This window comes from Patagioenas fasciata, chromosome 1, assembly GCF_037038585.1.
Source record: "Patagioenas fasciata isolate bPatFas1 chromosome 1, bPatFas1.hap1, whole genome shotgun sequence".
Lineage (NCBI taxonomy): Eukaryota > Metazoa > Chordata > Aves > Columbiformes > Columbidae > Patagioenas > Patagioenas fasciata.
In genome coordinates this window covers 155,135,447-155,279,625 of record NC_092520.1, presented here as the reverse complement: position 1 = coordinate 155,279,625, position 144,179 = coordinate 155,135,447, and the positions used below count along the sequence as shown (strand labels likewise).

General features: G+C 39.3%; 1 protein-coding gene across 10 annotated transcripts; it reads left to right on the top strand.

The window, feature by feature from the left end:
- The first annotated feature begins 33,532 nt into the window (after positions 1-33,532).
- CHRM2 (cholinergic receptor muscarinic 2) lies at positions 33,533-140,761 on the top strand. Of its 10 annotated transcripts, none has more exons than XM_071798530.1 (5): positions 33,533-34,326; positions 89,634-89,726; positions 95,039-95,173; positions 131,966-133,401; positions 136,986-140,761. In XM_071798530.1, exons 4-5 carry the CDS (start codon positions 132,005-132,007, stop codon positions 137,020-137,022), a joined length of 1,434 nt encoding a protein of 477 aa, XP_071654631.1. In that variant the 5' UTR covers positions 33,533-34,326; positions 89,634-89,726; positions 95,039-95,173; positions 131,966-132,004; the 3' UTR covers positions 137,023-140,761. The 10 variants fall into 10 exon arrangements, with proteins under 10 accessions (XP_071654631.1, XP_071654638.1, XP_071654622.1 ...); XM_071798537.1 differs by lacking the exon at positions 89,634-89,726 and adding an exon at positions 43,073-43,179; XM_071798526.1 differs by lacking the exon at positions 33,533-34,326 and adding an exon at positions 88,259-88,322.
- Positions 140,762-144,179: the final 3,418 nt, after the last annotated feature.

Sequence of the window (144,179 nt, the reverse complement as noted above, 5' to 3'; positions counted from 1 at the left end):
AATGGTACACAACAACTGGAAATATCCCATCAGATTTTTCAGATGCATAAAGTTTTTGGCAAGACTTTCACTCAGATCTCTGAATTTCGTTATAAAAATATCTAGGGTTTTTTTCTGGTGGTTATTCCATTCCATCAGGTAGCCATTATCGTATGTCTATGTTGTGCCATTAACACAGGATTTGCCTCAGCAAAGAGAGTTAATGATGTCTAGTTTCCAGAATGACAAAAAAAAACAAGATTAATCAGGTTTTTGCCCTCTCCAGATGCAATAGTCTCAAATAATGAACAATAAAGGGAACAAAGGGAACAAAGGCTAAGCTAGAAGCCACCGGACCACTTTATTCTTCAAACATTCCCTTTCATACAACACCCTGTGTTTTGACAGAACTACTCAGAAACATGTGCAAAGTTCCCTTACAATTGTCCATTAGCTCTCAAGTGAACAACAACAAAAATCAGGCTAACTCTGGGGTACTGAGGTTACTGTTTATCCCACAAACACAGGGCTGTTCCAGGTTTCCTTGTATTTCCTTGTCTGCCGTAATTTACCTGTTGTGTCTTGCTGCAGGCTGCAAAACTGCTTGGAGCAGAGTACAGGTCTGTCCTGTGTTTAGACAACATCCAGTAAAAATTCACACTAGGCCATAGCTGTGTATCTAATGATAACAGTGACAATGAAGCTCTCTCTAAAACATATTGCAGAATAAAAAGAATTCTTTTGCTGAGGTTGGACTATACTTGGATTATATTCCTACTATAGTAGATAGTAAACTTCACGGGAAAGACTCTGAGGGACTGAATGCTCCTGCGTCTCTGCCTAGCATTGATGGCAAGTAAGCTGTGACTCCTTCAGGATTTGTGTTTGACTATTTCTACTCCTGAGGGACAGAATTCATTACAATTCTATCCAGGGGAAAACAGCTGGAGAACTATGAACATTCAGAAGTTCTTTGGCCTGGCAATACTGGGGCAACAGATCAGCTCAGTCACCTTGCCTGAAACAATTTGTCCTTCCACCCAGCACACCAAAAAAGCCAATGACGTGTGGATGCTGAACTAGCTGTGAGCACCACTGCATGCAGGCACAACACTCATAGAAAAAAGGCTATGGGGAGACCACATTTTCCACCACTTTGCATGAAATGGTATTCACCACACGAGGTGGTTCTAACACAGGGGACACCAGCCTGATAAATCTACCTCTGGTAAGCAGCAAAACCATAGGACATATCACAGCATGACATCAGATGAACTTTACTTCCTTCACTCTGCAAACTTTAACTGCCTACTATTCTCTTTGAGCTGTAGAATTTCCTCTCTCTCTCCAGCAACAGTGAGGACAACAGGTTAAAAATTGTTGTTTGAGAGTAGTACTTCAACCAAACCTGGTGAAGAAAATGAAGACAAAAAGTCATCTTATTAGGATACTTCAAAAGGCAAAGGCATTATAGAAAGAACATCTCAATGAATGGAAATATGGCAGAATAAGATCCGTGCTCACTGGGTGTCAGAAAGTACAATTACAAAACACAGTGCGATAGAAATGTAATTGCAATGACGCTTGGAGTGCTTGTTTCACCACCTGCTTACAGGGCAATCCTTACACATCTTTCCTTTAAACACTTTACCTCCAGCATCCTGAATCATTTTATCATCATTCTAGACATCTCTTCTGCTTTTGCTCCATTCTCTCTTTCCTAGACTGACAATTTTTTAAGTCTGTGTCTTCTCTGTAACTATAAATAGTTACACAAAGGAGGGCTGTAATGGCCATTGCCCTGTCAGATAGAATAAAGATTACAGCTGATGGATAAGGAGAGGTTCAAACAGTAAAATTGTAGTAATGAGTCCACCCAGTAGCCTGCATTGTCTTAGCTCGCTTGCCGCTTGGATCCTAACAGCCACCAGAACCACCTGCTTTCTGTCACTGCAGCTCAGCTGTTGTTCACAAATTTCAGATGTTTGTGCCAGTAATTAAATTGCGCCAGCAAAGCACTATTAAATTTAGTTATTGCAGAAAGGAGCTAAAATAATTGATCAGATCTGAGTGGATCATCAATGTGTTTTTGAAATATAATGAAAATGAGAACTGGGTCAGCAGGAGGAAGAGGAGACATCAATTAAAAAATATATTCATATTGAAATCTCAAAAGCCATTAACATTGATTTCAATCCAGGACACAGGACCTGACTGGCAAAAAGCATGGAAGGATAATTAAAGATTTTTTTAAATTATTTTTTTTTTCCTGTGGCAGAATACAATAACAGAGCTGCAAGAAGCAGTATTACAGAGGATGTAATCACTCCAGAGAGCTATAAAGGGTTATGGGAAACTATTGATGCTACTGCTTTTGTTTGGTCCCCTTTCCTATCTTCATTTGCATATTAAAGGTTGAATATTTGCTTCTAATGGACATGAATGAAGGATTTGAGCTGGAGTTCCTTCTGTCCCCTCAAGCTGCTCTTTCCACAGGTTCATCATTGCCCTGAAGCATTGTGAGAGCTCCTGTTGCTGAAGATGATTGAGTCAGCCAGGTTCCTCACAGCTGGATCCTGTTCAGGTAGGGATGGTAATATGTACTGGTTTGGATTAGCTGTAGTTTGATGGTTGTAATGTCCCCAGCATAGATAATGTAACTATTCTATTCTTGAGTTAAATATTTGCCACTTACAAGTCATTCCAGTCCCATGGAGACTACACATGACATAGAAGTACTTCTTCTATCTTCCAGCAAGTAAGCCTTAATCCCTGCTCTTTATTTTCAGGTCTATATGGTCTGCTTTGAATGACCCAGGCAGGATCCACTTATCAAGAAAAAAGTAGTTACAAAGCTTATAGGTGATCACAAGAACCTCATTGCAGATTTGATCCAAGAAGATTTTTGAGTCTACTAACAGCAATCCTTCTGCCTGTGTCTGTGAAGGATTTTCAAAATTGCAGCTACACATCTACCAAGTCTAGTTTTTTTCAGTATGAGTTGTGAATAAGAGTCAAGTCACATGATAAAAAATGGAACTAAGATTCAAACTCAATAAAAATGGAAAGCAATTTTTTTTTCCTCCCCCTTCATGCTCTTGAATACATGATTCTAGCTCTGCTTTTGCATCTTTGTTAGACCTTTTCTGATCTGATTCAACCTGTCAATCCTGCAGAACACTCTCCAGGCTCAAGGGGTTTTTTTGTTTGTTAGTTTGGAAGGTCGGTGGTTTTTTTCAACTAATGAGTTGAGGTAGATCACAGAGGGGTCCAACAAATACTGGGCTCCCACAAGGCAAGCAATGGGGGAGAGAGGAAGCACAATGCAGGGGCTGGAGTAGAACCTTCTCTTTTTGGCAGCAGCATACAGTTACTTTGGTCCAGAGCTATTGGGTAACATATCCTTGAATATCTGTGACACTGTCATTTCTGACAACTTTCTTCCAAATCAGCTCCTTGCATAGTCGTGCTTGAATAGCTTGACTGAAAATTCTGCAAATACCTGCCAATAGACTTCTGGTTTTGTATTCAGTCTGCAACTCTTTTCCAAAAATGCATCTTTTACCATTTTTTATAACATTCCTTTTTTTTTTTTTTTTTTTTTAGTTGAGTTTTTGGACAGTACTTTCTGATGAGCTTGAGGTATCAAAGCAATTTAATTATCCCTATGGGATATAGACATTCAATGGGAACACTGAGACCAATATTGTGATTTGTTGAACATTATGTACATCCTCTGACTCTTTCTCCAGTGTACTGAGCTGTTCTGCTTAGCAGTGGTTCCATGCATTTTCACCACTGTCATGCTCTGTCTCCTTCTCTGGAAATAGTTCTGAGAAGTCTGACTCCAGAATATTTAATTCATACTTCTAGAAATCTAGTAATCCCTAAAAAATAGCATATGCATCACTCAAGTCTTGTTTATATTCTAAGAGTCTAAGCGAACTTTAAGCCATTCATTGGCATTTTCTGGGCTGTCATTATAAGGTAACATTAACAAGGAAGGCAAGTTTTCATTAATCCTAAACTTATTGTGATCAGACTAGAAAAATCAGAGAAAGTAACTCTGTGTGTCCTCTGAGTATGGCCTTGGTTTGCATGAATTCCACTAGTTAGTGGAAACCAGCTGTCCAAAGGCTCAGAGTATTCTATTCTCTACACAGGACAATACTTGAAAATCTTTTAGTGCTATACCAGGCACACAGATTAGCTAGTCTATGTCTGCCAAATCAAGTTATCCATCAGAATCATAATAGCTTTATTTTCTGAAAACTATGATTTACTTCATTCAGAGACAAATGTAATTTAAGACATTACTACCACTTATGTTGGAACTAGTTATCAGAAGACTGCCACATCTTTATTAGAGATGTTGTTGGTCTAAAACCTCAGACCTGGTGGTCAAACATCTTCTGGGAATCACTTTCTTCCACTTGTTTTTCCCCATTGACTGCCAAGATCAAGCCAAACAGCATTTCAGAAACACTGCAAAACTCATAGCTCTTTCCAGATTGCTGCCTGTAGGTATGGGAATTGGAACTAGCTGTTGTATTTGTGTCTAGTTATTTCATATGAGCAGTGTAGTTGAAAAATCTATATATCCTGAGATTCACATTCAAGTTGTTTAAAAGAAAACCAATCCAAATGCAGCTGTAGTTTTGCAAGACAAACATTCCCTGACATCTATCTGGTGGATACATTTGCACCTTTATATTACTTAAAACATTTCCCTGTACGCGCATGAATTCTGCATCAGATGCCCACTCTATCAAGTTGGTTTAAAAAAATATTTGACCTAAGCAATTACACTGATATTCTTCCTCCTCTTTGTTAAATAAAAATTAAATGTGGTATCACTCCTGTCTTTATTATGTTACAAGTCAGTCAGTTGGATGTTGCATGTAACTGGTACACATTGTTAGGAAACAAAACTAATTGTCCATAAAATGGACAATTGCAGCATGAATGGAGGTGGGAGAAAACTAGGGAGACAGATTTTCAAGAGAATACCACACTTCTGCTGTCACTTTGGAAATTAATTTTACCAGAGTATGACTACACATTTTAGTAAAAACACTTGACAAATAGCCCAGCAATTGCTGTTTTACCATTATAGCTGAAGTCTCTTTAAAGCTAAACTCTTTGACAAAACAAAGCAGCATTTTGGTGTGGATTATGTGTACCTGATGTCATGGGGAGTTCTGCAGATCAATTGGAATTCAGCTCCTTTTGTTCACTGACATCTGCTTGCAGCACATTTTGGCATGATTTCTTGTCTTACATTTACATTGGTCTTAGAAGAAGAACAGATGAGTAATCTTTGAGACCTCTGAAGAAAAACAAATATGTTGATTGGTTTATATTATATTGTTTTGCTGTCTGAAAATTTGGGAAGTTAAAAGGAGTACTTTATTAAAAATTTCCGAAGTCTTAGTAGAATTGTTATCTTTTGATCAAAATCACAGGTTTAATTTAAAGCCTGTTGGCTTCATAGTAATGACTTATTGGCTTAGTGAGCACCAGATTGGCTCCCAGACCAGATATTGGAGAAGCCATTACATTTCTGTAAGTATTTGCTTAGGTAAATAAATTCACTTTTAAACTCTTCTCAAGTGTTCGCTTGCACAGAAATGACCTCATGAAGGATTTGGGAATAAGGCTGGAATGGAGGAAGTGGCACAGTAATATTTGTCTTTCGCTACTTCTGAAAAGTAAAAATTTGTGAAACCTCAGACTCAACAGTACACAATGAGATAACCTTTTGATCACAGGACTAAAATTTTATTCAGGGTTCAGATATAACCACATCAGGACAGAACCAAGGTCAAATCATGTGCAACAGTTAGTGTTAGAGAACAACAGAAAAAAAAAAGGTTTAGGGGTTATGAGTAGTGAGACCAGGCTTCATGAGCTGGAAAAAGAACCTGCACAACTCCTCACGTACCCTGATTTTACACAGGCAGAACCAAGCATTGAACAAATCAACCTGAGGATATCAGCCATATTTGTAAGTGCAAGTCACACGTGCACAGCTAGATTTGTTTGTTCAACATGTATTGCTCTTAAAAGTGCAGATGCTAAAAAGGCAGTAGATTCTATATCACAGAATGCCCAGAATATCTATTTACTGTCTCGTAGACAGCACACTATCACAGGGAAACTACTAGGAAGGGTAGGTCAGAGACACAGTGGGCGTAGCAAGGGAATTTGAAGAGCCACACCACATGCGTGGCCTTAAAGATCTGAGAGGATTTTATTGTTGTTTGGACCTATCCCTGTGTAAACTGCACCTGGACTCAGTAAAGAAGTTATGTCTGAAGATAGACTATATTTTTTTGTTTGTTTGTTTTGTTTTGTTTTGTTTTGTTTTGTTTTGTTTTGTTTTGTTTTGTTTGTTTTTCCTGTAGAATTCCAAGTTTCATTGATTTAACTACAGAGCCTCCCACAGGTTTTTCCGCTTCTTGGCAGCAAGCAAAATGCTGTCCACTGTCTTGTACTTCTCATACCTAAACACCAGTTCATATCCCCTCTGTCTCCAGAGAAATCCCCAAGCCTCCCATTCGTCTCAGACCTTGGCTGCAAAATGTCTGCCTTGTTAGCACACTTCCAGACCTTGTGTTTGCCTCCCCTGCCTCCTCTCTCCACTCGTTTGACACCAGCTTCTTCCCTATCCCTCCACATAATATCTTGCCATCTGTAACAGCCTTCCAGTATCTCCCTACCTCCATCTCTCTTCAGATCTCATCTGCAAACATCTCTTCATTCCCCTGCCTGCACCTCTTAATTTCTTTCGCTCTCTTCTCTCCATTATTTGCCTTTATCTCTCTTCAATATATTCTACAGGCAGCATCTTTCTGCCACTGTTTGTAATTTATACAATATAATATCCACGGTCTTGTATTATTCAAACATGTAAAACATTGTAGGATACAGTTCACATGAAAGTTGCTATGGAAAATAGAGTTGTATTGCATTATTGATAGACTGTTAGGCTGAGCTTGTTCTGTAGCCATCTCTTTTTTCTTTTTCTTTTTCTTTTTCTTTTTCTTTTTCTTTTTCTTTTTCTTTTTCTTTTTCTTTTTCTTTTCTTTTTTCTTTTTCTTTTTCTTTTTCTTTTTCTTTTTCTTTTTCTTTTTCTTTTTCTTTTTCTTTTTCTTTTTCTTTCTTTTTCTTTTTCTTTTTCTTTTTCTTTTTCTTTTTCTTTTTCTTTTTCTTTTTCTTTTTCTTTTTCTTTTTCTTTTTCTTTTTCTTTTTCCTTTCTCTTTCTCTTTTTTCCTTTTCCTTTTCCTTTTCCTTTTCCCTACCGGAGGGTAGTGATCAATGGCTAAATGTCCAGATAGAGATCAGTGACAAATGATGTCCCTCAGGTGTCTGTATGGGGACTGGTACTAGTTAATACCTTCAACAATTATATAGACAGTGGGATCATATGCATGGTCAGCAAATTTACAGATGACATCAAGCTGAGTGATGTGGCTGACAGGTCTGAGGGACAGGATGTCATCCAGAGGGACCTGGACAAGCTTGAGAAGTGGGCCCATGTGAACCTCATGAGATTCAAGAAGGCCAAGTGCAAGGTCTTGTACCTGTGTGGCAGTTACCCCCAGTATCAATACAGGTTGGGGAATGAAGACATTAAGAGCAGCCCTGCAGAAAAAGGGCTTGGGGATACTGGTGGGTGAAAGACTGGACATGAGCTGGCAATGTGCACTTGCAGCCCAGAAAGCCAATCGTATCCTAGGCTGCATGAAAAGAAATACGGCTAGGAGGTCAAGGAAGGTGATTCTGCCCCTCTGCTCTGGTGAGACCCTACCTGAAGTACTGTGTCCAGTTCTGGGATCCTCAGAATAGGAAAGACATGGACCTGTTGGAGCAGGTCCAGAGAAGGGACACAAAAATGACCAGAGGGATGGATGGAACATCTATTCTATGAGGAAAGGCTGAGAGAGTTTGGTTTATTCAACTTGGGGAAGAAAAGGCTCTGGGGAGACCTTATTGCAGCCTTTTAGTAGTTGAAATGCCTTGTAAGAAAGATGGGGACAGAATTTTTAGTAGGGCCGGTTGCGACAGGACAAGGGGTAGTAGTTTTAAACTGAAAGAGGGTAGATTTGCATTGGACATAAGGAAGGAATTTTTTACTATGAGGATGGTGAAACACTAGAACAGGTTGCCCAAAGAGGTGATAGATGCTCCATACCTGGAAAGATCCAAGACCAAGCCAGATGGGGCTTTGAGCAGCCTGATCTGATTGAAGATATCATTGCTCATTCCATGGGGGCTGGACTAGATGACCTTTGAAGGTGTTTTCCAAAGAAAAATCTTTTATTACTGTGTGATTCTAGTCAAGAAAACTTAGTTGGTTCTTATTCCTCTAATGCTCCTCCACCTTTGGACTGCTATAGCCCGTCACTTGCCCCAGAAATGTGTTTTATCCTAGTCCAGAGAATATACCTCCTATTATCTGAACAGTGGTGACTTCCCATAGACAAATATGTGTGATTGGTAAGGTTCGAAAGCGATGCTGTCCAGGTCACCTCAAAAAAAGGATGAAACTTTGAAGCAGAGGTCACCAAAAGAAAATGGGAACAAAGCAACAGCAAAGGCAGTCAGGCAGAATAATTTAAAATTATATCTTAAATTTATTCTTTTCATTTCCCATCCAATTCTTTCATCATGAATTGCATAAATATGAATATAAGTCATCAATTAGGGTAGAAGATCTTAAAAGTCTTTCATCAAATTCTCATTTTGAGTCTCCATTTTAATTTTGCCTTCCTGTTTCTCTCTCATGGGTTCTCTCATTTTTTTTTTTTTTTCCCCATTTTGCTTGCAATTACCTGCACAAAACTTCTTTATATGTTTAATTTACTTTATGTTTATGGGTACATTCTCATACTCTCTAGTAATTATCACTGGAGCAGAGTGTGAATGGTATAGGTAACGATGGCATGTCTCAACAAAAGAACCTGCATTTCTCTCCTTTCCCTGAGAAACGATGTGCAGCTTTTCTCAAAGCTCACAATGAAAAGGGAGTAAGGTCACATTAGTCTAGAGGCCAGTTGTTACTGTAGGTTGTAAGTCAGGTCCTCAGCTGGGGCAAGTCATTTTAACTTTGGGTTAATGTGAGTTATAATGTCTGAAGTTCTGCTGCCCTATTTTTATGTACTGCCTTTCCTGCACTATTAATATTGCATAATATTTTATGGATACTTTTATGTTTTGCAAGTAAATGAGATGTTCTGAGATGCTCAGGGAAACTAAAAAAAGCCAGAACAAAACAACAAACCCAAACCAAAAAACCTCATCAAGGTAATATTTATAGATAGGGGAGTGTAGGAGTAAAGGATAAAATGGCTAAATTGCAGCCAAAGAGAATATCTGAGCAAAAGTGGTCTGAGATTGATTGTTTCAATGTAAAGAAGATTAAGAGTTAACCCACTATGAAAATTGTGTCCTCAGCCAAGGGGTGGAGCAAACAGCGCCACTGGTTATACCTGATGGCTGCTAGAGAGCAGCATGAGAGGAGGCAGCAGGTAGGGAAATGGAGGTGAGAAGAAGTCTGATATTAAGGAGTTCAGGATTTGTAGATCAAATACAAGCTCATCTGAGGCAAATGAGAGACATCTCAGTGTCTTGTCCAGTACTGGATCCAGATCTGGCAGAGCTGCCCCATTTGCTACAGACAGCAGGTGTCCTCACTGCAGTCAGTACTGGACTGCTGCTACAGGAGGGGCCCAACTGAATTCCAGTTTAGAAGAACTGCCTTCAATAAAATCAGATGGGTTTTCTTTCCCAGTTAGGTTATACATTTAACAAAGGAAAGAGCAGTAAGGGCAAATGATCTGGTATTTGCATTCAGTGTTGCTTAGAATAAATCAAGAAAAGGTCCTTGTTTATATCTCCAGACAAAGCACAGCCTAATCAGTGCTACAATTTCTGAATTTGCATTTGAGGACAACGAAGATAGATTTTTTTTTAAACAACCGTGTATGAGAAGTTGTGATGCAACAAATAAGAAATCAGGCTATACAATGGCTTGTTACACACGAATTGCTGTGAGGACAAATTATTAGCTGACATTTAACCTATCCTGACATTTTTTTTGCCCTTAGAACACCACATAATTAAATGCGAATTTATTCTGACAAGCCAGATGGTCCTGTGGTTACTGCACAGAAGTCATGACATACCAGATCTATCCCTGGCTCTGACACTTTTCTGATCTACGACCTTTACAAATCACTTAACCTCTTCACATCTCCAAATTCCATTTTTAATACCAAAAGAATAATGTATTTTTCACTGTACAATGGTTTTGTACAGTTCAGTACATTAAGATCACTATCTGTTGAACAGTTAATGAGAGGACAATGGACTTAAGTTTGTGGAACTACATAATTAACTGACATTACCTGGTCCACCTCTCCTGACTTAAATGGTCTCTGACCTATTCATACTGTCCAAGAACTTGCCTTATTTTGTGCTCTCATTTGTAGTCTGAATATTTCACTGGTTGCATTTTCGATCAAGGTTCTATTCTATTATAGTGTTGTTAATAAACTATTAACAAATTTATTAAAGGGTAATAAATTGTTATGAAGTCATAAAAATCAGTGACTTGCTGATTATCATTGCTAATGGATACCTCACATTTCAGTAACGTGATTCCAAGGTATTTTATTAAAAGTAGTTATTGCTATGTCAGTCTTTATCAGTAGCCTTCAAAATGTTTTAGAAAGTAACATACATGTTTTTATATAAGTATAGGGGCTGAATTTTAATATGACTGACTAAAAAGATGATTGGACTTCACACTTTTTTTAGTGAATACTTTGGATTAAATTTCAGATAACGTAGATACAATGGAAGTTTTTTTTTTTATCAGAGAGGAAACAAATATCTCATCTTTATAAAAATTTTATTCTGAATTGCTCTCTATCTCAACCTTGAAAAAACAGTGGCAATCTGAAAATAATCAAGAGATATATAACAAAAAAGACAAGCTTTAACTCTAGTAAAATACATTTTTAGCAACTTTTCTCACCTATGTGCCTTTTTTTAATAGTAGTTAACTGAAAAATTTGAAATTATAAGCAATTTTAATCTCTTCCCAACATTAAGTTTTTTTATGAAATATTTCTACACCTTTGAAACCTATGGGTTTTTTTTCCCCTTCCATTTGTCAGAACTGAGAAAACATCAAAACATACACTTCCACATTTCTCACATTTTCCAAGAAATACCAAACATACCAGAAAATTACAAAATTCTGTATTTAGTAACAAACTACTCTTACTATAGTCAATGTTTGCTGAACAACAGATGTGCAAAGTGACTGATTTTTATGGAAGGAAATCTGGACAAAAAGCAGTAACCATTACATGATACAAGTACAGCATTTGACTAAAAATTCTCTCCATTCCTTCATACTTTGCTTTCCCTGGAAACATGGACTTGGGGATATTCCTTAGGCTTACATAAATATAATCCTTTCAGTGAGACTTAATATACAAACATGTCAGAAAGAACTGAGAGACTTGTATCCTTCTTTACTCCTCTTCTCATCTTCATCTCCTACATTTCTATAGTTTTTACATATTTTAGCATTCTACTGCACATTTACAAATGACTCCTTTGATCTACAAACTTCATCAAATGACCTAGCATCACTCCAGGAATAAATGAGTCCTTCAGAGTATTCTGTGTTAGTTAATCTGCAGACCTTTCATTAAAGATGTGTAGACTGCAAAGCAGAGGCAACTACTGTTTTTCCCATGTTTTGCTGGTGTTGGAACTTTCATTTTTCAATTTCAAAAAAAATAATTTACATATTTAATTATTTTCTTCTATAAACTTACCTTTCAATGCCATTGTGCCTACACCTGGAACTTGAGTTCTCTGAGGCATGCAATTAATTGTTAACATTTTTCTCTTAAACACTTTTTTTGTTGAGTTATTTACTTGTTATTAGATAATGGTGTTATGGATGTGTCTTTTTCATACCAAATAGCAAAACCAAAATTGACACTTTCTGCAAATGCTTCCTGCCTTCCCAGTGCTATGGATACTTCCTTCAACCACTTTATTAACAAAGTCAGGTTTTAATATATCTTTTTAAACAAAGGAATGCGAAGTCTGAGTGAAATACATTACAGCATTGCTGATACATATAAGATACCTGCAAGAACATAGCTCAGTTTATACCATATTGTATTATAATTGGCTAGTGGAACTTAAAACTTGATAGAAATTGACAGGGTCAGTATCAGATTAGATATTTCTATCAGAAATGTCTACTTAATCAAGTAGACAGATGGCTACAGTTCTACAGGGGCCTCAAGATGTAAACCAGATATATTATATCCCCATGAATCCAGTTTTAACAGCCTGATATAAAACTTCTGGAAGGGAGACTTTTCATTGGCACTACCAGGCTTTCAATCAACATGCTCACTCCTCTAGAGAGTGTTCATTTACCCTGGACATACTACTAATGATTCACTACACTAGATCACTGGCACTGAGCCCAGGCAGCAACATTTGGCTCTAGAACCAAATTTACTTCAGGCTGGCAGGTGTGTAGATCTGGAGTTTTGACTCAGACTCCTACTTGAAATATTATTCCTTCTTATCTCTTAACTGCGATTGGTCTCACTGGCCTTCAACAGCTATGCAATAGCACATGGTTCTAGAAACTCTGAGATACTCCTTCTCACATGTGGCTTCTCCAACCCAACACCCACAAGGAGTCTCCCACCATTTCATCAGTGTGGGCATTATTCAATGTTATGTTTTTTCACAGCATTCTCCTGGCCTCTCAAAAGCCTTTCTCAAAGGCGTGCCTTTTATGTTGTACTTTGTTAGAGTAATCATATGTTTTTGTTCCCCACCAACAGTGGCAACAACCCCACTTTCCCAGGGAAAGCGCTGACATTTGTGAAAAAGATGTGCTTTTGTGACCCTAGGAATGTTTCAGCAGGTACAAGAAGAGAGGGTCTTCCTAGGGCTCTGAGTGCTGTTTGGTTATTCTACACAATTCTGTATTGGAGCTGGTTGTAGGCTATATACACAGCATCCAAATTATTAGATCTATTTATTAATATTAGAAGTTTCTCTGTTCAGTCATGTTTACTTCTCTTGTCCTTCATTAGTTTCACATGGATGCTTGAGGCCTAGCTGTGCATCACTTGAATACCCATCCAAACATGAAAACTAGGATCTTTCTGTGCAAACAAAAGTGTTCAGTCTCCTATTTCCTATTTGTTTCACATTATTTGTCAATTGCAAAATGTTCACTAATTCAATCAGGGAGAAGAAATCTTGTCATGTGACTTAACTAGTCACCCCTTGTGAGCAACAAACTATACGTAAATAGAGCCAGCTTTGTGTGGAGAAGCCATATGCTGAAATTTACTGCTAGGAATTACTTGATGAGAGCTGTGACTAACAGGCACTTGCAGTTTGCTTCCCACACAGACCCAGGGGTAATATCAGTGGAATGAATACTTTCGACCAGCTTTTCTCATAGTATACCTAGGTTTACAATAATATTTTCTATGGAAAGTTTCTTTAGAAATCTAAAGTAGGAGATATATAGACAGATGTAGATATGAATATGATTATATAGATACAGATAGATATACACACCTTGTATGTATCTATAATGTATTCAACCAGTTTTCTTGGTGGCTTTATTGCTGTGAGGATGTTAGTAAAATTCCGTGAAAAATTTTGCAACAACGTTCTGAACAAAGAAGACTAAACATGGTGATATTGCTGAAAAAGTTGTTTAAGTCCTCCTGGCAGGAACAACACTCTGGGATTAAAAATAAAGAGGTTGGTTTTGTTATGTTCTAAATTATATCTATGCAAAACAAAGGAATAAGAATGTGAATGAACTCCTCACGATTTGAAAACAAAACTGTTTATTTCCTGTGTTTGGAAATGCATCTGAAAGTGAACCTTTGCTACAAAACTAAAAAAATCAAGTGTCTTCCATGACTATGGATGAGAACCTGACCCTATATAAACCAACGACAATTTTGCAATTCACTTTAACAGAGCCGGGATTTGACCCTCTGACTATAAAGTCATAAAAACTTCTTACAGGCTTGTAATATTATTGCTGTATGGTAAATTTTCTGCCTACCCGTAAAAATAAGAAAAAAAGGGGGGGCAGAGGTGGGGAGGAGGGAACCCCTCATGATTATTTTTGATTAGTTTCTAGCAATTAAACTTTTTGTTTGTTTGTTTTTGTTTTTGTTTTTTTCTCAGAACAGAATACCCCCTCCCTTCACTGTAATTTCTGGGTGTGTTTTGTATGTAGGTAGGAATCACCTCTCTCACAAATGACTTTCTGCATTGTGGACCCTGTTTCCCTCTCCATATAGGAATTAATAAGATGGAAGCAAGTGCAAGAAAAAGGTTGACTTCTGTTGTCTGGTGCCAACACATAGAGCTATCCCCACTTGTTATCTTTGGAAGATCTTGTAAGAATGTACTAAACTTTCAGCAGTACATCAATTTTCATTTTTATTAAATCTTTGAATATTTGTTCTTCTTTCTGATGGTTTGTGGTCACTTCAAATATATGGTGCTTTTTTTCCTGTATGATTAAAAGAGTTGAACTTTCATGAAGATGCTAAGTGAAATAATTTTCAAAAGGGTAAACGTAAAGTTTCATTGTACAAGCCTGCAAGTTAGCTGTTATTTTCATGAGCCTGCATAAGATGTTTGGGTTTGGCAAAAATGTTCTCATAAATTGAAGTAACAGTGGAACAATTAAGAAGAATCTAAACCAGAATCAAATATGTCTTAGGAAATATTTTGAACTTATATAAAATATTTTGTTTGGCAAGTATCCAGCACTTACTACAATCTTCTCAGACCGAAGGCCATGATTCTCCCTTCACTTATATCAGCACTAACTGAGAATAATTACCTTAAAATGCATTGAGCTGCCCTAGTACAAAGGGAGTGTAACTGGTATTGAAATCAAGCTCCATAAATTTATATTCATTCTTAGATAATAGAATTGCTTGATCTTCTTTTAATTTCTAATTCTGTTTTCAGAGCTGGAAGAAAATGACCCAATGTGTTTCCTCAGACACACAGCTACAAGCTTCTTAAATTGATCTCCACTTCGGTACAAGCTTCAGAAGCTTTACCCTCATTCAGCAGAGAATTCTCAACATGGCCTTGTGAACATTCAGTATCTGCCTCAATTAAATTAGTCCTTTGGGAGATAAGTATCCAACATCTTAGAAGGGATTAAAACTTTTTTTTTTTTAAGAAAAAAGTTTTATTGTCTATCATAGTCCTTGTATAAGTTCAGTTAACAGAGAGTTGCCTAGAGGCCACTTTGACACTTGACATTTTGTACAGGTGCTGATGCATTTTCTGGAATTCATGGGAAACTGCTGTGCATTTATAGAACATTTTCTTCCAGTGTGTCCTAGTCACAGCTGTGTATGTTCATATCATGAGTAATTATGCAGGCATAGGGGGTGTGTATAACATCTTTACTCCTTTTAAGCAACAGTCCCTTTTCCAGTTCCCTCCCATTGTTTCCTCAGGAGGTGGCATGGAAGTTTCTGATAGCACATCTAATTAAGTAAAGCAGAGATTAGTTAAGACTTGTCTAGCTCCTTGAAATTAAAGCACATCTCTCCTAGGGAACAGACCACATATGTTTTTTCTAGAGCTGGTCATGACTGCAATTTCTGATTCTTAAAAAACCTCCTGAATGCCTCTGCTTTGTGTGCAAAGGACAAGTTTGCTGGACTAATGTGAGATGTATGGTGAGGATCAGTCACTCAAGCAATGGTTGTTGATATTGTTTTCTCAAATAATGACAAAGGAAGGCTTTTCAGAACAGATTTTAGGTGTATCGTAGCTGGAGCCATCAGTTTCCAAACTGAGGCTATCATACCTGCTCCATGACCTAGAGCTGCTCTGGGGGTCTGGGCAGTAGCTTTCTTCCCTGGGAGGGCTGGCACCCACTCACCCCTACCACTGACAGTTCATCCATCAAGGATATGTCACTGGGAGCTGCACTCCCCCAGGAGAATCTGTGGCTGGTTGAAGTAATTTTTTTTGCAGGCTGACTTCTGGACCTAGTAAATCACTGTTTATACCTCAACATTTTAAAAACACCTGCTAACACAGAAGGAGAAGGCCATAGGTTGTGAAGTTCTTTTTAGTGGAGTACTTTCAGCTTCACCATGGTGAGAGAAATTAAAGTAAAGATGATACCTCAGATATGGAAACCATTTTCCTCTTCAGTAATCCAATACTCAGATTTTTCGCTCATCTTGAGAGGCTATATCCTTTGGGTTTTAGCCAGAAGCAGAAGGGTTAGTGCTGCTTAGATACAATTAAGCACTGTTTTAGTTTGGACACTCTAGAATAAGTGGTCTATAGATTTTTTTTCTTTTTTTTTTCTTTTTTCTTTTTTTTTCTTTTTTTTTCTTTTTTTTCTTTTTTTCTTCTTTTACATCTGTGCGCTCCATGGGAGATGAGCAATAGGTAATCTAAAGCATTCCTAATCTATAGCTGTTCAAATGAGTGGGATCATTCTACTAGATAAACATGGACTTCCATAGGGCTTTCTGACTAATAAGGTCAGTAGGGATGACCTTATTGGCCCATGAAGAAGCATTGTTGCTAAGAATAGATTTTAACCTCTCTCCTTTACTTACCCAAGCTGCTACAACATCTGAAGTGTAAAGCAGTATGTTTTTAAGAGTAATGAAGATAGCACAAAGAAAGTTTATCCAGAAATATCTGGCACACCTAGTAGTATTTATGAACAGGGAGAGCAAGTCATTCATAAAAGAGTGTGAGTGTCCCACTACAGCTGAAACAACACTCCAGTCATTGTGTCTTCACTCCTTCTTACTTTCACCTTAAGGAGAAAGTTCATACTGTCTGCACTGTTTTCCCATGGGTATATTTAATTTCTTATGAAAATCACAAAGAAACTTCAGATAAGGTCCAGTCTCAGAAATGTCTACTGAAAAGTCAGGAGCAATTCAGAACTGGGAAAAATGTAGAAGTCCTTACACCATAAAATACATTTGCCATTAGAAGAAAAAATAACCTATCCTTCCTCAGGCAGACAACCAAAGTTATACATGCGTGTGTACAGATGTATAGAGAGATCCCACAATGATTTTATCCAAGGATCCCTCAAGCCATTATTAGAGAAATTTGATTTCAAATATAAACAATAGTTGAGTTGGTAAATCTCATTTTTAATTTCCATTGAGTTGTAGTCATATTTAACCTTGAAGTGTGAAGTCTTTCTGAAAAACAAATGCAAATGATGTTTTTTTATATTCAGACATATTCTGAAATAAGAACAATAAACATGGTCTTTTTCATAAATCTATTTCACCATGGCAAAGAGCCATCTTCTGAGTGTGATACGAACACAGAATTATTTCTCATCTGTTATTGTCACTGATATCCAATTGAGAAATGTAAATCTGAAATAATTAAATGAAAAAAAAAAAGCTACCTTAATCAACAATTCTGGTCTTTCAACTAGTTTAAACACCATACATACCTATTTGCAACTTCCACTGCATTTCTGTGAAGGAAGAGTCATAGTGGACAGTGCATTTTTAATTAAACAACTGAGTCCCAAAAGGCAACCCCAGCTTTTCCAATAAAGAAGAGTTTTGTATATTACGTTATTGTACATTGTCTACCTTGACACATTGAGATCTGCTCCTGACACCTTAAAACAGCCTTATTGTAGTCCTTAGTATTAAAATACCATTACTCTTTCTTTTTGTCATGTGTCAGACTGCATAAACTCTCTTCCACAAGATATGTCTTGCCACCACAACCTTAGATACATGCTGCCAGAGGAGTCTTCTAAAACCCAAAAGCTCTACTGCTCAGATAACACCCGAATTTTTGTTTGACTCGAGCCTCAAGGTACAGAAAACTCATTTTTTATGCCTCTGTTTTCCAGTTGCTTGTCCACAGTCCCCTGGAGATACTTTGGCTATTTCTAGGGAAGGTAGGAAGCTGAGAAAAACAAGTCTGTTCTCACTAGTCTTTTATTTGCAGCTCCTTTAGGAATTTTTTTTAGGGTATTTGAAACACCAAAGTTTGAAAACTTCTGCTCTAGGATCTTACAGTCTAGACATTAGGCACTTGGCAGTGCATGGAAGGAAGAGAAATAAGTTGACTGAGGGAAAAAGGATGCAACTGGAAGTAAGATCCAGTAACTTATCACATTAGAAATGGACATGACAGACATCCTGTCAAAGGGGTTGTGTTTTATCTCATGAAAAAATATATGTAGCGTATTCTGTGTCCTTTTAAAAAGTTGTATTTCTAATAAGGTTAGAATGTATAGTGACAAATTAGATTGTTGATTTTAGGTGAGGTTTCCCTCTTTTTTAAAAGCAACTGGGTACTTGAATTAGCACCATTTACCCACTTTATTAGTATAGATTTCCCTGCCCCCTAGAATATAAGAACAAACACATAAATTCTTAGGAGTTTCAGGGTGAGGAGTGCTCTTTTCCTCATCCATAAGGGTGGACTTTTTACTGGAATTGCATATGTTGACATGGATGATGTTGTTATTGTTGTTGTTATTAATAACCTGAAAAGCAAACCATAACACTTAAGCAGAAAAATATCAACGGAGGGAAAATGTTCCATATGCCAGTGTATAAATAGATCTGGCAGAGAACATAACAATAGCTCTGCTGCTGCTCTCTCAGAGCTGGGCTGATCCTCATAAAAACAATGGGCAATTGTTTCTTGCTGTCTTTCACTGTAGATGAGAGGGAACCATTGTAACGACACCGCCTATTAAAAACGATGTAACTCACCAAGGTAAATAGTAATTATATGACAGAAAGAACAGACTGAGTAGGTTTGAACATGTTCACAAATAGGTTGGCTCTGTTGGAAAGCAGTGGTGAGTTCTGCCTCTGCCCCCTGAATACTTACAAGGAAGCATAGAGTGTGCTATCACTGCAAGTGGATGCTGCCCTGTGCTTTGCTGTTAATCCCAGAATTACCACTTTCTGTGGACAATGTCTGTAGGAACCATATCCTTGCTCAATACACCAATACTTGGATGTTTTGATGTTGAATTGTCTTGCAGCTGCCACCTAAAGTTTGCATGGCTGCCTAGTAATGGTAAACTTTAATAAAAGGCAGCACAACTGCACTAGCAAGAGCCAGGAAAAAATACAGTTGTCAACACTGGTAACAATTTACCCGTTGACCATGGTCCCCAGAGCAAATGTGATTCCATGCTTTGCCATTTTGCTTTGCTCTTTTGAGAGGATGCATGTCCTAAAATCTTAAAATAAGGAGCAAATATGACTTACCTGTTTTCTCTGCCCTGTACAGTGGAGATGCCAATATTAGTTGTAATTACTGAACTCTGGCAGAATAAATTAACTCCTATTACCACAATTCTTTGAAACCATGCTTGAAGCTGCTTACTCTTGAGAATCTTTATCCCAGAAGCAAAATGGGCCTGGTCCTTTGTAGATCCAGAGAGGCATGAGGACCTCTAGACTCTGATGGTGCCATCAGTGACTTCTCTCATCTAACCCAATTAATTGAAGAGGACCTCGGATCATGGAAGATAGGTGCTCAAATAAAGGATGAACAGGTAAAAATACTACTCATCAAAGAGGTCTTCCAAACTCACTGCATTGAGGGAAGAGGTAGGATAAATCTTGTAACAGACAAAAGGGAATAAGTGTTCAGGACACAAAAAATAGGTCAGGTAAGAAAAATTCCACATCTATGTTCATCACACAGTATAAGAGAAACTGAACCTGCTCTGAGACCTCAGAAACAAAGCAGTTCAAAAGACGTCAGTTAGCTGATCACTGTAAAAATAAAGAGGGCAAACACACTTCACATTTAGCTGAAGCTAATGGGTATTCTCTTCCTCCTGGAAATGAATTATATCAAAATAGCAACTGTTCTTGAGCTGTTTTCCTTTTTTTTTTTCTTTTCTTTCTTCTTTGTTGGGTATTAACTACCTATATCCTAAGAGTCATGAACAACGATAAAATATTTTCATTTTGTGGTAATGACTCTGACTACACCATGCAGGGGAACATGCAACAGGCAGTATTTGTATGATTTAGTGAAGACAAATATTTATCTTCCGTAAAGGTGCTTTGGCTAAACAGATCATATGCTCATTACACAAATCACATCTGGGTTCTGCTTCTCCATCTATCATTTTTCCTATTGCGGAATCAGAGTGCCAGCTTTGACCTGTACTTTCTTACCTGTCAAAGACTGAAGTGCTAACATATCTAATTTTTTCCTCTGTCCTCTTCCTGGAAGACTGACTTCTTAGTTTCACAAATTGGTGTTTTGACACAACTCTCAGAATGTAACACTTTTTTTTCAGTGTTCTCCTCTTTACGGTGCAAAAGAAAAACAAATTTTGAAACACTGATGGACCTCACTGAATGAAATTGGCATTCTCCATCCAGCTCTAATTTCCACAGTAGGTTCACACATGACTGTTACTTAGTCCTTTGTGAATTCATCTAAATGTGACTCCCTGTGCAGCCATAGGGACTCCATGAGCTGCCACACACTGTTAGTGTGTCCTCAAATGGCTTCAGTACTTTTTATTGGACAAACAACAGTCAAATAATAACTATATTTTTTGCTAGATATTAGAAATGAAGTTCTATTAAGAATAAAGAGGAAATAGTGAATCCAGTCACTCTGCTGCTCATGGTTACCTCTCCTGAAAAAACTCAGGTGTCCTATCCAAAGTCTGGACAACCTAAGCCCAGGAGTCTAAAGTACATCAGCAGATATCTAGAGATCAGAAGTTGCTCATGACAGTGTGGGCACTATGGTTGGCCTAGTGTTGTGGTTTAACCCGGGTAAGCAGCTAAGGACCACACAGTCACTTGCTCACTCCCCTCACCAGTGGAATGGGGGAGAGAATCAGAAGGATGAAAGTGAGAAAACCTGTAGGTTGAGATAAAGACAGTTTAATAAGTTAAATAAATAAATAAATAAATTAATAAAGCTATGCAAAAAACCCAGCTGCCCTTCACCAGTCAACTGATGCCCAACCAGTCCCTAAGGAACTATAGCACTGACAAACTTTCCCTCCTCTGTCAGTTCGTATTGCTGAGCATGACATCACATGGTATGGGATATCCCTTTGGTCAGTTGGGGTCAACTGTCCCAGCTGTGTCCTCTCCCAGTTTCCTGCCCACCCCCAGCCTGCTCTGGCAGGGCACTGTGAAAGTAGAAAAGGCCTTGACACTATATAAAGCACTGCTTGACAATAACTAAAACATCAGTGTGTTATGAAGACTCTTGTCATCACAGATTCAAAACATAACAGCATACCAGCTTCTATAAGAAAATTAACTCTATCCTAGCCAAAACCAGTACAGCTAGCTACCAACAATATGGACAGAAACTGAAGTTATCAGCAAAAAGCCCCAAATCATCTTGTCCACAGATACACACATTGGCTGAAACTTAATCTAGTGGTATATAAATAGCCAGTAAGACTGAGCACAAAGAGTCATTCTTCTTCCGGATTCTTGCTAGTCAATTTACACAGTTGCCTACTGACTAAACTATCCTATGAATCTTAGGTCTTCAACCTCTGCAGGAAGATCCAAATAGATGGCTCAGGGCTGTGAAGTCTACAAGTTAATGTGGTAAGAATCAGTTCATATCGCAGGGCTAGACCTAGCTGCTTAGCCTTCAAAGGCCCAGAGGGTGGCTTGGGATGATGAAAAGAGGGTTTCTGTTCTTTCTCTTCTGTGTGTGTTTCCATGTTTATTGATATGGCTTGAAAGTGCAGTGATTTTCATCTTTGTTCTCCAGCATATTCTGTTTAGGTTCAGTTCACATAACAACTTGTACTAAAAAAGGAGACTGATACAAGAAACACTGTTCTAGGCATTGTCCTTTTCAGAAAATCATGCTCAGTGTAGACCAGAAGTGGAAATCTCTGTCAGAAAGGGCCATTAGAGAATAACATGAAATCTGTAAAATGTGCTGATGTTCACAAATACATTAATATAAGAAAGACCATGGTGGGGGGAGCTGGGGAAAAACAAAGAAAACAAACAAACAAACCAATCAAAACAAACCACCATACATCACAGATAAAAAAGTATGGTAATTCTCTGATGCCTTTTTTCTTTTATGTTAAAGAACAATCCAAACCACATTATTTGTTGAATCAGAGACATGAGTAGTAGAAATAATCCATTCAAAGAAATAGATACACAGCTGGTTGTTGCTCTCTTAATAATTTGCGCTTAGCACCTTTTCCACATGTAACTTTCCACGTGTGACTTGAAAGACTTTAATTAGCAATATTTCATAACACTCCTTTGAGGAAGATAATCACTGTTGATAACTGCTTGAATTTTTAAGAACTAACTTGAAATAGCAAAGTCCTGGTTCTCAACGATAGCTCCTCTGCACAGCAGCCACACATATTAAACATTCAGCAGTTCAGCCAGAGTGGTCTTGTGTTTGCAGAACAAGTGTTGCATACATATACTTGAAGGAACTGTTTTGAAAACTGTCATTTAAGTGATTCATTAAAGAAATAATCCTGACTCCTGAGTTTGTTCTTTAGTCTTTGTGGTCCAGTTGAGAACATAGCATCCCTATTCAGGAAAGCAACCAAAGATCTGTTAACCTTTAAAGCAATGCTTCAGCTGAGACAAAGTTAATTTTCTTCCTAGTAGCTGGTACAGTGCTGTGTTTTGAATTTAGAATGAGAACTATGTTGATGACCCATTGATGTTTCAGTTGTTGCTAAGTAGGCAAGGACTTTTCAGTTTCTCACACCAAGCCAGGTGCATAAGAAGCTGGGAGGGGGCACGGCCAGGACAGCTGACTCAAACTGGCCAAAGGGATATTCCGTACGGTATGACATCATGCTCAGTATATAAAGCTGGGAGAAGAAGACAGAAGGAGGCGATGTTCAGAGTGATGGCTTTTGTCTTCCAAAGTAACAATCACACACGATGGAGCCCTGCTTTCTTGGAGATGGCTGAACACCTGCCTGCTGATGGAAAGTGGTAAGTGAATGCCCTCTTTTGCTTTGCTTGTATGTGTAGTTTTTGCTTTACCTGTTAATCTGTCTTTATTTCAACGCACAAATTTTCTCATTTTTCCAATTTTCTCCCCCATTTCACCAGGCAAAAACATGCGAGTGGCAGTGTGAGCTGAGTTAGAAGCTGGGGTTAAACCAGTTAATGAGCTGATGTTCTGATCACAACCTTGGGAATCATCATAGAACATTCCCAGGTGTTATCAATAAACAAGTTATCAACAAACACAGACCCTAGGTTTGTCTTTCATACGGAGATACGAATGAATAAAACTTCTTCCTCATGGTTTACAAAAGTAGTCTTTTTACTTGGGTCAGTTGCTGTGCACAAATTCGGCTTTAATGGTAGCTATAATATTTCAAAAGCAGTCATGCAAAATTAAATAGATACAATCAATTAGAATAACACACCAGGCTAGGCAGTTCAGGTAGTCAGGTATGATTGCTCCCTGAAGAGACAAATTAGGAGCAGAATATTAACAATCTCAGTATTTTATTAAGTTTACACCAGGGAGTGACTTTTCTAATGGTTCTAAAAAACTTTGATGTGAATATTCCAAGTGGTTCATAATGGAGTGCAACTAGATTTACTTCAGTGTGTTTGTCATTAATGTCAATCAATCTATCTATCTACTCTAGATGAAAAAACCATACTTTCTCCTTTCTAGAGGGCTTATACAAAGTTCCACTACATTGTCTGTTGGCTCTAAAAGTGGCGCAAGAAGGAATTACTCTTAGGAAAGGCTATGCAGTTGTTGAAATGTGCATAGTACAGTGAGAAAGAGTACAAATTAGAGTAATTTGGTTATTTGTGGTAGAAAATATGATGTGATGAAAAGACACTGTTTTGACTTAGCAGAAGTTCATGCTGATAACTTCGAAGGTGAAAGAACAGATGGAAAGAAGTAGATTTTAGCTATTTCTCATTCTAAACATTCATACAGGAATCAGACAACAATGGATACAGGTATCCATTTCTGTGTAAGACTGCCATATGTTGTGACATATAGTCTTGCTGGATCACCAAACAATATTAAAAGTATGCCTGCAGGATACATTTCTAAATTGCTCCAGAGCTCATTCAGTTTGCTGGCTGAGCTTGACTATGGATGATTCATTGCCCTCAATAATAATTGCAGCAATGTAGAATTTCATCTGATACCTTTCTCTTTCTAATTTTAAGACTTATTACAAAGACTGCTTATACTTGATTGAGCTACCAGATACCAGATTGAGCTACAAAACTATTGTCATGTCTCCTCAAGAGTCTCTTCGTCTCCACGCAAAGCAATTCAGTCAATGAGCTACTCCACAGGTGTGTAAAAACACATAACTTTAGAATGTACATATTGCCAGTGGGTACATACATTCTATATCTGCTGTGTCGAACTGCATCAGGTAGTTCTATTGTTGCTTTCATTAATATTAGAATTATTAAACATATTCTGTTGTCAGGAAATTACCTAAAATAATAGAAAGAAGCAAAGAATGTCTTCTTATTGTCATGTTTCATGGCCATGTATCACCCTTTCTAGATGGGAATAATACTCAGTTTTCAACAAAAGACAGAAGTAAATTCTCCAGGGTCCTTAGGAATATACTTAGATTTTTGTTTGTTTGTTCATTTGTTTTTTCCTGTGATGGTAAGGAAAATGTGTAAAGAAAAAAAAATGACAGGACTTTTAACTTTCATGGAATGATATTATTGACTATGGTTCAAAACTGCTTAGGAAAAAAAAAATAAGAGTTAAGGAATAAGCTATTGAATATATGACAGTAACTGTTAATAATCTTATATTGATTCTCAAATTGAAGTTTGAAAAACTGCAGCTATGTAGGTGGTATGTCAGTGCAACTTAATTGCAGCTACTAGAAATAAGGAGGGGAAGACTGAGCAACTCCATTTGATGGACTTCATTTTTTTCTTTCAAAGAACAAACAGATAACAGAGGTATAATATACTATAGTAAAGACAGTAAGAGTTAAAATTTAGCACTCGACTATTAGTAATAAAAGTGTTCACAAATTAGTTCTGACAAATGGACTTCAGCAGTAGTTCGGTGCAGTAAATTGAGAAGAGATTTTGTACTGGACCGAAAATGATAGAAAATTTGCAGAAAGATTAATACATTAGCAAGTTTGGTGGCTGAACAACACCACAGTGAATGAAGATCAGTGTTGACAAAGTGGTAGATGCTGGACAAGGCAAAAAATAAAGATGCTGATAGAACTTGCTGAAGTCTTTCTTTTATGAGTGATGTGTGTTTAATTCCAGACAGATTAGCAAAGATATGTTCAGTGTTCAGCTGAGTAAACAAGGCAGAATGATCTTAAGCAATGAGGTTTACACTGATTTATGAAATAATATTAGGTAATCATATTCCAACATTATTACAGGCCATCTATCTAAGCAGTGTTGTTTCATCTGGAATACTATGTACTATATAATGACTTTGTTTCAATAAAGGTACTGCTGAGGAGGATCAGAAAGGCAAAAAATATTGCCATGACGCATGAAAAAACACAGAACCTTGGCTGAACAGAGGGTGAAGAAAAAAATATGGAATCCTTACCATTAGAGAGAAGGGATATAGGAAAGAATATGGAAAAAGTAAAGATCCAGTGAATAATTCCAATATGTGAACTTGCTCTTCCAAGATGGGAAATCATTCTTGCTACATTAGGCAAAAAAAGGAAAAAAGTGGTGGAGGCCATTAGTTGAGGTGAGAGGCATCAAATTCAAAACTCGTAAGAGAAAATACATTTTTCACAAACTCAATTGAACTGTAAAAGACATAATTACACTGTAGTTCTCCAAGTCAAGGATGATGCTGAGCCTGAAGACTTCACAAGGTTCAAAGAAAAACAGGGCATTTCTAGACATACCAGCAATATCCTAAATTATAGTAGCAAATGCTAGGATGAACAGTAGAGGAGACAAAAAAACCCAAAATATTCAGGAGAATTTCTGCAGCTGTAATTCTCTGTGATAAGAAGACTTCTTGGAGGAGGCAGATTATCTCATGTCTAGGGGAGAAACTGCTTTGCTCCTTCTGTAGAAATACCTGATTCTGGCCACTGTTGCAGGAAGGCTGCTAAATTTGCCAGTCTACAGGTTGAGAATTCTTTACTTTCCTCACGCTGTGAGTCTGAGATACACAAAAACCTTCAAAAGAAATTCCAGCTGTGAAGGAGAGGAAGTGAAAAATTGAGAGACAATGAACATGGAACTCAGTTTAAAGAGCAAGGAAATAAAATAAAAGACCTATTTCTAAGGCCCTGTCTACAGAGGACAGTGGAGTGTAATGCAGAAACTGTCAGTAAGCCCTGCTCCATCAAAGAGTTAATTAGAGAATATTGTGCCTAATTGCAGAGGCACCTCTGTCTCTATTATGCTTAGGACTCCTGGCACTGTAGAGTGCAGATCTTTGGTGAGTGTGTCACTTGTGTCACTACCAGAAGGTGAAAAGAAAAAGATAAAAGAATGTGACATTGTTCCTGACTATAACGAGTGATGTCTGTCCCAACACATATGATGAATGGAACTACTTTCACCCTGATTCAAATCAGCATCTCATTCAGCATAGTTAATGGAATGTTACTGTTAATTTCTCATTAAAAATGAACTTGTTGTTGTTCTTATGTTGCTACTATTATGGTTCAAATTCTGATCCAGCTGTGTGTATGGCCACCATGAAGTTAAACCATTTAAACAGGCAATGGTCCTCTCCTGCAAGCATCACTGTTCTAGTAAGTGGCAACAGGCAAAAAATACAACACTTTCAGGAGGAGACAGACAGAGAAAACAAGCATCTCATGGGAAAATGCTCACTGGGAACCTAAGTGGTGTGGATTCCAATCCTCTCTCCCCCCCAAAAAATGTATTCATTTTCCTGTTTGTTTTTTCTATTAGGATGGATCTGAACTGACTGCAAAAGAAGCTTGTTAAAAATAGTGTTCAGGAACTCCTATTTTAATAATCCTGTCTCTGGATTTGTGGTTTTTGGATGAGTTTCAAAAAAACATTCACTCCATATGTGTGCTTGTGTAAGTAGTATCAGTACTAGAGAGACTTTGAACAAGCCGTGTGACGGAATCAGAAGTATGTAGGGAAAGTGCCTACAGAGTTATGCTGTGGGAGAGCTTAGTTCCTGGGCTTGACGTACTTAAAGAGCAGTCAGAGCCCTTGACTTCATGCCCAGTGAAGCAGAATTCTAGAGTCTGTTTGTAAAGTAATGTTTTGGGGAAAATATTTCCCACAGAACTGTAACCTTCTTTAAAACTCTTCACCAAACCAACACTTCAGCACTCCTCTGGAGTCACTGGAGCTTTCCAAATGAAACTGCCAAGGGTCCAGCCATCCTGAGAAAAATTTGCATTTGAAATACCTCTTGGTCTTTCTCCAGCTAATCAAAATAAAAAGAAGTGCATGGCCTGCTTGACACCCACCTTCTTATGTTTACACACCATCCCTGTGTATAATGTGAGTGAAGTGGACAGGTTTCCAGTGGCTGAGGATCTCTGCAGAAAATTTCCACTGACATGTTTGCAATAACAACTATTTACATAGAACCTGTACTGGAAGGAACTATTTGTAGTCCTGAGCTTCAGGTTACTGTGTTCTTCAGTCTGTGTCAGGGCTTCTCCGCTACTTTTAAAGGACATGAGGAAATGTTCCTCATTTCTAGCCACTGACTCCAGCTTATGGGTACATGCGCTGCACACAAGCAGCCCTCTCCAGCTGGCTGCAGGGAGTCATCTTCCAAGGAGCAAAGCACTAAAAACCCAGACGTGACCTCAAAGAACATCACACTAGATATGCAGCTAGTTATTCCTTTGCGTAAACAGCTGCAAGCACACATGTGAACAACTCCCGTATGTGCAAAGTTGTGAGTGCGCATGTATAGGTAGACGGACATCCAGACACAGGCCCGGCGACGGGCCGGCCGCTCTCCAGGGTGCTGCAGGAGGTGGCTGCGAGCTTCTCCGGTGGTTTCTGCGGCTCTGCTCATTGAAGGATTTTCCTATTTTCTCTCGATCAGAGAGACTTCAGGCTATAAACCCTTGAGTTTCAGGTCAAGGAGGGTCTGTGCTTCTATGGTCGACATAAGATAAAACTTCTTTGTGGTAAATAACCCACTCCAGACACACACATAAAATTTAGAGAAGATTTTATTTAACTCTCTGCCTTTTAATAGCGTTGTGCCACAGCTATAAAACATAACTGGCTACAAACACAATCGTACTACTGATTGCCCCCTTGCTAGTGGTTTTTAACTCCCATATCATATAAATTGAGGTCATATACTTCCTTCTTGTTTTCTTTCACCTGAAAGTGACTTTTCTGTCTGTACTCTGAAGTATATCTGACAGCCTTGAATACATACTATACTGTCATTTTCATTAGCTGTCTTTCCACACCTGGAGGAAGGTGACACTCATTCTCAGCAAATATGTATTGTGCAGATTCTTCTGAAACTGTTTTCAGATCTGCCCACCTATATGCTTATTCACTCACCTGGGATGCTGCAACACTGGCAGAGAACAATTTTTACTACACAAAAACAACGACAAGCAAACAAACAAAAAATCAGATCTGTAATTTATAGGACTTTATTTATAGGCAAACTAGTTACATATTTACATTTAAAAACTGTCCCCTCAGCTTTGCTGTGCCTAGCAGGATGCTCTTCCACATACTATGTTTATCCTTAATGAAACAGTAGATTTGATTTTCCAGTTCGCCACCTAGCTGCTCCGCATGGGAGGGAATCAGTTTGGCTTTGAAAATTAGACTCTGAGCCCTGTCTAAACCTGCTGGGAATTTCTATTTTATGAGTATAGTCTGTTTTGAATAATCCCAAGTATGTCAGACTTTGAGGTTCAAAGGGGTCACAAAAACACCATTGTCATGCCGGGGAAAGTGAAAGAAAAGCTCAGTGATCTTCTCTTAGTCGGGCAGTGTTTTATATTTCCGGTGGGTGAAAAAAAAATCACCTCCTTGCTAGCTGTGCTGGTGGGCTCAGAGGTTTCAACTGGGAAGGAGAAACTGAGGTGCTCTCAGCTCCGTAGCACTAGCAAGATCCAAGTTGTGATATGTCAATGTCTCAGTGCCTACCCCTGGCAGACCTAACTCTGCTTTATAACAGTCCTATGGATGCACTGCACTGGACAAAGTTAAGTGATTACACGCCCTTTTCTGTTAAAGGTTTGACTATCAGTTTATTTAACTCATTTAATTTCTGCTGGTAAGTGTATATTAGCGATTTATTTGCATGGAGTCTGGCTCGCCATTGCCTAGGTTTGGATTTGCTCCTTTCTTGCTGTTTGTGATCTGCACCATCAGGGTGATTTGTTGTTCCGTTATCCCATTCTCGCCAGCATTTTCCTGTCATCTGTCAAACGCCTGCCTCCCCGGTGTGCAAAATCATTAAAATAAGCTGTCCATTGCAATGCTGGAGGTAAACGAGCATGGAAGCCCCAGAGAGGGCTAAATAGCAGCAGAGCAGCATGACTGGTGGTGGCTGGCACAGCCTGCAGCTGAGGTGTGACAGGCGGGGACCGGGAGCAGCAATCCCAGGAGCCTGTGCTGGTCCCTGCACGGAGGGATGTGTCCAGCTCGGCTGGGTGAGGGCAACTGCTTCCCCATCTTACTTTGCACCTTATTTAGCAGCCCTATGCTAAATAATGAATCTATTCCTGTTTGGCCCATTTGCAGGAGTCTCTGCTTCCAAGGAGAGATTAGGGCTTCTCCCTGCTCTTCCCAGTCCCTGTTGGCCTAAAACCGGTAGCAAATACTCCAAGCAAAGAGGTTCTCTGGGTAACCGTGGTTCTTGGAGCTACTTCTTTCCCTTGGGAGGTGACTTGTCAGCCCATGGTAGGGACTGAGGAGTGAACCAGACCTCCAAAGGGAAATCAAGCATTTGGATTTGCAGAGCTGGCTGTCTCCTGGACTTGCTCTCTGAGCCACCTGAGACAATGATCTGCTGGCCAGGAAAGTCAGTCACCTAAGCCATGACAAATGGGTTGGGAGGGAGCTGAGCCCTTGGCATCCCCTCCACCAGGAACCTGCACGTCTAAGCATGCTCCCTCCCTCCTTCCCTCCTCCTAGGAAACAAGGCAAGTCAGAAACAACAAGCGAGGGGAGTCGGGCTGCTTTCCTTGATCATCCTTTTCCGTCTGGGGATAGAAAGGAGATAGCAGAAAAGAAGCTCTCCTCTACCCTTGCTCGGAGTGGATATGAGTGCCTCTGGGAGAGGGAAACTGGCAGTTTTGCCTGCAGTCTTGTCCCTTCTTTATACTCCTCTTAATCCCAGCCCTGTGGCAAAGGGGTGAAGCAGGCATAGAAGGTCGCTGAGGAGGGGGAAGTAGGTGCAATGGGAGCACGGGAACGACCTGCCTAGCGCATTTTGTCCCCGGCTGTTCCGTAGCCTACCTCGCCCTTGAAGCGACCTTGAGTCTCTGTAGATACCTCTGTGTCCCCCGGGGACGGGTGAGGGCTGAATCAGAGAGGGACTGCACCCTCCTGGGTATAACAGAAAAAGTCACCTTCGAAGTGGTACCCAAGGACATCCTTTATCCGTCTCCACCTTTTGTCCACCCAGCCTATGAAACTCTCGGGACAAGGTACTCGTCCTGCCGGAGCACACGCCGACGAGGCAGCCCCATGCGCGGGGGAAGCAGCTGTGTGAGAGACGTGTATCTCTAAAGACAGTAAGTCTCACTAGAGATCACTCGGCACCACTGGATACGCGATTTCTTTTGGATTTCTCCTCGCTGAAAGTTGCTGTCTTTGCCTCCTCTCCCCGGAACTGTCTCTCGGTCCCTCCGCGCCAGGGGAAGATCATCATTAGCAAACACTCGCTTGCTCATGTGTTTTTTTTGTTTTGTTTTGTTTTTCTTTCTGCTAGCGTGGGGCTGAGTGCTTTGTTCTGCGGTTTTACGGTGGATTTATCTCTACAGCTGTTTAGCACACTGCACTCCCCCGCCCTCCCTCCTCTTGCATGGGCGGGGGGGCGGAGGGGGTAAGGAATGCATTTTAAATGCATTTTAAATGTTTTAAGCTCAGGAGCAGCCTTTTTTTTTTCCCTCAGGAGGTGTGTCTAACACGTAGGGCTCTAAAGAGAGGACCCGGCAATAACAGATGCTCTGTCAAACTTAAAAGGCTCTGCTTAACACGGAATCACCGTATCAAGATGTATCTGCTGAGTTTGATTAAGAGCACGGCTTCGCGGGCTCAGGAGGGCAGCGCTGCGCACACGCGTGTTGGTGGGGGGAATCTCCGCTCTGCCCGAGAGGGCTGCAGACAAGGCAAGGTGAAGGTGGGGGGTCACAAGGCAGGGTTTTTAGCACCGACCTTTTATTTCCACGGGAGATCACAGAGGGAGATACATACGAAAAGGTAGATGCTCCCCGGCTTGAGTGAGGTTTGCAGGGCGCAGGGTGCATCTCCAGCCGTCCGAGCTCTGCAGCTGTGAGACCACACGGCGCCGAGCAGCGCGGCATCGGGGAGCCCCCTGCAGCTGAGCAGAGCCGCTCCGAGCTACGGCCCCAGCCCGGAGGCACCACCTGCCTTCGCTCCAGCCGTGGGAAGCAGCGAGCGGCTGAAAGCGGGGCCTGCCCTGAGACCTGTCCCCCTCTTCTGCGACAGAGGGAGGGACAGTCCCGAAGACTGCCGTGTGCTGCTAGGGCGCCCCCGCTCCTCCCGATCCTCTCTTTGGGGAGGGCTGATTTGTGCTCGCGGTTATTGAACTCTAATTAATGATCCCTGGAGACCAGCCTGCACAATTAAACACTCGCGACGTCGCTGAGAAGAAAGAAAAAAAAAAAAGCAAAACACAACACTAATGATAATAAGGGGAAGAAGAGGCGGGCATTGTCCTTTTTTGAGGTTGCTGATGATTTTGACTAATGAATGTTGAAATACTTTAAGCATCAAGGTCTCTGAGACGGCCCGTGGGAGGTGCAGGAGGTGGCCGGGCTGTCTCGTAAAGCACGAAGTGGCCACACTAGGGTGGTGACTGTCCCTGAACAGGTGTGGCTGTGCCTGTGTCAGAGCAACTCCTCAGGGCCACAGCTTGCTGATGGTTTGCTTCAAACCTCCCGGTGGCAAATCTCATCTGAGCTGCCTGACAGTTGTCTCCTAACTCTGCTGTGAAGTCCAGGAAAAATATTCAGTGAGACCTAAGAAACCAAGGGGCAGACATCAGGTTCCAGCTGACTTGATACTCCCGAAGATCTACAAATGATACAACCCTTAAACCCTGCGAAAGGGGTTTCAGGCAGAGAAACACAGACACTGAAGCATGAGTACCTCCACGATTCAGATATCCCCACCCCCAAATTAGCCCTGCCACCCAAGGCAGGGGAAATACACACTCTAGAGCCAAGTAGAGTATTTCCAGAGTCCTACTACCCTGAAAGCACATCACCTTCTTGGAAGTAAATCCACCCTTGAGATCCTTCCAGGAGCAGTAGCCAAATGTGTGCAAGTAGCATAGGTAGATCCACTGCCTGAGGCGAGACCAGGCCAAAAAGTACTTCCTGCAAAGTAAAGGGGTTTCTGAAGTGGAGAGGAGGGGAGTGGTTGGGCTGTGGCTTCTTTGACTGTTCAAGAAGAGAGATAGGGCAGGAGATGCAGGGCAGGCAGCAGCCAAAAGCTGCGGTCACCTCCATAAGGTGCACCTCTCTCTCCTCTTTGCTTATCACTTCCCCCTATTATTCTTCAGACAACAGATGAGATGGGCTCCCCTGGCCTGCTTCCCACCTCAGCAGCCCCGACTCCAAGGGAATAAGCATCACTTCAGACCACAAATCAATTCTGGTACAGGAGAGATGCAAAGACAAAGCAAACTGAAATATGTTTGTATCTAGATTATTTCCATCTAACTGGCAAGTTCCCTTAAGCAAAGTAAATATTTCTCAGCCTAGTGACTATCAATTAAAAGGGAATGCTTGACACCCAAGAAGAATTAACTCTTGTTTGCAAAATGTATCTGTTTCCCCTAATTAATTTGTTATTGTGCTGGGGAAGCAGCTTTCCATGAATATCTCAGTACAATAATCAGTTTAAAAAACTAAACTGGATTTAGTGTAAAAACATTTTTCCACAGTGCACAGGGATTCTGATGACTGCAATAATCTAAAAGCAAGATCTCTTTCTCTCTTTCTCTTCCCTTGTGTCACTTGAGCTAATATGGAACTGCGAAAAAAAGTACCCAGAAATAAAGAGAAGAGCGTTGCGTGGAAAGATGAGGAAGAGGTAATTGGAAAAAAAAAAATCAGTTCTGGTGTGCAGATTGTAGATAAAGACTTCTGATGAGGAAGAGGGGAGTGTCTGATGAGGAAGAGGGGAAAGTATGTTGAGATAACAAGAACCAGTAATTTCTATTCAGCAAAGCCACCAAATCAGAGACCAGTGCTGATCTTATTGGAGGAGAGCCTTCAACAGCAACTAATCCTGTCATATTGAAAGAAAATTGTAAATGTTCTCTGCAGAAATTGCCTGCCCATTGCAGCTAATCGAGCCCACTTCGCGCTCACACACACCCACACACCACACACCCCCCCACCCCCGCAGGCGGGCAGCGAGCGGACCTGCAGCCGCAGCATCCCAGCAAGGACATTCACCCGAGATGCTCCCCTAGGCGCCCCGTTTCCCTCCCTCGCCACCACCCCCACGGAGGTGGCAGAAGTATGAATTATTACCAGCTTACTTAGGAGAACCAGCTGCTGCTATTTTTAATTTTTCCAGTTTTCTAGACCGTTAAGCCAGGTTTGATAGCAGTATTGCTCTACATTACTTTTTTTTCTTCTTCTATTTTTTTTTTTAGCTCAACTTGGCTGAACAGAAGCAGAGGCTCCCAAGGGCCAGACCCACTGAGGGTGTGCGTGTGTATGTGTGAGACTGTGCGTGTGGGAGGGAGAGTGTGAGCGAGGGAGAGACAAAAACTCCGTCAGCCCGGACGATGCCATCTCTTGTTTAAAGCTTCCAAACTGTTATTCTTTCCCCCCATTATCACGGTACCAAGTAATCTGTCTTTCCTCCACACCAACCCCCCTCCCTCCTCTTGGAAGATATGGAAGAGAAAGATAAAGCGGCTGCCTCCGGGCTCTGACTGCGCTCAGCCCGCATGCTGCTGCCGCTAGAGCCGGAGCGACTCCGCAGCTGCCTCTCGCAAACCAGCCGCTTGCAGCGGGATGAGATGCAACTTCTGGTGACTGGATCACAGGTAGGAAAGCCTGCGTTTTTACTGACGTTTCTTCTGTGATTTTTTTTTCCTTTTTTTTTTTCTTTTATTTCTCCATTTTCTTTCTCGTCCTCCACTTACCTCTTCGCAGCACCTAGGATTTCATCCGCTGCTGTCATAGGAAAGCTCCCGCCAAGAAAATAACGTCCAAGAAACGAGCTTACGTTTTACTTCCTGGCAGAAGGAGCAGAACAAAAATAGATAAACTTTTGCTGAAAGGGTTCATAGCAGTGCGGGTCACTGGGGAAAGGTAAAGAGAGGAGAGAGGAGAGAGGAGAGAGGAGAGAGGAGAGAGGAGAGGAGAGGAGGCAAAGCTATTGCCCTCAGCATAGAGCTTTCCTCTGTTTAGTTGCAGTTGTGTTATTAATCCCAGAATCGAGTATAGGATGGTACAGCGGTGAAGGAGAAACGCAGTAGACAGATTTAGAGAAATTATCACATTTTCCAAGCGCTGTCCATGCGTTTTTTATGTAAACGCTGCATTCCGACACAGGGACATTTCCCGGACTACCCTTCCCAAATACCGCTGTGACACGTTTGTTGACAACTCCTGCAAAATGTCACCGGGACCCAGGAGAGGAGCCTGCCCGCGGAGCTCGCTGGCTGGAGTGCGGGAGGGCAGAGACGGTGCGGGGGATATCCCTGCCCTGCCGAGAACCATGCAGAGACGCAGGGTACAAGAGGAGCAGGCTTCCGCTGTGTCAGTGCGGTCCCTTGCCCCTCAGCATCCCTCCTGAGTAGCCCGCGCTTGCCCGGAGCCAGTGCCCGTCTCTGTTGTCTCAGGTCCTGACTCGGGAAGGGGGAGAGAAGGTACGGGGTGCCGCCGGAGGCGGGGAAGGTGTGGGGTTTGCCCGGTTCATTTCCAACCCCACTTCCCTGGCTCCGTGCCTCGGGGTCCCGTCCCCGGTGCGGTCAGGGAGATGGATACGAGGGGGGAGGATGCTCCAGGGCTGTGTCTGGCCGGCTCCGCTCCCCGGCAGGGTTGAGCCCGTCGCGGCCGTTTTAGCAGGTTCCTTTTCTTTCCTCCCGTGCCGCCGCCACGGGGTGCTTGTGGCCAGCAGGAGCCTTGAGAGGCAGTTCCGATCAGGCTGTGGGAGAAAAACTGCCTCCCAGAACAGCTCCGGAGCGCTGAGGTCCAGATGCCCCGCAGACTCCAGCCATTTCGGAGGCCGTGGAGGGTTATAGTGCTTATCCTCAGGCAAAAGCCGAGACCCCCATCTCTCCTACAAGGGCCACTGTTCACTTCGCTCATTCCTACTGCTCTGCTCCCCTTCCGTGCTTGCGGCTTCCCTGCAGCTGCCCAAGTGCCCGGGTGATGCCCCGCTGGGGCTGGAACCGGCAAGACCGGCCTCTCGACTGTACTCGTCTCCTCACAAGGCAGCCAGGCCGGAGGGCCTTGCCCTAGCCGAGGAAGAGCTCCCGGAGGGCGGCTTTGCCTGTCACAGCACGGCCCGTTTCGAGCTCCAAGGGGAGGCTGCCAGGTCTTCTAACTCATTCTCACGGGCCTAGGGTTGAGTCCTTACCCCTTCACTGAGGAAGGGACAAAGAACTCCTCCTCCCTCACCTGTAAGATTGTTTTTTCCTACTATTTTCACACACTGAAGTTTCTTTAGAGAAAGGAGAGGTAGGGTTTTTTTTCAGCTGGAAGAGGACACTGAGAAGGGGGCTAATTCTTGTTGCAAATCTAGCCAGAATAACACCTCTCCCCATTTTTATGTTTTGATCAGAATGTTTGCATATATTGGCTTGTCTTTGTCCCTTAAGGAAAATCTTCCCTTTGTAGAAGGGAAAAAGGCAAGGGGAAAACAGAACAAAAAAAAAAAAAAAAAAGACCAACCTCTGCTTCTCAGTCTGCTCTTGAAGTTTTTTGGGGAAAAAAACAAACCAAACCAAAACGACTGACAATGAACAAGGTTAATATGGGAGATCAGAAGTATGCGCACTGTCTGCTTTTATGGTATGGCATTGCCTGCAATTGCAGCCCCTGTCTAAATACACACCAACCTTGATCGTGTGGTTTATGACACCAGCTGCTCTTGGTGACTTGCCTATAAACTGCATAAAGCAACACAAAATACGTTTCCTCTCTCCTTTAGGCTATTTTCAATTATAACTTGGGTCTAACTTCCCCTTTGCAGGACCCCTGGACTGCAAAAGCAGCTGTTCTGCTTTTGCTTCAGGAGAGCAAGAAGTGCAGTGGACTTGCTGAGCTGGCAAGCATGTGCCCCACTGAATTGTCCTCTCTGCTCCTACCCACAGCCCCCAGTGATTTTTACACTGCAGTTTGATCAGGAAAAGGACTTGGTTTATGGGGAGGGGACTCTAGGATGCCTCCCAGTTGCTTTGGAGGGAGACCAAATAGTAAAATGAGAGGTCATGTTCTTCTCCTATCTAAAACCAACATTTTAAGTAATATTCTGTATCCAAAAGGTCGCAACTCTACATCTGTGCAGACACCTACATCACATATGGTCAGAAGTGTCCTCAGGAAGTGGAAGGGGCAGTAATGTGCTGTGCCATTGCCTGGGAGGGAGACCAAAACACAGAAAGGGGGAAACCAAGGCCACCAGTGAAAAACAGCATCTGTCAATAAAAGTATATCTTTTTACCTGCATGTTGAGGCCAGTGCTCCACTGTCATTTTGTTATTCACCTCTGGGATGACTCCCTGTGCGTGTTCTGGGGCTCTCAGTTTCTCTAAGTTCTAGTATCTTTCAACCCATTGCATGTCTAACTTGATAGTCTTTTGAGGACATCTGCTATGAAATCCCACATTGTTGTTGATATAGTCACAGGCTGTTACTCTGCCCCATTCCTATAACCCAGTCACCCGCTCACCCAGACTTTATCTTCTCCACTACTATCATGACCTACATGCAAAAGACTTATTTTCTGGTCCCGTTTCCATAGCAATGCAGCCTGGGGAACTCAGACAAACCGGTAATAATGAGGTAGATTCCCTTTCTGTGAAATCAAGACCTCTTTGAAAGTTGAGTTCAATTCGAGGGAAAGTGGGGATCCGCGGAGAGTTTATCTCCAGCCCGAAGTCCAGATCCCCACGCCCTCTAGTGCCAGAGGCAGGTAAGGGAGAGCGTCCCCGGTCACAAGGGATGCGAGGCTTGATGTCAAATTACAGGAGAGAGAGAGAAACAAACGATATGAGATAAGGACATTTCTCCCAGTATCTGTTTGCAACCAGGTCTTACCTCTTCTGAATCCCAAGGTTCAAAAAACCCCAAGGCAACTGAGGTTCAGCTGATCCTGGTTCAATCACCCAGATGCTAAATCTGCAGGTCCTATGGGGTGGGTTTAACTACTAAGAAATAGGTAGGAAGAAATTGAAGCTGGCAAGCCCAGTCTGTATCTAGACATCTATTCACAGTTTTTGGATCCCTATGGCTTTGAGCTTCCCAGCTTGCAGCAACTTACAGAGATATGAAGCAACTTCTCAGAGATATGAAGGCATGGAAGAGGATTACTCACTTGTGAAAATGCTGCCTTGACCTTCTATGGGCTCTTTGGGTGGGTGGATGGGTGGACAACAGTAATCAGGCTAAGAAAAGCTGAAGGGGCTTAGATCCAGCTCATATGAATGACAGGGATAACTTTTTCACAAATGCTTGTAGCCTTAGATCTTCAAACACTTAAATTGCATGGTAGCATTTCAAGCCTTGTTAAATCTGAGCCTGGATTCCCATCTCTAAGAACTGGGCTGCACAAAGGATTGAGCACTGAGAACTGCTGTAACTAAATGAGACAATTATCACACTCCTCACACACTACCCTACCCATATTTTCCAGTTCTGATATTTTGGCAAAGACAGGTCTCCATTTTGCCAGGATCTCCATGGTATGCCCTGGGTTGGAACTGCCCAAAAGATGCAGAGTTATCTACTTGCTTATCCTCGTCCCACCAGCTGAACGCCAGCTGTCCCTGTGCCTGGCAGATTGCATTCCCTAGACCTCCGTACCAAGCTGAGTGGGGATTACTTAGTCACTTATCCCACTGCTTTACTACATCTCCCTGATACAAGTGGTCAGAATTAAAATATGAGACCACCCCTGAAGTTGTATTAAGAGGCTGCATCCCTTTTCTAGGGGCCCCAAACTTGTTTCTATGTAAAAATGCTTTAGGTTGTGGAGCTGACTGTCATTTTGGACCATCTGTCCTGCTTTTAAAGCTGTGTCATTACCTACATCTATCACTGTCTTTTCCCTGTAGAGAGAGATACTTATCAGCAGGTATTCCAAAGAGACACCTCTCATATAACATGATTTTAAGTCCCAAGAGGATGGGACAGCGTGAAGTGAGTTTCATCTCATTTCCATCAAGCATTTCCTAAAGAATGCTTACCAATGAGACTAAGATATGCAATCAGATTTGAGCAGTCCACATGCTTCATGTGTTCATTTTTAAGAATATGGTAAGGACAAAATGAAACAGACCATCATTTTAGGGCCAGCTGTTTTGCTGAGAGCCTTCTGCATGTTTATTTTTTTTGACAAGATGATCCTCTGATCCCCGTCTTTCCAGTATCTCTTTTGACTCCGTAGGCTAGATTCTGATCTTAATTACATTCTTTCAAATCAAGGGTTGACTCCACCAACCTTAATTACTTCTGGTTTATTCTAGTGCAATTGAGCTCAGAATTTGACTTTCACAGAAACAGTAAGTGTTGTAATTAGAATATGCCAGTGTTTTGACAACTGTTCATGAAACAGCTCTGTTTCATCAGTCTCTGCTGAAAGGGATATACAATGTGATAATGGGCATTGGGAATAGCATGGGGCACCTCTGGCTGTGATGACAATAAAGATCTCTATGAGACACCACAACACAAATAGGTGAGAAATTCTGTAAACCAGCATTTCCCAGGGTTTTCCTCAAGCACTTAGAAAAGCTCTGAGTAAACTGTAGGCAGGTGTGGGGTTTTTTTGGCTTTTTTTTTTTTTTTCCCCTTGAGAAAGAAGTAGAACGAAACAACAAATATCTTCATAGATCCTTCTTCTGAATCATTGTGAAAATTAGCATTGGAAATCAAGGAGACAAAATAAACCTCATCATTTAAAATAATTCTCTTCTTAGTAATTTGTCTGGATCAGGATTTTCAGGTAGTCTGTATATGTAAAGCTGTCTTGATTTTGGTGGAGATAGGGTGACCTGCAGGTTCTGGGTATCAGACCTTTCATTTTTATAATCCATTCCGGCATGTGAGAAATAAAAATTAGCAAAATCTGTCCACGGGAAACAATAAATTTCTGGTACAACCTGTAACATTTTCATAGATTTGTGTGAAATATTCTCTTGGCTTTGCAATGAATTACTGATGTCTATTTTATAGTAATTTAGCTCATATTTAGTCAATTGGAAAGCAGAATGGTCATATATTGAAAATGATTCACAAATTTGTTCATGAGTAATGGCAACAAGCTCGTTCCACTATGATTTCCGAGGTTGTTTAGTGCAAGCTGGTGACCGATGATTTATTCATGAAAATATTCATACATCTCAAAAGTTTCATGGACGTTAGCATGAATAATTAACGGAAATTGTGTTATTTGTTATCATTACTCATTATTTTCCTATTCAAAAAGTCATCAGTCATCCAGTTAAAGAACATTAGAACATAATGTTTGCAACATTGGATCAGGCAGGTCTTTTATCTTGTCCAGTATTGTGTCTCTATCACTGTCCCTTGCCACAGGCTTCAGAGGCAGGTGCAGGGAATATTTCCCTAGAAAAACATGCTGCCCTCAAGTAAAATGTTTTAATACCCACCAGCTTCTGTTTGCTCACTTCCCAGACACCATTTCCAAATGAAAACACATACCTGCCTTCCTCACCAGATGGAAACCTCTAGCAATTCTAGACAAACTGCAGATATATATACCCACCGGTCAGATAAACAGCTAGTCTGGTTTTGCCTCCCAGTAAGTTCATTACCTTAGCAATAGCATGTAGCAGTGAGTTCAGTAGGTTAATTACATATTTTCTTGGGAAAACCACACTCCAGGCAACCTTTGATCTATTTAAATTAGATGTCTTTTAATGTTATTGCTACCTCTATGTTATATGACGTGAAAAGCCCAACAGGAGCACCCAGTTCATTGTATAGGTCCCATTCGTTTACTCAACCATGAACCCTCTCGTTCTTTTCTTCTCTCAGACAGTGCAAGGGTTCCCAGTCACTTCGCGTGTTTTAAAAACTACTAATTATTTTATCTCCTTTTGTTTTGGTGATGGATTGACCAATGTGGACACTGTTTTCCAGGTGAGGACTATTGGATGATATAATGAAACTGTTTTCATTTTAACACCTTTTACTTCTTCTGCTCACTAATGCAAATTTTGTTTTGTTTGTTGAATTTGAGGTTTTTTCTGACCACTGCTGTAATTGAGCAGAATTTGCAACTGGTTTGTCCACAGTGATGTCAATAACCTTCTTGAGTAGTCACAGCTGGCTTAGCATCCAGGAAGGTTTCTAAATATTTCACTCCACCTGTGATTAGTCTGCACCAGCCAACACTTATTTCTATTTATGATCCAAATTCTGGATTCACCCAACTTAATTAGTATACTCTGAAATACTTCAGTCCTAATTCACTTTTTCCAACAGTAATAATTTTGGTTAAGAAGTTATACATGTTATATGATCTTGGATAACCCAACTGTTAGTCTTTTACAGTGAAAAATGATAATTTACATGTAGTTCTCACTTTCTCTCTCTTAAACAGTTTCCAGCTTGTAATAATAAGCTAGTCATTCTATGATGACTTCAATTCTTTAAAAAAAAAAGTCAAAGAACTTAACAATCTGTACAAATATCCCTATATATACATATGTGTATCATGTTATTTTTCTTGGTCTGTTAGTTTGATGCTTCGAAGAATATATAGAAGAAAAAACATTTCTTTGAAAGAACCTATGATATTTTTTTTTCTACCTGTATGTGATGCTTGTTTTTGTTAGTTTCAATCAATTTACTTGGAAGTGAAATAAAACTTCTCATTACGTAGTACCTAAGATCAATCCAGTGCCTGTCCTATAGACAGGAATGCTAGCTGCTGCCCTCCAGTCCTGTAACATATCTGACATCAGTGATGACATACATATTTTTTCTATTAGCACAGTCGCTTCATTTTCAAATGCTTTCCAAACCCTTGCATGTATAACGAGAAGATTCTTCTGACATGCTGCTGTTTAGTTTATCACTTTGTTCCAGTGTTTCCCTTTTCAACATTTCACATTCTGACAGCTCATGTCCTTTGTTATCTTGAAAAAAAAAAATAGGTCTAATGTAGACATTGGCACAGCATCATTTGTGGGCAAGATTTACCCAAATGACTCATTCAGAAACCAAATTAATCATTCAAAACCTTTGCAAAGACCTTGAGCTCATTAACTATTCCCATTCTCCCCTGGATGTGCAGCAGATTCCACTGGTTGCCTCCTAAACTGGGTGAATTTAAGACCTCTCAGAAATGTCTCCCCTCTGCCCTCCCCACCAAGCTCTTGTAATTTAATGCATCCTTGGCCCTCTTCATTTATGGCTGACATTTTGTTTGTGTTTTATTATAATTTCCCTCCCTCAGCCATGGACTTCACCAGAACTAGAGTGTCATTTCCTAAAAGCTGGTTGCTTGGCTCAAACAACCTCTTGGACCTTAACATTTCACGATACCTTCCCCCCCACCCCCATATCTTGCCTTTCATTTTGCTTTCTGCATGACTTCACTGGATCAGAAACTGTCTGGTAATCTACCAGTTGTTTTGATTCTATGGATTTTACTCTTTCTTTCAGTCTTTGCTTTTGTTTTTTCCCGTTTTCTTTCTTCCTCCAGTACTTTTTAAGCTGTTCACTTATTATTACCATTTTTAACCTCACTGTCTTAATGTAAGAGTCCATTACTATCCAGTGACCTGACTGTATCCTTTCTCTAGCTACTTAAGGCTAAGTTAAAACCACATACTGTTATGTTCCCGTTATTCTAGAAATCACTTTCATAGTTTAACCCTAGATGGCAACAAGGACCACACAGCTGCTCAATCCGTCCCCTGAAGTGGGATGGAGGAGAGACTTGTAAACGGTGAAAAACCTCATGGGTTGAGATAAGAACAGCAAAGGAAGATTAAACAACAACAACAACAATTATAGTAAGAATAGACTATACAAAACAAGTGGTACACAATCTAATTGCTCACCACCTGCAACACCAAGAGCCCACATGTTCCTGAGCAGTGGTATTTGAACCCCCATCAGTTTATATACTGAGCATGTTGTCATATGGTAAGGAATACCTATTTGGCCACCTTGGATCAGCTGTCCTGGCTTTGCTCCCTCCCAGCTTCTTGTGCACCTGGCAGAGCATGGGAAGCTGAGAAGTCCTTGACTACTCTGCAACAACCACAACATTGATGTATTATCAACATTCTTCTAATACTAAATCTAAAACACAACATCATTTAAGCTCTTAGAAAATGAACTTTACCCCAGACAAAACCAGGATAATCACCTAGAAATTGGGACTTTTTGTCCATTTGTACCAGCTGACCTACCAATTTGCAGGTGGGTGAAGTCACCCATGATTACCATTTTATTAGATTTAGATACCTCTTTGATCTCTCTCCATATAATCCATTGACTATCCCAGACATTTCCTGGACTAAGTGAGCTAATGCTTTGTGCAAGTATCAGGATTTAATTAAAGAAGGATATTTTTATGCTTAGCACACTGGACTGAGACCAAGGAGATCATGGATAAGCTCCTGACCATGCCACCAAACTCCTGCTTGATCTTTGACTCATGCCTATGGCCTGACACAAAACCTCCTGAGGTCAGTGACAAACTTGTTACCTTTGGGTAGGCTTTGGCTCAGCATCCTGAGGTGGGGAGGGTAAGTCTTTGTTTTATGACAGTGTTGTGAGGATTCACTTGCTGCATTTGTCAGGTCTTGAGGTTCAGTTGTGGTGCTGTTACATTGAAATGGGAGCCGACAGACTTCATTCACAGTGGTTTTCTTTGCACTGGGGTGTTGAAAATTGAACGTTTAGGAGCTGACTATAAGGAAGAACAGATGATAAGAGAAAATGTTCAGCATCCCTCCAAAAAAAGATACTGAAGCTCCTAACTGCTCCAGATCTTGATGACCAGTAACAGAAAAAAATAGCTAACAAAGCCAGTTTTATATAGAAGAGAATATATCTCATAATCTGGTTTTATTTGAAAAAATGAAAAAAGAGAGAAAGAAACTGAAGGTAATGTTTAATGACTGGATTTAGGTCTGGGGCTTTATGCAGTTCTGTATGTTTTCAGCTTAGCCAATGTTAAGTAGGGGTAAAATTGCCAAAGTAAGATTTACAATACTGTGACCTTGCTCAGATCATGCGCTGTATCGGAATTGTTCGCAAAAAATGATAAGGATGTACTGATCCTCCTGCTGCCCTGTGCCCCAACACAGATTTCTCATGTATAGCAGAATTAGTGAACTTAAAGAGCAGGGTGCATGGGTGGAGCAATGTCCGTATGTGGACAGAGAAGGTCCTCCATCATCATCTAGGGTCCTCATGTTATAGTTACTGTGGTAGATTAAGTGTATTGCTTCACATTTCAATTGATATCAAGGCCCTATAATATATTAAAAATGTTTGCTTCTGAGACCCACTTTCCTATGTGCCAGCAGGATTCTACCATGGTGGGAAATTCAGTTTACTCCACTTTAAACACAACATTGCGTGACGATAAATTAATGTATGTGTGAAAAATGAAGGCAGATGAGGACCGGTGGTGGAAACCTTGAAGAGGGTCCTGGTATGGACCAAACATACAGACAGTTTGCTCCTTACTGGACTTTAGAACTGTTGCTCAATATGTATGTTGAGAGAAGACTGGCTTTTAGGGGAAGGGGACTAGCTAGGGAGATGTCCTCTCTGCTGTTGCTTTCTGTCCTTACTCTAAGCTGCAAACTTATCCCCTGATCTGTTACTGGCATCTTTCACCCACACTAATTTAACATTTCTAGCAGTGTATTCTCTGCTGATGAAAGCTGTCAGAACATGAGTGACAAGTAAGGAGAGGCCATCACCAAAGTGCTATATTTAACCTGGCAATGTCATGGCTTCTCTGGTTTGACCTTGAGCCCTAGCAGCGAGGATATAAATGGGGCATCTTAGTTGTGAAGTTTTTTCCTTTAACCAAACACAGAAGGATCTTAAATATAAGGAAAAGCAGGAAATAATAAAAGTAATACCAGTTACTCTTCTGCTTTCGACGTGTGTGATAGCCAGCACACTCATCTGTCACTAGAAAGAAAGAATACATGAAGGGCTCACTGTTAAATGCTCATTAAAAATGTCCGTTTGATTTCTGCAAGTCATTTTCACAATCTCATCCACTGGGAATAAATGCAGGGATCTTTACTGAGAGGTTTTGACATCAGAAGTAGTTCCCTACGAGAAATATCCTACTGTTATTAATCATTTTGCAATGTAATTCAGTAAAGGAAAAATACCCCAAAGTGTACAATTGGAAAGGAGCAAGGAAGGAAAAGGAAAGATGAAGAAAACATTTGATCTATTTCATCTGAAGAAAGCTTGTGACTATCTCTCTTCATTTCTTCAGCAAAGACTGAGACTGTATATCTCCTCAAAGCAAAGGGGAATGCAAAATATCTGGTTTAAAAAAACCCAGATAACTCAAGTATTGTCATTCTTTCAAATGACAAATTTGACAATTAATATTCCACATTATTGCCTTTAATGCCTCTTAAAAATCAAAGTGGGGTGTGGAAGTGACACATAACTGAAAAGATAAGGAGCAATTTTCTTGTGACTTCTTTCAGAATATAGTGACCAGGGCTGAATTCCTAGTTTCACCACAGATTGTTGACATGGTCTTGGACAAACTCAGCAACCTTCTGTACCTCAGTTTCTAACATGGAAATTGTGTAAAACAGTATTTGCATTGTCACATGCTTTGTCTGCCATTCTGCTTTGGACTTCCAAATGTTTGGCAGCACTCCTGTAACAGCTACACAGAAGAAACTTACCTAAATTTGGGCATCCATAGAAAGAAATGGATGATACAGTATCTTTCAAATATTCTCGTTTTTTATTCCATCTGAAAATTAGCTTATAGCATGGACCTGGCATTTCTTGTCTTTAGAGAGTAATAGCCTTTTCTTTCACCCCTGGATGTTGCTGGTACAGACAGCTATACATGGGATTACTCTCAGCAGTGTCTATTTGGAGCAGGTCTGATGATAGATCTCCCTAAGCCCTGAGAGTGGTTCTCCCCATGCTAGTGCTGCAAGGGTACAGAGGAACTGGTAAATGTACACAGGAAGGTGACAAAGGTGGTGAGAATTACCTGCCTTCCAGAAAGGAGATGTTCAATAGATTAGGGCTTATCATCCTAGAAGTGATATGATTTATGAGGAATACAGGTAGGCAACCTTGAAGAGAAGGAAAAGGTGACAGGGGGCTATTACATCTTTTTCACAACATCTGACTCAGACGTCTCGGGTGGATATTAACAAGCATAAATTTAAAAAGTCACTGAGTGGTTGAGGTGTGACACTTAGTACCCTACAATGTTTTGCTGATTCCAAAGATATAAATGATTAAAACAATGACCAAACTAGACAGGCTGTTGCAAAAATAACGCTACCAAAAGCTTTGTGGTGCAAATAAAGTCACAGGGAAATCCCCACATCATCAATTGCTTTAACCTAAGAAATGTATGCTGGTATGGTATCACCATGTACCCATTACCTTTGCTGCTCTTTGAGGGATGTCAATGGGCAAACTGGCTTCAGGGAGAGTTGTGCTTGCACTCAGAACCTCATTTGGAGTCACCAGGGTAGCTGTCATCTTTCAAGAATGCTCAAGCTGTTTTACTTTTGCTGCTCACCAGAAATTTGTCATCCTTCATGGCTAGGTGCTTATCAAAGCACAAGACACCTTGGAAAGCTATCTAATTAACTCCTGACTCTCCAGAAAGACTTCCTATAAATAAATTCAAAGATTCTTATTTGTTCAGTGTAACAATCAGAGAATTTTAATGCACAGGTGATTTCCAGGCAGATCTCCATGCCAGCCACAGAATGTGCTTTCCTGCCCCATTGCCTGTAACTCTCATGTAACAGCCTGAGATAAGCTCCCTGCAGACACACTTCTTTTTCAGCCTAATGCTTTTGTGTTCCCTTTATAGGTGTTCCCTTTATAAGGGAACAGTGAGTTGAAAAAAGGAAAATGTGGTCACAGTTCTGCCATTAGTATCTCATTCTGTCTTCTGCTTTCAACAAGTAAACTGGAACAAGCAGCCTATACATGCGAAAAATGAGGAAGGATGTGACAGACATTGAGAGACCTTTACATCCCTGTAAACCTGACAGGAGAAAGTCTCCCTTGGCACTTACATGTATACAATTCTTAGCTCATTAGGGCAGACCTACCCCTCTTAAATGACGAAAGACAGATGATTCCATCTTCTTGTTTTTCACTTGAAAGCTTCAAAATCACAACCTTCTCAAAGCTCTGTATCATTTCATGTGCTGGGTCAGGATTTGGACAATAGTGTTTTAACTAGTGAGTCCTAGAAAAAAAGAAATGAACTTTTACAGAATAGAAAACTAAAGCTGAACTTGTGATGAAGGAGATACTTCTTGAAGATGATCTGTGCTTTTCTGATGTCTTTTATGTCTGTAAATGGTGGTACATGTGTTGTTGGAAAGCTCTCTAGGTCAGATTTTTCCTGTTATGACCATGGTCTCATGAGAATCACAACATCATTCTTTCATCTATACAAGGTTGCTCTATTCTGCAACTACATACCATTTTAAAGGCAAGAACTTAGAGCTGACTTGAAAAGCTTTGAAATGAGCAGAAGTCAAGCTTTCTGTTTATTAAGAAACCCACACAAAAGCAGTGTTAAAATTACATTTCCAAGCTCATAATAGCCGAGGCCCCCACATTTTCTACTGAGTAACTGTGAAAATGATTTCTGGGTGCTTTGCTTGCTTAAAAATCGAGATGTTAGTGTGTGTTCTTAACAATGGCTCTGGAAAACCAAGTAGGTACAATATTTTTACCTCTAAGCCAAAATCTTTAATAAGCAAAGCCAAATAAATCTTGAGGAAAACGTGGGCTTAGTTCAATTCAATCTGGAACCTAATTTCCCCGCTACCCACAAGGCTCTAAAGATCTGCAGCTCTGCTTGCACTACAATTCAAAGGTATTTTATATACATACAGATGACTGCAAAATACTGAAGGAGAGCCAAGGCCACAGCAGACAAATTAGCAATGCATTTTTTTTTCTGGAAACAGAGTTTGTGGGTTTCAGAAATCAGTGGTCACCTTTGCAGGTAGGTGATATAACATTATGGCAGGTCCCAGTGAGTTGGACTTTTTCTCTTGACAAATATTTCAGTGGAATTCTGAAAAGAGGACAACGGAAACAAGCTAAGTCTGGGGACACAGATCCTTGCTTTGCCAGAGCTGACTAGAGAAGGCACTGTTCCCAGCTGTTCAGTAGTTTAGCACTGCCTTTTACCTATAAGTTATCAGTTCCCATTTTCTATCACAAGATCCGATTTTTTGACTTTTTCCAACCCACTCCAGTCATTTGGTGATTTTCTCAACATATTTGGTGATGCGAATGTAAGCTGAAGAATGTAAACCATTACATGTTACTGTAATAGAAATTCCCTGCCACTATGGCTGCTTTGCACAAGTAAGAGAGTTTCACTTGTGTGAAGATTTATCAGTGGACTCCATAGATGATGGCCTACATTGTCCCTAACTGTCAAAAACTGGGGAAAAAATAAACCAGGGAAAAATAAAGCAAAGAGGAAAGATTGAAGGGAAAGGGAAAGCTTTCCTTTTTTCACTCAGCTGGAAAGAGAAGCAACCAGGGTCTCCAGACCTCTCCTGGACATCCCCTGCTGTGAATCAGCTGGTTCTTCCCATAATACTCTTCCCACAGTAGCTATACAGTTTCCACCAGGACATGCTCAAACCCTTAGCTGGTTGTCACTGCTTATCATTAGAGTTGATTGGAGCATGCATTGATTAGGGCAAGTGGCTGCATGGCCAGTTGCTTGTGTGCACATGAACTTTATTCTCTTCCTTGCATGAACCAAAAGATATAACCAAAACATGATGGAAGGAAAAGACTGGTTCTCTTGCTGGTGGCAATCACTGCCCATGAGAACCCACCACATGTGCAAGGCTGTAAGAGCAAGAGCATAAGAACAAAAACACAGGAACAGTGAGGGTAAAACACTGCCCCAGGAACTCTGAAAAAATAACGCCAGCAGCCTAGATGAGAGAGTACAGACCTGTGATGGAAAGACAGGCTGCGAAGTTGCAGAGAGAAGGCCCTTAGCCACATAAACCAGTAACAGCAGTATTTTTGTGGTATGGGAAGACGGAACAAGGCGACATAGTGGCACCCTAGAAGTAAATTGTGCCTCTCTTCAGGGGGATGCATAGGCTCTGGCTGCTTTGGACAAAAGGTGCAGTTTCTGAAGAACCACTCCAGCTAGAGGCTCTCTGAATCACCTGTCCGTGTGAGGTCTGGGGCACAGGTTTGCTGCTACCTCCTCTCTCAAAGGGGATCTTCCTCCTGGTGAATTAAGTGAGAACCAGCCCCTTTCCCTAATCTCGTTTTTTCCCCTCCATTGTTTAAGTAAGGGTTGAATCATCAGGTTTCTCCACTGCAGGTCAGCAGACACAATCAGCTGAGGATGCGTTGATTCTGTGCTAAGGATGATAATATCACAAATACGTACAGCACAACAGCAAAGGAGAAATACATCCTCTGCATTTTATTTTCTGATACACTTTGGATGCTCTGTTAAGTTTAACTCGACTGGGAGGTGCAGAGACTCCTGATCGCACATCTTAGGAGATGAAAAACTTTCAGTTTAACTTTTATTCTAGGTAGGGTAGATGGAACAAAGAAGAAGGTTGTCAGACCTTTTACTTCAAGGCTTCAAGGCATGAGGAGGCTGTGATTGAGCTTGTTTCCTAACCCTCTGACAGTGTGAACAAGGAGAAAATCCCAGGAATGCTCCCTTTTTTTTTTTTTTTTTTGGAGGAGGGATGGGGAGAAAGTGTGTGTGTGCGCACACGTGTTCTTTGTTTGTTTAATTAATGAATTTATTTCATAAGAAGATCTCCATACTAAGATTTCATTTGTTGCACCTTATTGTTTCATAAACCAAGGAAGAAAACTAAAAGAGTCAGGAACTAATACCTTTTTTTTTGCAGATGAGCACAGAGACGAGATACTAACTACATAAAGAGGAATAATTTACTAATTTTGAAGGTCTGTTAAGACTTCTTTGATAGGGATCACACCAATTTATTTTTATTGCACTGACAAGCATCCCATCTCTTCAGCCTACTGTGCTCTGCCATGAAACCAGTTCCTGCACTGCAGCATTAAGAAGTAATTATTACCCTTTACTATGTAATGATTAGTTATTGCACAGGCCATGTAGAAGACTTCTGCAGTCGTCACGCCAACTCTCTCCTCTATCCTGGTTTAACCCACTCTACTCTGCTGCAACAATCAACCATGGGATGTATGTGGGGGCATTCAGTATGCATGCATCCCATTCTGATTTCACTGCATCCTGGACACCAAAAGAGTACACAGTCTCATGTAGTGTGTACAGGCACAGGGATTTTTAAAGACTATTATTTCTTGGTCAGCCTGATCTTCCCTGTCATGATCTGAGGGGATTAATATGTATCCCAAGTGCCAGACCTCATGGTGCTCTACAGTGAACCCCTCTGAGTGCATAAAGTGCTGCCTCAGAAGGAGCTTAATCCAGACTTTGTCAGCTGGCAGCACGTTTCCTCTGATACCAGGGCTTGGCAAGCTGGGGCTTCATGGATGTTTAGGAGAGATGCATGAAAGGAGGGGGAGAGGTCCTAAAACAAGCCAGCATCTCACAGATGCACTTATTTTCTCCAGTAGTAGCCAAGTTGTCTTTCTAGTTATCTCTGAGTTCTGCTGCTGCTAGGATCTTACCCTGGCTACTGGTCCTTTTGGTGAGGAGAATTGTTTAGCTAGAAAGTGAGAACATCACTGCTTTTGCTTTCAAGTGATGGGTACATCCCAGTGGGGAGAAGTGAGGAGGGCTGCCTGTTGTTTGTTCTCCCACTGTTCCTTGAATTCTGATGTGAATTGCACAGCGGGGAAAAATGAGAGCTGGTCTTTGCTTAGATAAGCATTCTCCAAGTGAATTTAAAAAATAATGACATAGCTTTTGTGTTCCTATAGTAAATGATGTACATGCCATCCCAGCTCTAGGTTCAGTCCTGCATGCTGAAGGGTACAGGGCCAGACCCTTTATAGCTATCTCAGCTCATGAATAGCTGGGATTTGATAAAATACCCATATTTAATAGATTTTTTCTTTTGCTTCTTTTTGCAATTAGTACCTACAGCCCCCCAAGTGGAAAAGAAAAAAAAATCTGCAAAAAACGTCCACATTCTCCACAGCAGAGCTGATCATGTCATGCAATTGCTCTTACTGTTCTTTATACATATATGATTATGCTATCTGCCACACAGTGAGGAATGAAGAGCTTAATTGGAGAAGGAACCTGAGAATCAAATAATTATTTTCTTGGTGTTTCTTCAAAAAATAGCTTTTGCCAATGTTGTTCCACATTTATTATTATTATTTTTTTTTTTTAATAATCAGTCAGTTCTGTAATTAAACACATAACCAAAGGGAGCAATATTCCTCTGCAAACAAAGAGAAGTTTATTATTTATCGAAAGCAGCACTCGTAACCAGAGCTGATGTGAGACAGTGAGCAAAGGACAGGGAGAGGAGATGTGAGGGGAGAGGAAAGTTTATCTTTTTGGTCTGTATCTAGTACATGGAAAACAGAGGAGTCTCCCATCCAGTTTCTTTCTTGTTTGTTACTCTCTCTTCCATACACCTCTCCCTTCCACCATGCACTTCTCATCATTCTTACAAAAGAGACTGTCCTCACAGTCATCAAATGACATCATCTGCTGTTTAAGTCTTTGAGTCAATGGGTTACATGATCACCCAAAAAGCCCCAGTCACACACAGAAGTACTGATTTTCTCAATTTAGCACATCCATTGTAGGAGTACATTTCTGTTCTGGACAGTTTGCAATTTGTCTCTTCTGTGGGGTTGTCTGTTTTTTATCTCTGACCTCTCTGTCTAAGGAAGAGAAGGCAGGACACAAAAAATTGTCCATCTATAGGTAGAGAATAGTTGTGGGACAAAACCACATAATTATCTTCTATTCCAGCCAGCTGCCCTTCCCACTCAGCTTTGCTCACATGGTTGTTATAAGCTTGTACCATTCTCCAGGGTAATGGTGAAGACATTTGTTTGCAAGCAAGTCATCTGATCAGGCTGGTGTCCTGGAGCACAATGCCGACACAAAAGGTTATTATGGGGACATAATTAATAGGTTTCTATGAAGGAAAATGGCTGTAAATGGTTGATTGCCGTTGACCTGAAAGATGTGAGAAAATTTTTTAGCTTTCCAATAGCCTGAAAGACAGTTGTGTGAAGATGGACTTTTCTGAGAGCAGACATTCCCTCAGTCGTGAGTGACTGGACACTGGTCTCATCAAGCAGCTGATGCTCTCTTTTGCCTTCAGGTCACTGAAAATACAATGACCTATGCTGAACAATCTGTTAATTGTCATTAATTTGTCCACTGGATATTTCCCCCCTATATTTTGAATTGTCCATCTGCAAGTGTGCTGGCTAAGCTTAGCAGTCTGATTAATAGTTCCAATCATTATGTCAAGGCCAAGAGATTCTTCTAAGTTTTTCATGTTCAGCACTGAGAATTTGGTATTTTTTCTCTTGTGATTGTTTGCTTAATTCATGTGACATAGCTTCATACCTTTAATTTCATGACCTGATATTTATAAGCAGAAGCTGAAGGTGCTCCAGATAGTGGGACTGACAAATAAGGTGGCCAACAGCTGTTCCTTTTTGCTCTAAGAAGGGCTCAAGAGCAGCATAACTGAGGGCACAGATACAAAACTTGAAAGATCTTGGAGGAAAGACAAAACCAGATAGGCGGGCTGTTCAGCACACTGTATTTACCATTCCTCTTCCCACACTGGACAATTATTGTGAATCTCTGGTGGCTGACTCCATACTTCAGCTTGTTCTCAATGGCGGATCTTCTGGTTCAATATCTCTGAACATAATGCTGATATGCTACAGTTTAAGGCTAGCGGAGGCATTATTTTGCATCATTCACTTGCGATTTTGAAGGGAAAGGTGTCTTTAAAGGGGCAATACTAGAAACTATCTTTGGGACGTTTCCATTTCATTTCACTAGGACTGCTGTCACACAGGATAGAAACTGTGCTGCATCTCCTTCACCTTACCAGTAGCACAAGGTTAAGGCCACTCCAAAAGTACAAACGTGGCTATCTGTGTGCATCCCAAGGGAAAGTGTGTGATCCCAAGACAGCTCTGGTTTCCCTGGGAAGTTAATTTCTGTATTGTAGTTTCCTTCACTTCAACATCTGGTTGCTCCATTATCTCATTTTTTGAATGCCTTGGACCTGCAAAGCAAGCAAAGGGACTCCAGTCTTATGACATTTCTGCTGCTTTAACACTGCCTTTTTTGTATACCACCTGCTGACTCTTCTGCTCACTGTAGGACAGATGCTACTGCTCTTTTATTCACTTTGAGTAGCACATCACTGCTGAAGAAATGGTTCAGAAACATTTGCCATATCAACCGCTACGTACTGTAAGTGATGATCCTCAGGTCTGGCACAAAATACTAACAGAGTGAAATGGTATCCAGTCTGAGCAAGGACTGCAAAATCTTTTATAATCTTTCTCACTCACATTTTTTAGCATCTCTTCTCCCACACATACAAACTGCTCATAGATGTTGAAAATACAGGGCAGTACAGTTGAAAATGTTTGCAAGGAATATTTTGTTAAATGATTTTCACACTGCTAGGTGGCAGACTATGGGCAATTACTGAACTGAGCAATGTAATATTTTTTAAGAAGCATTGATCAGTCACATGGAAATAAACATGAGGTCCAGGTTTATTGACTGTTATGCCTTCTACGATTAAAATTACTGGTGGTATCAGTTCTTATGTGTCTGGTTTTACAGTGATTACCAAGTCAGCGTTCAAAGAGGTATCCTTCCACTTAAGAAAATATGGCTGATTGGTGAGCAAAGTGCAAGATTTTCTCTTGAAGCATTAATAATAATAATAATAATAATAATAATAATAATAATAATAATAAAATGTCAGCATGTATAGTTACTCTACACTTGGGCAGGGACATCACTGATCTCTGCCTACATGGAGAATCTTATGCTTCAAAAATGCCTCAGAATGATCAAAAAGAATATGGGGTATGCACAGGTCTTCAGCGACCTGTAAACAGTTAGAGAAGTGTCTCAGCATGGTTAGAGAAAATCTATCTGAGACGTTACTTCTAAAAAGTCTGTTCCTCATTTAATGCTCTTTGTTAGAGAAGCAGAGCTTATAAAAATCCATTTCTCTATATTAGAGTAAATGAAGGTGAAGTGAAGAATGTATGGCATCTGTCTAGTCTCATGTTGATGCCAAGGAGACCTGAACCCTGGTTCCCTGACTCTGAATTCAGCACCGTGCTCTTATTATTGAATCATAATTTCACATGGAGCTTTTTTTTGTCCTTCATTTTTCCTTTTCCTTTTCCTTTTCCTTTTCCTTTTTCCTTTTTCCTTTTTCCTTTTTCCTTTTTCCTTTTTCCTTTTTCCTTTTTTTTGGGGGGTGGGAGGTGGGGATGGGGTAGGTGGTATTTGTTCACATCAGACAAGACTGAAGGAAAAATATTATGTATAACTACAGGGTGACACAAGCTAAAATGGCACCCATCAGAATTGTTTAATCTCTGATATTACTCTCGCTCACCCTCGCGTCAGTGCTGCCTCTCCCTCCACCTTGAATACTTAACTCCTCCTTCCTCTGGCAGGATGTACCATAGCCAGAGCAGTATAAATCAAAGCCTAGAATCAGGAAAATTGGAATAGATTGGAAATGCCAGTTCCTGAAGTAGGAAAAGAGAGAAACAAGACCGCAAGAGATCAGAAGAGTGATTGCAGCTTCATTATGAGGGCCGTTGTACCATCCAAACAGGTTATTGCCTGTCACAAGCTGTTTTTATTTTCCAGCTCCTGACTGATGCAGAGCTTGATCTGAAATAAATGCCATCTATCCACTTACTTTATAAATCTCTTTGCTGTACTCACATTTAATGTTTACGAGTCTCAACATTTTCAAGTAAAATACAATTTTATGCTTGCGGTGTCTTTATTGTAAAGCAGCATAAGAGAGGTTGAGGGCTGCATAAGAGCTCTTACTGGTCCGTGTTGAGGTGAAACTGTGAGGGAACGAACTCAGACATGTCAAAATGCAAGATAAACTGTTGTGGGACTTCCATGCAGTGCACTCTCAATGTAAACCTCTTCCTTAATCTGTGTCAGGTTCAGACATTAGCAACAAATCATATGAGAGGTCAAAATACTCCTGTATCTTCAATTTTTAAAGATGTTTTTCATGAATTCACTTAACAATTAAAAAAACCCCAAACTTCTTCCCAGCAATCCCATAATATCAAGTTTTTGATAACAAAAGGGTTTAAACAATGTGTCTGGAGACTTTGGGAACAATATTAAAAAATATCCAGAACAAAAAGTGGTAAAGATGGTTGCTGCCTGAATACCAACCTTTACTCTGTTAAGAACTTCAATCAAGAGCAGATCTTGATATTGACTTCTGCTCTGAGGAAAAAAACAAAACAAAACAAAATCTTTAGGATAAAGATTTTTTCTTTTGGAATTTAAAGCCAATGTGTAAACCAATAGCGGATCTTCATATTAGTAACGGCCATAATTGTTAGCTCTGCTACTCACACAGCCAGCACAGTATATCTGGGCATGTTATTTAGAAGTCAGTGGTAACTGTAGCAACATTTGCAACATAGCTCATGCATCAGTGGGAAGGCTTGTTCTCCTTATGCTCTGTAGATCGCAAAGTGCTTCAGGTTATGCTTTTTGAGTAGGTGCAGTCTTTAAAGCAGCCTCAGTGTCCTTAGCCTGAGGTAGAGTGGGTGTTTTTCTCCCGTTGACAGAGTGTTGAAAGTGTCACTCTCACAAGCAGTCCTTTGGGTGTGAGTAGGAGATTAATATGAGTAACGGGGGGTTGTTTAAGTGAGGACTGCAGAATAGTATTCCTTAACCAGGAATGAGGAGCTCTCTTTGCATGAACAGCCACTGCCTCCAAACAGTGAGAGAGCAATCCAGCTCTGATTTCCCTCCTGTGTGTTGTAAGTCTGCGGAGGAAGGCTGCTAATGACACGGCACAGGAATTATTATTTTTAGAAAACACAGAATATAAATGTACATGTACAAGCATGAGAAAATCTGCTAATATTCAGTATCAGCTCATCGTAAATCTGATAATGAACAAACTGGATAGGAGAGTTACGCATCGATGTTACCGCACCTTGCCATTGCTGAAGTTTTGTCCCCAGGTCCCTTTAATCATAAAATTTTTAGTACATAGCTAGTTTTGGAGGACAAAACGCTCAGTCTGTGTTTTACAATAAGTTGTTTGAGACCAAAATTATCTTATTTTAATACATTAAGGAAGTGTCACGGTGTTGCTTTAGGCTAACATATCTTTGACTAGGTAGTTGTCCTGAATGGACCAGTCTAAGCTGAAAGCTCGTGGTGACAACGGGAGTCAAAAAGAATCATCAGGTTTGTTTCATGTACCTGTTTCTCTCCTGAGATGCGTTTTCACCCTCCACATGTGATTGAAGAGTAAGGTTTCAGCTATTCTTACCTCTATTGAATGCCCAAATCTTGAACCAAGAATTACCTTTTCAGTTAATTTTTTGTCCCTTTCTCTTTATAATCCTTAATTAATTTTTAAGACTCTGAGCTAACACCACAGTTGCAAGGAGCTTCTCATTTAAGACTCAGTCTTTTTTGAAGGTCTGCCTCTTTCATTTTTCATCATTATAAGGTTCCTTTTTTTGCATTAAAATTCCTTATTATATATGTATTATAGAATTACTGCTCCGTCTAATGAAAGAAGGTGTATTAGAGCAGAGGGGCTTTATTTCTTTTTAGATACAGTAATTTCTTATGTATAAGCACGAGAAGACACCTAACAGGAGAGGAAGATAAAAAACATACAGCTCAAACTGCCAATAACTGTCCTGTATTTGTATTAAAAACAATTAATGAAAAAACACAGAAAATTGAGAAAGTTATTACTTTAATACATTTATTAAAAAATTCTACTTAATAAAATATTTGATTATCTATTAACTAAAAATTCTAGTAGAAAATATCTGCCTGGATTAAAAAAGAAAAAAAAAGACTAATTTCATTGCTAGAAATTCAAAACAGTACATTTTCTCAGTTTTTGGCCAACTCACTGAACTGACTACTATTAATTCCTTTCATTTTTAAACAAAATTTTAAAAACCCTTCTGAACTTTTTTGCTTATCATTGTTTTGAGGTGACAGTGTCAGCTCAGCAGTGCGAAAGGTATATGTGGAAAAAACAAATTCAATGCCAGATCAAATTAGTGGAGGCAAAGAAGAAGAGAATAAGGACATCTATGACATAAGAGACAATGGTAATTTTATAAAAAATATGTTTGCTACTACTGTGATAAAGCCCATTAAATTACAAGGTTGTGACCCAAAATCTTGATATTTTTCTTGAGTATAAGTAGAGTACATATTTCATTTGACTGGATCCATTTATATTTGGAATGCCTCGCAATTTCATATACAATAGGTAATTTTATCTATTTTTTTCCATGACTAGGCTACTATGAGAATTTCTTATAACAAAATGCATCAATTTGCTACAAATACACTTTCTGAACCTGAGAACACTTTTGCATGTCTAACTTCGAACAGAAATACTCTTTTGTGCATTTTGTGGGACAGTCCACATGTTTGGGCAAAGTGGGTATGTACGAGTTTGTAAGTAACCCTTCTTCCATCTTTTTCTGCTGAAAGTCCTGAAAGGTAACCACCTTTCTATCAATATCACTATATAACATAAGTAGGATCAAGTCTTGTCACAGTTGTTCATGATTACCTAACTGTGTCAGGGCTTTGATTACCAAGCAATTGGATTGAAGGCTCATTTTCTTCAAATTGTCATCTCGTTCAGTTTCTTTTGCCAGATGGAAACTTGGAGGAGGGAGCAGTGTTTTGGCGTTGTTATTTTCTTCTAATATATTTTCCCTTACCACATAAGCACTAGCAGGTATAGACACCTGTTTGTATCCCACTAAATTTAAACAGCATGCCCATCCGACATTCTGCAATGGGGTTTTCATGAGTGATGCATTTTGGACAGAGGGATTAGTGAATACAGAAGAGAGCAGAGCAGTCTGATAACCCATCATTTGCACCAAATCTGGTAGGAGCACGTGAGTGGGCAGGCATTTGGCATACTGTAGGACCTGCCCACTTTGGTGTAGGCAGGGATGTACAAAGTGGCACTCAGGTTGTGGAGGGATCTGACAGTGCTGGAAGGTGGGATTTTGACCATTAGCCAGGGAGAAAAGGGACAAAGTAGAAGGAATTGCAGGCTTACACCAATACCAGCAGAATCACATGCCGTTGCAAAAGACAGAGAGGACAGAACATAGAGCTAGTAAGAATGATGCTAAGACAACAATTTTTTGGCCAAACAAAAACCAAAGCCATTCCCATGGTGTTTGGAGGATGAAATTCTATTAATGACATTGCCATTTTACAGTTTTTACTGTTGCACTGGCTTTGGAATAGCAGGTGGGAGCAAGGTGGAAGGAAGAGGGCCTGAAACAATAGGCTCTGTTTCTTCAGGAAATAACTCAGTCTCAAAATATATTTTCTGTTTGCTGTGAAAGAAAATTACTGAAAGATGAGGATGAGATCACCCATACACATAGATAAAAAATTATACCTCTGCAAAAGTTATCTAGCTTACACTGTTTTTTAAACATGATTCCAAACCACTTAATTATGCCTCTCCATTCTGAGATAAAATGAGTAACTGACACCTTTTTTTTTTTTTTTTTTGTATGCAACATTGTATGAGAAAATAAGTGAAAACACCTAAATGTTTCCTGATATCTGGCCATAGAAACAGTAATTTAAAGACAAAGGAAGGAGTTAAGAAGACACAATTTGAGATAACCACTGTATTCCTTCAACATAACACAGGCGAACCAGTTGAGTGGGAAATGAATGATGTTAGCATTTTTCAGGAACTTTTTCTTTTTCCGCTCACATGCAGAGTATTTTCCACCCCTTCCCTTCCCTTCCCTTCCCTTCCCTTCCCTTCCCTTCCCTTCCCTTCCCTTCCCTTCCCTTCCCTTCCCTTCCCTTCCCTTCCCTCCCCTTCCCTTCCCTTCCCTTCCCTTCCCTTCCCTTCCCTTCCCTTCCCTTCCCTTCCCTTCCCTTCCCTTCCCTTCCCTTCCCTTCCCTTCCCTTCCCTTCCCTTCCTCTGCTTTCTCTTCTCCACTTTCCTACCTCGTATCTTATTCCCTATAGATGTACATTCATCTGTAGTGATTTTGCAGAGTGAATGAGATGGCACAAGTCTGTATTCCGATCATTTGCAAGATATGAGTGTCACAGAGGGAATACGAAAACCGAGTGAAGTAGCTAGGATTTGGTTCATAAATCTGGGAGTTGGGTTTTATTTTACTTTCAATGTATATTCTTGAAAGTACAATATGAACTTTGTCTTAATTTTCTGGCTCTCCTTTATTCTACCAGCATCAAAGGTTTCAGTATTCCAGCTCCTGTCACACAGTGCGATTGAAACAGATCTATATCAGGATTATATATATTTTGGTTTTCAGCAAAGCTGCACCAGCTTTGTATGTTGCACCATACCCTTCCATCATAATCACAGGTAGATACTGGCAAAGAGAGTTCAGCCTCCCAGTCATTGACATTCTTGACCTCCACAGTGCTTGGAGCAGGCTCACCCTGCCATTTGTACAGCAGAAGTCGTGCTGCTGTGGCAGTTTCTATCAGAGCACTTGCACTTGTATTTCTTTTAGAAATATCTGGACAGAAGAAGAGGATAAAAGCAATCTGTGTCCATCACACTGTCAGCTACCAGTAACAGCAATTGTTTCTGGGCCATCAGGTGCCAAATGAACAACCTTTTCCTGCCTACTCACACCACCCTTACACGTACACCTACCAACAGTGGCCACAATGGCAATAATAGAACAAACACTGCATTAGACAGATTGGCAATTGCAGGTCAGAGGGACTTCAAAGGTTTTCTATATTAAGCACTTGATAATGAGCACTGAAGAGCACCAGTGCCTGGAACAGGAGTGTGAGCATACGTGTGTCTGCTCCATGCACGCCATATCACCTGAGCAGAACTTTTGAGCCCAGAATATTTCCAGGTTTACTGGGCTGCCTGTGTGTACCATACCCACCTGACACTGCCTCTGTGAGTGTCTCTATGTTAGCCTGCTTAGATCAATAACCTGGTTGCTCTGAATGTGCCACAGCATAACTGGCAGAGGGTGATTTCTCCCTGGTCATGGTCCCCTGGAGTGAACAGAAGCATCTTTCAGCTGCAGAGTTGGGAGGGAAATTCTTCGCAAAGATCATGCTGCTCTGGAAATAAAAGAGAACACAGATCTATTTTTTATGCTTTTATCTATGGTAATCTTTGTGTTCTCTACAGCAAAAGATTTTTTTTTCTGTGTATTTATAAGCAAATTTAAAAACAAAATACAAAAAGAAACCCTAGTTCCTTATAATTTCTTTCTACTTTTCTCATTTTTATTCTGCACGTGTGTATGGATTTTCTTCAAGTTTTACTGAAGAAACTCCTGGAAGGCTTAGGATAAGTAAAAAGATTAATCTTAAAGCCCTGCTCACTGTTCACTTAGTAGTGTTCTTCAGGAGGAGAATTTTCCTTGTTAATGTTTGAGTAAAAATATTTTTGTCATCCATGCCTGCTTGCATTTAGCATCCTTATATCTAAGAAGAGTGGGAACAAGCCTCCCAATTTACCCTGAAATCATTTAGGAAGTAGTTTGGTCTTTTGATTGGAGGAGGAAAACAGTTTACAAGACAACTGGAGTCTGTGGGTGATATAGACACCTACGTGGATTTACAGACTCCTGCACTGAGGAGAATGGCTTTGTGGCGTGTTGGGAAATTATCTGACAGCTGGTATATGGTGCTTCTGTGTGACACGTTATCCTGCTGTTTATTAAAGCAAAAAAATCCAGAGAATAATTTAAACCTTGGGATAGTAAAAAGCACCACAAGAGCAAGGGTAATCAAAATATCTTTAAAGGGTCTGTTGTTTCAGGATATTACCATGATGTTGCTTGCTGTCCATTGTCTGTTTTCTGACAAGATGCAAAATTTTTCATGGTACTGATTAACTAACCCTGTGCAATGCAGTTCTTTTAGGAATTAACATGACAGTGGCAGAAGCGATGAACATCTGCTCTGGTTTTTATGTTGGTGAACACTGAGCTGAGTTGTATTCTGAATTTCTCGGTGATATCTCGCACTCTACCAAGCTGTTCTACCCAGTTATCTCTGATATGCACAGCAGCCTGTTCCAAAAATACTGTGTTTCTTGGGAGCTTCAGCTGTCAGAAAGGAAATCGGGTTTCCATCCATTTAACTGAGAAAAATCAGTTCTAAAACAATGTTTCAAGCCATAGAAAGAACAATCACCATTTTCTGAAAGCAAAAAGTAACAAATACCTCATCTTCCAGGGTTTTGTTTCATTGTTGTTTTTTTTCTCTTTTTGTCCTGCAACACATCACAGCCCTTTAATGTAATTCTGTTTTCTCCATTTTAATCTGTTTATCCTCTAACTATGAGATTTCTCTGCCTGCCTGTCTTTTCCTTTTAGCTTTTAGACAATATTATTATAAACAAGGAAAACAAAATAAACCCAAACATGCCAAACCCAAGCTAGATTTCAAGTTGTGTCTTCAAAAAAGACCACGTTTAAAAGAGAACATCCTGCTGGAGATATTTCTGTTTTGAAAGAACAGCTTTCTTTTTAGATAAACGTCTAATTCTTTGTTTAGTTTGGTCAGTATCACTAATCAGAAAAAAAAATCATTGTACTCTACATATCCATTTTTTAATTTAACGTATTCTGTAGTGAGCTGCATATGATTTTTACTGGGTAGGACTACTGCCCCTTGGATTGTTCTTTCTGCTTTAGTAAGTGTTCTTCCTCTGTCACCTATCATGACTGATGTGTAGCAGACTTACAGAAATCAGGATCTTTCAGACACTGGCAAAGCAGCACGCCTCCCTGAAAATTAACCTAATTTCCTGAGCTTGGCATTACAGCAGAATGACAAGGCTGTGACACAATAGAGTGAGATGTGCTCTCTTAACTTCCTCTCACTCTCACCAGGTTTTTTTCAGGAATTATGACTGTTTGCCCAGTTCAACAAAATGAACAAACAAACAAACTAACCTCAAAAGTAGCATAGGAAACAAAATGGCAAAGCGATTAATCAAAATCCACCTGTTTTTCAGGCAAGATCGTGTCTTTCCATAAAAGGTAGTGTTGAATTCTTAACAGATAAGGACCATGGTGAAAGCCTTGGTTGTTCTGGGACCACTGTCATGTTCCTGTGAAAAATTATCCTCTACACATGAGGACAGATGTCCTACCTAAAACACAGTTATGAAACACAACATTTGTATAACAGCATTATGAAAAAGGTTTACTTCATACAGGCAAAAGTCTTTGATAGTGTAATGGATAGAGACAGAGTGCAGCTTGTTAAAATACCATGTGGCTATCTCAAATCTGAAGTTCAGACTTTCAGTGCACAAGATGACTTGTGCTGTGCTTGAGATATTTCTTTACATAGATGACACATTCTCTGGCACTAAGCAAATGACTAGCACATTGAGGAGTGAGTTGGCAAGCAGTTAAAAATTTTAATGCGAAAGATAATCTCTCTTGAAAACGCCAGGGACACCAGGGTGTTCCTTGTCCCACTTGATGAAGATTAAACATCCCATGTTTCTCACAGCAGAAGCTAAACTCATCAAAAAAGGCAAGTTTCTGCAGCCGACCCCCAGCAGGCTATTGGTTTTTAATATGCAATGACACAGCTGGTAGGAGCTTTTTTCAAAGAGTTGGCTGATTCAAGTCCCTAAAAGAAATGACCACCCATGGGCTGGGGTAGGACTGTCTCTTGGGTGCAAATGGTTCGTCTCTTATTTTGCAGACAAATTCCTCTAGAGACTGAAGCCTTTGATTTTCCTGTGGGTAACTATCAGACCAATAATATTTCAGAATACTGCCCTATTTAAAACTCCTGAGGACCCAAATTATCTTCTCTCATTTTATGGACACCTCTGAGGAGCAATTGTTTCACAACTATGATGTCTTTAATTACACATCCTAGTGTGGGTGAAATTATTTCAGACCTCTCTTCTCTCTTCATTTCTGCCATAATGTTGCCAGATAGCTGCTTGGTTTTATAAGACAATTAAAGCAATTATAGTAAACCATTCATAATTTCAGAATTGGTTACGACTGTTTGATGGAAGAGGGCATGTGGCAGTATTTGGGGACAGACAGTTTGCATGGTCAGTTGCTAAGATATTGGATAATGTCAAAATCAAATCTGCAATGATGGATTGTGCTGTCCCTTAAGAAGATTTTAGCTGCATGTTGGTCTTTATTTGTCTTCAGAAAAATGCTGGCCCTTAGAAGAATCATTTCATTTTTGACATACTGCAAAAACTATATGACTCAGCAGAGTGAAATGGCCTCTAGATACAATATCCATCAGCAACTGTTCATTATTTCAATAGTACACAGTATAGAGTTCACATAAAATAAATTCTGCCTATTTTGCCCATTAGGTAGAAATCTCAGGACACAAGCAGCTGTCATGGGTGAAATTTCGTTTCCATAGAGGTCTGTCTGCTTCTGGTCATCACAAAGTTTCATCGTACGCCTCTGTGGACAGGTAGTATTACACATCATCTTACTCCAAGTCAAAATGAACCAGCAGAGACACACCCACAGAGCTCCTAAGAGATAAGGGATTTTTTTTCTTTAAATCTTGTGAGAGGGCTGTCTCTTTATAAAAGTCTTGATCGAGTTCTCCACAGAAATTAGTAGAATTTTTTTACTTGAGTTCACTCAGCTGGGATTCTACCCCAGTAAAAATTTTAAACAAATACTAATCAATTTATCTGACATGTCCCTTTGACTAGTAACTTCACATAGACAGGAAAAGCCTTAACTTGACAGAACTTTCATCTTATATGCATAACTTCCACCCACTGACTTTCACTTCTGCGATGATTATAAAAATTACTATCTAACTGGACCTTTCATCTCGTCTGTGCTACATTCCCTCATGTTACTGGCAATAATTACAGGAAAGTATTCAGCAGCATATTAGGGAAGCCTATGAGGCTGATTTTCTGAGATTTTGGGAATCTCTTGCTTTCACAATGTTCAGCTGGAGTTGTTAATGCTCAGCACTTCCAAAAATCATGCTAGATTGTCCATTACGTTTAGTTGGATGCTACTGCAAATAGTTTACATTTTCAAGTTATCTATCACCTTAAGGGAGTAACAAAATATATTACCAATTGATTGGAATTCAGCACACTGAAAACCCCCTACTGCATTTTATTCAGTACACTTCTGGGCTGAAACATGCTAGCTGGTTCAGAGTATTTAGTAGAATTACATGTTATCAAAGGATAGGAAATAGACTATGGTATCCCATTGCAGTGCCAGGTAGAATTTTAAATATTGGAATTTAATTACCCAAGTGTTGCAGTTCTCTATCTCCTTTAATCCAGCTCATTATCATTTGAGAGAAGAGACTTTGGAGTCAAGTACAATTACTGGTAATTAACTGCTGGTGATACCAGTGGTCTCTAGAGGCAGATTTATCCAGGCCTTGTAATGTAAAAGAGAAAGACCCAAAACCAGAACTGTTTAAAGGTACAACTGAGGAATAAAAGAAAATCTACTTCGAGGAAAGTCTTTCACATACCTTCAGATCAATCACTGAAAGACTTTGCAATAGCATACGGCTGAGGCCTTGTATTTTGCAGACAATAATATTTTGCAGTATTATAACAGTAAATCTGAACTCTATGGCAAACTAAAAAGCACTAACAGAATTCATGGGTTTGAGAAGGAATAGATTATCTTAAAACTCCTCTTTGCCTTCTCAGGAGAGAGGAAATCACACAGACTGGGTTATCTTTTGAGATCTGCAAAAAAGCTTTGTCCCCTTCTCCATAGCGGCAAATTCTGCTTAATGTTGGAAATCGACAGTGATCAGTCAGCCAGTAGTTACTATGTATAATTAGTCATGTCAATGAAATCTTGGAACAGATCCTCAGCTAGGGTGTTTGACAATCAGAAACAAAATCTAAATATTTTCCGGATCCCATTCCCAAGAAAGAATATTTCAAGCTTTTTATTGGCACATTCATCAACCTGTTCTGTTGTTGACAGTCAGGAAGTTCTTAAAAAACTTTCTCTGGTGGTACATTGGAATTTACTGTTCTAGTGATAATATCATAAGGGAGACTAGCTGAATGCAACATCAATTACCTTTCCACAGTACTGTGGTATCTTGCTGTCAGTCATCACTGCATATTTGAAATATAGGTTTACAGTTCTACAAGAACAGTGAAGGAGGCAGGAGAGGTAAGTGAAATGAAACAAGCATTGGAAGGTGGACTACAAATTTAATCTTCATATGTCTTTCACCTTCCCTAGTACCTTATGGCAGCTCCCTATCCCCATTCTTTAAAGATTTTTTCATGCCAATTTTTTTAGTAAAACTTCATTCAGATTCATGCTTGTTGGAAATGAAACAGAACAATAAATCTACAGTGCCACTGCACAGTAAAGTGATCAAAGGGCTGCTGATGCCTTTTAGGAAACTTTCAGAAACATAGTCTTGTCCTTCAATTGATCTATCTGATATCATGTATTTTATTTTTTTTCCTTGCCGGTAGATTCTGCCATATCTTTTCATTCTGAGGAGAGCTATTCTTCTCATCAGACTCACATTTTTCTGTGGGTTTACTCAGCAGCAGCCCATATATTCCAATCAGGTTACTTGAAGAATAAAGTCTTAGTAAGCAGGAATCCAATACATTTCCATACAGGAGCTCAGGATGTAATGTACTATTCACTATACAAACTGAGTATATGTCATCAACATAATTTGAATCACTGTGCATATGTTTGCTTGAAATTACTATTGGCAAGTGTATGAAAGCAAGGACTAAGAGTTCATTTGTTCTTTCTGCTTATATTCATTATTTGCCCCTGCTGTGACATCATATGCATCTCTGCTGCAACTAAAGTTAATGGCACAAACAGCCTTGGAATTTCAAGTGAAAAGTAAGCAGCAAGAACAGATACACATCCCTAAAATCTCTCAGCTTTAGCTCGTGTGTTTTGTCTCTGGGCAAATATTCATTGCAATACATTGCAGAAGAAAATAAACACCAAACACATTCATTGTGGAAACCAGAGATTTCTTCAAATTGTATACATTAAAGGCATCCATGTAAGGTATCTTTCTATGGATGTACTGCAAGATGCAGCAAGAATTTATTTGCCATAAATAGTACTTTATTGATACAGTGTAGCTTTCAAAACTGGATTGTCACTGGAATCTCTCTAGATATTTTTAGAAATATACATCACATATATCAATATATATATCAATACTAAACGTTTGATCCTGCTTTCTAGGAAAAAAGAGGATTAGAGATTAACTTCTACTATACTGTTGAACAGGAGCCTAAGTGGGTGCAAGGTTTCCTTTAAGCTTTTCCTGAGTTATCCAGGCTTTTATAGAGTGAGCTGGCTGGATGTGCTTCTTCCCTGTGACAGGCTGATGAGACATGCATGAGGAGTCTACGTCTTCTCTACCTGCCAGGAAATGTTGTCATGTGTTGTTACTATTAGTGTATATCAGTAGTGAACAATTACTGCCCCCTCCCCACCCTCCATCTCACTGCCCCTTCTCAAAAAAAGAGATTATTCGGGTCACATAAAAATGAATGGTAAACCTACCTGCCAACTTACAGGTATCAGGGTGTTCTAGTGTTGGCTTTTCTAGGTGTAGTTGCCTTGTTTGCGTACAGCTGCACAATTTATCCTAAGTCTACCTTTTGAGGTTTGCCTCTTCACTCCTGTGTCCATAATCTCAGAAGATATCAGTGAACCATGATGTTTCCAGCAATTATCCCTTGGGGTTATTTTTTTTTTCCTTTTCTTTTGCATTATCTTTCACAAAACAAAGTGCAACACACACACACACACACACAAACCAAACACACAAAACCAACCAACCAAACAAAAGACAAGCACAGCTTAAACATATTGCCTTTGTGCAAGCACTGAAAAATTAAGAAACTTAGGCTGCTAATCAGTAGGGGTCATGAGTTCCAAAATAGATGCCTATTTATGCAAAACATCCTGCTATCACTCCCCAGTGGAGCAAGCTAAAGACTCTTGCCAAGAGTGTATCACCAGACAATTTAATCAACACATTGGTCAGCTGTCTGCATAAAATAGTAATGCAGCACTTAGTCTTTCTGTGGACCTCAGCATATGTATCTGCAAAATGCATAACTTGTTCTAAAATTGAAACTTTGCAGGGGTTTTGTAAAGCTAAGCTAATTAATGTCAAGCAGTCAGCTGAAATTTGCTCTTTAAGTGAAATTAATTTATCTAAACCTTCACAGGAAGATTTCTTAATACTTTTTCATAAAACTCCTATAGCCATCATGCTGGCCATTTATTACTTATACATCAAAACAAAACTGTAGGAGAGAAATGGGCAAACCAGAAAGCTCGAAAATTATAGCCGTAGGTTGTAAGAGAGGCCTCGTTAGGGGCACAAAAGTGAACTATAGAGTCAGTGGATCCAAAGAACAGTTTATGATATTGTATTTGCATATTTGTCAATGGCAGGAAATTATATTAGAAGATTATCATCACTCTGCCATAGTATCTAACCTTCCTTGGATACAAGCATGTGATTTGGGTTTAGAAATATTCTTGTTTAGCATGTAGAAAGACAATCCAGAACATGACCATCTTTGAAACACACTGAAAACCTCGTTCTTTTATAAAATTTTCTTGAACAACCAAGAACACCTTGCATAACCATTTCTCAATTGCTTCACCAACCCTACAAAACAGAGAAATCACACAACAAACTTATTCAGAGATAGTCAGATGTGAAAGATATCAGAGATTTTGTAATTGCTGCTGGGGGTCTCCACTTTGATACTCTAATTGATCCAGAAGCTACTGAGTATGGAAGATGCAGAGTGACTGCCACTTATCAAATACTGAAATGAAAAGTGTGCATGACCTCTTGTCCATGTGTATTAAACTGTACAAAGGTGGAAACGTGATAGTAAAAGAAACAAAGAGACTTTGTCACAGAAGAAATGGTAAAGTATTCAGAAATTCCAGGACTATTCAATGCACTGAAGAGGAACTCCCTCACCCACTGGAGGCAATGCTGTCTTCATAAGTTCATGGTTCGACACCATGGATCTCCAGGTGGGTCAAGATTATAGAGATACACCAACCTGGAGGACTCCATGCTGTTGAGCTGTTCACAAGCAGCGGAAGCCAGTGAGCTCTTCTCAGCTACCAGGTTATTTTCACTGTCTGCCTCTGGAGCTCTCCTGACTGCATTTCTTGTGCTCACTTTGGAGGAAGTTACCCATGGAGAAAACCAAAACCCTTCCACAACTGAGGAAAAGGAGTAAACCACCACTCTGCTGAAGACTAAAGCACAAACAATGCTGATACACATCTAAGGAGATTTCCAGGTTGTTACCAAGTATGTGCATGCATGTGTGTGTACTTGCTTCTGCAGTGGATTTTCTTATACTTTTCTGTGAATATTTCAGATTTCCCTTCACTGTCAAAGGGAGAGGCTCAATGAAGAAATTATGTTCTTTGTGAACGAGCTAAAATACTAAGTGGATAGCTATCTAAAGCAAAGAAATCAGGCATGTTCTGAAAGGGTATGACTACACTATTGAAAATTTATGGGTATGATCTCATTCTCAAACCCATACCTGCCTTCCATCCACAGTGATTACCTGTAGGGGTGTTAGCAGCTCTAGATTTATGTTAATCTGTGATTTTTCAGTAAGAGTAGAGTCTGAGCCCATTCCCAGCCCCTGCATGAAGCTAAATTCTTGTTTAAATGATATAAATGGATCAGGCTGTGGTGAGGCAGAGCATGTTACACTCCCACAGCATCAGCACATGTGTGGAGTGGCTTTTTCCATGTGTATTGCGGTCATTTGAGGTATAAATATCAGTGTGGATGGCAAGGTCTGAGGCCATGGGGAATGGCATCCTTACATTCACTTTTGAGCTCTTTTCAGCCCTCTTGTCTGGAAGTGTAGACATACCTATAGAGAATCATGTCTTCTGCATGATAGTAAGTATTTATATGCGTTGGTATGTATCAGAACTTATTTGTCTGTTGTTCACTTGGGTAAAGCCAAGTCTTGTCATACTGGAAGCAGGGAATTATATCAGAGCAGAAGGTGCTCAGGTTAAAAATCTTGGTGCTGCTGGGTCACTTGTGGCATCTGAGAGCAGTAAGGCACTTCAAGGGGGTTGGCAATGAACCATTGCAAATCAGTCTTGCTCTCAGGAATTGTCAGTGGTACTGTCAGTGCCACTGTTTACTGGACTTCTTTACATTTTGTATTTACTACAGAGGATTTCTATTTGAGGGTTGAGTAGGAGGTTGGAAGAGAATAAACCCGAGCAAGACCTCTATAAAAGCAGGATGCATCTTTATGCATGCTGCACTGAACTGTAATTTAAATGTATCTGGGCTGCCACTGATGAGCAATTTAAAAGTGATAGAATTTTCACAGAGCTCTTTTGCTTTCCAAAAGGCTTTTCTCTTTTCTTTAAGAAAAAAAAAAAGTAAAAAGAGAGAAAGAATTCTTTGGGGGATAAAATTACTTTAGAGACAAACAATGCATCTGTATTATACAGTATTGATTGTGATGTGGCTGTGAGTTACATGGAATTACAAGCTCCCTTGCTCTCTATTTCACTAGGGCTGTTCCATGTGTTATGAATTGATATGGGACCCACAACTGAGTGGCCATTTGTTTTATTCTTTACGCAGGGTCTTAAAACTGTTGGCAACGATTGAGAAAAGGGTGGATCTGATAACCAGGGAGGGTGGAGGAAGTGTATTACTCACTTTCAAGTGCCCTATCAGACTACAGCTGAGTTGACACCGGGGTAACAGCCCTCTCCAAAGCAGTCTGCAGTAGTACCACTTGCCAGTGGCAGACGGAGAGCAAGGAAGCACACAGGCTGTCATTTTTTTTTACCTGCAACCTGATGTCATATAAGAAACTTTTTGGGTTCCAAAGTGGCTGGGAGTCACCAGATCATTGTCATCAAGCAAAACCTTTTTAATTGGGAAGATAAGACTGCTCGTCCTTATTCAAAAGGGCTTTGTGGTGTAATGTGTTATGTTCTGGCTGTGTGAATGGATTGTGCTCAAGCAGATTGCTGATGGTTTTGAAAACAATGTTCTCCCAATAATGTATCTTTAATTGTCCTCATCTCCTGGAGCAGAGCAGGACCTTGCTGAAGCAGAGGGGCTCAGATCTGTCTGTATCCATCTGTCTAGACACACCCGGAGAGAGTACAGTGTAGTCATCGTCCCTGTTTTCCACTTGCCTTCAAAAGAAGGAAATATATTCCTATGTCCTCAGGTTCCTTTAAGAAACTCTGCATTCACTTCTATGGATTTAGGCATTTTTTTCCCCTTATTTATGTTTCTTATTTTTAGACTATGATTGGTGCTGAATTACAATACACCATGGCAGCTGCTTATTCATGTGTTATAGCTGTATCTTTAACTCCAGTTGCTGTTTTGTTGCAACAGTCTCTTAAAAATACAAACATACTTAAAAAATAGATTATATTTTGAACCAAAGGGGAAAAAACGGCCATTTTCATTGTTTATAAAATTTCATGGCATATGGATATTTGTTAGCAGGTTAAGTAGTTCCAACTGGTGTGTTTAGTTTGCAAAGTGTAAGGCTTAATGCAAAATGGCTAATCAAGTTGCCCTTTTCAACCTGCTGATTTTATAAAGGTTATAAATCTGTACTTTACGTTCTGGTATGGTTGGATAAACAATGTAGCAACTGTTTGATCCATATAAAACTGGGTAGAACAAATTGCAAAACTGATCCAACAGACTAATCCAGTTTAATATGGCAAGGGAGATGCTTGTAAACCTATTCAGCATAGTGCACCTTAATACAGGTTAGAATTAGCTTTTTCCCTTTCCTTCTTTTGTTGTACACACATTGAAAGAAAAAGAAGTAGAAAAAAGTGAAGAAAATCGCATCTTCCAGCATGTAAGCTGACAGAGTATAGGTTTTAAAGTCATGCCACCATCACCGCAGTGAGTGGTGTTGTCCAAGCTACTTGATATATAAGACACTAGACAGCAACACAGAAACCTTCACACCAAGTTAAGGTTTCATCTAGCATTAGATGGCTCCTTCGTGATTCCTTTCTACGAACATCAGATATGGACTCAGCTTCACCCCAGCCCCGAGAATTGCCACAGATCAGTCTTGCTGAAGATAGTAGTTCACCAAGTATCTTTTAAAATAAAAGATTTTGGTTGTTCTCAATCCACTACAGATGTTGGAATGTTTTGATAGAGCAGAATGAGGACTGAAAAATTACTTTCTTTCAAAATATTAGATGCTATTATTACCTGATTCACAGAACTGGGATTTTAAGGGAGAAAAAAAAAAAACAAACCAAAACAAAACAAAAACAAAAAAGTACAAACATATGACTCATGTCAAAATTACAGGATCTGGCAGTACTAGATTTTGTATCTGATTTATAGTTGTGTTTTTTTTTTTTTTTTTTTCCTACTGGATTATTATTCTAATTTTCAGGGGAAAAAAAAAAAAAAAGGAAAAAAACCAACCATGAATAAAGATGAGTTCTCAGTAACAGCTTCTTCCTCCAGCTGTAGCTTCCAAGAAGATTAAAATTCTGCTTGTTGTTCAGTATTACTTTATTGGATAAGAAAATTAACACTATTTGAAGCACCTCAGTAAGATGAATGCCAGTTTTAAACAGGAACAGAACCTATTCACAAGTTGGTTTATTGCTCTCTCTTTCTTTCTACAGTTGCATGAAGGATGTAGTCATCTCATTGCTGTGTTTTCTACTCAGAGAGTAGATACTGTGACCATCACGCATGTTCCTTCCTACTCCTTATTACAGCATCTATGATGCAGATTACTTCTTTGAGGGCTAGGTGACAGGAGAGATCCTGCACTAAATTCCCAGTCTGAGCTAATATCAGGTCATTCATGCTTATACTGCTTGCTGCCTTCTTGAACATGTACAGGAGGACCTTTCTTGCTCCTCTGCATCAAAGATCTCTATGATAGGTACTCCTCAGCAGGTGTTTTTGATAGGCTGTGATGGAGAATTACCATTATCAATGTTGTGAAGGAACAGTAGAGCACAAGTCTACACAGTTAATGTAGTGTCAGTCTAAAGGGTGAAGAAGGGACTTCTTGATCCACATTATGTATGTGTCCTTGAAGTTTTCTGCTTCGTTTACTGACCAAACCAAGATTTTCTGTTGTTAGCAATACAGAGCTATTACAATCTGAAAGAATGAGCTGTGTTCTCTTCTGATGTATGCGCCATCAGCAGAATTGTCAGCTATGTCTTAGTCACTGCACTTTTATTATAGGAGATTTTAGACATGCGGCTGAGTTTGCAGAGTTTGTAGACACTCCGATTGTCTTTTTACTTGTGCACTGAGCAAATCTGGCATAGAAATCTACATTAGCCAGCAAACATTGACTGGAACCCTACTTGATACTTTTACAGTGTGACTTTTGTGGTTATGACTGATCTTTAGAGTGAGGGTAAGAAGATCCCATTATTACTCTGTATTGTTTCCAGACTCTCTTCCATCTTATTTCCACCACCAGCTGTGAGTTCTGTCTCACACACATAATGGAGAGAAGAAAATAACACCTTTAGCTTGAAAGCTTTCTAATCAAAGGCGAGAGGATTGCCATTTTACCTAACAATAGCAGAAGAAATCTCTGTGCTTTAAGAGCCCTTGCTAATGTCAAAGAAAATTAATAACAGCTTTACTATTTATTAAGTACCAAAACTTTTTTAAACACAGTTGTGATGGTGTCTCCAGTTTCTAGTGGGACACTCCACAAGGGAAATCTCAGTCCAGTGAGGTACTTCAGTTTAGTACTAGAAGCAGGATTTTTTCAATGTCTACTAACAAGTTGGCCTTATAGTCTACAAGGTCTGGCTAGGGTTTCTCTGTAGTAAAGAAATATTCCCTAAAGGCAATTAGTTCCACTCTGTGGTGGGGCTAAGGAAGAGGGAACGAATTCCCATCTGGAGGCATCTCTTTATTGTCCTTTACTGTAGAGGAACCCTAGATAAGTAGCTTTGATAAGGCATATAACTTTTAGAATACTAAAATCAGGCAAACAGAATCCCACTGAAGGAGAAGGAAAATAACTTCTGAAGTCTGTTTTGCATATTGCCTTCTCTTTCCTGACCCAAACCTCAATGAATATTTGTTTCAACTGGAAAGAGGTACCTTACCACAGCTCTTGATGTACGACTTATGATGAAGTATGAAGAGCAAGGAATGATGGGCAGAAAATCCTGGCGACAGAGACCTACTGGCTGTTGTAGCCCAACAGAAAGTGGGTAATAATGGCAGATCAGCTGCCAACAGATCAGAATGTCCATCATGGTATTTTGCACAGCAGTTTGGAAGGTGAGACAAGAGACTGGAGCTCTGAACTGTGATCCATGTGCTCCCATTTGTCCTGTACAAACTCAAAATGCCTCGGATTGGGTCAGGGTGCAGATGATAACATGACTGACTGGAGCTACCTAGAGTGAGAACCTAACAGGTCATGCTCCCCTCCAACTTGATTAGGCTGTTGTTTCTAATAGATTCTCTGTGTTGGCATCTGAAGGTTTTCCTGCTTCAGAAAGTACTGGATTTTGATAGGAGTGGAGAAGATAACTAGGCTACCTTCATCAAATTGTCTTAAATTCTCTGTGCTTGCCTACTCAAGGGACACACAAACTGTTTTGTTAGGACTGAAATATGAATTATAAGGAGGCTCTTCCCAAGCAGCTGTGAAGAGTTTTGTCTGGATATTAACAAGAAGGGGTATCCTTGGTGAGTATGGTCCCCAAGGAAGGCTTGTCCTGCCTAATTGCTTAGATGCTGAGCAGGAACTGGCTTCTAGGCAGAAAAGGAGGATGCTCAGATGAAGCTGCTTTATCTTCAGGTAGGTTTGAGTGCTCCCATAGAATATGGTCAAGGAGACAGAGATGTTCTGGTGGTGTGCAGGATGTGCATCTTTCCCTCGATACCTGAAAGAAAAGATTGTTCTTCTCCCTCGCTGCCTTGTGTATTAAGACTTTAGATTGTTCTGTGGAAGTTTTTGGGAGCTTATTCATTGACTCCAGCAGGAGTTTTATCAACAGGGCAAGTTGCGTCTGTGAAAAACTTGTTATGCATTTGCACTGTGGCAAGCATTTTAATAGCCTCTGCATTTGAAAAAAAATGTCTCTGATCTAGGACCCTGTGTCTGGAACATATGCTAACTGCAAGCACAATATTTGCTGATATACTGTCTTAGTTGAAAGATACAGAACAAGTCACTTCTGTGTATTTTTTTTTTTTTTTTAACAAATAAAGGTATGCCAAAAATGGTTCCTAATTCCTAGTTGTTCCTAATTCCTATTTAATTAACGGTGCAACTAGAGGAAGATTCAAAGTTTCCAAGCAAATTTCCCTTGTACTAGAGGCTGAACCAAGAGTCAGTTCCAGCTCAGCTCCAAACAGTTTAATTCCCTGGTCATTAAAGCTCCACAAATAAATTATTTTCAGAAATAATCAATGTCCCACTGAGATACTGCTGTTAATGAACTGGACCAGTAGTTTGTGTAGTTCCACTTTTATCTGTCCCTTTTCTTGGGCTACTTAAATCTTGCCTCAGTGATAAGATTTCAGACTGCCTATCCTCCTTGCCATTTTAGGCTATAGTAAAATGAAATAATTGTAATATAAAATATTGAAGAATTACTAAAGCCTACAAAATGTCTTTCATATTACAAAGCCAGACAATTTTAAATTTATAATATGCTTAAGTTCTGTTCACTACCACAATGTTTGTATACTGATAATTTCTGTAGTTTACATATATTTGAATGTAATGCTCAGCTGAATATGTTTTTTGATATTCATTCAGCAAAGAACCAAATCTTAAAAAAAAAAAGTAAAAGTACTAGGTGGTTTTGCTTTACTCTGAGGTCACTCGCTTTTGTTGCCATGTGGCATTTTACAAGTATTGGAATTGGCATTTAGTTTCAGATTCCAAAGATCTATGCAAGAAGTTTTACATTATTTCCTTTTATTCTTTATTCCATTTAATTCTTTATTTGATCTTGGCAAAAGTATTAAGGGAACCCAGTAAAAGTACAAAATTACTTGATTTAGAAAACATAAATAGATAGATGTTTGTGTTTTTATATTATATGTAAAGATAAATGACTGCAAGTAGAAATCACATTAAGTCAGAAGACATTATATCTTTAGCCTGTCCTAATGCCAGAGTCTTGGCAACTGCTACGTGACACAGCTCCATTACAGTCAATAAAAGACAATTTGCTGTAGCCAAGAAACTGTCTCATCATATTTCTAGCAGCTCAGAAACTACAGGGAGTCCTGTGCAGAAAATTCCTCTTCCAATGACTGCAAGTCCTTTAAGTTATGTTTCAGAAGACCAAAATGATGTAACAAGTAACTTCCTCACATTCTGTCAATATGAATAACAAACTCAGTCATACTAGAAATATTATTTTGTTCTGTTCTCACTTTTACAGCCACCATCACCACCACCATCATATATCTGTAGGTCTTCTACCACTGATTGCTCCAATTTATCCTTCCTAAGCCTACTCCAGGAATTTCTAGGAAGAGAGGTGCACACAGGGGGTGTTACATAGATACTTTGAAATTGTGAACAAGATCTCTTTGTTTTTTCCTGTAGGTTTACCTGGTCTATGAGAGACGTTCCTTCTTCTTATGCAAGAATTACTATTTTTTATATAATTTAGCCCACTTTGGTACAGAATAGTATTGTTGTTCTGAGTCCTAATAGACATTCACTGTATGAAAATTGTGTGTGGATTTGTTAGTCATCCTTAAGAATGCCAAACAAGCTCAATAAACAAATTTTGAAAATGGCAATGAAGAAAAATATAAAAGAGCTATTAAACCACCCATGGAGGTATGCCTTTTCTAGTTCAGGGTTTTCCTGCAAGTATTTTAATGGTGCCATGATTAGACCTGGAAGAAATTATACCAGTAGAGGCTAAAGAAGGACTTGTTATGGTTTTTACTCCTCCCTTAAAGGAGTAGCAAGGATATCTTGATTATCCTTGATAGACGTTTGTATAACATGATCTTAAAGACCTCCGTGGACAAAAATGCTACAAAACTCTTTTGGTACACTGATGGTGTTTAACTCTTCTTTTAGTTAGAACCTTTTCCTAGTTAGGAACCCAAATCTCTTTTGCTGCAGGTCAAAGTAATTATTTCTTGTGTTATTACTTATAAGTATAGGGAACAATTTCTCACCCTTTGAAACAGCCTTCTGGAATTCAAGCTTTTCTGGAATAAAACAAAAACACATGTTTTACCAGCTTTCCACCTGTTTCATGATTTCTCTACTTCTGATCAGTTTAATTCTAGTGTCCTGGACCCCTGATAATACATTTTTGCATTTCTGAAAGTGATATCCTAAATAAGATATAGTATTTCAGATGAATACTCATTATTGGAAGGTACTGGAATAATTATTTTCCTCAATTTGCAGATTTACACATGCCAAAATTAAATTTATCTTTTCATAGCAACATTGCATATTGACTTTTACTAAACCCAGATCTTCTCTTCCACAAGCACTTTATTCTCCATTCTGTGTTTGTCCATCCAGTTTTCACTTCCCTTAGGTATCACTTCATTCTTGTCTTCATTAAATTTTATTTTATTGATTTAATATTATTTTTTTTTCCAGTGTAGTGGATTGTTTTAAATTCTGATATTTATGCTGGATGCTTATTTTTCTTACCTGTTTACTAACATTGGCCAAGTTTGTGAGTGTTCAGGGTTTTTGGGGGAGAGAAGGTTATTTTTGAGGAGCCCTCTGTAGTTTGTCTCCACCTTGCCCACTAAAAGAAATATGCTAGTCCATGTTGTGGTTTCATCACAGTGGTGTGGGAGAGGTACTGTTGCTTTCTGTTTAATGAATGACCTTTCTAAGGGAAGTGCTAAATCACACTGTTCCTTGGTATGTATATTGTAGTGCGATATACTGTGTCATTAATGTTCCCTATTGCTCAGGCCTCTCAATATATTATTTTTCTAATTTTCATTGCATATTGGTATTCTGACTTTTTTTTTTTCTTCAAACTTGACAATTGATATAGCTTTTCTCCTACTCTGTTTCCAGATCTCCTGAGAACCCAACTCAGTAAAAAATCCCCTTGAAGGAAGTATTTAAAAATATGTTTAATGGTAATCCAGAGATTTAAGTCAAAATTATGACATCAGATTTCACAACTGAGGGGAAAATGACTCCTTCTCTCCCCACAACTCTGTGTTAAAGCACAGTCATGAGGACATATGACAAAAAAGCGTTGTCATTGTGCAATGTCTTCCATCAACATCTTGGCCACCACCAGCTCTAGAGATAAATTCCCAAAATTTGACATGTAATTTTAAGCATTTTCCTGAATAAATGACTGCTTAAGTGTTTTTCCAAATCAGAGCTCAAGCCAATTAGTATTATTTCCCCATCTGCTCTATTATTTCCTAAAAGATATTCACATTGTTTCATTTCTAAGCTGTTTATGTTCTTGTATTAATGAATATGTTAAATAAAATTAAATCAAACAGCTCTCCCAGTAGCCGCATTAGAGAATATCTCTTCCCAGATCAGACATATCAGAGAGCTGTTATCTTTATTTGCAGTCTTTTGTTTTTACTTAGTTCATGGACAGCAGTGTTTCTATTTAAGTCATATGGGGTTTCTGGGGAGAGTAACGTTTCGTGGAAATCTACAGTAGATATTTTAATATGCCTTCACTTTGGAAAATGATTTGATATTCCGTCTCCTAGAGCGTTATGTGAAAAATTAATATGCAGAAAGGGCATATGATATGAATGCAAATTCAAAATCTATCCATTACTCTTTTATGTTTTAGTATCTATAGATAGTGAACTGGGGGTTCTGGTACTCTGTTAAACACCCTGTGATCTTTCAGTGAAACTATGTGATGCTGAGAAACATAATTCAGAGCTGGGTAATAGCTTCTCAGTTAAGACCAAAACTTGCTACTTCTAGCATAGGGGCCAGAACCAGGTAGAGAAAAAAAGACATAACTAGCAGAGAAGCCTGGGGAAGTGGGCAGAAGCTATTTCTTCTGTCAGGAGCCATCACTGCAGCAGTACCTGCTTTTAGGTTCCTTCTGTTCCTTTCTGTGGCAGCAGCAACCTAGGATTTCCAGAGTTGAGGCACCAGCGATGCAGGCAGCAGGACTTCAACCTTTGTTACTGCTCTGGTTACCAGGCACTGCATGCAGCTGGCAGTTCTGCCCATCACAAGACTTGTTCCTAAGAGTACTGTGACAAAACACTTGTTAGATCCTTACTGAGCGGGTTAAAACAATACAACTCTCTAGCATAGACAGGATCCAGCCCAGATTTCAGGCCACGACACATCCAAATTCTCATAGTGCTGGTAGAACACAAGGCCCTGGTGGCACTGCTGTGATGTGCTCTAACATGCTGGGAATACGTAGTTAATCTCATCTCATTGCAAACACCAGATGCTACCCCTCAGCTCAGGCCATGGAGGTGATAAGGCAGCATACCAGGTCTATTTATAATTGTAACCTTTAGAGAGTTTATTTTCAGGACTAAACGCAACAACATGATAATATTATGAGGTTGCATCTCAGTGTGGTGGTAGTATAAGTGTCACAGTGGTATGGTATAATGCAGTGTTCTCATGTCATATATTGGCTCCTATCACTTACAAATAGAAAGCACAATACCTCTAAGTGCTCTGGGGGCAGGATGCTGTCTCCTCTTAGAGCTACTGTCTGATATTAAAATGGTATGACACTCATTTGTACTTAAAAGCATTAGAATGAGCAGGAGTGTCCTGAAGCACAGTGAGAAAGCAAGTTTTTAATGGTATTTCCTTCTTTTATCAGTATTATCTACTAAAGTCTACCGTATACCTTTCCTAAGGTAGAATTTATGATCTGATGAAAGTAGAGATAGGTGACAGAACTCTCTTATTTTATGATGTGTCTGCAACAGCATTTTTTGTCTTTAAATTTGTTAGCTTGTAAAAAAGGCAAAGGAAAAAAATTATTAGTCTACCTCTATCAACAGGCTCAAGCCTTTTTTCCTATACATGAAAAAAACAAGGATATTCACTAATCTTTGTCTGCTTCCAGCTATTTTATGGTCACAAACCAAGCTTTAAACACAGGGTAATTCATCAACTACAGCCACTGGAAAAACTCTCCAGGGAAAACCTGTGCTGTGCCTGTAAAAGCTTCAGAGCCACTAGTTTTCTTTCTTTTTCTTTTTTTTTTTTTTTCTGGTTTTCATCTTTTCTCACCCTATTTTTGTGCCCTTCATGTTCCCCTTTTTTCCTCCCTTTTCCCTTGGTCTTCCTTCCTCTCTTTCTCTTTTCAGTCCTCTGTTGTCATACATCTTCCATTGCTTTCACTTTGATGTCAAGGTTTCAGTCATGTGGTAGGAATGGTGCAAAGGCTCTCACAGAAGGTACTCCAAACAGCTTAAAGACATCCAGCATGCTACAAGGGAAAATCTCTCAGGTGTCAGTATTCAGCCAGGACTGGGGAGCTACTCAATGCAATTCAGCTCCTGAGACCCCAGAGACGTCACTGACTTCAGTGTCTATTTCCTTGCTGGGGACTCAGCAAGTGCAACCAGTGACTTCAGGAGATTGCTGTGAGGTTTTGTTAGTCAATATACACAGAAATTTCCAGAGACATAGTTGCAGAATAATGTTCCACTTACTGCAGGAGAGTTTGTGTTCAAATCTGCCAGCGGCTGCAGAAGGCTTTGAACAGGGATGTTTTTATGCTGCAAGCAGATTTGTATTCATTAGGTAGCCTCTAGGACCACTGGTCCACTCTAATAAGTGTTTTGATAAAAGAGGTCATGTCCCCAAAGGATGTCTGATTGGGACATGTCATTTCTCCTGTAAAAGATTATTACACTAGGCAGACACTGATTGTCTTCTAACACTCCTAAGGTGACCATTGTTAAAAACAGAAAAAAAAAAAAAAAAAAGGACGCTTCTCTTTCAAGGTTGTTCAGTGCTGATGAAAGTTATTAGACTGATGACTCTGAGAAACAAAGTCATTCTCCTCACAGCATAGGTACTGCCAGCGGAACAAGATTTTGCATTTTTTGCATCGCTGCATCACCAGCAGCAAGCGTTCGAACCCTCATCCAGGGACAATCCTCAAAGTCAAGGATTTCCTTCAAAGGAGCTTCAGTTCTTCCATTCCAACTAATGCAAGGAAACACTACCATGGTGCTGCATATGCTTTCAGTTCATGATCTTCATATAGCCTTTCAGCTGATCATCACACTGTCCCTTTCTCTTTTGAATCTCTTTGCTGGAAAGGATACAAATGTGGTCATTAGGTATGCTGAATGTACCCATCAATATCCAGAAAACCTGTCTTTGAGCACAGCCTGAAGGATGGCCTTTCTTGGGAGTTTTAATCACAGAAACATTTTTGAACAAAAAATTATTTTCATTGACTTGCCTATCTAGATGAGAAACATCAATTTTGAGACATTAACACTGATAAGTTGGTGCAAGAGTCTCACAGCTAATTCAGAGTGATACACTTGATATGCTCAGTGGGTTCAGGTTAGACAAATGAAAACAGAGTCCCTTTAAAGACATTGTCCTGACACTGTCAATGGGAAAGGAGAGGTGAAGATGGAAGAGAACACTGTATGCAGGAGATAGGTAGTAAATAGTTTTGGAGGTTTTTTAGACAAAAACATAATAACGATTTTTTGTAAGATGCTAAAACAAAATAATTTGGCGGAAATTGGTTCAGAAACTGCTTCTCAGTAGTTCAAACACTGCACAAAGGAAACCTCACCTTAGGCAGGACATGACAACTACAGTAAATAACCCAGCCTGTAATTTAGCTATACGAGATTTCAGAGTTGCGTGTGCAGTGAGGTGTGAGATAGCTAAAATATTTCTGGAAGCCTCCTCTTTGCTACACTCTCTCCCCATATCAACTAGCTATAAGTGGACTCTCTTGCCTCCTGCCTGGATGTTGTTTGTGTCATGCAACCAAGATATCATAAGATCAGGTATCAGCCTCGCACATGAGGAGAGTCTCGGTCCTGTAGGTCTGAAGAGAAAAGGCCAGGGCACACAGTCTTTGCATGATTTTGTTAGAGGCAGTGACACCTCTCCATTGCCTTCAGAAGATGAAAGGTTTTTCAGCCATGCCCTCAGAAATGATGAGATCGAATATGGAACCTGAGATTTATTAAGTGGCAGAGAGTTGGGAAAAAAATCTACAAAGCAAAGGAGAAAAATTCTTTATTAATTCTTCCATGGAAGACCAAATTCAGCAGAACATAGCACAACAGAAAACGTCAAGTGTAAATAAATGGAAATTTGCCCCAAATAGTTCCTTCTTATCCAACTGTTTATTCGGGACATACACTATAATTCAATGCTTAACTATACAAAGCCAAAACAGACAGTGAATAGTTCACTATGTCTCTTTCTAGCTTTTTCATTTCTACCATCCAGTTAAGTTTTCACCATTCAATTTTCAGGAGTGTGGTAGGATGAACTAACATCTTACGGTGAGGTTGTGAAGCGTTCAGGTAACAGTGACACACAGAGTGCCGGAATCCTAAATTGTCATTTACCCTTACTGGTCAGTCTCTGGATTTTAGTATCTCAGTACTCCTTTCCAAATCTACCTGGTTTTTGCTACACTATACTACTAGTGAAACAACAACAACAAAGGGATAAATTAGAGTCTGATAGCCTAGAGAATCTGTTTGTTTTCATTCTTCTTCTGTGTTGCTTTCATTTCTTTTGTAATAATGTATCATTTTGAAACTTGCATCTGGACACTACCGTGTAAGATGAATGGTGACAAAGCTGTTTAAACAATAAAACCTTTAACTGACAGGAAAAAAAAAAAAAAAAGAAAAAAAGAGAAAAGTCACCTTTTTAGACTAACAAAATTGTTTAAATAAAATAGCTGGAGGAAAATAGCTATACTCTAGCATGAGTAACATTTCCAAATGAGCTCTATTCCATATATGTTGGAGAAATGTAAGAACTCAAGTGTCTTTTAGAACTCAATGAGAATTGCAGATACCCTGCTGCTCTTTTAAACTTCCAGCCTCCTGAAACAGCTGGGCATGCTTCAGATTTTTCTCTTTTCCTGTTGATAGTATGATTTAGCTACATGTCAACTGGAGGTGAATAGATATCACCACTCCAGGTACTCTATTACTGGGAATCACCAGACTGGCGCGAGATGCCTTGCCATTTAGTGACATTAGGAGTCCTGCTGCCAGAGCTTTCAAAGTACATTTGCACAGAACAAGTCCAAATTTCCCTACAACAAAACTTGGTTCCACATTTGCAAACACAGCTAAAATACAATGTTTATTCCCATCCATCTCCTCTCAGACAACTTTATGGAATAAAAGGATAGGAAAAGGAGAACCTGGAACTTATTTTGCTTTCAGTTGTCTCCTCAGACATAGAGTTCCACAACATATTCTTAATTTAATTTTAATATTAAAAAAAATCATGCAGCTAAATGAGACATTTGCTTGGTGGTGAAGCAGAAACAATTATTGGCATTTCAGCTTAAATCAACCCTGAATTTTTTACTTTGAGATGTGTGGAACTTCTGGAAGGACTTCTTTCTCAGACATGCCACATTTCTGTTCTTAAAAGTAATTCCTAGTATTATGAACAATAGTTAACATTTCTCTTGTTTCCTTCAGACAAGTTTTTTGTCCTGTGCAATTTCATGAAAGTAAAAGGACTGACCCTTTTTTCTCCTGACTTTCAAATACTCATTTATCCACTCCTAGGTTTAAATAGACAAAAGATATTAAAACTCCCATCTAAGGTAGCTGCATTACTTCTATACTGCGGTTTGATCACTCCCCTCGTCTTGGGCACACCTCAGAAATTGTAATTACATCTGTTTATGACTGTGGAGTACGAGCCAGGCTTCTGCTCATATAACCAATGGATTTCCCCAGTTGCATAATGAAGTTTTGCCAACAGGAGATTTGGCAGAGAGTCAGGTGGAGAAATCATAATGGAATTTAACAGAATTTTCTTGTATTTTTTTGTTAGAGAGAAGGGGAGGAGAAAAAAATCCAACTATAAGATCTGATTTTGTTTCACTCACAGTCCCTCAGATAGAAATCTAAACTTTCCTTTTCCATTTTGTTGTTGTTGTTGTGTTTTTTGGTTTTGTTTGTTTGTTTTGTTTTGTTTAAGAGATTCAGTGTACCAGAAAAGGTCCATTCAAACTTCACAATTTACTCTTCCTAGAGTGACCTTTTCCCTTGAATTTCATGTAGCCTTGACATGTTGATATTGGTGGTGTAGAGAGTTTGCAACCTGCTCTTTACTGCTAAGACATTTTGTCCTCTCTGCTTCCATAGGAGGACCTCACCTGTCTTCTTCTTAACCCAGAACCAGCAATCAGGTTGTCAATCACCTCACATTCACCTGCCTCTGGCAAGAAGAGAGAAGCATCGACTTTGAAAAAATTCTGCAGCAGTGTTGCCACATATAAACTAGCCAGGACAGGCATCTTTCATTTGCTTAAACAAATTAGACTTCTAATGTCAGGTCAGGGCATATAGACTAAGTATAGGGAAAACCATATAATTAGATCTTTAATCACACAGCTTTCCTGAGGAAAGGTTGTGTGACCAGAAACACTAAGCTCAGTTACAATGCAGTATCACACAGTCTCTTAGGTCACAGTTAAGAGTTACCACTTCCAGGCATCACTGCCCATTGAAAAGAAAATTCTTTGCTCTCCTTAGAGCTGGTATCGGTTGTACTCATGTTTTCTTTCTGGGGACACATAAAAAGACAAAGGAATCAACCATTTGCTTATAACAAAGCCTTATCTTTATAAGACCATTTCCTTAACTTGATATAAAGTATGATTCCTGTTGTACAAATAATGTTGTCTCATCTGAGGCCTAGAGTGCAGGGCTTTGCACAGAGATGGCCTTCAGCCTCATGCATGCAGGTGGGAAGGTTTCAGACTCTGGTTGTAGCCCCTCTGCATAATTCAGCTGGAATGAAAAAGCCAAAATTATGCTAGAAATTGCAAGCAGAAACCTACTTTGAAGCATGCCAACCCTGTCACCCACCGTGACTTTAGGGACAAACTGGTAACTGAGGGGATTGCACAGAAGTGAAGTGTGTGGGACCAGCCCTCTGTGACTAGAAGTATATTAAATGGGATTCAGATGTGTCTCAGTCTGTATATTGTATAGTCAGGGATCCTTGACTGTTAAACTTCCCCACATTGATTCATCCTTTATCACCCTCTATAGCAAAAGACAGAAAAAACAAATCATTCCCAAGTGCTCCCTTGCTTTCAAGTATGTAGCTTCTCCATGATCAACTACGACATATGTATTTAAGACATGATAGTTGAGAATTATTTCTATTGGAAAAACAGCCTCCACAGGGAAGATTGTTTTCCAAAGAGAACATGACATTTTCTCACAGTGCTCCGTCACTCTGTCTGGGGATTTCAAATACTCAGGTCTAACATGATAAACAAACACCGTAATTCACATTATCAAAATCTTATATTCTAAATATTGGTTAAGACTTTTGAAGTAACAGAAACAAAGGGGTTTTCAATTTATGTCAAATTTGAGGGAAGGGATTGTCCTTCAAAGTTTTGCTTTTTTTTCAAGTATCTTTCAAAACAAAAATGCATTTTTTCCTTTTTTAAATTAACACTTTATTTACATTATAAACCTGTAAATTGTTATATACACCTAAATCATTAAAATAAACCCTTCAATAATTCCTAACTGAAAATTACCTCAAAATACTTTCTGAATGTTTAAGATGATTCTGTCATAGCAATATCCAAGGTTTTTGTCTCTTCTTACATTATTGTGTTTCTTGGTTCCTCATGTCCAAGTAATATTTTGAAGGTAGCTATTTGCAGCAAGATCACAGCTCTTCTAATGTAAAGACCATTTATACAGAAATGTGAATAATCAATTTTATTTTTTTTAAGAGAAGGAAACCTGCAAAATACATCTTAACTAGTTACAGACAATTAATTCCAAATGCTCAAACCTTTGTAAAGCAGAACTGAATCTGACAATTGCTGCAAACAGTGGAATTAACACGTATGTCTCTGTGAAATGGGCAGAGTGAAACGTCTGTTTCTCTAATACTGTCAAAAATCCAAATAATATATTTACCTTTTTTGACCAGATGCAGTATCTGGCATTGTACTGATTTTTATACCTCAAGGAACTTTTGCCAGTGCTGATCGTATTTTCTCTGACAAATATGAAACCAACTGTAAATAGTGACGTCAAATTGACTTCAAGAAATCCAACAGTCTGGAAGAGTAGCTCAGTCTTTCGCATCTTTAATGATCAGTGTAATAGTACAGAGACACTTTTGACTTACAAAACATTTTTTAGTTGGGTTACACAGAGTCTCTTACATGTAAAGATATGCCTTAGGGTGCTTTAAAATGCAAACTTTAGGTAGGAAATTATGTCCTGTTCTCCTCAAACTCTATTAGCTTCATAGTTTCATTAATATTATGTGGCAATTTAAAAGAATATTTTAGTATGGCATATATGATGCAGAGAGTCTGATCTTCCATTCTTCCTCCCTGATTAGTCTATAGTTTCTCTATTTTTAAAGAGTAGATAGATGTTTATGCAGGGAGAGTTTGCTATGGACAATCCACACAGATGATTAACCTTGGCATTGTCCTATGTCTCTCAGTGTAAAATTTTCACTGAGACAATTTCAGGTAAATCATCCAGCCCACTTCACTTAATAACACCTCTTTAACAAGCCTGACAATTATATCACTTGTGCTGTTTAGCTTGGCCATTTTTCTTCTTCATTATTCATTTCTCCCCAAGGAATGGCAGTTTAACAGATATTTCCAGTCATGGATTATTTAAAGGAGGCCGTGAGTTATCTCATTGACCACAGCATTTCTTTGTCATGACAACTACTTCAGTCTGGTGTGATGGTTTTTTAAGGAAGAATTCATCTTCCAGACTAGGCCACCTGGGAAGACTGGTGGAGCTGGTCCCTTCCCTGCAAATATGAAGCAGAAGGTTGGACAGAGAGGCCCATGGTTTGTGCCCCACTCTGTGGTTCCTCTGGTGTTCCCATCCATCCTCCAGAAAGATGAGCAGCAGCCCAGCAGCTGAATAGAAGGCATCAGAGGAGTGTTCTGGCTTACACAGACCATCAGTCTCACTGGGCTTTGGTTTTGCAGTTTCCAAATCCCTAACAACAGGTTGCAGAAAATGCCGCAATTTTGAACTTCAATTTTTATATAAGGTACCTGCACACGTTGATGAATGTACTCTTTCCCTTTCCTGTAATTGGAACTGTCACCATGAGGTAGAACACAAAACTATACTTACTTACCCCACCCCGTTTTAGCCAGAACCAGCTCCTGGCAACTCTGGGTCACTGATAGGGCCATTGTTACTTTTACCCTTGTGCTCAGCTGGTCCCACTTTTTCTGTAGGGAAGATGCTTTCCTTCCCATTCTCCTCTTCTCCTCCTCCTTTTCCTTTGCTATTTTAAATGGTGTGGTCATTTTAAAAGTGGGTTTGTTATACACCATGAGCATTCATGCAGGTGCGACACTCTCAAACCACTGCAACAAGTAGGTAAAAAATCTTTTGAAATCTGCTGATATGCAAAGATTACATCCTGTTTATACCAAGAAGAGAAACTCTCTTCTCGGACAAGGAGGAGTGCTGACAGGGGTGTTGTTACCATCATTTCCTATGCAAACTGCAGTGACAGGTTCTGGTAGGATAGTGAAATAAGATTCTTATACTTGTCCACTTTCAAAAAGGAGTAATAACTTGTGGTTCACTGTGTGTTTTATCTATGAATCCATACAGTCACATAGTAGCCCCATAATGTCAGCAGCTAGGAGGATAAAGGGAAAATAGTTAATATACTTAGCAGGATTCCTGAATCAAAAGCATCCTGATCTGATAGTAACTATTTTTGCACAGTTTCACTTCTGTAGGAAGGTTTGAAGACTCCTACTTCTGTTTCAATGCCAAATAAAAACCAGTATTAAGACCAGAAAAACTGCCCCCAAACAGAATGGTTTCCTTCTGACAAGTGGGAAATAACGTGCCAGACACAGACCCTGTGTACCACAAATGCATGTAAGTGAACTGGAATTCAATAAGTGTCATCCCCTTTAGTGTGGCTTTCTATATGTTTAAGCACATGATGCAATGGCAGAATACAGTGCATATGGAAGTGGAATAGTCAAAATGCAACTTGGTTTTAATGAGGTATTTCAGAGACCTATAAAGAATGCATTTATCAGTGCATAAATCGACCTGGATAACAGTGTCAATGACTGGAAGTAGAGGGGAAAAGAAGTCAAGAGGAAATTTAAAAGAGATTACATAGAGAAGAGACGAAGTCTTTTAAATAGAAGACATACAAAAACTCCAAAAGATTAATAGGAAGTGTACGTAGCGGAGATTAAAATCTATGCTCCTGTTATCTAAACTGGAGGGAAGTTGCATTGAAGAATATCAGGACACAAATACAGTAGAGGCTAAGAAATCTCTAAATGTGTCATAGAATTATTCTTGTAACATCTGTTTTCTGTACTTGATTGACAAAATGTCATCATGCACTTTTTAAATTTTGTACAAAAATATTTTGGAAAATGACAAGGTACTCCCATAACTGGGAATAAAGATATAAAAAATAAAATGAGGAAGAAAGGCAATTTCATTAACAGGAGAGTTAGAAACATCCCCCAAAATGCCAAAATGTGTTTCAAACCATACGCTGTCATTGGTTTCCTATGCTTTTCTTTGGGAAAAAAAAAAAAGGTACAGAGCAAAGTTTTCTTATTTTTATTTTAATTCACACTACCTTTGAAAAAGATTGGTGTCCTTGTTGCTTATACCCAAAGGGAAATTCCTCAGTGCAAATTAACTGCAACAAGAGTTTACACCTGTCACCTTCCTTCTCAGCTTCAAGGAAGAAGCACAGGCAATGACTCTCTTTTATATCAGCCTTCCAGCCAAAGAGAGTCCTTTTAGGGGACAGTAAGTGTAAGAGCTATTCTAAGATACTACTTGTCTGTGACTGACCATGTAAATTAGTGTGTTGCAACGATGTCACTGATGTCTTCCCCAATTTTGTTGCAGAGATCTTGGTGAGGGGAAAATGTAGCTCTCTGTAAATTTACCCCTTTGTTACTTGCCTATAATAAGTAAGTTTTATTACAGAAAGTAATATTTCCTTTCTTCTATCCTATCAATCTAGTTGATAAACTCATTGAGAGAGAAGAGTTTCTTTCTTCAAATATTCAACAACAAGATGCTCAGGTACTGGTAAAACTGAATTAAAGCCACAATGGAGTTATACTGATTTACCCGAGCTGGTGATTTTGCCTTGAAAATTTTAAAGGAACACATCCTGTTCCTGCTAGATCTGTGATCCCAAAGTGAGGAAGAAATCTGTTTTGTCCTTAAATAGATATAAGAAGTACTGCTTTAAGTGCAGACAAGCAGCATGTTGAAACCTCTACACTCTCCAGGCCTTCGATGTGTTTAATATTGTTTTCTGCAGTCACCCTGCACCTTCTCACCTTGTTGCTTTCCATTATATTCTGAAAAGTTAATAACAGTGTCAAGACAATCATGCAGTTACTAGACAGTGTCAGTTCCTATGCCTTTCCCCTACCCTGTTTGACTTTCGGAACAAGTGCGCTGTCTTTATACATTGGAGACTCAGATTAATCTATTAGAATCGTTGTTTGGCCATGAACTGTGTTACCTGAAAGTGATTGAAACTTGGAGAAAGTTGTGGTTGTGAATACAGGAGAACATTAATGAACTGCAGCTCCTTCTCAATGCTGAAGGTCCCAGAAAAGATATTCTAATTGAGGGAAAAGCTCACACTCAGAGTAGGTTTTGGTTGCAGCTAAGACTGGTGTTTATTTAGTGGAAAAAAAAATGGTTTAGTTAAAATGAGAAATGATTATAATATTAACCTAAAGCTCAAACTAAATCAATTTTTGATTACAAAAATATTTGGTTCATGCGCGCATTTATCCTTTTTTTTTTTTTTAATTTATACATATATGAAAATACCAACAGAGCAAAAGAGAGACAGTTCTTACCAATTTAATTCAAAGAAGAAGAAATAAGGACTCTCAGAAATATCAAGGAAAGAAGTGATCTAAATTTCAAGTAATGAGGCCACTAACATTTCAAGTTCTGGTAAACAAACAGAGAGCTATTCAGTAAATGAATTTCTATTTTATTTTAATTCACTCTGACAAAATAATTGATCTTCATGAGATTTTCAGTAAAATCTTTTTACCAAGGTTCAAAGAAAGTCAATTTGTCTTGAGACAGAATTCTGAACTCTTGGATGCTTATCTAAATTCAGTTAAGCACTCAGAGGGTCACCTACTGCAAGTTCAACCCAAAAACTTAAAAAAAAAAAATTTGATTAAATATTCAAACAGGTACAGGTCACCTGCTCTACGTGATCCTACTTGAGTGGGAAGGTAGACAAGTTGAATTCCAACCTCAACCATTCTGTGATTCTATGAGAATTTTTTTAATGCTAGTACCTTAAGCTCACCCTGGTCTTTTAAAAAAGTACAACACTTTCTCTTTTTTATTCAGATACCAGTATTGAAAATGAAAAATACTGCAATCCAGCTACCTGGCACCTTCACTGATGCATTAATGTGGCTCATGATTTTGAAGGTTAAGCTGGTATGTGCTTTTGTGTGCTTCTCATTTAATGTGAAAAACCTGAAAATTTCATTGTCAAAACATTTATGGAGCATCAAGGTACCTACTCAACACTGAGGGTGCAGGACAGCAAGACTGCAGAGCAGTCTCAGAGTTACTGAAGGTGCTTGTTGCATATCTTCTTTAAATGAAACTCCTTGAAGGACAACAGCAGCTCTAGTGCCATCCTTCTCCCAACAGCCTTTCCAGATGGTGTAGCTATGCATGGAGTGTGTGGGCTGGCACCTCGGCCTCTGGTAGTATTCGGCAGTCATTGGTAAAAAACCATCTGGATGCATTTCTGTGTGATCTTCTCTAGGTGAACCTGCTTTAGTGGGTAGGTTGGTTAGACGCTCTCCAGAGATCCCTTCGAACTCCAATCAATCCGTGATTAGCTTCAGTGACAGGGGGATATGGGTCTAAGAAAATAGCAAACCAAACTTCTATCTCCCTTTTTTTTAGCAGGTTTCAATCATCTTAGGCTGCAGCCCTGGGTTTTCTATGTCCAGAAACCTCTCATCCTGACTACACATTGAAATTGCTTTTCAAGCATGGGCAAAACCCAATTACTCATTTAGGCTCACGGTGTGTTCACAGAGTTCGAGTCTAGCTGTATTTACTATTAGAACTGAGGAAATGTCCAAGGCACAGCAGCAATGAATATCTGAAGAATTGAACTAAAATTATCCTTCGTTGTAGGCCTAAATACGCCCTATCTGCATAATGAGTGGGGAGATACAGCCACAGATTAACCTCTTCAACTGATTCTTAACATATTTTAGATGGGCCTAAGCAGGCACGAAACAGGGTGCAGTGGGTGTTATTGACAAATGCAATATAAAAATCTTCATTGTTGTGATATAGGCAAAGGAAGCACAGAATGGGGATATTAAGTGCTCTTCTGCACCAGCATTAACTAGAAAAGTGTGTCCTACCCCACTCTCATGTCTGCTCCTACTGACAGCATATAGACCTTGCAAGCATTGATAGGTGTACTCATTTGTCTCATTTCCACGCAAAAGTGTCTGAATTGCCTTGTATGATAGCACCAGTTGCAACTGTGCACCTTTTCACTGTGAGAGAACTGTCAAAATTAGTTAAATGAAACAAAGACAAATAAACAGAAAGGTTTCAGCAGTCAAAACATTAGCAACAAGTATGCAAGGACCCATCATTGAAATGCATTCTCAGAGAAACAGTGACTTCCATAGGATAATTGAGATGACACCTACCTGAAACATGTTGTTAAATGTTTTCTGGAGCTTTTGTCTATGAATTTTATTATAACTGACAGATTCTACTGTTCCTACTAAGGTCTTGTTTTACAAGTTCCTTGAAACTGTCATATATGAACAAAATGCCACTCATTCTAAGCCAGAGGAAAAGGGAGGGAAAGGATTATGGGCCCAACTCAAAAAAGTAGACACATGGAAGAATCACAAATATTTGTATTTTGTGATGAGACTGTCCTACCTTTAACTTCAGTATATTTTTTTTTCCTGATAAAGTGTTGAAACTGTAAAAGCATATAAATATTTATGCGCAGAGTCAAATACACAAACACGTACACTATACACATGTATGGAGGTATATGTGTGTACACACAGACATACTTGAAGGGCAGGTATGAGTGAATTGAATTATGAGGTATGAAGCCTGGCTCACCACTGCTTTATTTCAGTGTTGTGCTACTGTAATATAACTTATTTTCATGGAGGCATACCAATATAAAAGTGGATTAATACAGAAAGTGTCTATATGCTGCATGTTGCAGATATAGGGGAAGGCCACAGTGGTAGTAGCACTGTTCACCTCTGAGTCTGAATATATCAACCCTATGTTTTCCCTAGGAATTCAGCACTACGATTCCCATGAAAGCACTCGTGGCACTGAGGAGTACTGACAGGTAGCAGATCAGCAGTTACTGCTAGGAGGTAGGAGTCACTGCACCTTATGCTGTGATCCAGTGGTCACAGGCTGTAAACCATGAGAGCAGCAATTTCCAATGGTCTCTGACAAAAGACAGTTCAGGTGTTCAAGTATTTGATCAGAAAAAGGGATCTGCATTGCTCTCTGTATCAGCATGTTGAGGCGAGAAGCATTGCTTTAGCAGATGCAGGAGCTTCCGCTTCTCTCAATATCCCCAACCTTACACGCCTGAAAACTCCAGAGCTTAACTGCAAAGATTTTTAATCAAACCGCTTAATCCGAATAACCATTGAAGAGAAACTGCAGTAACAGAGATTGAGAATGGCATTTCTGCCAGGAAAATGAAAACAAATTTTAAAAAGAGAAACACTAGGAGTGGATAAAAAGCTTTGGACAGAACTATGTTGCGTTGACCAGCCCTCCCTTAGTGGATTTTAGCAATTCAATTAGACGTCTTTACAGGTTTAGCAGCTCATTGTTGAAAATACACCTCCATCCTACAATGCCTGCTGTTGACACATAATATCTCGTTCTGTATAATCAGGATTTCTCTGTGGCTCAGAGGGCAAGAGAGCCTGAGGCTCTCACATCTGCTAAAAAGCTCTCGAGTTTTTAAAAGTGGAGCAAGGATAATCCATGGAGAGAAATGCTGAACACCAGCATCTAGTCCTGGTATGGGAGAAGAGAAGGAAAACAAGCATGCATAGGAATTAAAACGAAAGAGACTTGTCCCCAAAGGAGAAGCTGTTTCCTCAGGGCATACTGTTGAGTTTCTAGTGCAAAGAAGTTTCAGTGCTGCTTCTTTAGCCTTTGAAATGTTTTACATGGAACTGCAAGGAGGTGCGTGAGAAGGAGGCAATAGAGGAGGCTGGGGTTTGGGAAATAAGCAGTTGTCTAATCCAACAGATAGTCAATTTATAATGTTTTTACTCAAACAAATTCCCAAAAGATAATTCAGCTTGAGTTTTGAACTATAATAAAAGTGTGTTATGAATTTAACTCTGATTTGGGTGGGGAAAAGGGCATTACTAGTCTCTTAAGTATCTGGAGCTTTTATCTATGCTAATAAAACTGACATTTCTCAAGTGGCAAAGCATTCAGAGATATGTTTTTCACATAGAGACAGCAAAAAGTGAGGCATCAGGACTTGAACTGTGAGAGTGGCAGACCTCTCTATTTCTACTTACTATTACTTTAATTTTGAATGTAACAGTTAAATGTCTCAGAAAATTAAACCTTATATTTCACTCACTTTTCAGTGGCAAGTCTGATTGAAACAGGCTCTGTATTTGCAAAAATGGGATATAAGAGATGATTAATAGGAATCAGACTTTGAATATGTCATTAAAGTCAGAGGTACGTTGTCTGGGTAGACCTTTGCGGAGAACTGCTTACACTGTTGTTGTTAAAATTCCTCTAACCTATCCTGGGTTGCTATAACCTTCAGAAGTTCCCTTAACTTGACTGCAAATGTACAAGTTTAAACCCATTTTCCTCATGCAGTTACAGAAGAGCTTTCAGAATTCATAATTGTGAAAAGCCTTTCTATACAAGTGATTTTCTAAACAGTAATATTAAATTATATTCTGCACAGTTGACAGTAAGAGCAACTAAAACCAAACCACAAAAGCTCAGTTATATTGACTGTTTCCAATTACACAAACAACGAAGGCAGATAGAAGGAAGGCAGACAAATACTTCTATTATGAAGTTGCATAACCCAAGAGGATGGAAAGGTGAATGAAAGGCCAATGCTAATTAAAAAAATGAAATGTCTTCTTGATGTTATTCCACTGTGCAGTTTGTTAATGTCTGAAAATACAGTAGCAACAGCCTGCATCTTAAAGAAATCAACAACAAAATCCTAATTACAGTTTACTCTGTGGCCAAATCCTTCAGTCACATCTGATCTGGTTTCCTCAATCTGGCGTCCTCATATTTCATCACTAAAAAGTAAAAAATCCCTTTCCACTGTCTCAGGTGCCTCTGCTGGAGGGAAGTACTGTGGGATATCCTTGTGCCTCACCTAGTGCCATTCATTCCCACTATTAACCACCAGCATAAACCTGCCACTTCCAAGATGAGTGGGAAGTTTCCTGCCAGCATGAAAGCCTTCAGAATTTTGTGCAGGTCAAATTTAGGGAGAATAAAAAATTGGGGGGAAGTGAAGAATACTCAATTAAAATATTAAATTTCTGTCAAATGCAAAAGGTCAGTGTGATTAAACCAAAACCTGTGAATACATACATATGTAGCCTCTGCTGGCATCAGACACCTTACAGGGGAAATATCTATTGTTTGTTGGCACATAAGACATGGATGGCAATTTCTTTCAAAACCAAACTTTCCATTTCATGTAGGCACAATACCCAAAAGAAGCATTTGTGCCTCAATTAGCTGGCTACTCTTCCTAAAGACTTTGGTCATCAGTGCAGAGAGATAAGCTTCTCCAGAGAGAGATTCTGAGGAAGTACCTAATTTATGTACTCAAAGCCACATCGCAGAGGCTCCTCTTTCCTCTGGCTCCACAGAAGACCATGGGAAAAAGCCAGCTAATTAATGTGACTTAAAGAAGGAGCAATGAATAGCCCCTCCTCCCCATTCATGTCCCTCTGCTCACATATTACTGTAGTTTCTCAGGAAACATCACCAGTGCAGGGTCAACTCAGGTTGCCAAAGATGGAGAAATGCAATTAAAAGCAATAAAATCTCTGTGTCTTATTGAGTTACAGCTCATCAACTGATTAGAGGTAACTTGTTAAGCCTCAGTAACTCAATTGCTTCCAGTCATGTGCATGTACCCTCAGAGGCAGCTTGATTCCTCTGGAGTTGGCTTCCCTTGGGCAAACATGGTCACGCTGCAAACACTGAAGCTGTGGGGAGAGACTGGCTAGTGACAGGCTCTATACGGGGATTAGCAGAGAGTGGTTGAATTCTCCCTTGCTGGTTTGAAAGTAAGCATTACTCAACCTTTGGCCTGGGTCTGTGACAAACCAGCTAACTCAGCTCTGTTGTAGTATGGCAGACTGCACGCCAGCTGTTAATAAGCCTCCATGCCTAGATAAGCAAGACACCAGGCACTTCAGGTGATCCACCAACACGGATGCAAAACACAGCAAAGGTGTTTAAATAATTGCTTAATTCAAGTTAGAGACTATTCCATGTGTGCAGGAGTTCAGCCAGGAGCAATGCTGGAGTTATACCTTGTGCTAACACTTCACTGAGAATGAGCCTTTCACAGAGATAGATTAAACTGCTGTGACATACAACCTCTTAACACTCAAAAGAGAACACCTACAGGATTTTTAATGCACTTTAATTCATCACATTAACTGATTCAGTTTGCCTTTGCTGGACATCTCCAGGTAGTCAAGCCTGCTGTGAGGGTTAGAGCATCACGAGCTACCTGCCTATGGTGGAAAAGATGAGATGAAGCCCCCTTGAAATCTGAAAGGTGACATGTATTTTGCCACAAAACTCTCTCATCCAAATAAGACAAGGTAATTGGAACTTTTAATTTCATCTCTTTTGTCTTTTTGTTGTTATCTTTGTTAAAACATATGTTCCAGTTCCACAGATGTTTACCCAGACTCAAATCCAAAATTTTTGATTCCTGTGACAGGATGTTAGGCTCCATTTCTGCATTAAAACAAGATTTTGTCCTCTGTTATTTCCCTCTGTACTGAATTAATAACAACAGCAAATAAAGATAGCACTATCAAAAGTATTTTAATGAAAATGAAAACTAGACACAGTTAAGATAATGTGTTAAGCAGGCTGTAAGCAATAATACTTGATCCAAGATTATTAAATGAAATGAAGTTAATTTCTGAGTTTATGCAGAAAAACATGATGTCTTTCTAAAAGGCACATGTCTTCAAAATGCCCCTTCCCTGGCACACTGTAGGAGGAGTGCTTGCATGGATGTTCCCTATACCTTCAGTGAACCACGTGACAATACTCTCTAAGATGGTCTTTCATTTTTTTTTTCTGATAGAAAATAAATAGAGAATAGGTGAGAAGAAAGAAATCTAAAATTTTTTGACTGAGTCTTTTCCTTAAAAATTTAAAGTATCAAGGAAAGAAAAATAATTTTAAAAAATCCCACAAAATAAACAAAACCAACCAAACAAACAAACAAATATCAAAACAACCAAACAAACAGACGTTTTCCTATGACAACAGTTATAGGATGTTTCAATTAGAACACTTCAAACATTATTTCTTAATCTAAAAAAACCCCAACACTGGTATTTTAGTTGTCAGAAGTACAGCAGATATTTTTGAATATCAAACACATCAGCCTTTCAAGATTAATAATCTTCTCTTTGATGAAGAGAGCAGACATTTTTCAGTCCAGTATTCCCAAACGGAGATTGTTTTCCACTTTCTTTTATGTGAAAATAGTGAAGATGTCAAAATTTCGTCAGTGTGGGTTGAAAACAAATGACTAATATTTCCTACAGGAAGACAATTTAATTTTCCACATTTCTCTGACTAAGAAGATACTTAGACCAATGTGTAGTTTTATAGCATGCAAGCTTTGAAGTACCTGAATACCCTGATGTCCTATTAAGACTTGGTTGATGCCCTGTGTAAGCAAAGACTCTTCATCTCCATCCTTTAGCTCTCGTCAGAGTCCACACTCTCATAGAAAAAGCTTTCTCAAAGAGATAATAAGCCAATGGATATAACATAAAACCTCAGTATAAGGTTGGACAGATAAATGGGCTACTGCCTGAATTGGTTGTTCTTAATTACTTAAAAGTATTAACAACTTAAAGAAGTCAATAGGCTAAAGGGAAATGTTGAGTTGGCAAAATTAACAGAGGGTAACAATTAGGTTAGCCAAGATTAAGTAGGTAGGGTTTTAAGAATTCCTTAAGAATTATATACATACCAAGGTGGTAAATATGGACAAACCTGAGACTGCCCATGTACACTGACAGGATCTGAAATCAAAGTAACCTTTCTAAAGAAATAAAATAAAAAATAAGGACCTCAAGTTAATCAGAAACAAAACACTGAAGAGGCAGGAAGTGAATAAAACAATGTAAAGTGTCTCATCCACAGTATATTCAGTCCTCACATCTTTGGTTGTCTTGTCTTTAAGAAAGAAAGGACAGAAATGGGAAAGTGTAAAGGCACTGAGGGAACATATCGGTAAAAGAAGGAACTGAAGAGGTTAGATGAGTTACATTAATCATGATAGTTAAAAAAACAAATGAATTGCGTAAAGAAGGCCAAATAGAGATGTCTGTTTACCTTGAGTTCAATAATACAGGATGCATTAATAGGCAGCAAATGTACAACAGGGGAAAAGAAATACAGTTTAATGCAAATAAATTAAATTAGAGCTTCTCACTGCAGGGAAATTTTATTGACACTAAAAGCTTGGCAAGATTTTTAAAAAGATTGTGTTTGTATGAAAAACATAGAGCATCCATCCCTATGTTTTCTAAATTGGTTGATTAAAGAAGACACATTGTTGCTGAATGAGGTACATGGCTGGAAACCTGGGACTTGATGCCATTATCAGTAAAGTATTTGTAGAGCTTTTAGGATGGGAAGAATTTCAATTCCCTGCCCTACTATGACCCTGCTACTATAAATGTCAAGAGTACTTTGTTATCGACTTGAAATGGTAACAGAATAAAGCAAATTCTAGGCACTTTTTGGAAATCTCTTTAATTCTCTCTCTGAGACATTCAATGGCAATCAAGACCGCAGACGAGCTATTGACCTTTTCCAGCATGAACCAAAGGCCAGCTAAATACTCCTCATCTTTATTCTTTCAATACAATCCACCTCAGCAGTATGAGGCCTCTGCTGTCTACAACACAACTGACAAGAAAGGAAGCAGAATTGTTTATATGGCTTACCCCAGTTTGTTATAGCTGATTCTCTGGCACATCTCCTACTTTGACATACTGTTAGACTATAAGCCACCAGTAACAAATCAGTGCTCAAACATAAAAACAGTACTAGGTTTGTACTAGAAACAAAATAATTTAACAACCCTTATCAAGTACTGTTTTACACAACATAAAAATAGTATCTGCAGAAGCAGAGATTGAGTAGTCTAATGATCAACATTCCTATTTTGCAATACGACCTATTTTATCTTACACAGTTTCACAAGGTCTCAATCCCCGAATTATTTAAACACAGCAGAGAAAATCCCTGTGACTTTCATAAGCTTGGATTCAGCTCCAGAAATAAATTTATGATAAAGTCATTTTCTTTGATCGGAAAGTCAGTTTTCTGTGTTCTTTATGAATCCCAGGTGCCACTCATTTGCATCTCTAGATACTTCTACTTTAGAAATATAGTTTGGGAAAGACAGAGAGAAAAACCTGGAGAACATATACTAACTAGTCTGGAAAACGTCTACCCACAGAAAGTTTTGCAGTGAGTTAACTCCATTTATATGTGTTTAGTGGTACTGTGTAGTATTAAATTTGCATAAAGCAAAGAGTTGGTGAAACGTGAGACTTGTACTAATCTCTTTTCCATAACACTTACTGTTTTCTAGGAATTTTTTTCTTTTCCAAGCCTGGTCTGAAGCAAGGAAGTGCTCTCCTGAAAGTCTATGGTCTTCTGCCACTCTTTGTTCATATACTTGTTTCTGTCTTGTTTCCCTTACTTCTTAGCTTCTGGAATTCCAATCTTCAGACCCAATTGCAATTTTCAATAGTAAATAAATTCAAACTTGAATAAATTCCCCAAATTAAAGTGGTGAAGGAATAATGCTTTTATCTCCTGTGATATACCTCTGACAAAGTATAATTAAAATATTTTCATGCTGGCTTGCCTGGTCTGTCTGCCTTTCATGAATGATGAAGTCTATCAAGGTATTATTTGTCTCCACATTGTGTGAGGAAGGATTAAGCCACTGAAGTGTTCAATATCAGTAAATGATCTGGAAATCCATAAAAATATCAATTATGATGCAGTTAAAGATGTCTCAGTGTTCTCAGGAAGCTGGTGTTTTGTCTTTGTTCCTCTGGTAATGGAGTGTGGGGATGACTGTCTCCAGAGACAGAAAGAGCATGTACAACTGAATTGTAAACTATGAGGCTGTGCAGAAGAGAGTGGATTTTCTCAATTACTTATTCAGATATACTGGAATAAAAATGGAAACTAAGTCAGTGCAGAAAAAGGTGCCCTACCAAGATCTCTGAAAAAATGAAGTCCTCTGCCTGAGCTGGGGCTGGCCTGACATAACATCATGGGACCATGTGCTGGGACCACATAATCTTTGAGATTTTTTGATGGAGTAACCAAAAAGAATTGTAATTGATGTGAAGGCAGCAGTGTCTGGCTGAGTGGTAGGCAGCCTTGAAACCTACTGACTGAGGAATGGAACCTTAGTCGAATCCATACCTTTTCTTTTTTTTTTTTTTGTCATTTTTTTAGCTGGTAGGACTACTAGCTTCAATACAGTTCTGCGTATTTACAGTCAAAGAGGATCTGAAACACTGAGCAGGCAGATATATCACTAACTTCTCCTTACAGTTTCTGATGTCTCAGCATCATGGCTCTGAGACCTGGTGACACAGGAACAACACTTCATATACTGCTAAGAAAGTACCACAGGCTTCAAATTTAAGACTCTGCACCATTTTCAAAGTCTTTTCCCTAAGTAGAAAACCAGTTTGAACTAAAACATATAAAATATTTGTATTTGGTGGGAATTGCATATAAGCTTCAACGTAATCATAACATCTATAAAAAATAATGCTGGTGACCTTATATTGCACAACAAAATAACAGAGGACATCTTAAAATTAATTCTAACTAATTAAAAGCAGGTAATGAATGATTCATATTGCTCAAGTTGCCAAACATTACCTCAAGTTATAGATTGGGCACATCCTTTTGCTACTATTAATAATTGCAATCATGTCAGTGTAAGAACTTTCAGTTACAAAAGTGAATATGTTATCCTCTCCAAACCTTCCAGCCTCACCCTCAGAGTAGGACTAAGCTCCCTGGAGCATACAAGGGTGCAGAGAGGAAGTACATTTTTTCAAGAAATCAATATCTTTGGGAAATCTAATAGTCTAACAAAAGCTGAAAGATGAGCATATTCGGAGGTGATCTCAACATGCCTTGTGCTAGCCAAACAGTGTTAGATTGTAAATACATAGGACTTGTCCAGTGAGTTTTCAATCCTCCCTATTTCATTGTCCAATAGTTTTTCAGATACTCTTATCAGAGAAATTAGAAGCTCCTAGACAAATATCAGGATGAATAGCTGTTACTAGGAGGGAAAAAAAAAAAAAAATCTGTGTCAGACTGCTTAGAAATGGTCCTGAACTGAAATTCAGACACAGATGAGTTAAAAGATCATGTTACCTCCCCCTTCACCTTGCAACCTTATATTATGAACATTTTACATATATTTATTACAAACACACATATTAAATCCTTTTTAAATGTTGATGATAAACCTGTTTCGTGGTAGTAAGCTCTTCAGCTGTATGTGCAGTATATGAAAATCCATCTCCTTGCACCAGATCCATATCTGTGGAGTTTCAAATTTTTCCAGAGTCCCCCTGTTTGAGAGGGATGGGGCAAAAAAGCCCCATCTGACACTGAGTGTCTTTCATGTGATCACTGAATCCCCTTCTTTTTTTCTTCAAGGTAGATGGTGGCAGTCTCTGATCTCTCAGTAGGTAAACTACAAAAACCTTGTTAGTGGCAGAAGAGGTGAAAGAAACTTCAATCTGAAATGTTCAGAGAAGAATCTTCACTCAGTGTAGCCGTTATACAGCTTGGAAACAGATGCTTAGAGTACTTTGTGGTAAACGCCAGAATGAAGAGTTCTTTCCCTTGTAGTTAAATTGCTGATTTATTTATTTACTCACTTACTTGTTGGACAACAGGGAGCAGTTAAGCTAACTTTTGAGGTAACGAAAACCGTAATTGAACCAGGGTATAAAAGAAGAAATGTAAGCTGTGCTTGGATCTTTGCTAGCAAGAAATATTTTAATGACTCAACATTAAAACAATGAGCAAGAAAGCTTCTTCTATAGTAAAGAGCAAAATTCTCTGCTGTAGTGCCAGGCTTACAAGATGCAAATATTGTGGAGTTGTAGAAGTGTCTTCTTTAGGATTTGAAATTAGCTAGATGGTTTGATTTGGGATTCTGAAATATATTAATCAGAAAGGTTTATTGACCTTTCTACAGCTGGTCATGGTTTAGTATCATTAAGTGCTAAAAATCAAGCCACTCTTTCTTCATGTCAAAAGACTGAAGAGGGCAAAGTCACTTGCTGCTGATTGAAATACTGACTGAACTGCCATCAGAGTTGTCATCATTGCATTCACTGGCCTTTCACTTCAATTTGACTCGAGATGAGAAACTGAGCAACTGCTTTCACAGAAACTTCCGCTATTATTTTCTATAGCCATGTACTTGAATATTTCTCATTTCTTTCTTCCCCCTCTCCTTGCAAAACACACAAATATACCTTTTTTTCCCCCCAGGTGAATGTTACCACACTAGCAGAGTACCTGCAAATTTACACTGCTCACTTTAGTACTGGGTAAATTCCATTTTCCTGTTCCTACTCTCAACTATGTTACCACCGCACACTGCTTAGACTATACCATAGCTTTTATTCCCCACTCTAAATCCCTCTGTTATTTCTTTGGCATCTCAAATAAACTGCATATCTGCCTGACATGCCAATGCAACACATTTGAGGAATGTCCAATTGCAGTCATCTACTCCATCCATAGCAACAAAACAAAAAGTCAGGGTCTAAATTATAGGGGAATTCTTGAAGTTTTACGACACAGTTTACTTGCAATGAGTTGGCCACTGCTGGGTCTCTCCACCCCCAGGAAAGCTTGAGTGTATGCAGATTTGACTTGTAACCCAGCACAAGATGAATGGGCAGCACCAGGGAAATTGCACTTGCAGCTTAACATAATAAAAAGCATCTCACGAGGGAGGCTGGGTGGTCAGTTTTATTGGCACATTGTTTACTCTGCTCCTTTCAAGGTACTTATATTTGGTTGACTGTAATTTTTTCTCCAAATGAGGTTGCAAAATAAGTCATGGAGGGGAGATGAGATGAAGATGGGAGACTGAAATGCTTCCTAGGATTAAACTGAATAACAGAGACTAAGGGGCACAGTTCATTCTTTGGCATGGTGAGGTTTCATGCTCTACATCCCCAGGCACCCAGATGAGGTACTTGGTTTGGGAGTCTAACAGAGATAAGAGAGAAAGATTTCAGAAACCTAATGCAGAGCTCTAAAGAGCAAAACCACAGTGAAAGAACCCCTCTGTCTTCATTCATTGCATAGTTGAAGATAAGGCTGCTAACTTAAGTACAACAATTAAACATAACTGCTGTAGGTATGAAAACTCTGTCCTCCACCCTTCTTTGTTCTGCAGTAGTTAAGTAGTAAACCAGTAACCATCACTAGCAAGCAGGTATTGAACTGCACACTGGCACAGCAAAGTCCTTAGACCTTTGCCATGATACCATTCTGTCTGCATGGCTTTTATTTCTATCCATGGTCAAGGTATTTTTCCTATTTTATCTTCTCTTAGACTTTCATATTTTCTCACTCTTTGTTTCTTTACTTCCTACAACTTTGTTGCATATTCATGGAGTGGAGAATCCTGAGTAGGCTCATGAAATCTCAGAAAAGGGAACTCCTTATTTCTCACACTTCACAAGGCTGAAAATGTCAGTAGAGGTTGTTATAATCACTGTTACAGTCAATGCAGAAGTGACTTTAAAGCATGAAGGTATCAGGCTCAGTCCTGCTTGCCAGCAGAGATGAAATCTCTGAGCTGACATACATTACACATCCCATTTGCAAAGTCCTGCCTTGTATATTCCTCTATCTCCAGATAAATCTGAAAGTATTTTTAAAAGCAATTTGTAAAGCTTTGTATATAATTCTGACATACAAGAAAAACAAGTCAACAGAACTACATGAGCTGACCAGATCAGGCCAGAGTTCAGAAATTTTAGATGCTTGTCAGCTGCTTTTCAATGGTCAACCCCCTATTAGACATTATTCCATTATCAATCTGTTTCCAGTTTATCTTGGAAATTTCTCATAAGCCAATGCATACCACTGACAGTAATAGTGAACATGAGTTACCACTACTTGGATTTTTCTGAAGACAAGCATTACCACATTGCTGAAAAATATTACTCCTGTTTGTAGGCACACAAACACATCACATTGCAATTTCCTGGGACAATCCAGAATGGATCCTTTCCTGTTGACCTTGAAGTCCACCACAATGAAAAAATTTGGACTGGAATGACTGAAAATCTCTATTGTGGTGGTTTATGTCCCATGGAAGTGTATGGCATCCTGCTCATTCTTGTGTATAGTATATTGTCATCAGTGTTGCCATGAAAACAGAAACTGTTCTCACTGGGGGCTCAGCCTTGCATCTTTTTCCTTTTCCTCACTGGGTTTCTGGTGCAACTTTTGTTCCTTCTAAAGCTGCTGCTACACTGGGTCCCAATGCCCAAAACAGGGCAATCTGTGTAACAGTGACATGAGGCTGCTAAAAAAGTACCTGGACTAAGGCAGTTAAGCTGCTTCTTTTCAGGGGAACCTATTTCATGTTCTTGGATCTCTTTTGTCAAGAAGGAATATGAATACTAAATAATAGCTATTCAGCACACAGTTTTGGCCACTCAAACACAATAGGGTTCACAAAGCCAGAGAAGTGTTTATTGTGAGGTGAAAGAATGAGTGCTACTATCAGTTGGAATATTCTTTGCAGAAAGCTGCTCAAGTTCCTATTGAATATAATCAGATATGCTAGGAAATAATAATAATAATAATAATAATAATAATACTCTGGGCACCCATACTTTGACTTCTTTAAAAGATTCATATTGGTTACCATAACGTGTAATTTCTTGCAAGGAATGTGATAACTGTAACTCTATTTAAAACTGTGAGTGTCTCCATTTAAAACATAATTTAAAGTGGTATTTCAAGTATTTATAATGTTGTTAATGAATTAAGTAATCAAAGTGTCATAAAAGAGATTTTAGACCATGAGTTTAATAAGTTTTCTAGGTAACAATCAGATATTTCTAGAATACGTAAGAAGAGGTGAGAATAATCTGGAGCAGTTCTTGAGACCTTGAAAATATGTCAAATAAGTGAATAAGCATAAGAAGAATAGGATCTGTGGTAGTTATAGACTCTTCAGAGTAAAACCCCTGGTCACACAATAAGGCTGGAAGAGGTCAAAGAAGGAAATAACCAAGTAATTTTATTCTAGACATCTGTAAATTGATGTGACAAAGATCCAAGGGAGTGGGTCAGCTATCAGAGGAATCTGCGGAGTGATGCTGCCATGTGTTTGCAGATAACTGAGGGGTTACAGGTAACAGAATCCCCAACATACGTGATGTCTCAGTTTACTTGTTTCAGTAACAGGTCATGTTTGAATAGGGCTGGCATCATCTGAGAGCTCTACAAATTGAGGACACAAGTATCATTTTGAAAAAATCTACCTTAGCTCACTGTGACACCACTAATGGTGGACAACTGGAGCTGGAAACACAGCACAGAGCAGTTAGAAGTGACAGATTGGAGCACTTGATTATAGTGTCTTCTCCTGGACTTGGAGAGTTCTTCAGAAAGCTTGTGCAAATGTTTGCAGAAGGAGCAGCCAAATGTAGGGGACTTAATCTGAAACCAAATAACACTAACCATTAGACAAGACATTTCTTTAACCTCATCTGAGCACCACAACCCTTCAGGTCTCAGAACTGGCATTTTGGTTTCCTGAATGTCTACAAAACTGAAGGTAAAGATTAACAGGAAAACAAATAAGAAGCAGAATATGTTTCAGAAGTTTGTTCCAGAAGGAAATATATTTTGTCTAAGTATAAAAAATATGATAATGAATAAAAATGCCACTTTGGGAGCAGCCCTGCAGAGTCATCAAAACCCAGAAAACTTATCTTGGCTAGTCTCCAGGGAGGATGGCAAATGACAGAACACAGAGATCCAGTCTGCAGCTTAGTAGATATAAACGATGAAACACACTGTGGTGTGCATCAGTCTTCAGAGAAGCAAATCTGTTTGGAGTATTTCAGCAGTTTTATTTCAAATGGCGTCAGAGGACCAGTTATGGAAATTGATGAATTAATGAGTCAGAATGTATAGACATTCCTTTTTTTTTCTTTTTTTTTTTTCCGTAACCGGATTCACTGATTGATATTATAAAGCAAAAGTGAGCTAGTTATGATGACATAGTCTACCTGGTAGCCATGCTAGAAACTACTAAACCAACACTGTCAAAATCTATTATAATTGACCAAGAAAAGTATAAATTTCTTGATATATTTCTGATCTTCTCCTTCTGTGTTGTGTATTATGCTTTCCAGTATCTTTTCTAAAGGACACCAAATATGAAAGAGTAATGATGAAAATTTAGGATTTCCAAGCATCATACTACGTATAGAGCTTGGGTTTTGTTGCATGAATACTAAATGTTCTCCCAACACCATTTCCTACACACTTAAGTTTTTATCTCCTAGGGTTACTCTGGTTCTCAGAATAAACATATAGCAACTCTGCACAAAACAACATCCCCTTGCTTGTCTACATGGGACCTGACTAAAAGATGTCAGGCCATATGCAGGTAATACAAACTTGGTAAAAATAACAGAAGGCAAGGTTGACATTTTTAAAATTATGTTTTGAAGGAAGGGAATTAAGAATTTGTTCGCCTGTGCAAGTATCATCTACCACCCTTGCCATAATCAGAAATAAAGATGTACCCTGCCCGCAATACAAACTAGTTATAAACCAATACCACTATTTAAAAAATTTAATTTGTAGTTGTGCTTCACTCTGAATTTTCTTTCCTACTTCCTTTTCTTTGTGTATCACAATGTCCTCTTCTATCTTTCAGATCTGATTTATTGTACTTTTCCTTGGCCTCCCATTTTTTTCTTATTTCTTTGTCTTCTACTAGAGTCCTACTTTTGTTCTTCTACTGTCTAGCATATCCCTTATAATTTCTTTCATCTTCATCCTAAGATTACTGCTCTTTACCTCTTTACCATACCTGTGCTTCACTTCTGTTAACAGTTCAAGCTCCTTGATGCAGTTTCATATCTGGCAATGATTCATCCCAGATTTTCCCTGGCCTATGGAGGCACAATCATTTCTCACATTCCTTCCATCATAGTATCATTTTGATTGGAAAAGACCTTTAAGGTCTTTGAGTCCAACTGTTAACATAGCACTGCCAAGTTCACCTCTAAACCATGTACCTCAGCACCACATCTACACATCTTTTAAATACTTCCAGGAATGGTGTCTCAACCACTTCCTTAGGCAGCCTGTTCCTCTTGTCATATTGCTTGTTACTTGGGAGAAGAGACCAGCCTTGCTACAATCTAATTTCTGGTAGCTGTAGAGGGCAATAAGGTATCCCCTCAGCCTCCTTTTCTTCAGGCTAGACAACCCCAGATCCTTCAGCTGTGCTTCATCAGACTTGTACTCCAGATCCTTCACCAGCTTCATACTGCTTCTCCATCTTTCACTCCACCCTTTGATCACCAACTGCTGTTTGACATATGCACTATCAAGAGTAGCAGAAGACTTAATTTTATCAGGAAGGCAATACAGGGATACTTCACCAAAATATGGGTAAGAAATAGATTCCAATATACACCAGACCACAGGAAAATAAGATTTATGAGCAAATAATTCAGTGACAAAAATACATAGACAAAACAGGAAAGATGAGCACATGATGCTGCAGGAAAGAATTACCTACACAAATTGTAAAGAGTCACTTTTCCCACAGTAGCTGCCCTGTGAGACAGATCATTTTCTCAAGATGAATGAGATCTGGCAAACACGAGAGCCTGGAGTAAATAGTAACAGTGATTTTTAGAAGTGCTAAGCCTGTGAGTTGTCTCTGTCATTGGTGACTGTATGACACGATTCACTGACATTGTTGGTGATAAGAAAGACCACCTTTCAAGGTTCCTTTCCAAATTTGGAAGCATGTAGCTTTTCTGGAAACAATTATCTTTACCTTTCTTTAGGACTAGAACAGTGACAAGTTACAAGGTCTTAAATGTATCATTCAGATTACACAGAATCAGAGAACCAGAGAATCACAGAATGGTTGGAGTTGGAAGGGACCTCTGGAGATCATCTAATCCAACCCACCTGCTAAAGCAGGTTCACAGGAATGTATCCAGGCAAGTTTTGAATGTCTCCAGAAAAGGCAACATTTGTACAATTTCCACTCCCTCCCCCCAGTTGTCTCAGTACTTTTCTTTTTTCCTCTTCATATGAATATCTTGGGCAATTTCAAAACTCCTTAGTGATATATAAGGTTAAGCTGAAAGCATGTTAGCAATTTTGACGAGGGCTGAAAGTGTAATGAAAAGGCTTTAAGAAGAAACCGTGTTTTAAAACACCTATATACCATGCAGAATTTACTGTTAATATGCAATAACAGAAAAAAAAAAAAATATTTAAATATCTGTTTTCCTTAGAGCTTTCTTATGGAGCTCTCATGAAAATTGTACTGGAAAGGCCTGCATAAAGTAATGAGGTACAGTGTCTTCTGGATGAGTCATGAGCTGACCTCCTAAAACAGTGCTTGAGGTGTGCTGTCATCAGGGAGAAAAATCTTCCCTGGGTTTGCAAGCCTTTGTCATTATAATAATATTCAAATGGCTCCTCAGAATGAAACCTTGATAATTAGCTAGCCTGCTTCTGCAAATACACAGAATCATCTTTTTGCAGTATTCAGAAAAAAAGCTGAATGCTAATATTGGACTCTAGATCCACAGTTTAAAGATTAAGTAAAACACTAAAAAGAAACTTAAACTAACACAGTTATGTGGTAGAAGTCCTCACTTGCAACCTTTTTGCTTTCCCCCATAGATTCTTCCTTCTGATACTCCCCAATACTTTCTGACTGGATGAATATCTCCCTGACTACTTCCACCTTGTGCTTTTACAGATACTGTACTTTGTACAGATCCTGTGAGGCAGTCTGAGATAAAACTCTGTTCACAAGCAGGCCTGTTGACAGCACTGGGGTTATTTTCAGGCTTAAAATCAGGCATTATTGAGTTAATTCATATATGTAAAGATGTACATTTTAATTCAATAGGGCTTACAAAAAAGCCTAAGTAAGCTAGACACCTAACACATAGTAAAGCTAAGAGATGTTAGAATCTGGCTCTGGGACATGATGGAAGTTTACCTTTAAAATTAGGGCTTGCTAGGCCTCCATCTTACAATAAATTGATCTAACATTTTGTGACACTGGCCTAATTTTACTCTGACAAGGGAGGCAAGAGACACCACCCCAAAATGTCCCACTCTGCAGGAGGCTGAGTTCTTCTTGCAGCGATTCGCTGCAAGCTAATTCAGCTGCACAAGTTGCAAAGCTGCATATTGGCTGAGGATATGGGGATGTTGAAGAAGCTGTAGTGAATATCAGCAACTTTACAGTCCATTTATCAAAGTGCCAGTGGCTTCCATTTCTAAGTAGGTGAGGCAATACTATACAAGGATTGAAGAGATTATCTGTTTCCAGAGTAGTTTAATATATAAAGAATGTGGTGGCAGTTGGGGGTTGTAGGGTTCTTGGTTTTTCTTGCTGTTTTCAGAGAAAACGCTGTTAACTTGTCAGGTTCTTATTAATTCTTGTTATTACAGATGGAGCTCAACACTTTTTTATTTACTGTTTCACTGAACATAGCAATATGGAATGAGGACTTGCTTACCTTCAGCACATGAAGATGAAAGAAAAGGGGAATAATAAACACAAATCACTTAGTATTTAGCAATCTTACTCAGGTCGGTTCTATCAGGCTCACACCAACTTCAGTGTATCTTTTTCAAAGTTTGACCCAGGTTTTAGCACAGTTCCACTGCATTAAATGAACACTCTTATCTTCCTTTACTCCTTTCTCAGACTCTGCTTTCTACTTTAACTTTGAGCATTGTTCTAGACCTCCCTTAGCAAAAGCTCTACATGGAAAGCAAAAGCATGTCCATGGAAATGCCTCAGTGATGTGCCCAGAAATCCCACCAGTTCCCAGTAAGCACAGGCTCAGTGTAACAACAAGCAAGCACAGAGCTAAAAATAAATCCAGTCTTTGTTCATTTTACTGGATGTCCTGCCTGAAAACAAACAAGCTAGTGAAAAGGTGAACAAATCTTCAGTTCCCTCCTGTACCTTGAACTGTGGCATGCTGTGTAGTTATATACTAGCTCTGGTGTCTTGAAGACCCATTGTACGTGGCTTTGCACACATGTGAGTGAGAGATCACCCATGCCATGTGGATCTTTCAGATCTGAGTTGCAAGATAAACTTGGAGCAGGAGAAAGAGATAAAATGCACAGACAGAAGACTGAAGTGGAGAAATACATTGTCATAACCAACAGGATTTGGGTGGCTGGTGTGACTTTGATGTCAGGGATGATGTGCTGTGCCCACATTTTTCAGGGACAGACACTGATTCTAGGGAAGTTCATTCTAAGTCACTGCTTTTACCGCAAAACCCTTATTCCTTTAAAGTTATATGTCACTGTGTGTAAAATTGTCATTGTTGCTAGTGTAATGGTTCTGCCCTGACACACCTTCCCATTTCTTTCATATTCAGGTATTTTGTAAAGCATACTTCTGATACTATTAGGACTGATACTATTTTTGGACTGTTCTTCAAACGGAGTGAATCTGTATACTCTCATCCTCTTCAAGGATGGATGAAAATCAAGACCACCATGTTAACAGCTGAAATGATAATACAATGAGCCTGGCTACTTTCCTGCAAGCCTTTGTGATTGAACTGTATGTGGTTAATCTTGATGCTTCTGTGCTGAACCTTTACACTGGAAAATTAATCTAAGCTGAATCACCATTGCATATTGAATACATATCAAGACTATTATACTCGGGGAGGAGATGGCTGGCCCTTCAAAGTCTGCATGCGTGGGACCAGAGATGGACAGCTGTCATTGTTGCTGGTAAAAGCAATTTGGAGGGGAGGAAAATTATACACATCATGTAATAGAGATGGAAAGGCTTAGCTCTGTGTGATCCTGTTCACTAGTATTTTGTGGATCTACTAGGGCCTGCTAAAATTGCCATTTCTCTAGTTTATACATAAGCTAGCACTTGTTTGAAAGACAGTACAGAGCTTGGGATCTTCACAGTTGCTTCATTATGACATGTATGTGCTTCTTTTAGGACAAGGAAATAAATAAGATTTAAGGGCAAACATGGGGCCTGATTCACCTATGCTTAAAGATCTTTTCCTTTGATATGAGCTGAGGTATGTACATGAGGAGTCACTCCTGTGGTTGAGTTCTACCAGCATACAGCTTTGCTCCCATCATAGTTGTCCTGCTCACATTGTGTCTTGCACCAGGAAAACACTGGAAGTGGAGCAGAACTATAAGAATCTGATCTGTGTTCCTTAAACCTCTCTCCACGGGCTCTTCCTCAATCCTTGAGGTCCTTTTCTTTCAGACTAGTTGCAGAAGGTAACTGGTGGTCATTAACAGGTCAGAGCTGTGGAAATCAGGGGACGTGGGATATTTTTCTGATTCTCTGGGGCAATCTTTTGGCTTCAGCTCCTGGGAAGCAGCAGACATCTCACCCTGTAGACTACAGGCTGGTGACTCCCCCTGGGCAAACCCTGCGGCAGTTACTTCTAGTGCAGATCAGATGCGGCAGGAGTCTTGACTTGTATGTGTCGCATCTGAGTAAGAAGCCAAGGATCTGCATTATGCTGATTCCTTTATCTCTCCAGTGTGTTTTTGCCAGACTCCCAAACTCCATTCTGCACAATGATGTCGGTTGCTTTCATAATATCCGACTTCATATTAAACAAAGGGATGTGTGTTCCTGTTTCTCTGGTCCATAGTACCTGAAAATTTCATGGCATAAGCTAGAATCACATAACCACAGAAGTACAGCATAGTTCAGGCAGTAGGAGCCTCAGGAGGTCTCTATTTCAACTTCCTGTTAAAAGCCAGGTCAGTGTCAAGCTCACACCAGGTTGCTCAGGGTTTTATTTGTTGTGTCTTGAAAAACTCCAAGGATGAAGCCTGTACAAGATCTCTGAGCATTGCTTTCCTGTAGTCATAGTGAAAAAAATTTTCTTTAAATCCCATCATACCCATATGTGTGTTTTCTCTCATCTTCCCACTGCATACCACTATAAAAAACTGGCCCCATCTACTCAGTAACTTTCCTGAAGGTATGGGCAGGGTGCTATCAAGTAACCCCAAAGCCATCTTTTCTTCAGGCTAAACAGGCCAATTTCCCTCAGCCTTCCCTCACAGGCCACATACTTCAGGTTATCAAATAATATATCCTCTATTGATAGTCTTACACCTATGGTTTGCTCTCAAACTACTTTCCAAGATGCCACCAGACAAAAGCATTTTTTAAATTAGAAATCACAGCCCTACCTAGACATACCTTCTGTCTCATGGCTGATGCGAAATGAGGAGGTATTCGAAGTCACTATCCACTGGATGACAGCCACTACCACCATGGCAGAAGAGAATCAGGGCAGAAAGCAACATGAGTTGAAGAAGGAAACACCACATCTCTCCCAGTGGTGGTTCTTACCTCAGTCTTGCAGGCAGAGCCCAGTTGTCCCTGAGAACACTGCATCACTTCTGCCACTCTGTATGAGTTCAGTAACTGAACTGAAGGAACCAATCTTTCATCCAGCAGTTCTCTTAGAAAATTCCTGTAGAGTCCATTGATTTTTTTTTAGAGAAGGAAACAAACATATATATATATAGCATTGCCTTTTGCCTCTCCTTTTACACAGAGAGGACTTTAATTAGTGTTCTTTGTGTTAAACTATTAGATGTGGCCACCTGTGGTATCTTGAAGTTATTCACATTTTTAAGTGTTTTTAAATGTTGAGTCTAAGCTACCCAGAGATTTTCCAGCAGGGAGAAAATATTCAGTTGTCTGACAGCTTTTGCATTACCTTACACCACAGGAGTGGCATAAAGAAACTAAAGAAAAGTGTAATGTTTCAACTAGAGAAACAATAACATTGATTTTCTTTTTTGGGGGGTGGAAGGGCAAATGTTGCGCATTTCAATTTGTTTTCATGATATTTATTTACTTTTTTCTCCTATTGACTAAATAACAAGAGCCGAGTAAAAACAGTGATGATTTAGATCTATATTGTTTTATTCAGACAAACTGTTGCCCATGGCAGCCATATAATTTCTTTCCCTACCTTTTGGTTTGCAGTAGGTTGTCCCTATCTTTCCCAGGACCTTTTCCGTCCCATCCCATCCCATCCCATCCACCTGCAGCTATTTCTTCAGTTTTAATTTCCAGTTTATAAATGAATGCCAGTTATCCACATGTCCTCCACAGAACAGGTGAACGACAAAGATGAGGTTTTATTCCTTAACTGTTCTGCTGCTTATTGTGTCTGTTCATAACACTATCACTATGCTCTTTGTTACAATCCTTTCTCTAGCCTCTGTCATTTACAAAGTGCTTTTTATCAGTTAAGTATTCCATGTAACTTTGTGAGCTTAAAATGGTTATATACATAGAGATCCATTTGGCCATAAACAGAATGTCTTGGTTGAACTGCAGCAGGTGCTTGAAAGTGGGTAAGCACTGTCCAGTAAACACACCTGGAGAAAAGTCTGCAAAGCAGACTGCATCTACAGCTCTGAGATACTCTGAAGCCCATCAGGTCCCAACCCTCAACCCAATGTTACACTTTGCAGGTTTGTCTTGCAATCAGTTATGCGTACCAAGTGTCTGGCAAGAGTCACAGCCTTTGGGTATCTTTGCATGACCCTGTGCTAAGGGGAGGAAAGGGAAGTGTTGCCCTTTAGGAGGAAAAACTTGGATGGACACTCCAAGTATTACCAAGAGACACTGGAGATAGACTTCTCCTAAGTGATAAATAGCAATCCCAGGGCAGTTTACAGCAAGGAACAGAATAATATAATCCCAGATCCAATAAAACTATGAACTTGGACTAGTCCCCAGACACAAATCCTGTTTTTTTCCTTTTTTTGCAGAGAAGTCCTGAACCTACCAAAAGCAACAGAAGTTTTGACAGTGGCATACACAGGGCTTTTGAACTATTGATTTTTTCAGAGCATTTTACCATGGGATTTCTGACTCTGAAACTGGAGTTTGGATGAGTAATGTAGACTATACAGAAGACCTCTGCTCTCAGTGCTCTCCAGGTCAGGCTTCCACCGCCAATGCTGATGTATGAAAATTCATTACTCACTTCATGAAATTTCTGTAATATCCTCCCAGCGGTTGCTGTTTTCATGAGCAGTCTGATATTTAATTAATTCTTGAAATAAGACTGCACAAAAGTAGCATGTTTGCAGAGAAGATGAAGGCAATCTAACCCAATATTATCTGTGTATTTTTTTCATTAACAGATAGCTCTGTTAGCTACAGAGGGAGCTCAGATTAATTCTGTGAATCTCAAGACAAACAATACAGAGGAAGAGACACTGGAGACACTGCACATTCAACAAGTGTGCACTTTCTGACAGAAACACCAGTTATTGTTGATTATCCTGCATAATTTGGATTATATTGGATTTACTGTCTTTTGTCTAATATTCACAGTTATGTCCATAATCCTTGTGTACATCATGACAAGAAGACAAACAGGAAAAAAAATCAATATACATCAACTATCAAGAAATATATCAGTGAAGAACAAAAATGGTAGGAAATCACAAAACCACAGTAGAATACAAATATGTATTCCATACATATACACATGGAGAGAGATTATACTTTGCAGGCATTATGAGATTTGAATTTTTTATCTGTTGCAAACAGGCTCCTTTTAAGGAAGCAGGAAAAATAGTTGCTTGAATAGTGATTAGCCCTAACCACCTTTTGTGTTTTCTGGAATAGCTGCTGTCACTGTTAGTGATCCTTGAATAAAAATACGAGGACAAAAGGAGATAACGAAGACAACACAATAGGAATAAAGCATCAGGATCCAGGTGGAAGGAAGGAAGGAAGGAAGGAAGGAAGGAAGGAAGGAAGGAAGGAAGGAAGGAAGGAAGGAAGGAAGGAAGGAAGGAAGGAAGGAAGGAAGGAAGATTCAAATGCCTTCTTTAGAAGGAACAAAGCACTCAATCTGGAATTAGAAGAGTGTCAACTGAGCTGAGTAGGACCAGATATGCAGTGCACAAGAGAACCTGGCCTCTGCGTGAAAGAGCAGATGCCAGAGATGTCTGATGCTGGAGTGCATTTGTTTTTTGTTCACAGACTTCTCATGTGTGTCTTGCAAGAGAAAAAGGCACACAGGTATCTTATGAATATACTTAAAGTAGCAGGAGATGGGCTATGTTGTTTAGCTAGCTGTGCTGGTTGGGTTATACTGAAAGTTTCTCACAGGTACCTGTTTAAAATTCCCTCATCTGTCCAGTCCATATGTTTGCCACAGTGAAAATACGAAGTGAGGGAAATCTTGGAGAGTGTTGCTCAATAGCAGTAATAATCTAAGTGAAACTACAAATAACTAAGTCTAATCTGCCAAAAATACTCAGTAGACAAGCCATGGATGCTTCTAAGAACTGCAATTAAACTTTGAGAGAGGTACATTTTCAGCACTTGGAGACCAGAAGATCTCTCCATACACCTTTATTATGAGTTTATGATTTGCGTGTTATAAACAACTATTCCCTAATTGATACCTTGGCTATGGCATGAAGCTTCAGACAGGATAAGGACCTCACTGTGCAGGGCACTGCTTAACTCCTCCAGAAACAATCCCAGCTGAAACTTACTCATAAATTCAGTGAAACTGTACAGTGGCATGTCATACCATGCTTGATTCAAATTAAGTTATCAGGAGCTAGCAGGTACTAAAGAAAGCCATTGGCTAGCAGATGCCCATTGTCCCCAAATACAACAACAAGCCATGTTAATACACATCAGCAATGAGACACAATGTTTTAAGCTCAATGAATGGGGTACAGCAACCTAGTTGGTTAGTGAGGTCCTTCCCCAAAGCTCCCAGTTGCAGAGAACACAGTGGGAAAACACATGATGTGAGGCATTTGCCTAGCTGCAGTCTCGAGGGCTGAACTAGTGATGAGAGGCCGTGCCTGGTCTGGAGGCAGAAAGAGATGGATGTCACTTCAATGTCTTTTTCACGGAAATCAAGGAGACAGCTTCTGGGGCACAGAGGCCCCTGCAGGGTCCCTGCCAGGGACGCACTTCGTTAGTGCTCCTGTCAGCCCTGATGAGGAAAACAGAAAGGATTCCTGTAAATGAGGAAATTTCCCCAGCAAGCCGTTGCCTTGTGTCACCGGTTTCTCACTCTGAAGGAAACAGTCCCATCAGAGTCAGAACACTGTTAACTGCTTAGGCTGGCGAGGTAAAATCATGTAGGCTGACTTTTTCCTAGCTGACAAAAGCATTTAGAAAAATGCTCACAAGACTTCAAAATGTTTCTTAAACCTCAACACTGATTTTAACCTGCCTGGGTAGGAAGGGACAAACATACCTTATTCATGTTAAGCTCTTATTCGAGCTGTTATTTTGAGGCTGGAGACAGCTTTCGCTTAACTTTTCTCACAGGACACTTTCCACTGTCTATTTTCTGGGCTCCAAGGAGATGAAAGAAAGGAAGCCCCAACCAGTGTGTCTTGGCTGGCTGAGAACAAGAAATGCCACATTCTTATGTATAGTCTTGAGTTCATAGGCTTAAGAAAGTCATATATGAGCATACTATCAACTGTTTATCTGAAGTGAAACACTAAGGTTCCTGGCCTTTCCTATCATTAATGCTACTATTTTGGTCAGTTTCCTTGTAAGTCTGAAAACAACTCTATGAGCTTCCTTTTCAGAAAGAGAAAAATATCAGACACCTTTTGTCACTTCCTATATAGAGCCTTGCAAAACTAAATCTTTTGGCTCACCCATTCAAATTTACTACATAAGCTTTATTTTTGTACTGTACAGATTGTAATCAACACAGGTAGATTGGACCACTTTCTGACCACAGAAGCACAATGTGCATCATAAGATTGCAAAAGAAAAATTAAAAAACCTAAGAGCTTTACCTCTTTTTACTATTAGACATTGTCTTTATTCTCAGCCAAATACCAGTACAGTCTTTGGATCAGAATACACTGAATCGTTATTTACTGCTTCTCAAACATCACCCTGTTTCCCACTATTGAAAGAACAAAAGGTGTCTCAAGCTAAGTGCAGCAAGTTCATGACAAATTTGATGGAATACGTCAAACTCAAATTTCTATTTGTGTTTGAAGTCCATGTGTATTTACATGGGAGTTCAGAGCATACTGGCTCTGCTTAGTTCAAGGTAAATTGCATCAGTTCTTCACGATCTGGATCACTAAACCAGTCTATTACGTAAAGCAACAAAGCTTCTTCAGTTGTGAATACTACAAGGCAGCAAGAAGAGATTCTCCCAGGAAAAGTGTAAGAGTTCAGTTCTCTTAATCTCTGCCAAATCTATAGTTGAAAATAGTTATGAACTGTTACTATGGTTATAAACATTTTGCAGAATTACAGGGCATGAATTAAATAAGTCACAAGACATGGCAGGAATAGCTAGGAAAGACATTTGTCTTATTACTAGATATAATTGTGTTATTTAGGAATGCCATCTTTTGTGTGCTTGATCTCCTTTGCACAGATGATGAAATTCAAATGTACTTTGATCTAAAAGGATTACACTTTTGCAATACTTACCTTGGAGACAATGAAAGGAAGTAAAAATACACTTCTATGTAAGATTTAAGAAATTGTCCCATATTTTTCCACATCCTTTTTTTTTCCCCCCCACTTGCCTATTTCCAGCCTGTGTGGATAGCTAAGAAATCCTGAGGAAAACTGAGACATACGCATAAGACATAAGCATAAGCAGGATTATTGATGCAAATAAAGCAGCAATAGTATCACTCTTCACTTTCTGTCACAGAAGAGAGCTCCCAGGCCCTCATGGGGTACCATATTTCTGTTTTCAGGAGTATGAGAAGTGGACAGATATCCAGGTATTTTTGACCTAATTGTGCTGGCATTCTCCACTGACCACCTAGCTGGTGCTAGTGGTCAGCCTGGATCACATTAGCCGATAACATGAGGCAGGGTGATAGATGCTATTGGATGCTCTCTAGAGAAATGCTTCCTTGCCATCTATTCCTTGTCACATAGGTAAACAAATACTATTTTCAACTTTGTGTTGCACTTGACAGTCACAATGGCAAGTGTTTTCAAAAACAGCAGACCTTCACAATATCCTCTATGAAAAGAAAATTAAAAATTTTTACCTGCTCTTCCAAACATTTGAGAAATTTATATGGAAGCATAGATACTGTACTGACATAGTTTGTATCTCATGTAGAATCCATACTAAGTTACTTACTGTGATTTATGTTCTAATTGTCAAAACATTAATAATTTAAAACTTTTTCTGGAGTAAGTTTTTCCTCAGCACAATGCCACCCATCCCCAATTAGTTACTGATATTTTACTACCTGGGTTACTAAAAGGCTTTTCATTTAGATGCAAACCCATAATCTATTAAGATTTGAAATGCTTCTAATACATAATGAGAAAGCACACTATCCCTTGATTTACATGATCCAAAATGTGTACACCTCAGACAGTTAAGTAGAGAATAAATGATGCTCTCAGTGGTGTGGTGGGTTGGGTGGTATTTGCTTAGGATGACCAGTATCATTATAAGTGGATACAAATTATTATAGATCTCCATAAAGAGAAATGACTGACATCTTTAAATGGTCATTTGCAGAATGGTAAATGTAAAGAAGCATATAATTAAATTTAAAGGGCATTTTCCAACCATAACATTAGAAAGATTAAGAGGTTAAACATTAACCTGTCTGTAAATCCCACCACTATGTCTTTGTACAAACAAGAGTGTCTGCATTTTAACTAATCAGTGTTGTTCAGTGCCTCAAACATTCCATGTGATTGCATTGCGTATCACAAACTAAAACAAAAATATTCAAATCAACTAATTAAAAATGTAAAACATATCTAATCCTACCTTACATATAGTTTTATACCCCTCCTATTCCCAAAAAATACACTTCAGACACTTCATGAAAGCCTTTCAGGATTTGATGTATGTGGAGGATGTTGATGTTATGGATAGAATGTTTAAAGCCTTGAAATGGACTCAGTTTAGAACTGAACCTCATTTACACTCAGAAACAAGATAAAACATCGTCTTAGTGATGTTCCCTACAGTCTGAAAGGGCACCACCCACCCTCAGAGATTTTTCTTATTTATTTGATGACTGGACATGCAGCAGGGAGCAGTATATGTTTTTGCATATGCTACTACTGAACATCCTGACATGAAGAAGTCTGAGAGGCACTATCTTGGACATCATTCCAGCTTGACTCAAGGAGTCTGCTTAGAGATGGAAAGTCCCTCGCCTGCTCTTTGCAAGCCCACTCTAAGATGACAACATCTGGATTGGGCTCACACAGCTGTTTTTTTCCTCAATGTCAATTACTTTTAGTGGTCTTTGTAAAGTAAGAAGGAAAAAATAACCCACTGAGAAGCAGTTATACCAAAGTGTCTTAAGCCTGTTATGTCATGAGCAGAAAAAAAAAGGAGACAATTTTTCTCTCTTTTTTTTTTTTTTCCACTTTTTTCCTCCAAACATTTCCTTTCAGATGTCCCTTTGAAGTCACAGGTTTATAGCATGAGTGACTGAGAGCAAGGAGCTGTGAAATGTGCCTTTGAGCCATAGACTTCTCAAAGAATATCACAAGGCATATATGACTGGAGTACTCGACATCTGCAAATCAGCGTGACATTACTGAGGCTTTGTTCAAACTTGAATTCTGGGAGCTGCAGAGAACCGAAACCTCATTTCTCCCATCCCAATTCTACCTTTCTGCCGGGGGGCGGGTCTTGCTGCTACTGTGTGCAGTGGCAGCTTTGGTGTAATTTACTGACGAAGAAATAGTTGAATTTACACAGACATTCTACATATAATGTAATTATTTATTATATGTGTATAAATTAGGTATAGTTACCATTTTCAGTTCCACTCAGCCCTGTCACCGTTCTGCTGTTACTGGATACTATTTCACTGTTAAAAATATAATGCCACCTCTCTGCTGTTGTAAGGTTATAATTTCAAACTACCCTCACAATACACCACTCTTTCTACTTACTAAAAACAATTCCTGCTCAGATGGATCTGATTCACTCAATAATCAAACACACAGATCAGTAGAACACCTCAGTTCTGACTGGTTATGTCTCCTGATTCTCCGCTCACAGGTCTCCTGCATTTTTCATCCAAAACAATTTCCATTACCTCTCTTACATAAAGGGTATTATGTAAAAGATACTGCACCCCACTAATAATTCTCAAATAGGGAGCAAAAGTGATGATTTTGGAACAGTCAGTACTGACGTATCAGTTTCTAACAAACTTCAGAGAAAAGCTGATTAAGGTTAGGAACATTTCTGTAAGTTCTCTGGTAGAGTCATTGATCAGCCTCATCCAATATTCATCTAAGGTGGGAGGGCAGCACCATACTGTGTCATTAAGCATCACTTCCTCTTAGGTCTCCTAGGTTTACCTGAAGCCACATGAACCTATTCGGCTTTCTGCATTTTGAAGTGTTCAGAGAAATGAGAAGTGAGCACTGCCAGCAAAGGGATACCTGTTAGATCAGAAGATGAGAAAAACAACATGGTATAACCTAAGGAGAAGTGATAGCCAGAAAATTGATCTGAACATCAGAGAGGCGGCCAAGTGCTGTAGCAGACAACTAGGAAAAAATAAAAAGGGAACGAACAAAAAGAGTGATGTGGGTCTGTTCCAGAGCCCCACGTTTCAGATCAGACCCTGCTTCTCCTTAAAGCTGAGCCACTGCAAAGATCTGAGGGAGGAGCATTGCCATTCAGGAGAGGAGATGCAGAGGCAGCATTTAGTAATGCAACCAGGAGCACGGAAAAAGTATAGCAAGACAACCCAGATCCCCAGGATGTGACTTTACTGAGAGTCATGGCTTTTCCACAGTGCTGACCTGTGCCTCTGCCAGTTTAGCTGAGACAGTAAGGACATGATGTGCTGGACACCAGGCTCCAGCGGTCTCTGGAGTTTGGTCACAGTTTCCCCTTCATTGTTTACTTTATATAATTTCTTTCCATTGTATTTTTAAATGACTAGCATTCCCAAGGGATTGCAGGCAGAAATACAGAAACCCTATGAGAAATGCCAGTTTTACCTGGAGATAAGCATCTGAATCCTGCTTGATTCTTTGAAATCTCTACCTTTTGGAGGCAGACCCATCATGGAATTGATTGCTAATGGTTCCAGACCCAAGGTTTTGGCATTGCTCCAGAACTGGCAAGAAAAGAATGACAGAACAACAGGGAAATAAATTCATGTCCACAACATAAATAATAGCACAGGACACAACAAATCAATCTACAGGGGGAAAAATTGTCTCTACAGGAAAATTGAATACACTGGAATTCCTAATTAGGGAAAGGGTAACTTTAAAAAAACCCAAACATTTCTGTTCTCTTCTCCAAAGAGGTTATGGATGCCAAGTCTCAGTGAATTGCAGCAGGATTTAGGAAATTAAATGTTTAAATGACTATTGGAGGTAAGATGTCAGATCTTTAGGTCACTTCAGTGCTCTGACAATACTGCTTAACGCACAAGACATGAATGAATGCTAACTGATCTCTCTGTAGGCTGGCATGGGATAATGCAGACAGGCTCTGAAACTTGGCTCAGTAAGTAATTTCTACTGAAAAGAGGTAACAAGGGAAAGCAATTCAAGATAAGGGTTCTTTGAGCTTCATGTTAGTGCTTGTAAATGATTTTGCTGTTATTTTAAATGTTTTACTGTTTCAAAGAAGCTTTCCAAAACAAAATGAAAATTGTGCTGGCTCAATTTAAGGGATTTTATTTAGGAGGTTTTACTCACACTTTTTTTATTTTGTTCCTTTTCTGCTGGGGAGAAGGAAGGTGAAGAGTGGAAAAGGGCACCAGTATTCAAATAAATTTTTCAAATATTGATTTTGTTGTTGTTCAATTCTAAGAGAAAAGACAAAAATTATTTCATTGAAAGGTAGGAAGTTTCAGGAGAATTGCAAATAATGTAACTTATATTTTCATCCATAGACTGTAGAAATTCATTCATATTTTCGAGAGTCCAGGCGAAAGCTCTTGCAAAACACTTCCGTTTCTCTTGCAGTCACTCTTTCTTGGTTTCTCCTCATTAACTTCCTTTGTCATTCACACTTCAGTTTCAGCCACATTTCCTTCCTCTTGCTTTCAGCCCATTTATTTTCTCTTTCCTCTTTCACCCCACATCTCCTGATATGTCTTTGTGCATGTACTGGTGCTGCGGGCAGGCACGTTCTAATGCAGCAGTCTCTGCTGAGTGATTCTTCTGCTGTTGCATGGCACAGTGGGAGGGATTTAATCTTAGACAGGACACCCCAGGGACTCAGCAGTTTGATGGAGGAGACTGTTTTCTAAGTATATTACTAGATAATGTTCCTCTCTAGATAGTATTTCACTTCCCATAAGTTTGCTTTACCATCAAGTCCCTATTTCAAGAATTGTAAAGAAAAGATGAAATTAGATTGAGAGAACTGGACCATGTGGGTGACACTGCAGAAGATGAGGGGAAACTAAACACTCAGGAAAGAAAATATATTAGTTAGTAGTCTTTTCCTCCTCAGATATGTTAGCTGTGGAATGGTCGTCAGAGATGAAGAAGCAGAAATGGCAAACTTGCAGACAGTAACAGATAAGCCTGTGAAAGGAAGGGAGACAGTAATCTATGACACAATTATGGAATTTCAGGATATTAAGAAAACAGTTTGAGATCATTGATATCAGAAATAGGAGAGCAACTGACTTCATGCAAGTCAAGTCATTATAGAAACAGACTTGGTGAAGCAGATGTGGGCTTTCTGCCATGGCATGAAAGAGGTTCTGATGGCATAGTCTCTAGAAACCTGAATTTCAAAATCAACCTATTTATCTCAAAGTCTTTCTTTTCCCTTTCCCCTCCCCCTCCCCCTTCTTCTTTCTTTCCCTTTCCCTTCTCCTTCCCCTTTTCTTCCCTTTCCCTTTCCTCTCCTTCTCCTTCTCCTTCTCCTTCTCCTTGTCCTTCTCCTTCTCCTTCTCCTTCTCCTTCTCCTTCTCCTTCTCCTTCTCCTTCTCCTTCTCCTTCTCCTTCTCCTTCTCCTTCTCCCTCTCCTCTTTTATTTTAACTCATCTTTGAATTACTGTTAAATGTGGAAGCTCTATATCTCATAGACTTCATTGCTAAAGCGACAAGACCATTTTGCAAAATCCCATGTGGGATAACAGTATTTTCTCTACACATTTTCGTCCAAGCAGTTCCTGTGACAGGCATAAGGTTTGGATAAGGTTTTGTGTTTAGTAATCTTAGTAAACTGTCTCCCATGAGGCAGAAACTGAGCTGAAGCCTTCTCACCTAAGGACAATATTCTGTGCAACCTTTTCATGCCTCACAGTGTAGATTTAGGCATACAATAATGGTCTTCTTTTCCCTGTCCTGTGTTAATGACCCTCAGGCTTTTAATACTTTTGGTTTCAAATAATCCCATTTAGCACTTCTGAAACCTTGCATTCCAGATGTTCCTATTATTTTCTTTTTGCAAACATGCAAGAGAGGTCAAAGTTTGATGTGAACAACCTTTGCAATGTCTCTTTAAAGTTCAAAATAAGCAGAGAACTTGAGAAGATTTGCTTATGCGTTTTAGTCTTCCTGGCCCAGTGATGCTGAATATATTTTTAACAAAAGGTACGTGGTCAGAGATAAATCCCCCAGTTTTCCCTTATTAAGTTAACCTTGTTAAACATTACATTATTGTTTAACATAAGATAGGGGCTTCTCTTAATGCCATGGTGAATTACTCATATGCAAAGCTAAGGTATTTTACCTTGTTAAATGTAACTGCAGCATGTAGAGTCCAATATCTGGAGCCCTGCATCAGAGCCAGAATTAGACACAGATTTCTTAAACCTATAGCGAAGTAAAAATGCAATTAGTCTGCAACTACAGTTTATGTAATTAAAGTAGGTAGCAGTCATTTAGTGAACCATAACACAGTTGGAGACTTATAGAGCCTATAATAATGTAGTAACTGTGAATATAAATGCTGCAGAAAAACTGCTAAATGAGTATTTCCTTCCTTTGCCAAGGAATATGTAATCTTTGAAGTTCTCTGTCCACAAAAGGGGAGATGATCATGCAGGCTCACAGTAAACATTCATAGCTGTGATCAGCATGTTTATAATTAGTTATAGCAAATACTTCATTTGAGATATTCAAACATTTTACAAACATTTTGTTGAGTAACCTTTCCATCTTCCACACACAGACTTCTCTCAGACTGCAGAATGGGCTTGGCCAGAGGGATTCTGATTTGGGAATTTAAGTACCACTCCTTTCTGATGAGGTAAAGAGCTAATTAGATTCTTTCACTATTTTACTATCACTGCCTTAAAGGTTGTCTGCAGAAATACAACCATAAAAAAAGATTTAGCTGGCCTCTCAGAAACAAGTTTGAACTTTAATTCAATACATGCTTAAATTCTCATGAAGAATTTGAGCCAAATCCTTTTATGTCTGAGTAAGCTTTCTTCTCTGTGCTTCTAATCTATATCTTCGGTAAACTGTTAAGTAAGATGGCAGATGTGTAAAAATCCTCAAGATTAATGGATGAAGAACCAGAACAGACTATAATTTCAAGCTCTTGAGAACTTCATGTAAGAGTGACCATGGTAGACTTACTAGAATTTTAAAAGCATTTGCTGAGTAAAGAAACTGGGTACCTTCCAAAGCACATTCAAGGATCATCTAGACATATCACAAGTGAGTCTGCTAGATTATAAGAGACTGAATGAGGAAATCACTGATAAAAGCAATATACTAACACCATTTCCAATAAAGGGAAAATGAAAGATTTCTTTAACTTCAGTAGAGTCCCTTTGGGCCTTTGGTATGTTAATATTCCTGTCAGATGCACAACTGAAGGCTGCAAAATCTCTAAGGAACAATGAAAGTCTCTATGAGTTTAGTCAGGGTCCCCAAAGTACCTCCATGACTTAGAGGGATTTGCAGAGATCAACCGAAATATAACAGTATCTTTGCTAGACTCATTGTCAGATTGAGGCAGTTAGAGAGACTGCCCCTGTGCTGTATTATACTTGTCTTTCATTTTTTCATCACCGATACTCCTTTAGGCTATGCCAGAAAAAACAAACAAACAAACAAACAGGAAAACCCAGAAAGAGTGTGGGGTTTGGATTTTTGTTGTTGTTCTTGTTGTTGCTGGGGTTTTTTTGTTTGTTTGTTTGTTTGTTTTAGGTCTACCTGTAAATGTTTTAAATAAGAGATGCAGAGATGCATTTCTGTTATTCATTGGCTCCAAGTATTCAGAACAAACTGTAAACTGGTTTCAGTCAGCCTTCTGAACCCACTACTCTTTCCATAGCTTTGCCACTTGTCGCCCAGGGACTTTGAGTAGCTGCTATAAGGTTTTTCTGTTTAATAGCACAGGCATGATATCTGTTACAAGGATAACGAAGTACTGTGACTCCAATTTGTGCTGGGTTGCAGGGGGAGTACTTGCCTATCGTGGTCCTGTTCCTTCAGGGAATATATCCTTGAATCTAATGATCTTCGATTCAATCTTAACAGAGGCTTAAATAACTCTTCTGCTGAGGGAACATTTTCAGGGCTGAAGATAAGTATAATTTTAGTCTGAGTTCTGGTATGAGTATTTTATCTAAAGTGCTTGAAGAAGGTAGTTAGATAAAACTTGTCTTATTGGGATTGACTCATATGACGAGCTTCAGTCAACTTCCAGCAACAGTGGTGCAGTGCAAGGAGGGAAAACTGAAATCTGTCACTTAGATCTCTCTTTTCTAGGTAGTCCAGTGGAAATCAACATAGGTCTGCTGATGAAATATGTTTGTGGTATGAGCTTGACTCTTGTTTTGTCTCCTTTTGATGACACCAGCCACTTTTCTGACCCATTTTCAATCTACTCTGAAACAACACATTAAGTTGGATTATGCCCAAAGTGACAACTAAAGAATACTGATGGCAGTGGGCATGCTCAGGACTGAGCATGTGTGTCTGTGCAGTCGCTAACCTGGTCTAATTGTACCTCAGTTTTCAGGTTCTTTGCTACAAGAAAATCTAACTGTAATGATTTCAGAACTTCATTAAATTAAAACCCTGACCCTTCATTACAGTAAAATGTAAATTGTAATAAAATGTGGGCCTCCTCCACCTGAGAGATAAATTAGCATCTAAATTTCAACATATATTGAAGCCAAACTACTGCTGGAAATGACTTTTTTGTGGTAGCTGCCTTTCTGTGCCTCTAGATGGAGATCCTATCCATTTAACTCAGCCCTCCAGAGAGAACTGTGGGATGTTCCAATAAGAGCTCCATTTTGCCTTTCATACTCCATAGATCAAAAATTATTTTATTCTCTGATTTCTGGGCTATAAAATTATTTTTATTGTTGTAACTAGATTTCCAGACACCCCACTTTACAGCTTATCCAAAAGAAAAAGGGGAAAAAAATGTTATTCTGTTCTAGTTTTCCTCAGCAAAAGCGTCCTGGACTATAAACTTTGCCTATAATTTAGTAGTGAAACCCCTTGGCTTTCAGTTGCCATTCTGCAAATTCCTTCCAGTGTGCAAGCACCTCTGACAAGCTAAGGTGTGCAGTATTGCAGGTATGACTCAGAAGGAATTATATAGACCATTGTATTCAGTCACATTTACTATGTGGGCACTCATATCATATGGTTCCATCAAAGTGCAGAGGTGCCATAACTTCACCAAGAGACTTGGTTATTTGCTCAGTGGTTTGGGACCGAGGATTATTTACATGAAATCCAAGCACGAATAAGGAGGCATATGAGTGAAGTTATTTCGTCTAGTCCAGGAGGTAAAAATCCCTTTTTGTGAATCAAAACCAGTTACATAAAACCATGCCTATTAAGCATATTTTTCAGGTTTGCGCAATGCTTTAAGATGTAGAATTTAACTCAGAATGATGTCAGCTGCCCAAAGACCACATTCAAACTCTTTCTTGATTAAACAGATCCTGTAAAACAAAGAGAAGTCTTCAGCCAAAACTGTACTTACAGAAAGATAGCGTTAAGTGACCTAGTACCAGAGAGTGACTATCAGCATAAACATAGTAATAGTAAAACAATAGTACCATTATAGTAGAAACATATAATTATCCAGGTCTTAGAGGAAAAACTGCTTCTTTTTATTTATTTCCTGAAACTAGACAGATTATTGTGGTTTTTTCGTCTATACCGTCTATACTTTTCCTTACGTGATTTTGTATCAGAAATGGTGTGGTCAGTAGGACTAGGGAAGTGATCGTCCCCCTGTACTTGGTGCTGGTGAGGCCCCACTGAGGTGCTGGACCGAGTTCAGAGGAGGGTGATGAAGCTGCTGGGGCATCTGGAGCACAAGTCTGATGAGGAGCAGTTGAGGGAACTGGGGCTGTTCAGCCTGGAGAAAGGAAGCTGAGGGGAGACCTTACCACTCTCTACAACTACCTGAAAGGAGGTTGTAGCACAGAGGGTGTTGGTTTCTTCTCCCAAGTAACAAGTGATAGAACAAGAGGAAATGGTCTCAAGTTGCACCAAGGAAGGTTTAGATCAGATATTAGGAAAGGGTTGTCGGGCATTGGAACAGGCTGCCCAGGGAAGTGGTGAAGTCACCATCCCTGGAGGTGTTTAAAAGATGTGCAGATGTAGCGCTTAGGGACATGGTTTAGTGGTAGATTTGGCAGTGTTAGGTTTATGTTTGGACTCGATAATATTTTCCAACCTGAATAACTCAATGATTCTATGATTTTGAACACAAATCAGTTGGGCTCATGGCCTATATTTACCAGTTTCAGCCTATTAGAAAAGCAGTGAGCAAGATGTAGTTAATAATTGTACAAATCCTCAGACCCTAACACTAGGACTGAAGCAACAGTGTTGGTGCCATACACTGTCACCTACTCATGTACAGTTCCCTGCTGCTCTTGGCTATTTTTATTTTTGCTTTATTTCAGTCATTGTTAGTGGAACAGTGTTAGTCTGCTTTAGTTAATGTTCTACAACTCTGATCTGCTTGTTGTTTCAAGACATGTGCAGAAATTGTTTATTTTGCCCTTAGATACCCTTCGTGATGAGATGGGGAAAAGTAGATTGAGGCAGGCCCGCAGAATATCTTTTTTTGTAAGACATGTATTGATTGAGAAAAACAAAAGTGCATGCAAATGAGAAGAATGTACCACACTGAGGCAGTAACACTTTGTAAAGGTTTCTTTAGTTTTTAATAGATTGCAGAAGATGACCCGTGTGTTGAAGACTTTAGTCTTTTGTTATCTGGGAATTTTCTGAAATCAAAAGCCCAGACTAGATCTATAGTGTCCCTTGAAATCTGTAATAAATTCTGACTAACATGCCCAGTATATTTGTCATGGACTTAGAGGTTTTTCCTCTTTTTTTTTTTTTTTTAACAGTGTGGTTTTAAATGGTGCTAGGAAGGAATTTAGAATCAAAACCAGTGCAGTTCAGGATCAAAATATTTTCAGAAAAAAAATTCTATTATTGCTACAGTAAAAATAAAATCTACTTTACATAGCTTTGGACTGGAGAGGAACTGAATCAGAGAAGTTAAAAAAATGTATTTTTCTTTTGTTTGAGAGCTGAATGCTGAAAAATGCTCAAAGTAGCATTGCCCATAGGTTCCTGGGTAATCCCATTTAAATCACAAATATAACTTTCAGGTACAGACTGCTTGTTTCTTCTTTCAGGTTCTTTATATGGCTTCAGAGGATTCAAAGAAGCCATGCAATATTTAACTTGGCAATATGCACAATACAGAGGAAGGGTTTCTCTAACAAAGTTTGACAGGCATGACGTCTCAGCCATTTTTTTTTTTCAATATACACAGTATTTCCATAGTCTGTTTTGTGACAGATGTTGGAGATATATTCTAAATTTAAAATTCCAGTGATTGCTACAAGATTCATCTGCACCAAAGGGATGGACTCCTGTCAGGAAAAGTGAAAAGCACAGTCAGCAGGATGTAATACCTACGTATCTCCCGTCTGAGCATCATGATCCCAAGGGTGACATGCAGTCTTTGTCCCTTCTCCTTGCCCTTCTGTTTCTGCAAGCCTCCTCCTCATGGTCTGCAATGGAACAGGATGAATACCCTGAATGCCATAATTTTGTTTCCTCACACTCCCCATGGTTCCCTTTTACAGTCAACTAACTTGCAGATTTCACCCATCCAACCTCTGTTTCACTGTTACGAGCACCTGTCAGGGAGGTAAATGAAGGAAAGCAAAACAGACCGTTGCTGCCAGCATGCTCTGTGAAGGTTTGTTCCAGCCTGTGCTAGCCTGGGCAACATTTCCCTTTGAAGTGGTAATAGGGGTCCAGGTAAACTCATCCATGCCCTTTGCCTGACTATGACTCACTGCAAAAAAACACTGGCATCACACCAGGCCAAAACTGCATGTACCATGTTGCCCACCAAATCCCCTTGTTCTGTCCCGAAATCTTGTCTAGTCAAGGGAAGGGAAGGGAATGATTTGCAGCACTATAAATTCTTTAGAGGGGAGAAACTACTGCACTAGAAATGTTTCTCAACTACATATAAAAAAATCAAACAATGAATTATTTTTATGTGGTTTTCTTGGCTCTGGATATTTTCCATGTAGTGATCATGGTGTTTGCATTCCACAAAGTCATATATATTTTAAAATATATTTCAGAAAATTATCTTGGTTGGTTCTCAAGTCACAAGAGAAATTTCTTGCCTTTTCTGGGTATTCTCTGTTTAGCAAGAATGCACTTAGTATACACGGATAAATTATGGTAGCCCATGGGAATCAGTGCCATATTGTGCAACTCACACAAACACCCATGGGCTTGAAGAGGAAAGCTCTGTTTGTTCAAGAACAAGATCTGGTACTTCTCATAACAGGAGGTCATATTACCTTGAAATGCCTCTGGCCTGTAGATCTGCCTAATAAATAACATCTGTTCCCATAACAACTGCATCTTCAGTGGGAGGGATGGGCTCCATGGCATGACAGAAACAAAAGTAGTCCACAGGCAGTCCTGTACCAAGGGAGCAAGCAGCCACCATAAGAAACCTCACTTAGGACCTGATTCAAGCCCTATTGGAGCCAACAGGAAAGGGACCAGCAGATCGCAGGGGGTCTTGGATTTGGAAGCACGGACACCCCTGTCTCTGCTCATGTAGTGGTGGTAATATTAACAGTGATGATATATGTCATTTGAAACTAAATGTTTTCCAGCCCTGTACCTTCTCAGCAGCACACAGAGCAAAACATGGTTCACTTTACAATCATACTGATGCAAACAAAGGAAGATTTTACTGGAGTAAGTGGTAGCAAGCGTGTTTCTCCATACCTAAGAGAGTTGTAACTGTCAATAAAATTTGCAGTCCCGAACTACCAGCCTACCCATGGCAGGAAAATTTTGTGCAAAGAGAGATCACTGGGAGAGGGACTCCTCTGGTTTGCTTCCATTCAAAAGACGGCAGCGAAATCTTATTCCTAACAAGTAAAATTAGCTTTTAGCTCTCATCCAGCTCCCTGCATTGGAAATAATAAAATCAAGGGAATATTTACTGAATTACCAATATTTCCACAGGAACTGGATGAAAAAATCAGCTGGAGAGATTTAGGAATAAAGTTAGCTGGGAGATGATTATTTGGTTTGACAAGTTTTAAGGTTTTAAAATTAATTCTAATTCTTCAGTGGTATGAAAGCAAAACCTCTGAACCTTTTGTCAAAACGAATTTGTAGAGAAACACCTGTTTTCTTATCATAAAGCATAATTTTTTTCAGCTCTGATCCTCATTCTTTTCCCTTCTTACTACCCCTCTCACTCTCTGTCACCAGAGGTAGTTGCAGAGCCCTGGATCACAAACTCTTTCAGCTGAAATTTTTCTTGAAATCAATACAACTCTGTGAGTTATTTTGTCTTTTCATCAAATATGCATTCTGTGAAGAATGTTCATAAACAATTTTGCTTGAGAGAAGTTCTTAGCTTGTCCCAAAAAAATGATATCTTACACATCTAGCTGGGTAGCCAGCTGCTCAGCTGTGGGGCTTTGGGTAAAAAAACACACAGTGAATTGCTGAAATGACAGCCCTATATATTAAAGATGTCTGGGCTATTCTCCTTTCTATTTTTTGCACCAAGCATAAATTCTGTTCTATTCTCCTCAGCCTACTCTTACTGTACAAAGTACATATTTAATTAAAACATTCTTCCTCACAGTTTTGTTCTCCTGAACCCGATCCCAAGGATTTTAGGGATGTACCTGCGAATAGATAGTAGGAAAAAAATGTCTGTCTAGCCTTATGTTCCTCTATTTATCCATGTGTTCACTTCAACATGGAATTGGCAAACAAATTTTAGCTGTTTCTGAAAGCAAAGCCAAATGCATGAGCCCCACCTTCTGACAGTTGTATTTCTTCAAGAATATATTTGTAAGATTACAAAGTTTCTTCAGTCAGAAAACCTTTACCCTGGTATAGCATTTTTACTTTTCCACAGAGACAGACTTGTTTTTTTTTTCTTAGAGGTCAGAAGGGTTTTTGCTGTTGTGCTGACATTTTGAATCGTCATCTTCCTTTTGCATCTGAAAGAAAAAATGCAGTGATGAAATGACAGTGAAAATGCATTGCTCTGTTGAAGTGACATGGATTGTATATATCTGTGCATCAGCAGGTCAGTGACAGAAGCCAAGGAAAGATTCCTTAGTCCCTGATGTATGGAAGACCCAAGCATAAGTGAATTTTTTGTCTTCCTTTGATTGCACCCCAATTTTAGAAGCTTTGTCTTAAACAAGTGATGCTTTATGGGTGGGGAAAAAAAAAGGAGAATATTTCAATTAGAAACAGTCTAACTTCTCTGTCACATCTGGCCTTCATGCCTCAATAATCCCTTGAGCATAGCTTATAAATAATGAGTGCTCAGAGGCTGACTACAATTCCAGTGCATTCTGTTGACTTCCAGGGGATGCACAAAAGGATTGTATATATCCTTAAGGCAAAAGCATGTTCTGTTTTCTCTGTCTTCTATCAAATATATATTGCTAGTAGTTTAATTATTATTTATTGAGTACTACCACTAGGCTATATAGAGCACAAAAATAATTGCTGTGTATAAGCAGAAAAGATTTTTATTTGTTTCGTTATCATTACCCTGCTATCCATTTCATACCTTTTGTCATAGCTTTATGTGATACAGGTTAAAAACAGTGTGATTTGAAAAAACTGTCGGAAATACAAGCAAGTAAGCATCAAAAGATAATCTCATCATGTTAAAAAAAACCCAACAAACAACGACCCTTTTTCCAGGTACAATTAGTCAGGAGGATATAAAAACTCCAATTTAATCTCACTGAAAAATTGCGCACATCTAACTTTAATAGCCAGGTGGTCAACTGAAGTAAGTTTTCTAATTCTATTGACTTCAACAGTCCTACTCTTTTTTTGTTTATTGGCACACTAATAACTTTAGATTGATGTAGTGCTAAAATCTTTGCAAGTGTTGACAAAAAGAGTAACTGCAGTGTTAGAAAATTAGAGGGAGACGTGACACAAACTTGTTCCATAACCCTCACAGAAGCGTACACAGGTGGAGCATGAAGGAAATATGGAAACATAAGTCACCTTTGTGGAATTTGACTCCTGGTAAATCACATCTTCACCTTGGGTTGTAAGAATGGCATACACTTAGGACTGGATTTTTTCTTTGAGAATAGGGTTTGAAATGAGCAATGTGAACTATTTTGTTGGTAAGAAGAAATTAATATGCGGGTCCAGTTCCAAAATTTTCAAGGCACTGTTAGTTTTATAATAGAACAAAGGGAAAAATGCATCTGAGCATTTAGAAATCTAGATCTGGGTTCAAATGTTGTGTCTTTGTCACATATTTAGAGGTATCCTATTGTTATATTATACCAAAGTGGATATTATATGTTGCAAGGTGTTTGAATTAGCCAAAGCTGAACTGGTCCTTCTGTACACATCTTCTATATTTAAACTCTTTTGAAAAAGGTTTTTTCTGTGATCCATTTCCTAAAGGCAAAGGGACTAATTTCATGATGGTATCTGTTTTGTTTTCTTTCCTCCGCAGGCTTAAGTGATAACTGAGTATCCTGTTAGCTGTACAGAAATGAATAACTCAACATACATAAACTCTTCCAATGAAAATGTGATGGCTCTGGAGAGCCCCTATAAAACTGTGGAGGTGGTCTTCATTGTCCTGGTAGCAGGGTCTCTCAGTCTTGTCACCATAATTGGGAACATCCTGGTCATGGTGTCAATCAAAGTCAACAGGCATCTACAGACTGTCAACAACTATTTCCTGTTTAGCTTGGCCTGCGCTGACTTGATCATCGGCATCTTTTCTATGAACCTCTATACCCTCTACACTGTGATAGGCTACTGGCCCTTAGGGCCTGTGGTGTGTGACCTCTGGTTGGCTCTTGACTACGTGGTCAGCAATGCCTCTGTAATGAACCTCCTCATTATCAGCTTTGACAGATACTTTTGCGTCACCAAACCTCTAACATATCCTGTCAAGCGGACCACTAAGATGGCAGGCATGATGATCGCAGCTGCATGGGTGCTCTCCTTCATCCTGTGGGCCCCTGCAATTCTCTTCTGGCAGTTCATTGTGGGAGGGAGGACTGTCCCAGATGGGGATTGCTACATCCAGTTTTTTTCCAATGCTGCTGTCACTTTTGGAACTGCCATTGCAGCCTTCTATTTGCCTGTTATCATCATGACTGTCCTTTACTGGCAAATCTCTCAAGCCAGTAAGAGTCGGATAAAGAAAGGGAAAAAGGAAGCTGCCCAAAACCAAGATACAGTTTCCCCGAGCCTTGTCCAAGGCAAAATAGTGAAACCAAACAATAACAACATCCCGACCAGTGGGGATGGGTTGGAGCACAGCAAAATTCAGAATGGAAAAACCACTGGAGACACTGCGATGGAAAACTGTGTTCAAGGGGAGGAGAAGGAGAGCTCCAATGACTCCACCTCTGTCAGCGTGGTTGCTTCCAACATGAAAGAGGATGAAGCTGCCAAAGATACTAGCCAGGCTTCTGCCTCCCAAGACCATCTCAAAGTGGAGAACTCCAAGCTGACATGCATCAGGATAGTCACCAAGCCCCAAAAGGGTGACTGCTGTGCCCCCATCAACACTGCTGTGGAGATCGTAGGTGCCAATGGGGACGAGAAGCAGAATAGTGTAGCCCGGAAAATAGTCAAGATGACAAAACAGCCAGCCAAAAAGAAACCGCCTCCTTCTAGAGAGAAAAAAGTGACAAGGACTATTTTAGCCATTCTCCTGGCCTTTATCATCACCTGGACCCCATACAACGTGATGGTGCTCATCAACAGCTTCTGCACATCCTGCATCCCTGGCACTGTATGGACCATAGGTTATTGGCTCTGTTATATCAACAGCACCATCAACCCTGCTTGTTATGCGCTCTGCAATGCTACTTTTAAGAAGACCTTTAAGCACCTTCTTATGTGTCATTACAAGAACATAGGAGCTACGAGGTAAAAATAATAATAATAAAAATAATAGTGAAAAGGGTGAAGAAGTTCAAAATTAAATCAAAAAAGTACAACATGCCATAGCACTTTATGATCTTCTATGGAATGTGCAATCCAGGATGTTAGTGCAAATACTGACATGGGGCATCATCTCCACCCCTGAGAACTACAGTTAAAAACATTTTTTTAAATTATTGAAAATAAGTAGTGAGGACACGAGGATATTTGAAAAATTATTCAAGTGTGTGTACTGGAGGCACAATTCCTTAGTTTCTGAGAGTATTCTGCAGAAGGGCTTTAGAGTCTACAATTTTTTTCATTTTATGTGAAATACTTGTTCCTTTTTTTTTTTTTCTGTGTCTGTTTAATATGTCTTCATCTAGGGAAAAATAATGGAATTTTAACAATAACTGTGTGGAAGAGGCATAGGAGTTTGGAAGATCTGTACATAATCCAGATGAATCATGGTATAAATTTTCTAAGTCTCAAAATTGTCTAAAGTTTTATTGTCACTGTCATGTGAGAAGCTTAATGTTAAATGATAGAACTTATGTTGGTTATGACACTACCATTTCCACAACTGCATCAGTTCTGAAATTTTACTTATGGTCAACATGTAACCATTGTCTAAGATGCATATCATTTGAAGTCTGCCACTTGTCCCCTTCTATGGGATTTTGTTCTGTGATTCCTTCATCACGTCAAGATAAAAGTGAAAAAAGACAGTCTCTTCCAGATTGCTACATACCAAGACTATTTCAGCATCTATGTAAACCAAAGCTTTTAAGACAATTTTATTCACTTTGTTTGTCATATAATATCCACCCATGGATTTGTCTTTTATCCCCATCAGCCTTTTCTTCCATTTTGTACCTTACTTGTCTAGGGCATGAAGATTGAATACCAAAAGAAGTTGTAAATTCAAAAGTCTCATCCAGTCAGTCACCATGATGGCCAAGCCAAGGGCCTCAGTTGAACAACAGAAACAAGATTATTACTAGAAAAATCGAGGTTACATCCTTTTAAAGTTGGATGTATGGATGAAAAGGTATGCTGAGGCTCAACAGAATGAATAGTTAACATTAGATGACTATAATCTTGACCAGTCAAAAGATGATACACACTCATCTATTGAGAAAAAGAATAAGATGGACTGATGTGCCCACACGGATCAAGATCTGCCTAAACTCTTAGTGTGAAACCAGGGTCTCCCTCATAGGTATATCCTGGACAAGATGTTTACTTTGTGGAAAAGACTTGGCTGCATTGCTTTTTGTATCAGCTGGGAGCAATATTTTCACTGTAAACCAAGGGATAATGCTAATAAAAAGGCAGAGGGAAAAACAGTGATTACACAAAACCAGATACTGAATTAATCTTGATAGGGGGCTGGCAGGGGTAAATTTCACATAATATCTGCTACTCCACATCAGCTCAAATCCAGATTCTTTCTGCCTGGCAAAGAATTTTCTACTTCAATATTTGGTATTTATTTTAGCACAACTGAGCACTGTGTGGATAGGACAAAGTATATCAGATTACTGAAAACAGTAATTGTCTGTGAGTTATGCATATTCTAGTTACCTCCTCCCTAGTTACTCTAATTTCCAGGCCCTAGCGAAGGTACACCTACAGATTTTGTTACCCAATAAAGTAGTTTACTGCATAGAAAGTGTCCCAAGAGACTGCCTTCTGGAGTGAAAGCCACTTGCCAAATAGGACACAAAATAATTTTGTTATTTCATGCTACCACATTAGAGTCTTCCAAAGTGCATTTCAAAATAGCTACCTTCAAGATTACAGGGAAATTAATCTTACAGACTTAGGTTTTACATTTGACAAGCTTATTGAAACACAGTGTCAAAGCACTTTGGCAATATGACAATTTTCACATTTCAAAGTACAAGTTCCTAGCAGAAAGTGAAAATGAGGAGGATTAAACTGCAGTAAATTAAAGCCACATTAAACTCAGGATTAACGTGTCTTAGTATGAATTCATTGATTTTATACTCCTAGTGATTTTGCCCTAATATATCTAAGTGTCTCCATGCAGCCAAGGATCCAATTTTGCAACCCTCACTCACTTTGAGTCTTATTTACTATCACTATTTTCATCTTCCTGCTTGTAAGGAAGAATGCCTAATGATAAGGCTTGCAAAACTGAGTGCTGCTTGTCTTTCAAAACTACGTTCACTGGGCTTATCTTGACAGGACAAAAGAAAGGCTTACATGATCATTTCTAGACCATTTCTTCCCTACAGTGTTAAAAAATCAGATGAAAATCAAAGATAAAATGAATTGTGGTCATTTAAAAATCTTACTTCTTTAGAAAAGTTTCATAAAAACACACCTGCTTCTTTCTTTCAGCAAGTGCGGGGGGTATCAATAGTACAGATGTTCAAATTGGGAAATAATGGTTTGTATATTATTTAATCTTTTAACTCCAGTTTTCCATGAGGTGTGCAAATTTTTTATTCTGACCTTTGAAGCTGTCACTTGTTCATAAATTACGAATTCCTCTAACTAAGGACACTTCTACAAGTTAAGAAGTGCACGATATAGATTACAATTATATATTTTCATCACATGATGTGATGACACTCAAAATACCATGCAGAAAAAAATATTTTGGGGGCAGCATTCACGAAACAAAAGAGAAAAAGAAAAACAAAACAAAACAAAATAAATCTTCAGTTTGAAGCTTTCTGGCACTTTTTCCTAGCACCACCACTGTTTTTGATGACATGAGGTTATGATGCTTATGTTTGTTTTATAGTGTATTTAAAAGGTTTGCAGGACACACAATTCCATGTGTTTCTGTCTTGTACCAGTTTGATTAAAAAATACTTCCATGGTACATCCATATTTGCAGCCAATTAAACAATGTAAAAATAGACTACATAATGCACCTCCTCATTTACGCGCAGTCTTACACACACGCCCCAACATGGTTTATATGCACAGCAAATAATATATAACATCCAAGATATTGCATGGGAACCTGTCCATATTGTGCTCACTGGCAGCTGGTGGGAGGTGCAGAGCCCAAACTTACTCATGACGCTTTTTAACTTCTCCCAGAGGCAGAGAGGGCAGAGCCTTGTCCTGAGACACTGTGAACCTCTTGAATCTTCAGCTGGTTGTGGCTCAGCAAGGCAAAAAGAAGGATAATATTTCAGAGCCACAAAATTATTTGTTGTTTTCAACATCTTTTGAGCTCTTTTGTCTTTCCTTTGTGTCCCGAACAATGTTCAGCAGGTTTCACTTCCCTTCTGAGTGATAGTTCTGCAAGATGTAGATGTCGGTCGTGAAGAGCAGTGCTCCCTGGGTACCTCCTCCAGCTTCCCTGGCTGTCAGCTGTGCCCCGTCGCCCCCGAGGCCCCTGGTGGCCCTGCTGCTGGTGCTGCCACGTCTTCACCTTGGGCTTGGCCAGAGGATCCCAGTGGCACGTCCACACCATGTGCTGTGCTCGCCACTTTTGTTTCACATAGAAAATGAGCAAGCTGTGCAGGTGACTTTCAAGAAAAACAAACCAAACCAAACCCCAAAGCTAGCAATTTTTGCTTTTTCTTTTTATTCATTTCCAGAAATAGGCTAAAGCTGAAAAGCCCAACCACCCCTTAACAATAGCCCTGCTGCAACAGGACCTGTCAGCTCAGCAGATCCAGGAGAGTGACTTGTTCTGTCACAGGTCAGCCCTACCTTCACTCTCCAGGGAGAGAACAACAGCCTGAAGATATGTCAATCCAACTGGCACCTTTTCTGAGCATTAAAGTTAAAAAAGGAAAAGAGAAAGAAAGAGAAAGAAGGAAAGAAGAAAGGAAGCAAGCAAGCAAGAAGCTGAAGTTGAGAAATCTATTTTCCAGTGAGGACAAAACCTGAGAAAAATGTCTGTCAGCCTTCTGTTTGGGATTTCAATTTGATTTGCTAGGAATCATGCGGATCCATTCAGAGATAGCAAAGTGTTTGAACATCGCCTTATGGAAAACAGTCCAAAGCCAACAAACACATCACTATAGGTCAGATTTTCTTTCCTTTTTATTTTTCCTCACAAATGATCATGGGGAAAAGAGTGTTCAAATGGACCCCAGGGATCAGTTCCTTCAAAACATGGAGGGAACAAAAGCAAATGCTACATCTAACAGCTCTCTGTTTTGTATTTTTCTGGTGGAGGAAAACATAACAACAAGAGGAATTATCTCTACTGAACATGGCTGTGGCGAGAACAGCCCACACACTGGTGAGGAAGCCCTCAGGGTGTCCCAGCTGCTCCTGGCCATTCTAGCTGGGACAGGGGTAGGACAAGATGGTCTTTTTTTGTTGTTTGTTTCATCTCCTGTTGGATTCAAACATATCCATGTGTCTGCTTTGCAGTGAAGCTTGCCAGTAAAAACTCACTGACCACTTCCATGTTTTTGACTGATTTTGATACCTGTCCTTCATTCCTATGGATGAGACAGCTGGCCCAGTGCTACCTGCAGATACAGCTCCTGGTTTCTCCTGTGGTGCTGAGGTAGCAGACTGAATTTTTTGCCTCGACTGGAAGCACCTCTCCTTGCCACTTCTGTTACCCAAAGCTGATCCTGGTACCAACCTTGAAAGATGAAATAGGTAAAGCATCCTCACAGCCATCATGTGATACAGGCTAGGGTGAGGGTGTGAGTAGCAGTGGAGAGTGCTGCTGATACTGTTTTCCCTTCCTCACATTACAATAATTCCTAAAAATCTCAAGTTTTTACAAAGCAGTATTCTTCTTGTGAGAAGCTAAATCTTAGGTAAGAAACAGCAAGGAAACACTCTGGTCCTGGGACTGAGTGGTGTTTGCTAAGAGGTAGTGGGTTTGGAGTCTAATAGCTTTTGATATTTTAAAGATCTCCTCCTAGATGGCTCTGTACTCTCAGCTGACAGCAGTGCAAGTGGCAGCAACTAAGACTGAAAGAAGTAAGCTTTTTTTCACCCCTGGATCAACAGATATTTTATTTAACATGCCTAGAGATCCTTGCTAATGATGTGATTTCTATACAGTATCGCTTTTATTGTTCTTGTATAACATGAAAAGCTCTAGACTTTTAAGAATTTTATTTTTTTTAAATTTACAGAAAATCTTTCCCTGAAGGAAGCTGATAGATGGTCCTTAATTTGCTGTGGCTTCTTTTCTCATTTCTCTGCCTGTCTTTCCTCTTTTGTCACAGTCTTAACAAAAAGCTTTCCTCCCTTACTTTAACAAGGATTTTGCCTGTGTTTCAACTACAGGTGTGCAGTTCCTCTTGCCTTTCAGGCACTGTGAATGCTGGCATTCAAATTCTTTAACCCTTCCAAAATGCTGCCTTGCCTAGCATGCAAATCCCCATCCACTGAAGCCCAAACTACTATGCGGAGTGACGAGCTCCATAAATCTTTTCTGCATGGCTTTTAAATTGGAAGTAAAAAAACCAAAAACCAAAAAACAAAAAACCTCATATGAAATAAAGACAAATCAATTCTCTTATTCCCCAGTTTTGTCATCTCCATATTAAAAATAACACTGGACAATGGCAAAGAGTTAACTTGTAGTGGAATATCATGCAGTAACATGCACAGATTAATTTCATGCCCTGTGCAATGTTAAGGCAGCTCTCCTTTCCCTTGAATCCCCTTTCATTCCTGCACTTACTAGCAGAGTATTCAGTGAAAAACCAAGTCTAAGAATGTAATTATAGCAAGGCTGTGTTGGACATGAATGATTTACCACAACCAGTGCAATCGTTCCTTCTATACTTTTACTGCCCTCCTTTTGCTATGGCCTCTTGCTACATCATGGAACTACTGGCTTACACAAGCGTATCAGTCCTCCCAGGCCTCATATTTCAGGATACTGGGTGGATTTGTTATACACACTTCTTTCTGGTATTAAGCAAATAAAGAGAAAAAATTCTGGTGCATTTTTGCCTTCCAAAGCTCCGCATAACCTGAAAAGTGCCATTAGGTAACAACTCTTCTTCAACTCTTCAGTTTCTTTTTCTTTCTGTTTTAAAAATTTTGGTTTGCCTTTTTTTTTTTTTTCCTCCCCCAACTTTACTTGCTAAGAAGCACACAGAAACTTTTCTTTGAGATGTCCCAAAGTTCTCTGACTCTCTGTGAGAAGTGGCTGTGGCTGGTCCATGAGTCAGTGTGATCACAGTCCATGCTACAGTGGCCTTTGGAAGGAAGGATTTTGCTGGATGTTAAATGTTTGGACTGTCTTACCTGACAGCACTGAAGAAAGCACAGGGAGACAAGCTTGGCATACCCTGACTTGTGAAGGGACAGACAAGGTCATGGCTGGATTATTTTTCTGCTCCACCCAGCTCATGTAGGCTTGGGCACGAGATGGTTTTCTGCCCCTGCTGAAGCTCTGTCTGTACACCTATACCCCAAAGACAGCCCTTCTCTAAAGCACATCATTGTAGCAGTGGTAGTAATAATAATAAAAACACTGGTGATAGTGCCACGGCTGCCAGTGAACAGATTCCTTATATCTTCTCCCTTAATTCTGGTGTCACTTTGCAGAGGTGGTTGGTAAGTTAAAGACTCACAGTTTGTAAATACCTTTAGATAGTGTGTTTTAATATGACCAACACCATATCTTGACTGTGTAAAAAATATTGCATTACGTGTAATACTATCCAGATAAGGTTATAATGTAAATATATCTACAATGAATGTCCAATTACTCTTCAAGCTCTATGTATGAGGAAGAACCTCATCTCTTCTTGAGACCTTTTTTTAACTTATGGGTATGGAAAACCTGTTATTTATTTATACAAAAAAAACCCAACCGCATTCTTTTCTTCAAAAGAAAATACTACTGCAAGAAAGAAGGCAATGCATTATGTGTATGTGATATTCAAAATCATATGGTAAAATCGAGAACTGAGGACCTTACAAGTCAGGGACTGGTTAAATTCTTGATGCCGTACATTTGATCTCATATAAATAAGATAAGCACAAGTTTATGGTTAGCTGTGTAAAGCTGGCCCACTTGATTGTACATACATTATAGATATATATTTATATATACTGTATAGATATATACATATTATACACAAAATTCATGCAGTGAAAGCAAAGTTTGATAAAGTCATATTAGCTGGGAATTTGGATGTAATGTTGTGCTCCATTTGGAAGAAAAACATCTGTGTTATTCAACAACATTAAAATATGTGCAGGATGAAGGAAGAAGGTGCTTCACCAAAGCAACTCATGAAGGTCTGAGACGATGAGGGTTTGGAATATTTTGATGACACAACTAAAATTACATGCAATATATGTGTATGTACTTCTGCTGAGTTGTATTTCTAGTTAAAGCATTGCATTAAACAGTGAATTATAACAATAATAAAAATGGGTTTGTATGTTTTTTTGTTTTTTGTTTTTTTTTTTTTTTTGTTTTTTACACTGAGTGAAATAGCCTGTGAAATATTAAACTGAAATAGTAAGTGGAGAAAAATAGTTTCCCTACAGTAGCCACAGGGCTGTGAGACTGTCTGTAATAATTAAGAGAAAAATTCTAACTTTCTTTTCCCTGGCCTTCTTGGCAAGTCTGAAGTTAAGAGAGGTCTTGAGTACCACTTCACTTGTCCTTGTCTTGTCCACAGCTCTATTCCTCCCTCAGTTCACCTTCTCTGGTGACTCCGCATCTTTCAAAAGATTTCACCTTTGACTGCAAATTCCCTTCAGCAATCTGACAAGGGCCTCCAATAAGACATTCCTCCATATATTTCTGCCATTCATGTGTTAAAATGGAATAGGTAAGAGACTTTTGTAGTCACCCAAAGCAAAACAAATTTTTAGTTATTTATGGAGATGGTGCCACTAACAACCAAATGTATTTTGAGCAACCTTTGCCTTACAAATGCAAATCTAGTTGCATGGCATACCTAGAAAGCTTCTGGGAACAGGAATAAAAGACACAGGTTGCATATCTTCAGCTCCTCAGGGTCACCTCCACTTCAGGAGCAGACAGGGTTCAGATACAGCAGAGGAAGCCAGTGGTAGTGACTGAGGATTGTTCATGCCCAGGTAAACCTGGCTTTTGGTGCACAGTCAGTCTAGTGATTTGACAAGTGATTTAAGACTGGGACTCTTGGGCATAGTGGGTGCATCAGCTCTATCAGGATCAGGAAACTTCAGCTCAGCCACTCCAGAATGGAAAGATGTAATTTCAGTAAGGTGGTCTACACTGACTTACTTTGTTCTAATTTTTTCTTTTGTTATTATCTGAGGATTTTCATTGTTTCCACCTTTTCAGGCTTTTATACCTATGTCTTCTCTAAGACTTACCACCACTGCCATTTGCTCTAGTGTTTCTTCAGTGCAAGCTCACCTCCAGCCATTTCACCGACTTCCTGTCCATATGCTTTCAACAATGAAAGCCAAAAATGTCACTTTTTCACCTGCCTTTTTCTCAGAACTATCAGATAAATTTATGTGTTCAAATATATCCTTTGCTTGCCCTATATTTAAGTCCTTTGCACTCTGCAACACATATACTCTACTGATAGGCTGTAAGGTGGGAAAATACTATTACGTCTCTGTTATAGATGATGGTCTAAAGCCACTTGTCAAGATCACAATAGAGGCAAAAATAGGTAACTGAAGTCTGTTTTTCCAAGACACGGTATACTTACTTCTGATTAATCTCTTCCCTTCAAAGAAGAGATTACCAGTTTCAGACCCTGCTATGCTAACCATCACATTACAGACCACATGCATAACTCAAATTGTCAATATGCAGTCCAAATAATTGTCTCACACACACTGTAACATCCTATAATTGCCAACATATGGCTTCAGGAGGGCTTTAAGATGCCAATGATGAGAGTTTTAACAGATGGAAGAGGTTTCTGCAAATACTAGGGTTAGCTTCCAGATGGCTGGAGTTGCCAATGCCATTTGCAACACAGCATAGCAGGCCAAGACTTAATCCCCTGCTCTATATGTTTTGGAAAACAGATTTTGAAAAAACCCCTTTGTACAGCATGCACAGTTTTTGATTTGTGTGTGTATTTAAGTTCTCTTAACATTAAGAAAGCCTACAACTAAGGGTACCTGTAAATTCAGAGCACTGAAGGTAAACTTTTGTCTTCCCAGACAAGGTTTAGGTACATTTCACTGACCTCGCATATTTTGAAAACTTTGTTGCCAGAGTTGATTGCACACAGGGGAAAAGGGACATGGCTGATGCCAAACTACCCATGTCCCTACCTAAGTCATACACTCAGACTCATAGCTTGCTGCTGGGTTGTCAACAAGGTTACCTTTTTTCTTTAAAATAATAGAATTACACTCAAGCACAACGAAAATTGCCACCTCAACCTCCACACACAGCCCGTCATATTTGCAGTTAATGCAATATCTAATAATATTCATCCTCTCCCCTCTGGAGAGGCACCTTTAGACAATATGCCCCAGACCAGAAGTGTATTTATTAAGTGGTTCCCTCTGAGAGCTTTTATTAGCAGAAAAAATTGTAAAGTGTAACTACCTAATTCTCCCTGAGTTCTGGCAACACCCTGAGAAAATCAATACAGAGAAATGCTGCTATTCTCTAAACCCATTGACTCTGTTTCTGGCCTTTTGACAACCATTATGTGCAGCATCTAGACCCGGGAACCTACTTGGCAGCACTAAGAAATTGACTTTGCTTCCTTCTTCTCAATAGAGCTTGCCAACTTCATTTCTACCGACACACAGAACCAGGGAGAATAATGAAACCAGTAAGAATGATTGCAAAAAAATTGAGAGACAAATATAACTCTTTCCTTATGCCCTCAATCAGTGCTCCATCTTTCCCCCTTCTTCCTCCCATCCCTTGCTCCTTCCTTCCTCCCCCATTCTTGTCTTCCTCTCCTGTCTCTGATGTGTTTCAGCTCTCCAGGTTTTACTCTCTCATTAACAGTTTGCTAACGGTGCTGAATAAATCACTATGAGAGCAAAGCCTTTGGCTTAAAAATGTGAAGCAATGTAGGAGGGAAGGAGGCAAGGAGGAATGCCTCAAAAAGCTCTTGATTTAATTAATTTAAGTTTAGAACCCAAAGGCTTTCATAGGCTCCCACCATAATCACCACTACGATTTTGCCTGCAGTTGAAAAAAACATCAGAAGGGCTGAGCGGGGGTGATTGGATCCATATGGCACAGGAGCAATATTCCCAAATAGAAGCATTACTGGCGGCAGCTGCACCAGATCATTTTCTGGGAGTATGGGCACAAAGGATCTGTAACACTCTAAAATTCTTCCTGCTAAATTCCAGAATAGAAAAGAATAGGGGGCAAGGTCAAAGCAGTTACATCCCTCCAGCACAGAAGATATAGCTCAGCTCCCCTTTCAGATGGGAAGACTAAGAAGTGACAGTAGCCAAAAGGAGCAAAATCTCTCTGTAGAAGTCACATTCTTTGGCATAAATTAAGATACTCCTGGGTTGCCTTGCCAGGCTGTCATTCTGAGTAACAAGGGCTAAGCTACCGCCAAAGACTTCATGTGTTACAACAGGAGAGTTTGACTTTGACTTTCCTGTCAGGAGCCAACAGATAAGGATGAGAGCAGAAGTCAGTGTACATAGGCTTAGTTATTAAAATAGTGGATGTTCTATAGAAAGTATAAACTAGAGATTTCAAATACAGACAGATTTTGTTAAGCTGTATTCCTAAAATGGAAAATAAAGAACCCAAAAGTTTCCAATTATTTTCATTAGTATATTTTTCATTATATGTATGGAAAATTAAAACTCTAATTTTAAATAAGGGAGAGGGAATGTCTTCT

What these genes read in the sequence shown, in the direction of transcription:
- CHRM2 (XM_071798521.1), top strand. Translation starts at nt 132,005, where the DNA reads ATGAATAACTCAACATACATAAACTCTTCCAATGAAAATGTGATGGCT. An exon ending in AAGAACATAGGAGCTACGAG is followed by an intron (nt 133,402 to 136,985) that starts GTAAAAATAATA and finishes ATTCATTTCCAG; the next exon opens with AAATAGGCTAAAGCTGAAAA.